The following is a 121,896-nucleotide window of genomic DNA, read 5'->3' on the forward strand; positions in this document are numbered from 1 at the left end:
TTGATATCAGAACAAAGTGAGGCACTTGTAAGTCATTCAGCACTTAACAGAAGTAGATTTAGCCATAGGTGAAGGATGTTCAACAATGTTAAGCACTGAGAACACCTTGAATTGTTTCAGCTGAGTGAAGATATCATCATGATCCACCCACCAAGCACTGGAGTACCCCAGAGCTCCTCATGGCTACTTTGTACTCAGATGGTGAAAAGTGATGTCAACGGTCTCCTGAACCAATCAAGGCTCCAGGAATATCTTAATGCCTTTCAAAGGAAAAACTAGCCTAACTTGGCAGGGCAAGGGAGGATAGGATATTGCTCCAACCACTGATGGCAACTTAAAGGAAATACACAGAACTCACAAGTGGGTGTGTAGGAAAGGAAACCCAAATAACTAAGATTAATGGGAATACACCAAATCCGCAGCTATGAATAATATTCTTTTCTGCCAAATGCAAAGCAATCACGCCTATAGCAATTCTCTACCAGCTCACTAAGGAGGAGAGACACAGCATGATCCATCCATTACCAACAAAGGTCTATCTTTTTCAGGCTTTTATTCCTTGGGCAATAATTGTCCTGCATTGGGGGAGCAGGGGAGAGGAGAGAAAACAAATTGGTGATGAATGAAAAAGCAGCTAAAATATGCATTGGACAGGGAACTCTTGTAACTTGACTCATACAGTCTATTCCTTGTATAGACAGCCTCTCCAACTTTCTGATTATGTTGTGTTGGTGGAGGAGGACAATAAAGGACTCTGTCTTGTGCTTCCTCCGTATACAACCTGCTTATTGTTTACACTTCTCTCCCCAGTCCTGATCTGCAGACGTGCTAGCTACCACAGTCACGAAGGAGATCGCAATCAATGAAGAAGAGAAATTTGGTTTATATATTTAAAAACCCACTTATTGACAAGCATGAGCTCTGTACAAGGCACTGTGTTAGATCTTGTGAATATAAGAGAAAAACAAAACAGTCCCTGCCTTCAAGAAGCTTGTATTCTGCAAGAATCTACCTGTTTACATAGTCATATAAATTTTCCATTTGAAAAATCATATGCTTTCCTTCTCAGCAGCAACTTACCTGTGGTGATTAGACCAAATTAGCAGTGACAGAGGAGACTTCTTTGCTGACAGCTTTTAAATATAAAAGCGGATCACCTCTCCCTCCCCCACATGGGAGTAGTAATTGACAAGAATATGTCCTATGATCACCCTTCTTCTGCTCCATGCTTATGACCTACTACTCTCTTGATCTCTCCCTATCTGACAGCCAGAATGAAAGCTCAGTTTGTCTTTTGCAAAAAGCGTGTAAATCTGTTTATTTTGTGTAATAATGACAATAATGACACTGATAGTGATAGCTGATATTAAATAGACCTTTAAGGTTGGCAAAATGCTTCATAAATTTTAATTCATCTTATTCTCATAACAATCTTGGGAAGTAGATGCTATTATTAACTCCATTTTACAGATGAGGAAACTGAGACAGACAGAGGCTACATGACTTGCCCAGGGTCACACAGCTAGCAAGGGTTTGGAATTGGATTTGAACTCTGATCTTTATGACTCCAGTGTTCTATCCACTGTATCCTCTAGTAACTGTTATTTAAATGTTTCCAAAACCCACTGTTCCTTTCCAGAATCTTATGATATTGGTGTTATAGGTACTATTATCTTCATTTCACAGATGAGGAAAGTAAGGCTCAGGGAGGGTAAGAGACTTGTCCATAGTGACCCAGCAAGGACATGTTACATGTGAAATTAAAACTGGTTTCAAATCCAGTTCACTTCCCACTAAGCTTACATCATTTTGGAGCCTATTGGTCAACGAATTCTGAAATTTGCATTTCTATGGGTCTCCTTTTAAAATTTGAGGGTGCTCTACCTCCCCTTTTTTTGCAAAGGTGAAGACTCTGGTTATGGTAGAATATTGGCTGTACTGTCAAATGTGGTTGATGTGTTGGTTGGTTTTATTAACTATTTTATTTCCCTTTTTTATTCTTTGTTATGAGGAATGATCCCTTGACAAGGAGAGGGGAGGAAGGGAGGGACTGCAAGGAAGATATATTCAGAAATGAAAATTATGTAAAATCAAAAGATATCAATAAAACTTAGATTAAAAATAAATTAATTAAATATTGTGGTGCTTCAGTCAGTTTTGAATGGCCCCTTAATGATTTTCTGCATCCAGCCAAGGCTTACCTGAACATTTACAGCTAGAAAAATTGTCCAGTTTTCATATATAAGTCTGAGCTACATAATCTATTCATAAAGAGATGAAAACTTTTCAGTTTGACTTTATCATTTCTTATAAGGCTTGACAAAGAATTCAGTGTAACTTCCATTTACATTGACTGGCCAATGGAACAGTGATGGGTCTGTAAGAAGGGCCTGGGAGAACAGACCTGACATGGAGGAAACAATCACACTCAATCAAATCACATTCCCAAGACACACTTACCTCTAAGCTCTGAGAAGAGGCAGTATGACAGAGAGAACCCACTGTCCCCAAAAAAACTCATCAAGAATTTCCAGATGTGCCAGAAGCAAGCAAAGTCCATCTGCAGTACCATCCCTCTGGCCAATGAATGGCCTGATTTTAAGCACTGATGAGCTAGGACCACCCTGATGAAAAAAGTCTCCTCAGTGGAAGTATGCAGGGTTGGTAGATTGCAACTACCTTCTATTCACATTCTTGGTAGGCAGTATGATGTTGGGGTTAGAGACCTGGACTTGGACTCAGGAAGTGATAGGTTCAAATCCTGACTCAGAAACTTACTAGTTTGGTGATCCTGTGTAAGCCATCTCTCAAACCTTAGTTTCTCTGGCAAATGAAGGGGTTGGTCATCACAGTTTCTAATGATCCCATAACTTATTGGAAAAAGACACATGACCCAGATGTATTACCCCAAGTATACTCAAAATGTGGAGGATCCAAAGGAAGATGAAAGAAAGATAGAGAGTGAGGGTCTATAGAAGTACAATGGACAATGGAAGGATGGGGAAGAGGTGGTAAGAACCCTGCACCTCAGTGACTTAGTTATTACCACCAATTCAATTGAAAAATTTTGTGCTAAGCCTGGCTATGGACATGGTAATTTAACAGGTGGCACACGGGAGTCAGAGAAGTCTGGTTGACTGGTCCAGGGTGCTCACAGTCTGGTTAAGAAGACAAAGCTTGGTGGACAGTGGGGACAGAGCCAAAATGGTGGAATAGAAGCAGGGACTTGCTTGAACTCTGCCCCCCAAACCTGTCAAAAAACCTGTAAAAAAAATAACTAAATAAATTCTAGAGCAGCAGAAGCTACCAAAATGACAGACTGAAGCAAATTTCCAGCCCAAGACAATCTAGAAAGTCAACAGAAAGGGTCTATCACACCAGGCTCAGAGTGGAGTGCAGTTTGGCATGGGCTGCACCAGTGCAGACAGAGACTTAGGAGACTGAATCGCTGGCAACTGCTGTGGTTTGCAGACTTCTTAACCCACAAACACCAAAGACAGCTTCGAAGGTCAGTGAGAAGGGTCTCTTACCTGCCAGAGAAGGGAGTGTGGTCCAGCACTAACCCAGGCCCCAGCCCCAGGGCAGCTGTGTCCACTCCTGAAGCAGGGGCTATTTCTGGAGCCCTCCACTTAACAAAGAGCTCAAAAGTCATGCAATTGGCTGGAAAAATGAGCAAAGTGAAAAGAAACAGGCTGTAGATTCTTACTCTCTTGATGAAAAGATATTTCCTTATGCCATTGGTGATAAGGAAGATCAAAACATACAACCAGAAGAAGACAACAAAGTCAAAGCTCCTACATCCAAAGTCTCCAAGACAATTATGAATTGGTTCAAAAAGGATTTTGAAAATCAAGTAAGAGAAGTAGAAGAAAACTTGGGAAGAGAAATGAGAGTAATGCAAGAAAATCATAAAAAACAAGTCAACAACTTGATAAAGGAGACCCAGAAATGCTGAAGAAAATAACACCTTTAAAATTAAACTAAAGCAAATGGCAAAAAAGGTCTAAAAAGCCAATGAGGAGAAGAATGTCTTAAAAAGCAGATTCCGCCAAATGAAAAAAGAGGTCCAAAAGTTCACTAAAGAAAAGAATTCCTGGCTACTACTACTATTGCTGCTGCTGCTACTAGTACTGCTGCTGCTGCTACTACTACTGCTACAACCAATATTACTATTACTTCTGCTGCTGCGACTACTACTATACTACTACGACAGACTACTATTACTACTACTACTACTACTACTACCACTACTACTACTACCACTACTACTATTACTGCTACTGCTAATACTCAGGGGCCAGTTGAATGAGAGAAAGGGATAGAACTTTCTCAGCTCTATAATATTTGAGGCAGACTTACTTTTTCTTTTAAAATGGTAATCAAGGAGACCAGCGGAGCAGGAGATAAGCCAGGCCGAGCCGGTGAGAGCCGCTGAGTGCCAGACATCACCGCAGCAGCCCTTGAAATATTCAGCCTGAAGACGGACTTTGGTGGGTCACTACTTGAACTTCCAGGAACTGGGATGGCAGAGTGATCAGTAAGTGCTCTCTCCTCCCCCCTGATGACCGTGAGGGAACCATAAAATTCTTCCCCAGATTAATCCTGGATCAGCGGGAACAGCAGAAGGGGGCGGGTGGTCTCATAACACCAGAGGCTGGAAAAGTGGCAAAGGGGGATTCTTCCTACTGTGGTGGAGGCGATTTGGAGGGACAGACGACCCAGGGCAGAGAAAATTCGCACTGAGACCCAGGCAAGCCTCAGAGCCAGGAGACGAGCCCCAGGAGGGGCGGGAACACGTGTTAGCTTCTAGGCGTGCCCCAGCCCTCCAGGGGAAAAGGGAAGACAATAGGGAAGCTGGGATTACCATCCCCTGACCGTGCCTTTGCCTCAAGTCAGCTGAGGAGATAGCCTGAGACCAGACCACACCTCCCACACACCTAACAAGATAACCCCAGGGTTGATCGGGGAAACAAAAAACAAAAGCCTGCTTTTAGCCCAGACACACATCAGCTCAACTTAAAGATCTGTACCTTCTGACTGAAAGAACCAAAAGCTACAACACTCAGCCAACATCATGAATCGGAAAAAGCAGACGAAAAGTGAAAAAACCATAGAATCTTTCTATGGGGATAAGGACCAAAACACAAACACCAAAGAGGTTAGGGCTGAGACTGTACTTCCATCTGAAACCTCAGATGGGACTATGAATTTCTCACAAGCACAACTAGATTACCTGGAACATCTGAAGAAGGATATAAAAGAAAAACTGGCCAATGATTTTAAAACTATAAAAAAAAGAATTCACTGATGAGAACATCACCCTGAAAAAGAAAATTGAAGAAATGGAAAAGGAAGTTCAAAAATTAACTGGAGAGAATAATTCCCTAAAAGGAAGAGCTAATCAAATGGAAAAGGAAACCCAAAACCTAATTGGGAAAATTGATCAGATGGAAAAGGAAACCCAAAACCTAACTGGGAAAATTGGTCGATTGGAAAAAGAAGTACAAAAATTAAATGGAGAAAATAGCTCCCTAAAGGGAAAAATTGGTCAGATGGAAAAGGAGATGGAAAAGCTAACTGAAGAAAACACTACGATGAAGATTAGAATTGGGCAAGTAGAAACTAATGACTCAATGAGGCAACAAGAATCAGTCAAACAAAATCTAAAGAATGAAAAGATAGAAGAAAATGTAAAATATTTAATTGGAAAAACAACTGACCTGGAAAATAGATCCAGGAGAGAAAATCTAAGAATTATTGGCCTGCCAGAAACCCATGATGAAGAAAAGAGTCTGGACAATATCTTCCAGGAAATCATCAAGGAAAACTGTCCAGAAGTACTAGACTCAGAGGGCAAAATAGTCATCGAAAGAATCCACCGTTCCCCTCCCGAAAGGGATCCCAAACTCAAAACCCCAAGAAATATAGTTGCCAAATTCCAGAGCTATCAAGTGAAGGAGAAAATACTACAAGCAGCCAGAAAGAAACAATTCAAATATCAAGGACACACAGTCAGGATCACACAGGACCTTGCAGCTTCTACATTAAAAGATCGAAAGAATTGGAACCCAATATTCCGTAAGGCAAAGGAGTTGGGACTTCAACCAAGGATCAACTACCCAGCAAAGTTCAGCATAACATTTCAGGCAAGGAGAAAGTCATTCAACGAAATAAGGGATTTCCAGAGCTTCCTGACCAAAACACCAGAACTCAATAGACAATTTGATCTTCAAATGCAGGTCTCCAGAGAATCATAAAAAGGTAAACAGAGGGGAAAAAACAAAAACAAAAACTTGCTACTCAATTAGGGCAAACTGTTTACCTCCCTATAAGGGAAGATGATACTTGTTAATCTTGAGAACTGTGCAGCTATTATGATAAAAGGGATATATGTAGAGGAAACGGGCATAAAGTAAATGATGTCATGTCAAAAATATGATTTAAGTATGAGAAGGGAATGTAATAGGAGGTGCGGAAAGGGGGAAGCAGAAAATGGCAAATTATATCACAGGAAGAAGTACAAAACTATAGTAGAGGGAAGGAGGGGAGGGAGATGAGCATTGTTTGAGAGGTACTCTCATCTGATTTGTTCAAAGGAGGGAACAATAATCTTAAGTAGATAAGCCTAACTAGCTCTATAGGTAGTAGGAGGGGAAGGGGGAAGAAAGGGGAGGGTGGCTAAAAGGGAGGAAAGAAGCAATAAGAGTAAAGGGAACTAAAAGGGAGGGGGGTCAAAAGAAGGAGGGGAAGGCTGCAGGAGGAGGGGGAGAAAAGTGAATACTATTGAGGAGGGGAAGGGAGACGGGAGAGCTAAAAGCACAAATGGTGGGAAAGAGGTTGGAGGGAAATACACAGATTGTAATCATAACTGTGAATGTGAATGGAATGAACTCTCCCATAAAACGGAGACGGATAGCAGAATGGATTAAAAGCCATAATCCAACAATATGCTGCTTACAAGAAACACATTTGAAATGGGGGGATACACATAGGATAAAGGTCAAAGGATGGAGCAGAATATATTGTGCTTCAGCTCATGTAAGAAAGGCAGGAGTAGCAATCCTAATCTCAGACAAAGCAAAAGCAGAAATAGATCTAATCAAAAGGGATAAGGATGGAAACTATATCCTGTTAAAAGGCACCATAGACAATGAAGCAATATCATTACTAAACATGTATGCTCCAAGTGGTATAGCATCCAGATTCTTAGAGGAGAGGTTGGGGGAGTTGAAGGAAGAAATTGATAGCAAAACTATACTAGTGGGGGACCTCAACCTCCCCCTCTCTGAACTCGATAAATCCAACCTCAAAATAAACAAGAAAGAGGTTAAGGAGGTAAATAAAACTCTGGATAAGGTAGATATGATAGATCTTTGGAGAAAATTAAATGGGAATAGAAAGGAATATACTTTTTTCTCAGTGGTACATGGAACATTTACAAAAATTGACCATGTACTAGGACATAAAAATCTCACAATCCAGTGCAGAAAGGTAGAGATAATCAATGCATCCTTTTCAGATCATAATGCATTAAAAATTACATGTAATAAAAGGCCATGGAAAGAGAAACCAAAAATCAATTGGAAACTAAATAATCTAATTCTAAAGAAGGGTTGGGTTAAAGAAGAAATCATAGAAACAATCAACAATTTCATTCGAGAGAATGACAATAGTGAGACAACATACCAAAACTTATGGGATACTGCAAAAGCAGTTATTAGGGGAAGTTTTATATCTCTGAATGCTTACATAAACAAAATAGAGAAAGAGGAGATCAATGACTTAGGCTTGCAGTTGAAAAAGCTAGAAAAAGAACAAATTGAAAATCCCCAAGTAAATACCAAATTAGAAATACTGAAAACCAAAGGAGAGATTAATAAAATTGAAATTAAGAAAACTATTGAATTAATAAATAAAACCAATAGTTGGTTTTATGAAAAAACTAATAAAATTGATAAACCTTTGGTCAATCTGATTAAAAAAAAGAAAGAAGAAAACCAAATTACTAATATTAAAAATGAAAGGGGTGAACTCACCTCCAATGAGGAGGAAATTAAAACAATAATTAGAAACTACTTTGCCCAACTTTATGCCCACAAATTCGATAATCTAAATGAGATGGATGAATATTTTAAAAAATACAAATTGCCCAGATTAACAGAAGAGGAAGTTGAATACTTAAACAACCCCATCTCAGAAAAAGAAATTGAACAAGCCATCAATGAACTCCCTAGGAAAAAATCTCCAGGGCCAGATGGATTCACAAGTGAATTCTATCAAACATTTAAAGAACAGTTAATTCCAATACTACATACACTATTCTTGAAAATTGGGGAAGAAGGAGTCCTCCCAAATTCTTTCTATGATACAAATATGGTTTTGATACCCAAACCAGGAAGAGACAAAACAGAGAAAGAAAATTATAGACCAATTTCCCTAATGAATATAGATGCAAAAATTTTAAATAAGATTCTAGCAAAACGAATACAGCATCTTATCACGAGATTAATACATTATGATCAGGTAGGATTCATACCAGGACTACAGGGCTGGTTCAATATTAGGAAAACTATTAGCATTATCGATCACATCAACAACAAAGCTAACAAAAACCACATGATTATCTCAATAGATGCAGAAAAAGCTTTTGACAAAATACAACATCCATTCCTACTAAAAACATTGGAGAATGTAGGAATAAAGGGAACTTTCCATAAAATAATAAGCAGTATCTATCTAAAACCTTCAGCAAGCATTATATGCAATGGGGATAAGCTAGATGCATTCCCAATAAGATCAGGGGTGAAACAAGGTTGTCCATTATCACCACTATTATTTAATATGGTACTAGAAATGTTAGCTGTAGCAATTAGACAAGATAAAGATGTCCAAGGAATTAAAATAGCCAAAGAAGAAACTAAGTTATCACTCTTTGCAGATGATATGATGATTTACCTAGAGAATCCCAGAGATTCAAGTAAAAAATTACTAGAATTAATAAACAACTTTGGCAAAGTTGCAGGGTACAAAATAAACCCACACAAATCTTCTGCATTCCTATATATTAGCAACAAAGTCCAACAGCAAGAGATAGAAAGAGAAATCCCATTTAAAGTTAGGGTAGACAGTATAAAATACTTAGGAGTCTACCTGCCAAAACAAACCCAGGGATTATATGAACACAATTACAAGACACTTTTTGCACAAATAAAGTCAGATTTAAGTAAATGGAAAAACATTAGTTGCTCATGGGTAGGCCGGGCTAATATAATAAAAATGACAATTCTACCCAAATTAATATACCTATTTAGTGCCATACCAATTAAACTATCAGACAATTACTTTCTAGAGCTGGACAAAATAATATCAAAATTCATTTGGAAAAACAAAAGGTCCAGAATATCAAAGGGACTAATGAAAAGAAATGCTTGGGAAGGTGGCCTAGCGCTACCAGACCTCAAACTGTACTATAAAGCAGCAATTATCAAAACCACTTGGTATTGGCTAAGAAACAGAGAGGTAGACAAGTGGAATAGACTTGGCACTCAAGATGCAGTAGGCAAGGAATATAGCAACCTTCTGTTTGATAAACCCAAGGACCCCAGCTTCTGGGATAAGAACTCATTGTTTGACAAAAATTGCTGGGAAAACTGGATAACAGTGTGGTGGAAATTAGGCATAGACCCATACCTGACACCGTACACAAGAATAAAGTCCAAATGGGTACATGACTTAGGTATAAAGATTGATACCATGAATAAACTGGAGAAGCAAGGAATAGTGTATTTATCAGATCTATGGAGAAGGGAAGAATTCTTTACTAAAGGAGAGATAGAATGCATTATGAAATGCAAAATGGATAACTTTGATTACATTAAACTGAGAAGTTTTTGCACAACCAAACCCAATGCAACCAAAATCCAGAGGGATGTAGTAAATTGGGAAAGAATTTTTACAGCTAAGCTCGAGGATAAAGGCCTCATTTCTAGAATATATAGAGAACTGATCCAAATGTATCATCATACAAGTCATTCCCCAATTGATAAATGGTCAAAGGATATGAACAGGCAATTTTCAGAGGAAGAAAGTAAAGCTATCTATAATCATATGAAAAAATGCTCTAAATCACTATTGATTAGAGAGATGCAAATCAAAACAACTCTGAGGTACCACATCACACCTATAAGATTGGCAAACATGACAGAACAAGAAAATGATAAATGCTGGAGAGGATGTGGGAAAGTTGGAACACTAATTCATTGTTGGTGGAGCTGCGAGCGCATCCAACCATTCTGGAGAGCAATTTGGAACTATGCCCAAAGGGCTACAAAAATGTGCATACCCTTTGACCCAGCAATATCGCTACTAGGACTATATCCCCAAGAGATCATAAAAATGGGAAAGGGTCCCACATGTACAAAAATATTTACAGCAGCACTCTATGTAGTTGCCAAAAACTGGAAGTCAAGGGGATGTCCATCAATTGGGGAATGGCTGAATAAATTATGGTATATGAATGTAATGGAGTACTATTGTGCCATAAGAAATGATGAACAAGAAGACTTCAGAGAGGCCTGGAAGGACTTATATGACCTGATGCTGAGTGAAAGGAGCAGAACCAGGAGAACTTTATGCACAGCAACAACCACAGTGTGTGAGAGTTTTTTCTGGTAGACTTAGATTTTTGTAATAACATAAGAACTTCTTACCAAAAAAAAAAAAAAAAATCCCAATGGAGGATCTCAAGGCAAAATGCCTGCCACACTCAGAGAGAGAAATATGGAAGTCACTCACATATTGTAGCAGATCATGTTTGTGTATGTGTATGTGTTTATGTATCATGTTCTGATTTGTTATACGATTTCTTTCATTTATCTTAGTCTGACTACATAGCATGACTATAGTGAAAATATACGCAATAGGAAAGTATATGTAGAATCTATACAGAATTGTATGCAGTCGTGGGGAGGGGGGGGGTGGGGGGTAGGTGGGGGGGATAAAATCACAATTGTATGGCAGTGATTGTTAAACATTACAAAATAAAAAAAAAAGAAAAGAAAAGAAAAGAATTCCTCCAAAATTAGAATGAAGCAAATGGAAACTAATGACTTTATGAGAAATCATGAAATTATAAAACAGAACCAAAAGAATGAAAAAATAGCATACAATGTGAAGTATATCATTGGAAAAACAATTGACCTGGCAAATAGATCCAAGAGAGATAATTTTAAAATTATTGGACTACTTGAAGGTCATGATCAAAAGAAAAGCCTAGACATCATCTTTCAAGAAATTATCAAGGAAAACTGCCTTGATATTCTAGAACCAGAGGGTAAAATAGAAATAGAAAGAATCCAATGATCAGCCTCCTGAAAAAGATCCCAAAAGGAAAACTCCTAGGAATATTGTAGCCAAATTCCAGAGTTCCCCAATCAAGAAGAAAATATTACAAGCAGCCAGAAAAAAAACAATTCAAATATTGTGGAACAATCAGCATAACACAAGATTTAGCAGCTTCTGCACTAAGGGATTAGAGGACTTGGAATATGATATTCTAGAGGTCAAAGGAGATAGGATTAAAACCAAGAATCACCTACCCAACAAAACTGAATGTAATACTTCAGGAGGAAAAATGGAACTTCGATGAAATAAATGACTTCCAAGCATTTTTGTTGAAAAAAACAGAGCTGAATAGAAAAAAATTGACTTTCAAATTCAAGAATCAAGAGAAGCATGAAAGGGTAAACAGGAAAGAGAAACCATAAGGGACTTATTAAGGTTGAACTGTTTACATTCCTACATGGAAAAATTATATTTGTAACTCATGAGACCTTTGGCCACTAATGTGGTATACGTGTGTGTGTGTGTGTGTGTGTGTGTGTGTGTGTGTGTGTGTGTGTGTGTAGAGACAGACAGAGACAGAGATAGAGAGACAGACAGACAGAAAGACAGAAGGCACAGGGTGAGCTGAATGTGAAGGGATGATATCTAAAAAAGAAAATTAAGTGTTGAGAGGAATGTACTAGGAGAAAGAGAAAGGGAGAAGTAGAATGTAGTAAATCATCTCACATAAAAGAGGCAAGAAAGAACTTTTACAATGGAGGGGAAGAGGGGGAAGATGAGAAGGAAGAAGATTTGGCTTCAGGAGGGAATAGCATACCTTAATTGGGTATGGAAGTTTATCTTGCCCAACAGGAAAGCAGGGGAAAGGAGATACGGGAGGGGGGATAATAGAAGGGACAGAAGATTGAGGGAAGGGGTAATTGGGAGTAAACACTTTGGTAGAGGGACAGGTCAAAAGAGACAATAGAATAAGTGGAGGGTGGGACAGGATAGAGGGAATATAGTTAGTCTTTCACATCACTGCTATAGAAGTGTTTTGCATGACTGCACATGTATAACCTATATCAAATTGCTTGCCTTCTCAATGAGGGTGGATGGGGCAGGGGGACGGGAGAGAATGTGGAACTCAAAGCTTTAAAGATGAATGTTAAAGATTGTTTTTACATTCAACTAAGAAATAGGACATACAGACAATGAGGTATATAGACATATATCTTCCTATAGGAAAACAGAAGGAATGGGGATGGGGGGTGGGGTGAGAGATGGGAGGGCAGATTGGAGGACAGGGTAATCAGAATACACATTGTCCTGGTGGGGAGAGATGGGGAGAAAATTCAAAATTTGAAATTTTGGGGAAGTGAATGTTGAAAACTGAAAATGAATAAATTTTAAAAAATAAAAAGTGAACAGCTTGGGGGGGAAAAAGAAGACAGAGTTCACAGAACTAGAGAAAAATACATGAGAACACATGATCAGGTGATGAGTTTCAGGAAGTCTGAGGAAGGAGAGGTCAGTGTGTTCATAGAAGCTTACTGGAGAAGGTAGGACTTGAAGGCTTGGTAGGTTGGATTTCGAGGAAGAAAGGAAGGAAGGAAGGAAGGGAGGAAGAGAGGGAGGGAGGGAGGGAGGGAGACAATAAGTATTAGCAAAGCACCTACTATGTGCCAGGTACTGTGCTGAGCACTTTAGAAATATAACATCATTTGATCCTCACGATTGATGTAGGTACAATTATTATCCCCATTTAATAGATGAGGAAAGTGAAACAGGCAGAAGTTATATACTCTGCCCAGGGTCACACATCGAGTAAGTATCTGAAACTGGATGTGAACTCAGATCTTTCTGACTCCATGCTCAGTGCTCATAGATAGAGAAGAGCTAAATCCACCAATCAGTATAAGTCAAAGCTGTGATCTAGCCTGAAAGACAGTATGATGTCATGGAAAGTGTCCTAGGCTAAGGATGTGAAAGACTAGCTTTGAATTTCCATTTGGCCACTAATGTTGTATAACCTTGAGCAACTCACTTCCTTCCTGGGACTTTTCCCCTCACATCTATGAAATGAGGCTGTACCAAATGATCTCCAAGTATCTTGTACTTTAACATTCCAGTATTCTAGAGTCATGCACATGCAGGAGGCAGTGAGGATAGTGGCCTGGCTAGAACAGAGAGTGCATGATCCTTCATGCGCTGTTGTGATGCATCCTCATCTAGTAAACAGAGAGCTGAATTGGGAATAGGACAAATGAAGATGGGTTTAAATCTTAACCCTGCCATGAATTACCTGCGTGACACCAGGTCATCTCTTCCCTTCTCTCAGCTTTAGTTTTCACATGTCTACAATAGGGTAGCCACCCAGTCTGAGCTTTGCCTTCACCCACCTGGGATCATGGTGAGGAAAAGTTAATGAAGTGATTGCTTGGAAAATGGAATTGGGCTGGCCTGAATGACTGATTTCCTCTCCTCCCATCATTGCAGGGAACAACTTCCAAAAAGAAGCCAGAATTTTCATTTCCTCAGAGCAGGATTCAATATTATTCAAAAGTAGCCTCCGGCAATTGTACCAGGGCAATTTTAACAGTACAATTGTATCACCAGCAGTGGCTATCAGGAGTGGGAAAAAGGCACAGATAACCAACAAGGCAGACGAACCACACATGTCCTTTGGGTCTTAGTCTCTTTGTCTGTAAAATGAAACTCTAAGGTCCCTTTGAGAATCAACAGCAAACTGTTAACTGGGTTCTGCCTAGATCAAAAGAAGAAAGAGTCCTCAAGTTAAATGAAAGCAGATGTTTTCTTTACAGATGTTTCTATCCTAGCTACAGCAAAGAATTGCCTCCATCCTCCATTCTCTACTCACAACTCCATCTTGGCTGAACAGGGAATTGGCCTTCCCCCACACCATCCCAAGGATCCTTGGCCTGGGGATAAAGGCTGGGTATGAAGGGCAGTCAGCAGAGGACCTTAAGATGCTGCTGGTCTGAAGGGGAAAAAAATTTCTCCATCTCCATTCATGGCTAGAAACAACTTACAAAGACAATCCAGTGTCTACAATTCCTCAGGTGACATTCAGTATCATCCAAAAGTAACCTCAGGCCTCCTGGAGGTTGACTGTTGGTCTGTCAGCTGTGAATACAGTAGTGTGGAAGCAGAGTCAATAACTGCAGAATTTGAAAAGAATTTGTGCATTGGAGTAAAATAGGAAAGGAATGAATGAGGATGTAGAACTTGGGAATTGCAGAGAGGCTGAGCATTTGTAGTAAATTTCAGGGATGACCTGATTGGGAGAGTGGATGAAGAGATTCTATCTAGAGATAGGACTGTGACTTACTTCCCATATAACTAAACTGGATATGGCAGTGTGGAATGAGCCATGATGAAGAATAATAATGATAATAGCTAATATTTATATAGCACTTACTATGTGCTAAGCATTTTACAATTATTATTTCTATGATCCTCACTCAATTCTGGAAGGTAGGTGATATTATTATACCCATTTTATAGATAAGGAAACTGAGGCATACAGAGATTAAGTGACTTGCCTAGGGTCACACAGCTCTTAAGCTGCTGAGGTTGGATGTAAACTCAGGTCTTTCTGACCCCAGGTCAGGGGGTTTATCCCCTTTGTCACCTGGACACCTCGTATAAAGGAATGTGAATATAACCCCTATTCCAAAGCTCACTGATAAGGGACTCTCTTCTTATTGATGGAGATAAAGGTCCAGCCCTGTATAAGGGGCAGAGCAGAATTTGTGAGAACTAAGAACTTTAGTTGTCAGTCAGTCCCCCTTCAGGAATGCTTCCAGCAGGAGTTCCCCTTCAAGGCTCTCTTCAAATAAAGCTTCCAAGTCAGCTTCCAGATTCCAACTTGGAGAGGGAAGATGGAAAATACCAATCCTACTTCAGGCTGCTGAAGGAAAAGACTCTGGAAAGATAAGAGAGTAGCTGGTGGTCTCCATCATGTCCTTATTCCCAGCTTGGCACTCCAGAGACTTCCAGGGAATTTCCCTTTCAATGAGGTTCAGGACCCTCTCTCAGTTGAACTGAGTAGCCTCACTCCCAATAGATCTTCTTCCCTCTGTATTGTCTGGTGTGTGTGTGTGTGTGTGTGTGTGTGTGTGTGTGTGTACATATATGTATTGAGTAAATGTGTATTGTTATACACATATGTGTATACACATATATGCATGCACATTCATATATACACACACATATATCCTCCTTTGTATACCTTCTCTGATTTCTGTTTGGCCATGATTTGGATAAATGGACTTCTTAGCTATTCACTACATGTGTTCATTGTGGAACTGGCATTAGGTGGGGAAAATATCAAGTCCTAAATCTAGAACTTGAAATCCTTCTTCTTCCAGAAATGATAGAGGGATCAAAAGTTAAATGGAACCCACCTATAACTGAACTAATAATATTTAAGGGAGCAGATAGATAGACTAGTGGTCTAGTAGCTTTTTCCCTGAGCAGAGTAGAGTGGTGGCCTCCAGCCTCAGCCTCCTGCTTCTCCTTCCAGCAAGAATGAAAGTCTTCCTTGAAGAAAGATAGGGGAGAAGCAGTCTATTCTGCTTCCATTTGAGTCACAAAATGACAGACTCTTTGTTATACATGGTACCTCACTACACGTGTGGGGCCTATTATCTGTCTCTACATAAAAAGGTATAAGGTCAGAGTTGGTCCAGTAAAATACATCTAGACCAGAGCCTCCAAGATCCTTCATGGCTTCTGCTGAGGGAGAATTTGCCTAGTGGTAGTGGTGTTGGGACTTCTTACGATAGTGAGCTTGGTATCATATATTGGGAAGTGAAAGGAACCTCAGGCATCATTTTTGCCCAACTTCCTCCTTTTTCCATTGAGGAAACTGAGGCACACAAAGGTCAAGTTAATGCTAAAAGTCACACAACTGGTGGAACCGGGATTTAAACCCAAGTACTCTCTCATCGTATCCAACATTCTTTCTACCGCAACATACACAGTCTCTTCACAGGTGAATACCTTCACTCCAATAAGGCCAGTTTCCTCATTCCTCTCCCCACACTAAAATCATGTGCAATCCTGCTTCTGTATTCATGCTCTCCCCTAGGCTGGATCTCTCTAACTTCTTCCCTGTCCCCTCTCTCCCTTTTTGCAAATCCTGCCCATTGTCTGACCCAGTTCAAGTGCCATCTCTTCCATGAAGATTTCCCCATTCATCTCAGTTCACACTGCTCTCCCTCCTCTGACCCAAACACATTTCTCAAACATGTCCTCTAACATTGCTCTGCTCTTTTCTCTAATTGTTCCTTGTGTGAGCCTTCTCTCCCCAGCTGTGGAGCTCCCTAGGGTACAGATGCCTTTTCCCCTTTCTCCCTTCATAACCTAGCACAGATCTTGGTATATAGGTCAATAAAGACCTGAATAACTGATTCTCACCCCACTTCCTTTCCCAACAAAACCTCCTCCAGAGTGTGAGTCTCAGTTTCATTAGGGGATGGTGGAAACTGGACTCCTGCTGAGGCCTGAGACAGACATTTCCTTTCTCACTCGTCTTCCCTTTGAAATCCAACTTCTCACTTTAATTGTCACAGCTGGCACACCCCATGCCTGGCCACGCCTGGCTGACTGCAGCCCCAGGACCCAGAACTCATTAAACCATAGTTACTGAGTCCATTCCCCACAGCAGCCAGTCGGTTCTTCCCAAGATCAAAGGGCTTTTGAAGATCTGTTGGGGAGGGTGGCTGGGAACCACCATGTCTTAGCTACTCATTGAAATCTCTATGAGGGTCCTCTAGATTTAAGGGAACCCATGAATGAACGACAAAGCCTAGTTAGACTTCATAGAATCTGGGGATGACCTGACCTCAGTGAACCATTTCCCCCATTTTTCATCAGTGGGGAGATGGGGATGAAAAGCAAAATCAAGGAGAACTCTATTTAGTGGGTTCTTGCCCCTATGCCATAAACAATTGATTGTCTAAATTGGGGCAAATTGCTTCTCATTTTAAGACCCTAGTTTCTCCCTATAAGATAGGATAAATGATAGCTTTCACTTTCCCATTGTCCATGGATCATAAGATTTTTACTTTGATAGGAATCAATAGATTAATCCATAAGTATTTATTAAGCACCTACTATGTGCTAAGCACTTACTAAGTAATGGGGACCAAAGACAGAACTGACAACACAATTTGTGCTCATATATTCTACTAAAGGAGACAATGTGGGCAAAAATGTGTGTATACATATAGGCATATATAAATGAATACAAGATAATTTGAAAGGGAAGGGACTAGTAGTTTAAGTGATCAGGTAAGAATTCATGTTGAAGGTGGCATTTGAACTGATCCTTGAAAGAACCTGGAGTTTCCAAGAGTTGACAATGAAGAGGGATGGTACTCCCAGCATGAGTCACATTGAATACAAAGGCACAATGATGGGAAATATTTGTAATGAATGGCAGAAAGAGCAGTTTGGCTGGAGCACAGAGTACAAGAAGAGTGGTGTGTAATAAGATTGGAGTGGTAGGTTGAGGATAGGTTGCAAAGAACTTGAAACATGGGCATGATATTGAATGGGGAGGCAATAAGGAAACTAGACTCAATGAAGTGGAAGCAGTCATCTATGAGGAGGTTTTGCATGGTGCAGTGGAAATAATATTGAATTTGAAGTCAGAGATCTTGGGTTCAAATCACAGGTCCACTAGCTATATGACTTTTGTTAGTTGTTTAATGTCTCTGAGACTCAATTTCCACATCTGCAAAATGAGAGTTCTTTGCTGAATTATCTCTAAGGTTTATAAATAGGGGAGTTTATGTTTTATCCTAGAGGTAATGGGAAACCATTGGAGTTTATTGAGCAGGGGAGTAGCATGGGCAAATCTCTACTTTAGGGAAATCTCTATGACAGTTGTTTAAAGGGTAGACTGGAATGGGGAGGTCCCTGAAGCAGGGAGTTTAATAAAGAGGTCACCACCGAACTAGGATGGTGGCCATGTTCATGGAGAGAAGGGAGTGTTTGCCAGAGATATCATGAAAGTAGGAAGAAGATCGGCAATTGATCGGTGAGAGTGGAGAAACGACACTCAGAATGGAAAACTAGGTGACTGGAAGGAGGGTGGTTTCCTTAATAGAACTAGAGGCTACAAAAAGGATCTGTGATTTCATTGGCCAATGCAAAGTCCAACCCATTTATGACTATCCATGATCCTCAGGAGGTTCTGAGGCTGAAAAATCCATCACTTTAAAACCAAGCTGATGACAAAATGATAGGCAGCAATAAATGAAATAAATGAAGCAGAATAGTTTAAGAGAAGTCTGAATTTGGACTGTTCTTAAGTATGACCATAGTATGACCATTTAACCTTTCAGAGTCTCACTTACCTCTTCTATAAAATGAAGCTACCTGCCCTGCCAACCTCAGAAAGTTGTTATGAAGGATATGAAAAAGTGTCTCCTCTAGCTTTGCCTAAGACTTTCCCATCCTACTGTGAGGACCTGTGGGGATCTATCTCTAGAGTGGCGAAAGAAAGTGATGAAAGGCACAATTGTGCAGTACCACAGTAAAGGTGGGTGAGAGAGGGATGCCAGAAATAGCAACAGTGGTAGCAGAAATAACTGTCAGGAGCCAACCACTGAGGCCAGTTACCCTGTTCTCCAATGTGCCAGCTTCTACCAGATGACATCACAGGTACCTTCCATTGACAACAGGACCAGGACCAAGGACAGCACCAGTCTAGAAAATTGTTGGTCTTTGCCAGATCCACTAGGATTCTGAGTCCATTCCCCATACTGTGACTCCCAGGTGCAGAGTTTCTCAAGGTTCAAGAGATGCAGACATAGAAACAGCAAGATTTGTCAACTGATTGGATATGTGGTTTGAAAGAAAGTAAGAATCTGAGGATTATGCTATCTATTAAAGGAGACAACATGGGCAAATTAAGAGGAGAGCTCTTAATTGTGGGAAAATATGTGTGTATATATATAGGCATACATAAATGAATACAAGATAATTTGAAAAGGAAGGGACTAATACCCAATAGCCTACTTTCCCCAACCCATACCTCTACTTGATCCTCCTCTCCAACCTCCCAAATAAGCAATCATCTAGCCTTTGATGCCCCCTGCCCAAGTCTTTCCTTGTCAAGCTAAATATGCCCAATTCTTTCCAAAGATCTTTGTATGGCATCATTTCCAGTCCCTTCACTATCCTGGTGAGTCAACCCTGGATGCTCTCCAGTTGGCCAACATTCTTCATAGAAATGGTGTCCAGAACTGAACACAATACTCCAGAGGCTGTTTGACCAGAGGGACGATCACCTTACTCATTTAGAATACTAATCCCCAAGACTACGTTAACGTTTTTGTTGCTATTTTGTATTATTGATTGAATAAGTTTGTAACCTTAATGACCTCAATCCTAGCTTTCTATTGTACATCATAGAATATTAACCTATAGTTAATTCTAAACAGCCTATGGCCTGAGATCTTCATGATAACTGAAGAGGATGCATTTTCTTCTACACCATCAAGGGAAGCAAATCCAATTCTCTCATCTTTTGTCCCAGTGACATCCACTTCTTAGGAGGCATCATCTTTGCTTGGCATTGTACAAGTGGCATGGCTAAGATGGGGAAAAGGGCTCCATTTGCCAGCATCCCTGAACCTTGAGTACAATAAAAACTCTAATTCTCTTGAGGTGTTTACCTGAAGTGTAGTTGACTTAAATGAAGAACAGAGACTAGAGGAAGGAGATGAAGGAACTGGAAATTCTAGCAAGATCTGTGACTATGAGGAGCAAGGAAAGCTTTTGTGAAGGAGCAGCATGAGTGGTGTTTTTGTTTCAGAGTTAGCAAAAGGCAACAAATGAGCCATCCTACCACTTTTTATCCCAAACTGCTCTACCAAAAAGGGAAATGAGAAAGAATTCATTCAAAAAATATAGTCCAATATTATTTATTTTTCCTGTTACTTGCTTGTTTCACTCCTGATTAAACATTCTACAAGCACACTGCTGTTTTTTGCCTTCATCTGTTAAATATTGTGAGTGGCTGAATATTCAGACCTGAGTTGACTTTAGAAGTTCTCTGTTTCAAATTGTATGGGACAAAAAAAGCAGAGCTGAAAACTTCCCAGAATAGATGGGACCCATGGGCTAGATTTTCAAACAATATTCAAACAAGTTTTATTAAGAATCATTTAGAGAGTTCAAAATCATTCCCCAGCTTCATAGATTAACGTAGCCATTACTTTCCCATGTGGACCTATCATCAATGAATCATAATAGTTCGCATCGATGTAACCTTTTGACATTTACAAAGTATCTCCATCACAACAATCCTATGCAGTACACAGTACAAGTACCATGATCCTCATTTGTAAAATGAAAAGACTGACATTTAGAGAACTAAGCAACTCACCTGAGATTACACAGCTTGTAATTGGTAGAGGCACTACTCAATCCCAGCTCTCTAAGTCCTGCACACCTCCCATCATCCCAGGCTAGAGTTGTGGAGGAAAAGGAAGAATGGTGTTCAGCGGGTTAATTCTAGGAAATGAGGAGTCTATAACTTAACATTCTGCAGAGAGATAACTGATGAGTATTCTAGGAACATCTGAGCTTCTGACTAATGACTCGCTAATGCTTTACAAGTTCCCAGAGTTCAGATGCTTTGCTAAACCTGCATAGAGCTGCCTGACACAGGTTTGTTATAAGGGCCTTGGCTGTATCTGACTATCGTTGGTAAACAGATGGTGTCAGAAGGAAGAATGACCTTATGCTTGGGCAAAAGGGGAGGGATATTGAGAAGAAATAACCCATCCCAAAATATCTCCTTTACTGACATGATTTAGTGTCTGAAATTCTAAAACAGAGCACATCTGCAAACATTTATTGAGGGCCCAACATACTCATCCTTAAATGGCCTCTTTCATAATGCTCACCCTTCCCTATACATACTCCAACTAGTCAATGTCCCTCCAAGTATACAGCACACAAAGGTGGCAGCCAAAACGCAGTACGATTCTCCCAATTTTGTCTAACTAGAGCATGATATAATAGGATTACCATGTCTCTCCTTGGCTTGGTTAAGATCCTAGTTCCACTATTATATGACTTGGGCAAGTCACTTAAGGTCTCTGTGCCTCATTTTCACCCTTTTGTAAAGTGATGGAGTTGGATCAGATGACCTCTAAGATCTCTTCAAGAGCTAAAATAATAATTCTATAATCTTTCCCCTCAAGGAGCTTATATTCTACCAGAGTCAGAGAAAGAGAGACAGAGGCAGAGTATGCACTGTCAGCTGGGGAAATCAAGGAAGGCTTCAAGGAGGAAATGGAACTTCAGATGAGTCATGAAGAGGAATTTAAAAGGCAGAGTTGAAGAGGAAAAAAAATACAGTGGCTTTGTAGTAAGAGAATAACAGTTCCAATATGCTACATATTCCTTGAAGGACCTTGGCTGGGTCATTTATTTTCCCCTCTCTGGGCCTCAGTTTCCCCATATGTAAAAGGGAGGAGTGGATTTGTCTTCCCACTCTAAGTCTTATGGTCCCAGAAACATGCTCTGTCCAGAACGAATGAATGAATACCCTGCTATGGAAGATTGTCCAGAATCTCTGGCACTTTAGCTCATCCTCCTCCACCCCTGCTCTGTCCTCTCCAACGCCTGAACATGGGAATCCACTCAGCAAATCAGGCAGCAGCCCCAAGCTGGCCCGATTGTCAGTCAGCTGCCATCGCCTCTCCCTCCTCTCCACTCTGCTCTACCAGCCCCTGGGATTGTGATTTAATTGTCGCACCTGCTCTAACAATCGTGGAAAACAAGCATCGACTGGGATATTCCTGTTCTCATTCCCCCCTGCAACCCCACCCCAGTCCTCCCTGGTGCGACACTAGCAAACTCTGCAATTACTCACGATTTCTGGAAGGCAGTTCTCCACGGGAGTGATTGCCTTATACAGGAGACTTGACAGCTCACAACAACATAAGCCTGGGTGTGCTCTCCTCCCTTGCTTTATTGAAAGGAGCAGAGGCAGCTGCAGGAGGCAGGCTAGGTGACCTCAACATGAGGGAGCAAAGGCCATTTGGGGTTTTCTGCATATCCTTTTCCTTGGGTAAGACTCATATAGAATTTGGGGCTAGACAGGACTATGGAGATTTTTGATGAGGTAACTGAGGCTGGGAAAAGGTTGAGTGATTTGCATAGACACAGAGCTACTAGGTAGGAAAAGTAGGGTCTAAACCCAAGTCTTCAGACTGGAAGTGCTTATTCTCTACCCAGATTTCTTTGTTCCAGTTCTTTAATGAGGCAGCATTATGCAGTGGGTTACTAGGCATCAAAGAAGAGCTGGATTCAAATCCTGACTTGGACTGCTGTGTGACCATGAGAAAGTCATTTAATCTCTATCATCCTTAATTTTCTTATCTGTAAAATGGGGGCGATGATGTCCAGAGCACCTCCTCTACAGAGTTCTTATGAAACCTCAAAAGATATAATATATGTAGATTGTCTTGTGAACCTTGGTCACTCCAGATATTTCTATAGACCATTTGTCATTTTGCCTACCTATGCTAGAGCCTTCTGTGATCTGATCAGTCAGTCAGACGCACTTTATCAGACACACTAGCAGAGTGATGTCATTTTGATCCTCTATAACAATGAAGGACAACAACGCACCAACATAGTGGAACCTGAAGTCAGATGTCTTGGGTTCAAATTCCTCTGCTGACATTTACTGCTTTTGTAACTGTAAGCAAATCACTGAACTTCCTAGGCTGCAACTTCCTCACCTATAAAATGAGGGCTTTGGATCAGATGGCCTTGGTTGCCTCTCTCTGCTCTCCTATTAATTTTAAAGTGATGTACTAATGTCTATTATTGTTGCTGTCTGTTATTATTTCAGTTGGGATAATGAGATGGGGAGAGGCAGAGTAAGAAGGCTCACAGTGCCCTGCCTTGTTTCATCAGAAAAGTAAATGACATCCCAGAATCGTAAATTTAAAGCCAAAAAAGATACTTGGAGACCAACTAGCCCAATCCCTTTATTTAGCAGATGAGGAAACAGTGAAGATGAATGACTGGGATGACCTGACAGAGGAGAGAGGATAGATAAGGTACCCAATTGGTCGCTCCTCCTAAAGCTGTGAGTATGGGGAAACTTATTTCACTAACTCAGCTCCCTAGTCATTTCCTGGGAAAAAGAATGACCAGTCAACACGTGTAGGAATCCCAACCTACCTCTAAGGCTGCTTCAGTAAGCATAGGCTCAAACTAATTTCTAAATTTAGTGCAGGAATCTCCAAAGTTGTTTTCAGACCCAGTTTTCTAGACCACTTTGGGATAAAAGGGTCCATGCACCGCAATAGCTCCCAGCACCCCCTCAAACCTCCTTGTCACAGTGCTCTACTGCTAAAATATAGGTCAGTGAATGCTTCTCTCTCCCTAGAACCGTATTATAAATGTGAATAGGTGAAATGGAAGTTAAGTGACTGAGGAAGTGAAGAGACAATCTGGGCTCTTAGACATACAGTGATGATCACAGGTTCTGAGACAGAGTCCTTCCTGGATTCCCTGTCACCATAAGCACTCCCTACCCCCTAGCAATAATGGCTCTAGATGTCAAAGTGGATAGAGCACCAGACACAGAATCAAGAAGACAAGTTCAAATTCTGCCTCAAACACTTACTAGATGTGTGACCCTGGGCGAATCACTTAACATGTTCTCCCTCAGTTTCCTCATCTGTAAAATAGGGATAATAATAGCACCTACCTCCCAGCATTATGGGAACGATCAGGTGAGATAATAATTTTAAAGTGCCTGGTATATAGTATGTTCTATGTAAATGTTAGCTATTGTTATTAAATATTATCAAAAGCCAGGGCTCCTGAACTTGCATGAATGCTTGACCACAGGGGTGAGAGGGAGTCCCTCTGAGGAGGGAGAGACAGGAAAACAGAAGGAAATATTGGAGACCACAAAAAGGAGGAGAAAAGTACATGTCCCCAGAGCCACCTCCTAGTCACTCCCTCAGGTTGCCCAAAATGAGTAAATATCTATCTTCCCTTAAAGATTACTGTCCATTTTGGATGGATGGATGGATGGATGGATGGATGGATGGATGGATGGGGAGAGAGAGATGGACAGAATCAGATAGAGAAATAGATAAGAAGATAAAGAAATATGAATGGATAAATAGATACAGATACTCTCATATGTATATAGCTTTTTGCATATTATATCCCCCGTTAGATTGTGAGCCCCCCAAAGGCAGGGGCCATGTTTTTTGCTTTTCTTTTGATCCCCAGACCTTAGCGCAGTACCTAGAACATTGTAATGGCTCACTAAATTCTTAACTTGTGAAAAGCAAGTTGGTATCCTGCAGAGGTTTTTAACCCTCTGCACCAAGCACCCAGTGCCCTCATCCTTCCCCACAATGACCAAGGGTCCTTGCCTAATCCTGTCTTCCTTAGGTAATGCTCTACAGTGTGGACTTCCTTTCATCCAAATGTCTTGTATCCCACATCTTTATGACACTGATCTCTCCTGGAGATCAGCCAGTACCAATGGTTTACTCAAATAAGCTCATTCCTGCTCTTTTGTTTAGTCAATAATTCAATTAGGTCTTAGTGAGTGATTTCAATGTGCCTAGTACTGTGCTAATCACACAGTGATTAGGCCTAGGCCAGTGCTGGAGGGGGTGAGTTAGGGAGACAAGACTTAAAAAGTTGAAACTTTCTGGGAAATAGTATAGGGCAATGTAAGAACAAGAATTTAATGAAGGGGTTTGAGTTCCCAGGGCAGCCAAAGCTCTGAGGTAGCCCAGGTGTCACCTCCAAGAAGCCTTCCCTGATTTCCAATAATCTGTCCACTTCAATGCTCTATCCTTTCTCAAATTTTTCTAGACCCGTTTATCTGATCTCTGCTTTGCCCCCCACCAGCTACCTTGTATTGTACTCACATGAAAACATGCCCTTCCAGCTGCCCGCATCCCTAAAAAAATTCAAGTTTTTCTGGGACAGAAACTGTTGTTTTTTTATTTCAATGAACACAACCTCTAATATAGCAGAGTTTCTTGGATCCCAGCTTGTGATGTCCCTGGTACAAGAACTCCCAGGTGAGGAGACTTTGCTTGCCAAGGCAGGTCAGTCCCTCCTCTGCAGCATCAGGAGTTAGCTGGGAGCACTTCCAGGATGGGTGACTTGGCCAGGGTCACATGCAGGGGTGGTGCTTGAGCCTTGGTCATCCTGGGGAAAAGAAGAGCTCTTAATTCCTTTTGACCGTGGCTTGCCTCTTCCACAGAAGCAGCTTTGTAACATGGGAAGAAGTCAATGAATGTTTATTAAATTGGTTATCAGTGGAGGCCAAAGGAGTCAGAGAAAGCTTCCTGGAAAGGCTTGGACTTCAGCTGGGCCTTGAAAGATGGGGAGGATTTGGAGACATAGCAAGCAGAGGACAGAGCATTCCTGGAAGTGGGGTGTGTGCGTGTGTGTGTGTGTGTGTGTGTGTGTGTGGTGCTGGTCCTCCCACATAATGATGCTTTCTTTTCCCCCTAGACTTGTGATTTCACCAGTATAGAGAGCTCTCAGTGAGGGACCCCACTGCTCAATAGCCCCAGATCTGTAACTTAGTGGTAAAGACAGTCATATCACAAACCAGTACTGGTCAGAAGTGCGACTTGAAGCCAGATCCTAAGTCTCTGTGCCAGGCTGCTGTTCAGTCATTTTTCAATCATATCTGACTCTTTGGGGTTTTCTTGGCAAAGATACTGAATTAGTTGGCCATTTCCTTCTCCAGCTCATTTTACAGACAAGGAAACTGAGGCAAAGAGGGTTCAATGATTTACCCAAAGTCACAGAGGTAGATTTGATCTCAGAAAGATGTCTTCCAGAATGCAAACCCAGCACTCTATCCCCTGAGCCACCTAACTGCCCATCATACTATACAGCTTCTCAGTAATGACTTTACTCAGTTAAAATACACAGCTTTCCAGGAAACCCTAAGAAATTACAGGAATGGTTGAATTTCAGGCATCGGGGGAAGAGAAGTCACAAGGGAGACAGCCATCTACTCTGCCTGCTGGTTAGGCCAAACCTGCCCTGAGTTGGCTTTCAGTGTCATCTATGTCATTTCCACACCCTAATGATAGGTGACTAGGTTAAAGGCTGGATCCCACTCTTCCTAGATCAACCAGGTAATCCTTCCTTGAGGTACTCTGTCCCACCTGGAGCCCACTCAGTCCCCTGGACAACCAGCCCCTGAGGATTCCTCCAACCCTCCCCAACATTCCCAGGATCTGCTAAACAAGCTCCCAACTCAGTTGATCCCATTAGCAGGGGCTTTGGGATTTCAAGTGGCAAACTAGAATCTGATGCAGTGTGTTGTCAGGACCCCTTGTGCCCGGAATGAGACAGGGATAAATGACACTTCATTAGCCATTTTTTAGCAGAGAGGATGGAGCCCTAAGTTATCGAGGGAGCCACCAAGGGGACACGTGGGAAGGAAAGGGGAGGGGGCATTTCAGCTGCTTCCAGATCAGCAAGCCTGGGACTTGGCTGGATAATCGCTCCATAATTGATTCCAGGCGGCATAATGGGTAGGAGTAAATAGGCCAAGGATGGAGGCCCCTCTCTGACCACTAGTTCTCCGCCTGCCACTGCCTGGCCTGGCTGGGGCTCTGCCATTTCTAAATAGGTCATCTCCCTGTACTTCCCTGCCCCATCCCCCAGCCCAATCCCTCCCTGTCTCAGCCCAGTGATAGATTTTTAGTTGCAATTAAAAATTAATTGGGAATTGTGGCTTGTTTACATCTTCTTGCCCCCCTGTCACTGTGGGAGCTGGAGGCTTCAAGGCTTTATGAAAAGAATGCTGACCTCAGTTTCAGGAAACCTAAGTGAAAGTCCCAGTTAGAAGATTTGCTGAGCTATCTTTACTGCTCTGGGCCTCAGTTTCTTCATCTGTAAAAATGGAGGTAAGCATATGCATATCACTTCCCTTACCGAGTTGTTACAAGGATCAGAGAATCCCTGATTCTCTGGGAGGAGACCCCAGAGCCCATGTAGTCCAACTCATACCTGACTAAGAACCCCTACTCCATTGCCTACGTTTGTGGGGCAACTACCTCTCACTTAAAGTATACTGCTTTCTTGACGTGTGAGGAGGGTTTTCCTTACATCTAGTCAAAATCTGCCAAAATTAAATCTTCCTTCCACCCATTCCTCCTAGTTCTGCCCCCTAAAACCTAGCAGAGCAAGTCTCAGGATCTTCCCAGATGCAAGAGGCCTTCCCCAGATCTCTCCTTTGTGTAGATACCCATAAAAAATTGAGGCTACTCACCTGCTTCCCCTTTGCTAGTTACCTCACCTCCTTTTCCAACCATGTGTTCCTAGATATCCTTTGTTGTTGTTTGCTTTCAGTCATTTCACTAATATCTGACTCTCTGTAACTCCATTTGAGATTTTCTTAGCAGAGATACTGGAGTGGTTTGCTGTTTCCTTCTCCAGCTCATTTTACAGATGAGGAAACTGAGTCAAATAGGGTTAAGTGACTTGCCCAGGGTCACACAGCTACTAAGTTCCTGAGATTGGATTTGAATTCATGAAGATGAGTCTTCCTATCTACAGGATCGGCACTCTCTCCACTGCACCCCCTAGCTGTCCACAAAGTCCTAATTTGATGCTTCATTGTGACATGGAGGTAAGCTAGGTTTTCAAAGATGAGATTGACATTTCACAAGCACAAGCAGATTATTCCATGATGGAAGAGCTCTGAGTCCATTCTTAGTAAGAGCCTGAGTCTTCTTTCCAAGGACCAACCCAAATAAGTCAACAAGCATGTATGAGGCATCTATTGTGTGCCAAGCACTATGGCAAACATTGTAGATACAAAGAAAGACAAAAGTCAGTCCCTGTTCTAAAAAAGCAAACAGTCTGCTGGGGGATACAATATACCAACAACTGTGTACAAACAGCATATGAAAAAGATAAATTGGAGATGACCTCAGAGGGAAGGCACTAAGATGGAGGACTGGGAAAGGCTTCCTACAGAAGGTAGACTGGAGCTGAGACCTGAGGGAAGCCAAGGAATCCAGGAGATGGCAATGGGGAAGAAAAGCATTGTAAGTATGGAGGACAGGCAGGGGAAAGGTTCAGAATAAGGAGATGGAATTTTGTATTTGAGAAACAGCACAAAGGATGGTGTCACTGGCTTGGCACATTACATGGTAAGAGGACAGGTTAGGCAGAGTAAGGTATAAGAAGACTAGGAAGGTAGGAAGGGGTCAGATTAGGAAGGGCTTTGAATACCAAACAGAGGTTTTATATTTTATTCTGGAGGTAATAGTGAGCAACTGGGGTTTATAGAATAAAGGATGAAATGGTCATATCCGTGCTTTCAGAAAATCGATTTGATGGCTGAATGGGGGATGGACTGGAGTGGGAGAGACTTGAGGTAGGGATACAATGCAATTGTCCAGGAATTAGGGGATAAAGGTGGTGCCAGTGTCAGAGGAGAGAAGAGGATATAGGAGATATGTTGGGGAGGTAGAACTGACAAGGCTCGACCATAGATTCTCTATGAGGAGTGAGAGAGAGTGAGGCATTGAAGACGAAATCTAGGTTGTGAGCCTGGGTGACTGGGAAGATGGTAGTTCCCACAATAATAGGAACATTAGAAAGAGGAGAGGGTTTAGGTCCTAATTAGGTTCCCTTAATAAAAGAATTTGTTCTGTGAATTTTGGATTCAGTCAAAGGGCCACACTTGAGGACCTAGAGGGCCTCAAGTGAATGAAAGATAATGAGCTCAGTTTTGGATGTGTTGAGTTTAGGATGTCTATAAGACAAGCTCAAGATATCCATTAGGCAGTTGGAGATGTGACACTGGAAATTGGGACAAAGGTGAGAACTGGCTAAATATATCTAAGGATTATCTGCATAGAGATGACAGTTGAATCCATGGGAGCTGATGAGATCTTCAAACAAAATAGTACAGAGACCCAGGACAGGGCCTTAATGGACATCCATGGTTAGCAGGCATAACCTGGATGAAGACCCATTAAAAGAGACTGAGAAGGAAGAATCAGGAAGGCTGGAGGAGAACGAAGGGAAAAGTATAGATACCTTGGGCAGACAAGGCAAATGGACAAACTGAACTGAGTAAGCAAGTGGGGAAAGCAGATACAACTACAAGTATTCTACCAGAATCTATGTATGGCTTCAGATCATTGAGTCAAGAACTATAGTTTCTGAAGAATTAAAACACAATCCTATAAATAGTGATGAAGAGATGCCCGATAGGTGAGAGTAGACTGCCAAAAGTAGCATATTAGGGAACTGGAGAACTAGAAGAAACATGTTGGTAAAGAAATATAAGGTCACTTTGAAAGACTTAAGAACTCTAATCAATACACTGACCAGACATGATTCCAGAGCATCAATAATGAAGTAGACTACTCCTGACAGCAAGGTGCTGAACCTAAGGTACAAAATGAGACCCATGACTTGGGACAGTGCCAATGCGAGAATTTATTTTCCTTTACTGTGCATGTTTGTTATAAGCATTTTGTTTTGTTTAATTTTTTCAATTGTTTTTAGTGGGGGAATGAGAAGAAGAACAGAGACAAGTCCCCAAACAGAGATCCTCACTAATCATGCATTTTTAAAAATACATAGAAGAGAACAGAAGAAAAGTCCTAAAGAATCACTGACAAGCAGAAGAGCTGAAAGTTACATGTTAAAGTTATAACATGCTTTACCTGTACATATTTGTACATACCTGGAAAAATGCTTCAGTCTATGTACACCCAACCCAGTTCTCTCCAAAGTTTTTGAATCATCAACAACTATAAAGTGCTTTATAACCATGGAAGACTACATAAATGTAATTCAGTGGTGATGGTTTGTTGTTATATGAAAAAAAGAGGACTTTAATAATTGATGACTAATTGAAAAAAAGAGTCAGCTAAGTTGACCCCAGTTAAATTAGTGAGGATTTTTTCTGGAGCCTAGAAGGGAGATCCTTAGCCAGTCCATTGTAAAAAGTGAATTCCATATTACTCTGGAACCAAAATCAATGACACAAGTTATGTAGGTCAGGAGATGTGGCAGGTGAGTGTGAGTGTGTCTCTTAAAAGACTATCATCAATATATCATTGCATTCTGCGTCCTTTGCAATTTTCTCAATTTCACAATTGCTCAATTGCCCCTCCTCAGGGGGAATCAATTGCTCAAAGAACAAAGAGATGGAAATGATGCTTTCACCGTTTCTAAATCTTACCTAAATAGAAAGTATTGGTGTGGTAGAAACTCAGCTTGGTTTCAATGACATAGAGAAAGCATTGAAGGTATAAAGTTGTAAAACTTGGAGACAACACAAAGCTGGAAGGAATAGTTACTCTGTTCAATGATAACTAATATACCCAAAAGAAAAGAATCTTAGTTTGAAGTAATCAACTAAAAGCGACAAATGAAATTTAATGGGAACAAATGTAAAGTGCTTTCTTTGGGCTCAAAAAATCAGTTACATGGGGAAAGCATAATTGGACAACAGTTCACATGAGAAGGGCTTAAGGGTTCCAATAAATTCTGAGTTCAATATGAACATCTAATATTATTATGCTATTTTAATAGAAATATAATGTCCACAGCAAGACAGACAAGAGTATCATTGCAGTCTGCCATGGTCAAGCCAAATGTCTAGATTCTAGACTATTTCATTCAATTCCAATACCCTATTTTAGAGGAGAAATGACAATGCCAAGAGCATCCAGATGAGGGCAACTATAGCGTTGGGAGTGGGGGCAAAAGGGTCTAAGAACTACCTATGTAAATATAAATTAAGGAAACTAGTGATATAAAGGAGAAAAGTGAGGATAGATATCATAATTAAATTCAAACATTGGAAGAATCGCAATATGAAGAAGGAATTTGATTTCATTCATTCAATAAACACTTTGCATGCCACTCCACTGGTTTTTAAGAAAAAACAAAGTTTAGAGATTACATAATCCCTGACCTCATGGAGCTTAGTCTAGCATACACATACACACAATACATATATATAACCACACATACATACACATATATGCACATATATACATGTAAGTACGCATATATATACATGTATATTTATATATACATCTATATACATACTGTATAAAAATACATATATTAAAATATGACCTATATGAGATATAGAAATAGATTTCATTTGTTGATGCATCCAAAAGTTCTTATTAAATGCCATTTTGCTAACCCTTAGGCAGTTAGGTACCTCAGTGGATAAAGCACTGGGTACAGAATCAGGTAGATCTGAGTTCAAATCCAGATATTTACTAGCTGTGAGATCCTGGGCAAGTTACTTGGCTTTTCTCTTTCTCAGTTTTTTTTTAATTGTATGATGGGGATAATAATAGCACTTACCCTCCAAAATTGTTGTGAGGATCAAATGAAATGATATTTGCAAAATACATAGCACAGTGCCTGGCGCATAGTAGGCTTATTTCTTTCCTTCCTTCCTTCCTTCCTTCCCTTCAGGATTAAGGGCAGCAAAGACAGCAGGATGTGGGCAAAAGTGTGTTCCCCAGGACATTTATACCTAGGTCAAAGTCCTGGCCTCTCTGCCCCTGTTATAGCTATGAGAGAGTCTTTAATATGAAGTCTTCAAGTACAGGTTGGATAATGATTTGAGGGGATGTTATATATGGGATTCATGACCTGGGTACAGAAAGGAACAAATATATATTCACCCAATCCAAGCCCACATCAAGGGATCACCATCACCAGCTGCCCGACCCTCCCACTCCCAGCCTGATTTTTGCCCTCACTCAGTAAGGCAAGATAGCCAGAGAACATCACAGACTTGTGAAATGACACTCTTCCATAAGTATGGGTTAGCTGAGGTGACCCCTGAGTCCTTCCCAACTCTAAAGTGGTCAGGGACCAGGTCTTCTCCAAACTTTGTATTTTCCCCAGCACCCAGTCCTGGACTCTACATACAGTAGGCATTTAATTATTGATGGAGTCATAGCATCTTAGAATTCAAAAGAGAATCGCATCCAGCCCTGACACCTTCAGGCTGGTTAATCTCTAACCAGAAGGAGTCTTTCTTCCAAGGACTGAGCCTTCATGATATCCCTTTGTCACTCATTCCAAATATGTGGCCCTTATCAGTCAGGAATTTCTTCCTGACTCTGGACTTCAATTTCTTGTTTTAAATAGCTATATTCAAAGATTATTTTGAGTGTTTTACCTCACTTTGGAGAAAGCATGATATGGTGGAAAGCACAGAGACCCTAGATTCAGAGGGCCTCAATTCAAATCTTGCCTAAAAACAATAGCCTCTCTGGGCCTCAGTTTCCTCATCTGTAAAATGAGGGGATTGAAACCTCTGAGGTTCCTCCATAATCTAGGTCTATGATCCTCACAACCTATAGTGTAGGTGCTATTATTTACATCTATTTTACAGATAAGAAAACAGATTCAGAAAAGTTTGAGGGACTTGTCCAGGGTCACACAGCTAGTAAGTATCTGAGATGGAATTCCACCCTAAGCCTTTCCTGACTCTAGGTCCTGCATTGGATCTGCATGCCATGCTACCTTGGAAAGTTCATGTCTTCATTTGAGCCCCTGAGGGCCAGAACAACAGTTCTTCCAAAAGAACAGAATACTCTAACATAAGAATTGTGATCCCCCTCAAGCTCCTGTGGTCCAGACTAACCAAGGCTAAGCCATTTCATTGGCCACCCTCTCACCCCTCAAAGACATCCCCCTACCCTTCCCAGTGGAGGTCCCCTTTTGTTTCATCATCTCTAAATGTCTCACTGATCTTCAGAGAGAACAGTAAATCTGCAGTCTTTTAAAGCTCTTTCTGCCACTGCCTAGTAAATCCTTTTAACTGCTCCAGGTTCCAAGTTTGGCATTTTCTGGGATGATCTATGATCACATCAGAACCATGATCCTGGCAGAAAGCAATGGTGTGTCACAGCTAGGTGACAGGGCCTGCTGATGGATGCTGCCTGGTCAGACAGGAGGGGAGGGCAATCCCATGTTGGGTTCAGTAACTCCTCCACTTCAAGAGGGTGCCCAGGAACCCAAAAGTACTTCCCACTTCCTCTCCTCTCTATTCCCTTCCTCTCCATTTGTCCTTCCAAGAATAGGACTTGGGGATCATGGAATCATGGGATCCCATTGATGTATAGCTGGAAAGGACCTTGTGTTGTTGTTATTCTTGAGTCATTTAAGTGGCAAGATACTGGGGAGGTTTGCCATTTCCTTCTCCAGCTCATTTTACAGATGAGGAAAGTGAAGCAAACATATTTAAGTGACTTGCCCAGATTCACACAGCTAGTAAGTGTCTGAAGGCAGATTTGAACTCAGGAAGATAAATCTTCATGACTCTAGGCCTGGCACTCTATCCACTGCACCACCTCACTGCCCTTGGAAAGGATCTTATAGACCATCTAATTCAGTGCTTCCATTTTACATATTAGGATACTGAGTCCATGAGATGTTAAATGATTTTCCTAAGGTAATAAGTATCAAAAGCAGAATTTGAATCTGGGTTCTTTTCACTTTAGCTCTAACACTACCTGCTTGATTCTGATCCTGCTAAAGATAAATGTCTGTTTCCCATGACTGATCCTTCACTGTGTAAGAGCCAAGTTAAATTCCATTTCTCCATTATATCTTGAATGACTGCAACCCACACTATTCCTTCTGCCTCTTGTTTTCTGTAGAACTTAAATGTCTGTCACTTTCTTGGGGTGCAAAGTAATATCTCATTGTTACATACAAGCCCCCCTTTAACACGAATGTTAACACCTCAGTAATCTGTGAATTCTCCACCAACACCCAGCACATCCACCTGTAACTTGGAACCCTCAAGCATTGCCCTAGGTTCACTGGCTCTGGCATCCATCTTTCCTTCCAGATTTAACCACTCTCATTTACTCCCCTTCAAATCCACATTCCAACCAAACAAAATTACTTGTTATTCCTCAGACTTGATTTGTCATCTCCCACCTCTATATATTTATTTGTCTAAGCAGTCCTCCATGCCTGGAAGATATTGCTTATCCAAATTCCCGTCTTCCTTCAAGACTTAACTCAAGAGTCCCTCCAGTGTGAGAAGGCTCCTGTGACATAACTTGAGTCATTTTCAGCTGTGTCTGATTCTTCCTGACCCCATTTGAGGTTTTCTTGGCAAAGATACTGGAGTGGGAAGAGGCAATCTGGTGGAGTCGAAAGATGTATATACTCTAGTGCTTCCCCCACAGCCCACAAAATACCTGTAAAAAATGACTCTCAACAAATTCTAGAGCAGCAGAAGCCACAGAACAACAGAGTGAAAGAGGTTTCCAGCCAAAGGTAACCTGGAAGGCCAACAGGAAAGGACTATCTCACAGGACGCTGAGCCAAGCGAAGCCCAGCCCTGGCCACCCAGCACTGGGAGGAACAGGACCTGAACAGACCTCTGGGGCAGAATCCCCAGCAGAGAGGGTCCCAGATCGCTCAAGTACTAAAGAAAGCTTCAAAGGTCAACGAGAGGGCTTTCCCAGCTAGGAGAGAGGGGAATGGTTCCCTCAGCACTGGCCCCAGGCAGCAGCAGCAGCGGGTGATGGGCAGCTACACAGAAGCAACCTGTGTCCATTGTCCAGGCAACTCAGCTTAAAGCCTTGGGGGAATTCAGCAGAGGATCTGAACCTCAGCCCTCAGTGGTGGCCCTGCCTTCACCCAAAGTCCCTGGGGAAGATGAGCAGCTGATCTGAATCTAAGCCTTGAGCACAGTCCTGGGGAGAGTAAGTAACTGGCTGTGAAAATGTCCAAAAAAGGGAAAAAAATAAGACCATAGAAGATTACTTTCTTGGTGAACAGGTGTCTCCTCCCATCCTTTTGGATGAGGAAGAACAAGGCATACCATCAGAGGAAGTCAAGGCCTCTGCCTCCAGTATCTCCAAAAGGAACATGAAATGGGCTCAGGCCATAGAAGAGCTTGGAAAGCATGTCAGCAGCCTGATAAAGGAGAACCAAAAAAAATATTGAGGGAAATAACACCTTTAAAAAGAAGCTAACTCAATTGGAAAAAGAGGTCCAAAAAGCCAATGAGGAGAAGGAGGCTTTAAAAAGCATAATTAGCCAAATGGAAAAGAAGGTTCAAAAGCTCACTGAACAAAATAGCTCTTTAAAAGAAAGAATCGAGTTCAGGGAAGCTAATGACTATGAGATAAACCAAGAAGTTAGAAAACAAACCCAAAAGTTTGAAAAAATAGAAGATAATGTGAAACTTCTCATTGGAAAAGCAACTAACCTGGAAAATAGATCCAGGAGAGACAGTTTAAAAATTATGGGACTACCTGAAAGCCATGATCAAAAAAAAGAGTCTAGACATTATCTTCCATGAAATTATCAAGGAAAACTGCCCTGATATTCTAGAACCAGAGGGCAAAATCAATATTGAAAGAATCCGCCAATCACCTCCTGAAAGAGAACCAAAAAGAGAAACTCCTAGGAATATTGTGGCCAAATTTCAGAGTTTCCAGATCAAGGAGGAAATATTGCAAGCAGCTAGAAAGAAACGATTCGAGTATTGTGAAAATACAATCAGGATAACACAGGATCTGGCAGCTTCTATATTAAGGAATTGAAGGACTTAGAATAGGATATTCCAGAAGTCAAAGGAACTGGGATTAAAACCAAGAATCACCTACCTAGCAAAACTGAATATAGTACTTCAAGGGAATAAATGGTCATTCAGTGATATAGAGGACTTTCAAACATTCATGATGAAAGGACCAAAACTGAATAGAAAATTTGATTTTCAAACAAGAATCAAGAGAAGCATGAAAAGGTAAACAGGAAAGAGAAATCATAAAAGACTTTCTAAAGATGAACTGCTGTTTACATTCCTACATAAGAAGATAATATTTGTAACTCTTGAGACTTTTCTGAGTATTTGGATAGGTGGAGGAATTATACACACACACATACATACACACACAGAGAGAGTACAGTTTGAGTTGAATCAGAAGTGATGATATCCATAAAAAAAAAAATAAATAAAAATTAAGGGGTGAAGGAGGGAAATATTGGGAGGAGAAAGGAAGAAATGGAGTGAGGCAGGTTATAACTCCTAAAAGAGATGAGAAAAATTTTGTTCAATGGAAGAGAAAAGGGAGAAGATGAGAGGGGAAAAGTGAAGTTTACCCTCTTCACATATGGCTTAAGGAGGGAATAACATGCTCACTAAATTTGGTATGAAAATCTATCTTACACTACAGGAAAGTAAGGGAGGAGGGGACAAGTGGGGCGAGGGGGATGATAGAAGTGAGGGCAAATGGGAGAAGGGAGTAACTAGAAGAGAACACGTTTGGGAAGGGACAGGGTCAAATGAGAGAAAAAAAAGAGGGGACAGGGTAGGATAGAGGGCAATATAGTTAGTATTACACAACATGATTATTATGGAAGTCTTTTGCAAAATGACACATATATAGCCTGTATTGAATTGCTTATCTTCTCAGTGGGGATGGGTGGGGAGGGAGAGAGGAAGAAGTTGGAATTCCAAGTATTAGAAAAGAATGTTGAGAATTATTATTACATATAACTGGGAAATCAGAAACACAGGTAATGGGGTATAGACATTTATCTTGCCCTACAAGAAAAGAGAGAAGATGGAGATAAGGGAACGTTGGGGTGTGATAGAAGGGAGGGTATGCTGAGGGAAGGGGCAATCAGAATGCAGATGAGGAGAAAAATTGGAACTCAAAATTTTGTGGAAATGAATGTCGAAATCTAAAAATAAATAAATAAGTACAATAAAAAAAAGGACACAGGAGTGGTTTGACATTTTTTTTTCTCCAGCTCATTTCATAGATAAAGAAACAGAGGCAAACAGAATTAAGTGACTTGCCCATGGTCACACAGCTAGGAAGTATATGAGGCTGGATTTAAACTCTCAAAGATGAGTCTTTCCTAACTACATGTCCAGCACTGTATTCACCACAGTACCTCTGCCTCATTTCTTACCTAGGCTTAATCAATGAATGGGTGTTGCCTCAAACTGAGACCTGCTAAAGACCTTAGCTTTAAAAGACCAAGATCTCCCACTGTACCCAGGGTCATCTCCATCATCCTAATCTATATCTTGCCAATGGACCCAGATGGCTCTGGAGGAGAAAGTGAGGCTGGTGACTTTGCACAGCCCTGCCTCACTTAAATCCAATTCACTTGTATATCATGGCATCACCTCCCTCTTTTCTATGAAGGCCTCTCAGATTTCCTCAAATGTTAATATTTTCTGCCTATTCAAATTCACCTCATTTTTTTATTTTTGTCCATGTTATATCCGTTTCTCATGAAGAATGTAAACTCTTCAAGAGCTGAGACTTCATCTTTCTTCTTCTTTTCCCCCTTTGGTCTTTCTATATCCCTATCCAAAGCACAGAGCCCTAAACATATAGTAACCTGATAAATGTTGGATTGAGTTGAATTGCCTCACCATTTAATAAAAGCTTCATGGGAATTGTCTTCTTTTGTATCACCTGCCCTCAATTTATTTAGTATAGCCCATTTATGTCTTTGTTTATAGTTGGCCCACAGCTTGAATAGCAAGAAACTACTTCTCTAGTGACTCTTCTGTAATTCTGACTTCCTGCTGAATAGAAGCATCCATCTTGCCTCTACTTCCACCTGCTCCCTTATTTATACCCTCCATCATTCCAGAGTATGGTAGATTCTCTGTTTTTCTGCACAGCTGGGTATGAGTCATTCTGATGGATCCATCTGTTGGCTGCTGATAGTGCAGGTACTGACAGTTGTAAGTCTGCGAGTATCAACAACTGGTCCTCATCATTCATTCACTGGGACCACCTGAGATATGCCAGCTTTGGCCTTATCTTGCTTGGTCTCAGATACTTGCCAGGCGTTTCAAGCCATGCCACAAGACATATAACCCACAACCTTCCAGCTCCTTTATGTGTATTGTCTTTAGTAAAATTTAAGCTTCTTGAGGGCAAAAGGAAAGCTTTCTTGTTTTTATTTTCAATTCACAGCATTCAATTCACAGCATTCACACTAAACAATAAATACTTTGGCTGTCTTTTCATTCATTATTTGCATCTATCTAAAATAACTAGATTAGCATTTGAAGACCATTTAAATACATGAAGTATCTGGAATTTCATGAATGTGAAGAATTCCCAGTGTGTGGGACTTCCTTCCATCAACAGACTACAACCCATCAAAAATTTATTAGATAAATCTTAGAGGATTATCTGAGGGACATTGTCCATGGTTACATAGCTATTGCATGCCAAAACCAAGATTTGGTTCCTGGTCTTCCTTTCCAAAACCAACACTCTATCATTATGCCACAATGCCTCTATATAATAGTTGATTGTTGCTACTGCAGAGATGGAACTTTGTTTTGGGAAGAAGCTTAGAGTCATTAAAAATAGTATACAATTTTCTAAATGCAATCTAGCCCACTCTCCTCTTCCCATTCAATTCTGAACTCAGTTTTTTTCTCCATCTGTATTGTCTGTCCAAGCTGCATGTGTGTATGTGTGTGTATATACATACGCATGTGTGTATGCACACACATATGTATATGTGTGTGTGTGTATATATATATGTATATATAAAATTAATGTCAACTCTATGGGTTGTCCACCTAACTACTTATCTTGATCTATACAATAAACATTTTCACCCATTTGATTTTTCCTGTGTGGGTGGCAGGTCAAACCCTTTTGAATGATTTTGGGGCTCAGTTAGGCAGCTTCTCAATGTTTCAAGCAAGACTTGATGTAATCATTATATTGCCATCTCTCAAAAAGGAAAATCCAAAGGGATCTCACCATTGAGAAGGGAGAGCTCTTCCATTTAGATTATACACTTAGCATTCTCATTGACAGTGGCAAATATCTTTGATAAGCACTTATCTCCTTGTTTAATGACTCACTTTGCATTAATAATCAAAGGTTCATCTAACAAGTTTTTCTCATTGTTGTGTCTCTCAAGATATGATATAATAGCATCTTATATGATATTGACATATACCTGGAATATACATTGTAAGTTACAGTCAAATGGCTCCAAGTTAATAAGTATTCACGACTTTATACTCAGGAAGTAAAGAGACAGCTATAGTGCTTTACAAATGCCTGAGTCTAGGACAGGACACTTTTTAGTACATTGTTCAGGACTATTCAGAAAATAATTAACACAAGGGTTACTAAAATTCCTTTGGGGCCAAGTATATCAGTCATTCTAGCTATTTCTCTCCCTACTTTCTCTGTTCTTCTCTGTGGGAAAAAGTATCTAACTAAACATCCTGCATCAGAGAGCTTAAATATTTTTTCATGTAATTATTTGTAACTGATTATATCCTTTTGTAAATTGTCTGTCCTTATCCTCTACCACTTAATTCATTAGGGAATGGGTGTTTCTTTTGTATATTTTCATTGTTCTTTTTGTATTATAAATGTCATGTTTTATCAGTTATATTTACTGTGAATATTATTTCCCAAGAAGTTATTCTTTTCTTTTTATCTTGGCTGTATTTTTTGTTTGTACTGATTTTTTTTAATTTTCATGTAACTATGCAACCACATCATTCCCTGCAATTTCTTCTATTTACTCAAAAGATAAAAATTTATCTCTACTCCACAATTGAGATACATATGTTATACCTTATTCTTCTAATTTTTATGGGCTTTTTTGGTATGTTTCAGCCTATAATAAAGCTGGAATTTATTATAAAATAACAGAATTTAAGGAATGAAATTTACCTAAGTAGCCATCTGATGTAATCAGTCTCAAAGGAAATCTCAAGTACAGTTTTCCCACCAAATGATGATAGAGCCTCTGCTTGAAACCCTCCAGAGAGGGGAAAGCTACCTCTGGAGACAGCCCTTTCCACTCTGGGAAAGCTCTAATTGTGAGGAAATTGTTGAGCTTTTTTCCCCTTATATTAAGCTTATATTTGCATCTTTGCAGTGACCACCCATTGCTCCTGGTTCTTCCAGCCAGAAGAATCCAATCTTTCCACAATGGCCCTTCAAACACTTCAAGAATATCCTGAGTATTCTGTGGGAAAACCACCACCATTTCTTTTCTACTGTCCTCATATAGCAGAGAATGAAGCTTTTACCATCTCAGTTGACTTCCTTTGGACACTCTAGCTTACTATTATTTTTCTTTTATTATGATATTCAGAAATAACAGAATACTCCAGGTCTGGTCAGATCAGGGCAGTGTACAGAGAAACTATCACCTCCTTCGAACAAGAAGCTATGTCTATGTTAATGCAGCCCAAGATGACAGTAGTCATTTTGATTGTCACATCATACTGAGGCATCCAGGAGGTACAATGGACAGTGGACTGAACTAGAATCAGGAAGACCTGAATTTAAGTTAAGATGCAGGCACTTAATAGTTGTGTGATCCTGAGTAAGCCACTTAATGTCTCTCTCCTCAGTTTCTTCATCTGTAGGATGGGGATAATAGATCCTACTTCTCAAGGTGGTTGTGAGAATCCAAATGATAAGATATGTGTGCAGTGCTTTGCTAATCTTAAAACATAAATCTTATATATTATTACCATAATGCTGACTCATATAGAGCAGCCCACTGTAGCCTCTATATCTTTTTCAGACAAACTGTCTAACAATGCCTTTTCTATCCTGTATTTAGGAAGTTTGAATCTATGGGACCAGCTAGGTGGTGCAGTGGATAGCGCTGGACCTAGAGTCATGAAGGCACAGCTTCCTGAGTTCAAATCTGGCCTCAGAAACTTACTAGCTGAGTGAACCTGGGCAAGTCACAAACAGGGAAAGCCCTGTTTGCCTCAGTTTCCTCTTCTATAAAATGATCTGGAAGAGGAAATGGAAAACTTCTCCAGTATCTCTGCCAAGAAAACCTCAAATTAAGTCATGAAGAGTCAGACCCAACTGTAATAGCTCAACAACAACAAGGCCTTATATATTGTTCTTATTGAATTTCATCTTATTAGATTGAGCCCAAGGCTTTAGCTGATTTGGGGAGTAAGGTGGTATCCTACTTCTATCATCTAGTGTGTTAGTTAAACCTCCCAACTTTGTGTCATCTGCAAATTTGATGAACATGCCATCTTTTGTCTTTATCAAAACCATTAGTAAAAAAAAATATCTAAGAGCAAAGGGACAGATCCCCGAGGCATTCTACTGAAGACCTGGAAACTTGACATTGAGCCATTAACTCTTTGATTCCACCAATTCAACCACTTCCTAATCCATAGAATTTCTAATACCATCCATGATTTGTGATACTGTCCACATTTCTCAAGAATGGGATGAGACATGACATCAAGTGGTTGAGTAAAATCTAGATCAACAATATCTGCAGCATTCTCCTGAACTATCAGTAGAGCGACCTCATCAAAAAGAAAGGTTAACTTGTCATGACTTTTTATACTTGCCACATTGCTAACCATCCCTTTAGTGACCCATTCTAGAATTTTTCCAGGAATTGAAATCAAGTTCATCAGGCCCTAAGTTTTCTGTTCCTGCTCCCCTCCTTCAAAAAAAATCAGGATATTTGCCCTTCTCCAGCTTAGTGAAACCTCTCCTGTTATACATGACCTTTTCAAACAGCACTGGTGGTGATTTAATAACCACCTTGGCAGTTCTTTCAATACTCAAGGATGCTGTTTGTCTGGAGCAGGTGACTGGGATTCACCAAGGGCAGGTAGGTATTCTCTTACTACCTCATTCCTTATCCAGGGGAATCACCTCCCTCTTCATCAATTTTGTTTTGTCATTTCTAAGTCAAAAGTCATTCTCCATAACATGGAAACCAGAATCGAAATCATATTGTCTTCTCTCTGCTGTCAGTTATCATCACCCTTCCACTCCAGGTAGAAATCCCATCCTTTCTTTGATATTCTTCTTTCCCCCAAAATAGCTTTTCCAAAAAGGCCTTTTTAATTGTTCTTAGCTTTTCTCACCTTTTTCTGAACTTTAGCATTCCTGTCACTATTTTTATATGATTATGCCATCCTTAGAGTCATCCTGTGTCACCCACCCTCACTCTGATCTTCTATATAAATATCTTTCTTAAGTCTAAGTAGATTTGCTGAGTTCCCTATTCATCAGTCTCTTCAGACAGCTTCCATTTTCCCCCTCATCAGAATTGTTTCCTTTTTTTGCCTTCAGAATTTCATTTTTCAGTTTCCCATTCCTCCTTGGCTGAATCACTTCACAGTATTTTAGTCCTCAGGATCTTACCTTTCCTTCCTCTGAATCCTTTGACATCTGTTTCCCCAGAATCTACAACGCATGTCAAACTATGTTTAGATTTCTTTTATTTCTCTATCACCAAATCTAGAGTGGTCACTACCCACCCCATCTGCATTCTCCTCATTTCTACCTCAGCAACTAATTTCTTTCTGTTAGTGAGAATCATGTTTAGTGTAGAATTTTCCCTTCTTGTTTCCTCTCCTCTTTGAAGGATGAAATTATTACTGAAACAAATCAAGAAATTATTAGAAGCTCTGTTGATTTTATTAAATGGTATGACTTTGTTATTGTTCAGTCACTTTCAGTCATGTACAACTCTTCATGATGCCATTTGGGGTTTTCTTGGCAGAGCTACTGGACTGGTTTGCCATTTCCTTCTCCAGCTTATTTTTACAGATGAGGGGCGAAGTGAGGTTGCCCAGGGTCACACAGCTAGTAAGTATCTGAGGCCAGATTTGAATTCAGGAAGACTAGTCTTCTTGACTCCAGGTCCAGTATTATATCCACTGAACTACTAAGATTCCACAGATGTTGCAATATGACTATCAAGCTATCCAATATCTTCCAAATACTTAGTAAACAATCCTTTGTCTAATTTTTATTTTTCACAGGTTAGGGTATCACTGAGAAAAACATGAGAAGGGAACAGGAAGACTTTGGCATATTATTTTGTACAGCAAACTATTTCTTTATGGTCATATAACTGACTTGGGGTATCCAGAATACACAAATTCCATTGTATCTATTATTAATTGATTTTTTTAAAAAGCATTTGGCTCAGTAGAATAAAATATAACCTTGAAGGCTCTCCATAAAAAGACATCTCCCAACACATACCTTAAAATTGTACAAAGATGGCTTTTACAGAAGAGGAAGGGAGGTAGAAGAAAATGTAGGTGATGTAAAAATAAAAGATATCATTAAAAGTTCATTCAAAACAAATTTTCAAAATTATTTGACAGAGTTGTTCAGTGATCCTTAGGGAGAGACATCAAGCAAGTCTCTGGTCTTCCAACTCTGAAACTTAATGACTTCTGACAAAGCCCTGAGAGTACTGTTATGGATGAAAGTGCCCATTGGTGAATTCAGAACCAGTTGAATGACTAGACTCAAAATAATAATAATAACAATAATAATAATAGCAGGAAGTATTTGTATAGCATTTATTATTATCCCCATTTTACAATTGAGGAAACTGTGGCAGAGGTTAAGTGACTTGCCTAGAGTCACTGACAGCTAAGTAAGTATCTAAGGTCAAATTTGAACTCAGGTTCTTTCAGCTCCAGGCCAATTCTCTATCTAATATGCCACCTAATTTGTCCTAATAAGTAGTCATTAAAGGGTCATTTTCAAATTGGATACATTTGTTTGCCAAAGGTACTTGATACATTTGGAACTATGCCCAAAGGGCTACAAAAATGTGCATACCCTTTGACCCAGCAATATCTCTTCTAGGAGATCATAAAAAAGAGGATCATAAAAATAGGAAAAGGTCTCACATGTACAAAAATATTTATAGCAGCTCTCTTTGTGGTGGCCAAGAACTGGAAATTGAGGGGATGCCCATCAGCCAAGGAATGGCTGAACAAGTTGTGGTATATGAATCTAATGAAATTGTGCTATAAGAAATGATGAACAGGTGGACTTCAGAAAAACCTGGAAAGACTTACATGAACTGATGCTGAGTGAAAGGAACAGAACCGGGAGCACATTATACATAGTAACAGGCACAATGTGTGAGGACTTATTCTGCTAGACTTAGCTCTTCACAGCAATCCTAAAATATTCCCAAAGAACTCTTGAGACAAAATGCTATCCACATCCAGAGAAAGAACTGTGGAACTGGAACACAGAATGAAGCAGACTACTTTCTTTTGTGTTATGTTTTGTTTTGGTTTTGTTTTTCTCATGGTTTCTCTCATTCTTTTTAATTCTTCTATGCAACATGACTAATGTGAAAATCTATTTAATAAGAATGAATGTGTAGAACCCATATAAGATAGCATGCCACCTTGGAGAGGGAGGGGAGAGGGAGGAGGAGAAATTTTAAGACTTATGAAAGTGATTGATGAAAACTGAAAACAAATAAATTAATTTTTAAAAAAAGTACTTCCTACCAGGGTGGAGGGTGCTTAGCCCAGATTTCAAATGGAAGACAGATTTCCTATAAATGGCAAAGTGTTCTAGATGTTCCTGAAGGAAGATGACATTATGTTCATTGCATTAAGCCTTGATATATTGCAGACTCTACCAAATAGATCCACAATCACTCAAATGAGTTTAGCATACCTAAAACAGATGAAGAATGGCAATTTGTTCATTAGCACACATGTGTGTATCTTTGTCAGTCACTACAGATGAACATTACGCTGGTCCCAGAATTGAATAGAGGAATAAGGAGGACTGGATCACCTTTGGGAGACTGCCTGTTTAACCAATCCCCAAGCTTCTCCCTGAAATATCTTGTTCAATAAAAAGTATGGAAAATCACTGCTTCTGAAAAATTAAGTTTTTTGTCACCAAAGGCATGGAAAATATGGTGTGTAGAGAATATGGCATATCATCAGTGAAGAATTGCACAGAAAGAGTCACTTAAAAGATATCATCCAAGAATTGCATAAGTAGATGAGAAGGTAGGCCAGTTAATGTAATAAGAAAAAGAGATGCAACATGTTTCACTGTTATTTGCAAAACATCAAGAGATACAAACAAAAATCTCTAGCACTTTGGATGGACACCATTTAGGGAGGATTTATAGGAGGCTCTGGACAAGAGTCCCAAAGAAATGCAGAGTCATTAATGGGTTACATGTTGCAGAGATGACTTCTGTTCAAATATGGCTTAGACTGCATTGCCTTGGAGAGGTACTTCACAATGCTATGGCTCTATGGGACTCACTAATGTAAAGAGATTGTGTTATTAATCCAAACCGGTGGAAAAAAGGAGATAAAACCACAGATTACCCAGATTCTAGCATGTGAATTAAGGCTCACCCTCATTGAATTGATCTATGGAGCTTGACTAAACATTACTGATAGACAATAAACTGAATTTTGTTCATTTCCATTAGGAAGGAAATTGACAAACTCAAGATAGCCCAGATGAGGGTGATCAGGATTATAAGGGGACTTGAGATCATACTATACAGGATGACTTAAAGTGATTGAGAATACTAAGGCAACAAATGTTTGTGGAGTAAAGATGCATTGGGGTTGTTCTGCTTGGCTTCAGAATCACAAATGAGGACGTCAGAGAAGCCCATTTAAGTAAAATGTAAGAAGGAAAAACCCTTCTTAATAGAATAGGGTGCTCTGAGAATCCCAGAAATGAAAAGATTCAGGAGCTAGGTCCAGGTTAAATTATGTGGTCAACACTTATATCTTCCATATTACCTAAATAGTACAGTAAATAGAGTGTAAGAACCTAGACCTGAGTTCAAATCAGACGAACTAGCTGTGTGAACCTGGACAAGTCACTTAACCTCTGTTTGCCTCAGTTTCCTCATCTGTTCAGTGGCAATAATGTCCCAGGGATGTTATGAGAATCAAAAGAGATAATATTTGCAAAGCACTTTGAAATATTTGAACTTCTATATAAATAACAGCAATTATATCAATCTAGGGCACCTAAGTAATGAAGTGGATAGGGCGTTGGACTTGGAATCAGGAAGACTTATCTTCATGAGATCAAACCCAGCATCAGACACTCACAAGCTGTAAGTGAGCAAGCCACTTCACCCTGTTTGCCTCAATTTCCTCATCTGTAAAATGATCTGGAGAAGGAAATGGCAACCATTCCAGTTTCTTTGCCCAAAAAGGAGAGTCATGAAGAGTCAGACATGACTGAAATGACTCAACAACAAACATTATGTCAATATTCTCTCTCGTGTTGTAAATTATGGAAACACGTGATCTCAGAAGAACCCAATTTACAAATCACCCAAAGAGAAATGAATATTCATATGAATGGTATAAGTAGGCAGGCTGCAGGATATTGCCAAGGATCATTAGAACTCAGAAAGGGGCCTAAAGGAAATTATTAAGGGTATATATGACTGCAGAAAGAGATGGGCCAGTGACAAAATGAAAAGAGAAGATAGCTTCTGTGCTACTTCTATACCTGTAAGATATTATCTTTAAAAAACAGAAGACTTAAGGCATGTTGAATAGATCTTCTTTGGAAGAGTTATGAAAAGGTATGATCAGGAATCCTAGAAGATGGGGAAAGTATCATGTCAAAAGCCAATTCTTCCTCTAATACCTTGTACACCACAGTGGAGGAGGTACCCACACCAAGAAGAACACAGATCCATCAAAGTATCTTAGTGAATGATCAAATATCATTTTTATATATTTAGAATAATTTAGAAAATATGTTTAACATATTTTTCTATATATTTATTTCTGGTACTCCTATTCTATTGCTTTCTTTTTATTTGATTTGTTCCACGTCAGGTAGTTTTAATGGTAATAGTGTTGCAATGATTTAAAGTCTAGGAGGACAAGAGCATCTTCACCTACTTTTTTTTTTCAAAATGCCCCTTGCCCATTTCTTTTTTCATATAAAATGTTGTTATAGCTTTATCTAGTCCTATTTTTTAATGGTACTTTGATTGGTATGCCATTAAATCTGTAAATTAATTTGGGGGAGTATTGCCATTTTTATGATGTTAAGCCAATTCTTCTGTAATGAAATGGATCATCTTTTTGACTGATGGTCTCGTTTTTCCTTGTAAATTAATATCTTTGCTCAAAACCAAGATGTCTCAGATACTGTAAAGGAAAGAAAGAGTGAGCTTTAGAGAAGCAGACTCCTTTAGAGAAGCAAGAGAAGACTTAAGAAAAGGAAAATAAGAAATCAAGTATGTTGGATAGCTTAGCAGGAACCCAAGAGGGTTCAGAAACCAAGCCAAGTCAGGGTCCTCAATATCAGAGACCTGGAAAACTTACAAGTTAATGGAAAGAGTAAACCATGAGACAAAAGGCAAGAAGCTTGGGGAATCTTTCTGGGGAGGAGTTGATTCCATGATGATCTGCAATGGTCAGCAGGGCCCAGGGCAGAATATTTCACAGCACCCATGAACATGAATGTCTCTCCAATTACTTAGATGTCTTTTACTTCTGTCAAAACAGCTCCATGGTCATTGGCGTAAAGGACATGTGTGTCTAGATACATTAATTCTAAATAATTATTTTTGTAGTTGTAAATGGAGTTTCACCCTTTCAAAACACTTTTGTGGGCTCCATTGGAAGTGTATGAAAATGAGAGTTTTGTGTAGTTATCTTGAATCCTGCTGCCTTGCTGAACTCATTTATTGTGTCAATAAATTTTTGTTGAGGATGATAGATTTTCTGGGTAAACAACCATGTCATCTATGAAGAGGGATGTTTTGACCTCTTTGATTCTGATGTTGATCTCTTTAATTTCTTTTCCCTGTCTTATTTTGACAGCTGATTTCTGATCTCAGTGACCAAGACCCATTATAGTTGCCCCCATATTCTTCCCTCTTCCCCTCCTCCCCACTAGCAAAGTGATTTCTCTGTGAGATTGGAGACATTTCACACCACCCACTAGCCCACAATTCCCTCTCCTGTTATTGTCCTTTCTGTTGCCTGATAACCTCTAACCACACCTGAGGTTGGATGACGTCTTTGCCACAGGGCAAAGTAGTGTCAAGATATCAAGCCACTAGGTGGAGCTCCAAGGCAACTTGGAGCCCAAGGGACCTTTGGAAACAGGGTTCCCGGGGTCTGAAACTAACTGTAAAGTATCCCTTAATCTGGAGGCCCTTGTTTTTTCCCCACCCCAACCTGGAAAAGATGCATCGTCATCCCACCCCTACCCTCACAAATTGCCCACCAGACACATGCCATTCTCCCTTTGGCCCAGGTACACAAGCTGACAGTTCTGTGTACCCCCTTGCTACTCTATGGGAAAACTGGCCCTTCACAGGCTGAATCAGGGGATGCTGGTGACTCCTCCTTCTCCTTTGGGTTCTACCTTCCCAATATGGGAATTAAGGGGAAGGAAGGAAGGAAGGAAGGAAGGAAGGAAGGAAGGAAGGAAGGAAGGAAGGAAGGAAGGAAGGAAGGAAGGAAGGAAGGAAGGAAGGAAGGAAGGAAGATGAAGTAGAAACATGCCAGGCATGAAGGGAGACAACACTGGAATAGTACCTCAGGCTGCCTTCCCACCTACCTTCTCTAATGACTGAATAATCATCTGATAATTAAGCATATTGATATGTAGTGCTTTAAGGTTTAATCAGACAGGGAAATGACAAAATAATAGCCAAAATGCCCATTGCTTCCTTTTCCTGTCCTATGTCCTAATCTACTCTACAGAGGAAACCACTTCTTCCAGATCTCCTGATCTTTATCCATACCTGCCCCCAGCTTTGCAATCCCTGAACCTTTGTTCACACTATCTCCTATGCCTGTAAAGCCATCCTTCCTACTATCCCCACCCCCAATGAATCGCTATCCATCCCTTAAAGAACAATTGAGACATCACGCCCTTCCTCTTTGGTAAGGACTTTTCCTCTTTGGATCTCAGGCAACACTTTCTTTGTAGTGCTCACCATATCTAACCAGCCCCAGTTATTCTTCAATTTACAACCTGTCACCTTCTTGCCTGTGACAAATATACACACCTGTTGTGATCCCCCCACCCCATTTCCAATTCTGAAATCATGATCAAATCACAGTTACCATTGCTACTGAGAAGAAAAAGAATATGTCTATCTACTCATCCTTGGCTCAAGTCACCATCCCTGTGACTTTCCAAAATGTCCTTCCCTCCCCACTACTTTGCTATGTGTATTGTTTCCTTCCCCTAATGGAATGTGAGTTCCTTGAGGTCAGGGATACCTCACTTCTATCCCCAACACTTAGTAAAGTGCTTGGCAGATAGCAAGTCCTTAATACTTTTTATTTTATTAATTTCTTTACTCATTCATTTATCATGAATTCTTTTGTATTATAGTTATTTTTGAATGCGTCTTATCCTTAACAACTAGCATGGTGATGGACTATAAATGTCTGTTTCCTGAGAACCACTAACCCAAATTCAAAGAGATTCATCATCTGGTTAGCACCAGGTTCCTTGGATTTTCCTGCCCTGGTATTTGTCCAAGACCACTCTTAATTCATAAAATGGGTTACAATCTGTGTCTCTTTTTTTGGAGAAGGGAAGGCAAGGCAATTGGGGTTAAGTGACTTGCCCAAGGTCACACAGTTAGTAAGTGTGTCAACTGTCTGAAGTCGGATTTGAACTCAGGTCTTCCTGATTCTAGGGTCGGGGCTCTACTCACTGTGCCCCAAAGCTGCCCCTACAAGCTGTGTCTTGAAGCTAGTATGCACAGGAATCAAAGGTCCTTGAAGCATTGACAAAGAAACATTCTCCAACAAGATTGTAAGGGTAGGATTTTGTCTCAGCAAGACTTGATGAGGTCCCCCAACACCAATCAAAAAGCTCTGAGTCCACTAGGTACTAAATAAATGCTTATTCGCTTGAAATGAATGAAATTGTAAAAATAAAGCAAATGTAAACTCAATAAACTTACAGAAACTCATCATAAAGCCAATCCAGCCTCTGAGAGTCAGCTAGTCCCCTCCCCATCTGGCCCTAGTCTCAACTGTTTTTCTTTCAGTTTCATTATTCTGTCTGGTGTTCTCTTTCCATGAGTCACGGTTCCATGATCTCTCCTCTGAAGAGTCCAGATCTGAGTGTGCCTAGGTATGTGTGATATTATTCCTTTCTCTAATCAACTCCTCACCTTCCCTTGAGACCTCTCACCTGGCTCTTACTTTGAGATACTTCAGTTCAAGACATGAATTCTCACATTCATTTGCAGTTAGGAAAACCAACATCCCCTGGAAATAATTAACGTGTCATACGTTCCCTCCCTGTTGCCAGATCCGCCTACTTCCTAGTTATCCAAGTGATTCAGAAGCTGGCTTTCACCTTTCAGGGAAATGCTAATCCAAAGCCTACCTTACAGTTCTAACAATCTCTCTCTTTCCAGATTCTAAGAAGCAGGGTAGTGAAGCTATCACCAATAGCCCTAAAGAGGCACCAGCTTTTCTCCCACTCTGAGGCTGTCTACAGGCAACATAAGAAGAAAGTAGGGAGATAGGAAAAAACACATAAAGGGGTTCATAGTAGGACAGAGAAATAAACAGGGTATTTCTTACTATGTTATTAAAGTGAACATACTTTTTTTCTAACAAAAAAAAAAAAACCAGTTTGCTATTTCATGTGTCGTTATGTTTTAATCTTGTTTGTGTATTGGGAAGGTTTGTTTTTGACGATGGCTACTAGGATTACAAACAATTTTTTAAAACATAACAATCGAGGTAGAGGTAGAGAAAGTTTGAACCTCCAGACTGGTGTTTAGGTTGGAGGGCTATGGTGCAGCAGTAGACCTGGGAGCATGATAGAAGGGGAGAGAGCAAGGGTGCCAAATGAATCTCTTTATAGAACAATGCAACTCAGCCAATCTGATGTTCACCCACCTATTTTGTGTCTGTCCTTGGTTGTGCTGAGAGTTGCCTGAGGTCTTGGGCACAGAAAACACTGAAGGGCTAGGTGATGATTTCATGTGGAAAGGTCAGCAAATGGAGCCTTTCCTTATTTTGGTGAGTGTGTTTTTGTCAGAGGTCAGGGACTTCTAAATGCTTTATACAAATAGAATTAATAAAATACACTTTCCACAGACAATAAGGAGAGGAGCATTTCATCACAAAGGATTTATTTAATTGTAGATCAAGATCCACTTAGTTAGGCTGGCCCACCATTTTCCCGTATGCAGATAAATGTCCTTCCAAATACACACAAGGACAGAAAAACTCAGAACATCTGATAGGGAGAGCAGCTGAGTTGTTTCTAAACAGGACTGCAGTTTCAAAGTCTGAGGCATTAGCAGAGAAAAGCAAGAAAGGAGGAGCAGAGACATGAAACTGAGACGCTTCTAAGATGCTATTACCAACTGAAGAAATTTATTTTTATTTATTTATTTTAGAATTGGACAACTCTAAATCATCCTTGCCAGAATCAGTTGGCTGCTTAGAACTGTTCCTGACACTCCCCTAGTTCTAATTAAACACTTCCCCTGGCCCTTATTTCCTGTTTGGGGAGAGCGTGTGAAGCTTCAAGTTTGGAATCATCCCCACTGCTTTAATTATGAAAGAGACATCATTTAAGGAATGTCAGCAAGGCTGGTAATTAGGTAGCAAAATGAGTGTCTGGTAATGAAACACCAATTCCCAGGCACTTGGGATGATCTGGCTGCCTCCTTTACTGCCCGTGTGGGCTTGGCCTCCCCTCCCTCTCCTCACACAGAGAACAGCCCTCCTGGGATCTATTGCCCACCCAGTGCTAACACCTTTGGGTAGGGTGGTAGAAAAAACTCTTAACTGGACATCAAGAGAATTAGAGTTCAGTCTTAATTTGTATTTCACTAGCTATGTGACCTTGCATAATTCATTTTGCTTTTCTGTACCTCAGTTTGCCCATCTGTAAAAGGAAAGAATTGAAATAGATCTTTCTAATGTCGGTTACAACCTTTGTGCTTTTGCTGTGCCTGTTTACATTGCAAGGTCGTTCATTTTGGAAAAGCAAAAATCTCCAGTTTTATATTAAAAAATCTAGGGTAATCAAAGCTAGCATTTGTGTGGTGACTTGAGGGTTGCAAAGTGTTTTAAATATGTCATTTCATTTGTCCCTTATAAGTAGGTGCTATTATGAAGCCCATTTTAACAGTGGAGGAAACTAAGGCAGGGAGAGTTTAAGTGGTTTGCTGGGGGTCACACAACTTGTAAGTATCTGAAGCAGGATTTGAACTCCGATCTTCCTGACTCCAAGACCAACACTATTCATTGCACTACCTAGTTTACCTAAGTTCAGAAGGATGGAAAAGGACTTTATTTGTAAAGAAGTAATAGAAAGAAGAAATGCCTTTGGAAAACTATATGTATATGTGTATGTAATTATTTCAACCAGTGAACAAGTATTTATTAAGCACTTATTTGCTAGACCCTGTAAAAGGTACAGGAGATGCAAAGGAAATACAGAAACAGCCCCTGCTCCCAAGACATATTTATATACAAGATATCCCAAAAATCTTAATGCTATTAAGCTTTGAGCTATTAAAGCTTAAAACTGAACTAAGATTTGGGGGATGCCGTGTGTAATTTATCTGAGGGATATTTAATACAGAATCCCAGTGGAAGATAGATGGTGAGGGGCGTTGGTGTGCGAAAGGCCAATATTGGGCTGATTGCTTCAAGGCCCAGCATGCTAAATAACACTCATCCTCACACAAGAGTTCCACCCAGCTATCTACCTGAGATAAACTAAGTGCATGAAAAAATGCCTATTGCCCAGACTCAGCAGTCAAGGCCCCTTCCAGGCATTGTGAGCTAGTCTCACAGCCTTGGGACATGATTGGAATGAGAACAGCATTCCGCAGACAAGATTAATGATTGTGCTGGGCTGTCAGAGTTGGAACTGTAAATACGTACGTGTGTTGGGGGAGAGGAGTTAGATAAATGTCAAGTCTACAAGCATTTATTGAGCACTTACTATGTGTCAGGCTGAGTGATAATATGATAAACAAATACAATGAAAGATGAAAGAAAGGCACCTCCTGCCCTCATGGGGGAAGACAACACATAAAAGGGAAATTGAAACAGGGTGATATGGGCGGGGGGAGGGGAGTAGAGAAGAGATGAAGGTACCTGGTAGGAATGAAGATATGGCTGACCCAGACCTCATCTTTCAAATGGAGCCCCAGGTCAGGGGCTGTTTCCAAAAGAGTAAAGTCCATGGGTGGAATGAGTTTCTAGGATGAAGAGGTTTCTGGAGCATTACAGAGAAAGTCTAGGAGAGTCAGGAGTGATAGGATGCATGAAATAGACAGGCAATAGCATTGGTCTATCATGGACATGCACTGCCCAGGCAATGATGAGCTGGGTCCAGAAAAGAAATTATTCTGTATGTTCAACACTTACTTCAGTGGTCTGTAATTTGATTTACTGTGTGGGTCCTCCCTCCATCTATGATTACAGGCATTTTTTTAGTGCTTTAGAATCAGCTAATCTCATTGGAACCTCACAAAAATCCCATGAAGTCAGTGCTTAGCCTGCCCTCTCATTTTATAGATGGGGAAACTGAGGCTCAGTGACTTCCCCATGGTCATACAATTAATAAGTATCCCCAGGACGCTGAGCCTAGCACTTTTGGGTCCCATGTTCAGCACTATGTCCATAATGCCTCACTCTCACCCTGACAGACCATGCCATATATTCGTTTGGTATATGAATGATGCAGCCAAAGAAATGCATCACTTTGGTGTCCAATCTTCCAGTGATGGTTCTCTCCAAACATGGTCAGTCCAATCCTCAGACAAAAGATATGCCTGCCACCTGTCCCCTGGCCAGCATGGAAGCCATTCCAACTTGAAAGGACCTGCCAACATTCCTGCTTTCTTCTTGGCATCAGTTTCCAAAGCTCAGGGTCACTCTCTTCACCCCATCACACACACACACACACACACACACACACACACACGTTGAAGAAGAATCAAAATATAACTCCTCCACTAAAGTGCTATTCCAAAATGTGTGTCTGTGTGTGCACGTAAAGCAGTTAAGTCATGTTTCTGACTCAGCTTTAATCTCCCACAGCAGTACATAGACCCCTCTTTAAATAAAGTCTGATAAGATCAAAAATATAAACTTATACAACTAAAAAATTAAAATACGATCATTTGTTTCACAAAATCTTTTCTCACTGCAGCTTCCTTCAAACATCATTTCTCTTGGTGCATTTAAAATGTCTTTTACACAATTTTGATTAACATTCAATTTTTCAGGAGACAGCAATCCACCTACTCTAAAAGTCCAAGCTCAGGTTTGGAATGCTGCAGGGGGAGGCCCCAAAGCTTTTAAAATGGAACATACATCTCTCCCCTAGTCAGTTTCAAAGAACTATCTGGAGGGAAGACTCTCACCCCATCTCACTCCAGTCCAGTCATGTTCCCTGCCATCACAGGTCAAGCTTCAATGATCCCCCTACTCTTCGAAATCTGGAGTCAGACACACTCCTCTTTTGCTCCTTTATCTTCTTTAATCCTCTGTTCTATAGTCATCCTTTCCCTCTTCTTTAATTCTCTATAGTCATCATTTCCCTCCTCCATCTTTATCCATGCTCTTCCTTCCTCCATATTTCACTTCTTCCTCCAGTCTGAAACATATTGCTACTCCCTCTCCTATCTTTCATCCATCCTGTATCCTCCCTTTTTCCTTTTCTATCATTCCTATTCCTTCTTCCTCCACCTTCTTCCAATCTTTGATTCTCATTCCAGAAGGACATTTCTGGGTAATAAATCATAAGATGGGATTTGCCATGGATGACTGACCATAATATCTCTCCAAGCCCTAGATTGTTTATTTATATAATGGTGCTAGAAAATCAACTCCCTTAGATATGGCTTAGGTTAGTATTGGGAAAGCTTTCAGGGTAGAGATGTGCTAATGAACCACCAAACTATCAGCAAACGATTTATGGGCAGTGCAGTGCAATGGAAAGATACTTAAACTTGAAGTTGTAAGACCAAGGTTTGAATACCAGCTATGAGGTCACCCATAAGAACTTTGGGCAAGACCTCTCTAGGTCTTGGCTTCTTCATCCACAAAATGAAAGTATTGAGCAAGATGACTTCCAAGGTTCGTTCCAGCTCTAAATCTGTGTTCCTATGAATACTTCTTGAAAGTCTGGTAAGGATCTATGATAGATTCTTGAAGGATAGTGGAGAAGATGCTCTGCCCTCAGACAGTGTACAGTCAGTGAGATAAACCTAGGTCACAGAAAACAACAGAGAAAAATAACTATGTGCTAGATCATGTGGAACAGAAGCAATAGGTACTATAGGAATCCAGATTAGGGATGGATTCATGAGAAATAGGGCAATAAAGGAAATATTCTTGGAGGCAGTGGTATGTTAAAAAAATATTTTTTTAAAGCACTGGTTCTGGGATCAAAAGTCTTGGCTGCATATCCCTCCTTTGATGTTTACTATGTGACCTTGGGAAAATCACTTAGTATGTCTGGGTCTCAGTTTCCTCACCTGTAAAATGAGAAAATTGGACCAGACAGTTTCTGAGGTCCCTTCTTGCTCAGGCTCTATGATGTCATGATCTGAGCTGGAATTTGAGAGAGAGGTAGATGGGGAAGAGAAGTGGGTTTGGCATTATCAGAAGAAAATAACATAGGCAAACGCACCTAGGTGAGACTGAGACTGGCACGTAGACTGGAGGCAGGACTAGTGAAGCTCTTCCCAATATGGCAGCCTCCTCTGTCCTAGAGACATGTCATATCAAATTTCCTCCTCTGCTTGTTTTCTATTTGTGGTACCGTGATCATCCCCGCTTGTTAGACAGGGCCACTGTTCCTAATGGATTACTGCGAATGATTTAATCAAACACATTAGCGCACATCATCCTTCCCCACTCTGCTCCTTTTGGCATGCAGAGACCCTGCATCCTCAGTCCTAGCAAAGACATCCTGGGCAATAGATGGAATATCACAGGCAGTACAGTGGCCCCAAATCCCAAGATGGTCACTTGAATTGGAGCTGAGTCTTTTTGTACCAGTATAAACTTAGCATTTTGACCCTTTGGCAATGGATGAACGAATGAATGAATGAATGAATGCTTTTGTATTAAGTGCTGTCTATGTATCAAGCACTATGCTAAGCATTAGGCTTACAAATACAAAAATGAAGACAGCCCCTGCCCTCAAAGAGGGCATTAAAGTAGAGAAAAACAATACCTAATGGGAAATGGTGACCAGAGATTAGTATTTCTGTTTAAAAGGTTATAGGGATGGGTAATTGAAATCATACAGGAATAAAATAATGTCCCCTTTCCAATAGTGATGACACTATTGATTTGATTATGGTTCTAGAACTAGAAGGCAGCCAAAGAATGTAGTATGAAGGGTTAGAGTTAAGGTGGCTAGTAAAGAGATGGTGAGGAAGTAAGGTAAAACATGCCTAGCCCTGGCCTGACCTGATATAGCAGGCCAAAGGTAGTAGTCATGAATCATGGCAGCAGGGCCTTGGGACAGACTTACAGAGATGAAAGGGTGAAGCCCAATTGGGCCTGGCCTCTGGTGAAATGGCTGGGGGAGTAAAATGAAGCTTAGCACATTCATCCCTCTGCTTCCAGGTGGGACTCCCCGGCCACCATCAGGACAGATAGCAGAATCATATTCATAGGCTTTTGGTGTAATGGATAGAGAGGCATCCTTGAAGAAGGAAGACCTGGGTTCAAATCCCACCTCTGGACACTTATGGGTGATATGACCTGAACCTCTCAAGGATGTAGGCATCAATTCTCTATCAACTCCAGAAAAAGTGCCAATCTGTGCTGATAAAGGGAGGTTTCTCACACAGGGGTTCCTTCTATAAATGAAATCATGGGTCCAATCTCTTTTCTTATTTATAAGACCATAGCTCCAGGGCAGGAAGGAATCTTAAAGGCTGTCTAGTTCAACACTTTTCTTTTACAAAAAAGGAAACTGAAACCTATAGAGTCAAGGTCACACAGATAGTAAGCATCAAGAGAGATTTAAACTTAGACTGTTTTCCCTTGGGTTGCTGGATGGAAAAACATTTCATTGCCTTCTTTGAGACCCATACCAATGACTCCTCCCTCAACATCCTCCCCACTCAAAATGTAGTCCCCAGCATTCATCTCTCTCTTCCCTCATTTTCTCTTGTTCATCCTTTGTGAAGATCAAAGAGGCCTCATATCATATTTAAAGGCAGCTAGGTCACACAATGGACAGAGTGTAAGACTTGGCATCAGGAAGTTCTGAGTTCATATCCTGCCTCAGATATCAGCTGTGTGCCCCTGGGCAAGTTACTTAACATTATCTAGTTTCAGTTCCCTCATCTATAAAATAAAAGGGGAGGGGGTGGACTTAATGGCCTCTAAGTTTCCTTAAGCTTAAAAATCTGTGATCCTGCAGATAGGCCCAGATCATGAGGCCTTGAAGGACAAACTAAGGCAACTATATTGGCCATGGCACAATAGGGAGACATTACATATCTTGGCCAGTGGAATAATTTGTCAAAAGCCATGTTCTACAAAGAGAGATGTGTCAATAGCATAAAGAAACGGGCAGAGAAAGAAGAAGGGACAGAAGAGGGATGGATTCTGTGTTTCAGATGTCTCCTCCCTTCCCTTCCCAGTGTCCCATCACAGCCTTGGCATCTGGCCTCAGGAAACAAGCAGCATTACCAGCAGTCATGGGTGACCTCAGCCCAAAGCAGGGGAGAATTTCTGTGATTGGAGCTCTGAGGGGCCAATTGGAAATGCTGGGGATTTATTGCCTTCCAGGGAAATATAGGCCAAGGTACAGCATGCTTCCTGCCCGGGGTGAACTATCTGGCGCTTCCAGTGATGGGTTTCTTTAACTGAAATGATAATTTATAGCCCTCTAAAGTAATGTCTCCTGCCATCCAAGGTGATTAAACTGTCCACATTCAGCCCATTTTCATCTTCATCTGAATATTTTAAGACGATGTCTCCAGCCTCCAGAAGGCCCCTAGGGTGCAGGGTGGGTGGAACTGGCGGGTCTTGGACACACTGCTCTGAAACAGTGTCAAGAATGGAGGGTAGATGGTGTCCAGATTTAATCTGATGTTAGCTCCAAAATCAAAGTTAGAGGTGAAGAATAACAGGTCACAGGCTGTGTCCCTGCATGTGTCACAGCTTTGTTTTCAGCAAAATAGCTATTCCTTACACACAGGTCATTTCCCTAACACTGGCCATGGGCTAACTCCTCACCTTGGCCATGAACTGATGCCCATTCTTAGATGTAGACTGATGCTGAGACCAACACCCTAACCTCAGACTCAGCCTGACTCTTTAACCCTGGTCCCAAATTTCAGATACCTACAGGCCACACTCTGATCCCTAATCTAGGTCTACACTGGAGTCTTAATGGCAGAATCAGAAACTCTGTCTTCAGAGATGAAGGATAATGTGGTTATTGTGTAGTCAGACCCAGTGCTATACACATGGTATTATACTCAGGATGCAAATGAAGACAAAATAAAGATGAAGTGTCGGACTCGCCAAGCTGGCTGCATCATCAGTGGGAAATTAGGAAGATGATAAGATGTGAAATGTTCTCCAGGCTGAAGCCTAAAGCCCATGCATGACCTTGAATGAAATAGGAAATCAAACAGGCTTAGTTAGAGGCGCTAAGGAAAGTCCCTGGAGTATCAGATTAGAAGGATGGTGTCTAAAGTGGTCGTTTGCAACCCCACAAAGGAGGAAGGGAGGGAGCGACTCATGAATGGCATCCATTCTTCTCTATGAGCCAGGCAAGAATTCTGTGTAATAATTCTTTGTGAGTCTAGGGAGCTTTCTGCTTCCTGAAATACTTTTACTTCTCATTGGATTCTCCATATGACTTAGAGAGTTGAATAAGGCAAATATTATTAGTCCCATTTGACAGTGGAGGAAACTGAGGCCAAAGGGGATTTAAGCAACAGGCTAGCTAAGAGAAAAATATTTGGAGATACAAAAGAATACCCTGGTGATTCTCAAATCATATTACATAAATGACTCGTTACTCCACCTCTAGATATGGCTGCCCTTCTCAGACCTTTATGACAAAGGGTATCCCAAGACCCAGAATTAAATTCTTTGGTTGGATATGCAAAGTCAGGAAGTGTCTTGTATTTCACTAATAACAATTACTAGAATTTATATAACGATTTAAGGCTTGCAAAGCATCTTGACAAAAATGTAATCCCCACAACAGCTGTGAAAGGTAGATGCTATGATCATCCCCATTTTACAACTGAAGAAACTGAGACAAACCCAGGGTCACACAGCTATCAGTTGTCTTGAGTCTGAATTTGAACTCTGGTCTCATGACTCCAAAACCAGCACTCTATCCACAATACCACCTGATTACTCCCATGAACAGTAGATAACCTAGCTGAAGCTGCTGTTTAGTATATACATGCACAGGGCTCTTTCAGCGAAAATCAGGAATTTTGGAGGTAGTAGAGGTCCTGCTGAAGCGCTCTCTCTCTCTCTCTCTCTCTCTCTCTCTCTCTCTCTCTCTCTCTCTCTCTCTCTCTCATTCTCTCACTGTTCCCCTCACCTTCTCATTCTGACATCCTCAGAGCTTGCTACTCACCAGGATCCTCTCTTAATCCTACTTCTCTTCTCATCATTCCCTATCCCCTCAGGGGAAGGCTCTCTGTGCCTTCCAAGGTGAAAATTAATTAATCTGGTAAACTCATTGTACAAATGTGCCAATGGGAGAAGGCCATAGTGGCTTCCCAGAGCCACACTCAGAGCCTTCTAACAAGGGCTTTCTGGAGACAACACATAATTAGCATTTAGTCTTTCTGTTGTAATGCATTATTTAACATAAATTACATTTAAATAACAACACAGGACAACCATGGATAGTTCAATGGAAAGAACACGGAATCTAAAATCAGAGGACCTGAGTTCAAATGCCAGTTACATCACCAGATCACTTAACATCTCTGTATCTCAATTTCCTTATCTGTAAAGTGATGGGGGTTAAGACTAGGTCATTTCTAATGTCCCTTTTATGTTTAAATCTCTAATACAATGCTATGATACTTCTAAGGTCCCTTTGAGTTCTAAATCTATGGTTTCATGGCCCCAAAGAAGCACCAATGGAGATCTGAAGTACAATCCTGTCTCCAGCCCTTTTTTGGAGCATGACCTCAGACTAGTTATCTCTTCTGAGAGCCTCAGCTATTAACTCTGTATATTGGGCACAATAATATTTGGTCTGCCCATCACCTGGCAAGGTTATCTTGGGGGAAATGCTTCATAGACCATATATCATTATAGAAATGTGAGTTATTATTATCTTCAAATGATAAAGCAGTAGAGAAGAATTTGCTATTAAAAACTCTCTAGCATCAATTGAAAAAGATTTACCTGTTTTTTATTATTATGCATCACAATAAATCTGCATTATTCTAGACATGTTCTATATCAATACAAAGCTGGTCTTCTCAAAAAATATGACCAAAAGTAACTCTTCTGCCTGAACAGGCTGCCAAGTCTAAGGACAGACAAAAGGGAGAAGAAATGCCTGACAAGTTGAAAATTATGAAGGCCAAGTTTATCATAAAAAGTCATTGCCTCACAATGCACTTTATGGTGACCATTCATCCTGGTTAATGATGTCATTGTGGGAAAGGGGGAAGAAGGTGATAGTGCTGATTATTAAGTAGCCTCAACCCACTGATGGGTGGATTCCAAAGGTTATCCCATAGATAAACCAGAAAACTCAAACTCCCATTCCAGGATCCCTCCTATATGTTCTAGAATGGAGAAAACCAAACTGTAAGGGGGAGGGAGGATGGTAAGAAGAGGAGGAGGGTAGCAAGACGAATTTAGTGAACACTGATATACACAATCCATTGAGTGGGCATGGATGTCCTCGGGCAGTGTAGATATAAAAACAATAGAATTTAGCACCAAGATGGCAAGAATAATTAGCTAAAATACGGTGGTAGGTTGAGGCAAATTCTTCCTATCCTCTAGCTACCCCATCATTCTGTGATTTCCTCAGCAATGCCATCACACTAAGTTGCCAGGGTCTCTGTCTTCCCCCCAAAGAGTGGTCCCTTCTCCATATGAAAGCATCGTTGTGTTGCTCATTTCAGATAGAAAACATGGGATTACACAGTAAAAAGGGATTGAACTTGGAGAACTGAATTGGAAATCTCCAGACCTGAATTTGATCCTCATATCTGCCACTTACTACCAGCAACCTCAGGCAAATTACTTTATTTCTCTGGGTCTCAGTTTCCTCCTTTGTAAAAGGTGTTGAACTAGGTGACATCTAAGGTCCCTTTAAACTTTAGATCTGTGACCATAGATACTATGACTTCATTTATTGTACTAAAACAAGTTTCACTGCAGGAAAATTAATTATTTCTGTGGGAAATAGTGACTAGTTTCCAGAGACCTACATACTTTATTTGGTTTGTGAAATAATTCACTCTGTCCTCATCTCCCTCATATGGAGGAGGGAAAAGGGTAGAGTTAGGGCTGCCTCTGAGCATTAAGGCATGAAGTGCTGATCAGAGAATGAAGGACAAGTTTAAAAACAAAAGTACAATGCTTTGGGCATTCTTGAGAGAGGCTGTTATGTAACACTGCTCACAACATCGATTCTTCTCATGTCAACCTGGGTTGTACAGTCTTTATTAGGTGCCCGCTCTGTGTGAGGAACTGTTCTAAGTACAGGGGTGAAAAGGCAAAGTGGAAAACAGTCCTGCCCTCAGGAAGCTTGTATTCTGGGGCAGCTAGATGGCATGGTGGATGGAGAGTGCACTTAGCACCCACCCAGGAGTCAGGAGGACCTGAGTTCACATCTGAACTCAAGACATTTGCTAGCTGTATGACCTTGGGCAAGTCATTTAAATACAAAAGAAGAAAAAGGAGGAGGAGGAGGAGGAGGAGGAGGAGGAGGAGGAGGAGGAGGAGGAGGAGGAGGAGGAGGAGAAATCCCAGCTCTGCTAGAATCTCACTTTATGACCTGAGATAGGTCACTTAAATTTTCTGACCCTCCATTTCCTCTCCTTATGACAAAGATAATACCCACCTTGCCTTAATCACAGAGTGTAGCAATGTAACATGTAACACAACCAAATGTAAAAAACCACAGTGAGGTGGGATCATGAAGGTTATTGGCAATTAATTCTTCAAGGTGTCTTATTTAAGGTGAAAGAATGAGCAAGGCAGATGAGATGATCTGAAAGGAGGAACCAGATGTCAGGAAAAATGCAAATAGACATATAAAAGAGATGATTAATGAACTATACAAATATATAGGATTATTATTGTTATTGTTATCATGGGATTATAGATTTAGAATGAGCAAGAACACTGGAAGGCCATTTGGTCCAACCCTCTCATTTTCCAGTGAGTAAACTGAGGCAAAGAGAGGTTGGTGACTTGTCTAAGGTTATGCAGGTGGCACATAGACATATAACATTTGGCCCCAGGTCATCAGTCTCCAAATTAAGGACGCTTTCCCCAGCACCAATCTGGCTATCAATTCTAGGTGCTCAGAGAGTTATTTCTCCATTTATTCTTGGGGATCCATTGCTATCTCATTCATTGAATACAATACAATCCCACCTTTATAGCACATTTTCCATTCATGTATATGATGAAAAATGTATATGCTCACCTTTGGAATGGTTGTCATGCCCCTCCTCCCCCGACCTGGAATGCTCTACCCACACACACACACTACACATTTCCCTTTTAGTTTCCTCCAACTTACTTCAAGACTCAGCTCTCAAATCTCATCTTCTGCAGACAGCCTTTCCCAGTCCTCTCAGCTGCTAGTGACTTCCCTTCTCAAATTACCTTTCATTTTACACACATACACACATACATTATTTTCATGTTGTCTCCCCCATTAGAATGTAAACTTCTTAAAGGCAGGCATTATTTTCTCCTTTCTTTGTATTCCACTCCGTAGTGCAGGATCTGACAAAAAAAAGTGATCACCTAAATGTTTGTTGACTGACAATAATAGCTCTCATTTATTTAGGACCTTCATGCTTGCAAAGTATTTTACAAATATTCTCTTTTTTTTGAGCCTTAAAACAACTCTGGGAAGTAGGTGCTATTATTACCCCTATTTTACAGATGAGGAAACTGAGTCAATCAGTGGGTAAATGATTTGCTCGGGGTCACACAGCTAATAAGTCACAAAATGAAATATGAATCCTGGTCTTCCTGACTCCAGGTCCTGTGTTCTACCCACTGAGTCACCTAGATTATTCGTGACTATGGGTATATTTCACCTTTAAATTACTTAGTCGTACAAAGATATATTCATCTGATTGGCTAAAGCACATCCCTGGGAAATCTCTAGTCATTATGTATATCTTAACCTTTGTCTTAGTTATCATTTTTCAAGAAACCAATAACCTTCTCAAGTAAAGACACGTTTTGTTCGTAGCGTATTGATTGAGGCAAGAGTTGGGGATAGACGTGGTCTCAATTTGTGTTTTCCTGACATCTGGTTCCTCCTTCCAGATCATGTCTTCCACCTCACCCATTCTTTCCCCTTCAATAAGACACCTTGACAAATTAATTGCCAATATACGTCAGCATCCCGCATCACTGTGGCTTCTTACATTTGGTCGTGTTATTTTTTTTTAATGCAAACACTCATCACCAGGCCCTAAGATGATCGATATTATTGTTGTTGAACTTGGGATGAACTGCAAAGCTTGCCCGTGAGCCATTAAGAATGAGGACACCCAGAGTGAGGCAACTCTTGCGGTTGTAGCCACAGTCCCTGATCTGCCACTTTGTGACCAGAAGCTGGTAAATCAAGTCACCTCTCTGAGTCTCAGTTTTATCATCTGTCAAATGGGGATTGTAATACCTACTTTACCAACCTCACAGGATTGGGAAATGCCTTGGAGATATGCAGAGAAGATGTGAAGTAATCTTAAGAGATTATAATGCTAGCAGTCAGGTGGTACCATGGACAGATGCTAGTCCTAGAGTCAGGAAGACCTGAGTTCACATCTGAACTCTGACTCTTACTAGTGACTTTGGGCAGTCACTTAGCTGCTATTTATCTCAGTTTCTTCATCTGTTAAAAGGGGATAATTATAGCACCTATCTCTTAGGGTTGCTGTAAGGATAAAATAAGAACTACTGTGAAGTACTTTGCAAATTCTGAAGCAGAATATCAATGCTGGATAATATTACTGCTACAGAGTTTCATCTGCATGAATTAGAGTCAGGCGCTGTGGAAATCTTCATGTCATCTGCAAGTCTGCTAAACATAACAAGTGTACCTTTGTGTGTGTCAGTGATAGCACTCTGCTAGGGACCTCCTCTCACATTTACATAGGACTGATATATCATAGACCTAGAGTATGATATGTCCTCTGACTCTAATCCTAAATCCCTCTGACTTGTCCAAGGTCACACAGGTATTAAGTAGGGGGAGGGGGCTTTTAATCCAGACCTTCTAATTTCAGATTTGTAGCTCTTTCCTTGATCCATTAATTGCTGTTGAAGTTTCATCCTTCCCCCAGTTCTAGAACCATCTAAAATGCCCTATCACTTGGCTTCCATTTTTCTGTCCTGTCCACTAGAATACCATGTGAGTGCTCTAAAATGCTTTGCTAACATCTAAGACAACTCGATCCGCAGCTTTCCACGCACCTATCACTCTAGTAACCCTGGAAAAAAGGAAATGAGGTTAATATGGCATGATCTGCTCTTGGTGGAGCTGTGTTGGCCCTTTGTAGTCACTTCATCTCTTTCTAAATGATGCTTTCATCCTAATCAGTCAGTCACAGTCTCAACATTACCCCATCTACCCTCCCTTACATTTTTAAGTCATGAAGCAGCCTGTTGCCTGGTGGAAAGTGAGCAGAATTTTGAGAAAGAAGCCCTGGATTTAGATACAGGCTTTGATACTTAGTACCTGAGACCTTAGACAAGTCCCTTGACCATCCTGATCCTCAGTTTGCTGATCTGGAGAATGCAGGGTATTAGGCTAGATGACTTTTAAGATCTCCTCAAGTTCTAAATCTAAATATGATGATTTTCTGGAACTTTCAATACATGAAGATGCTGAAGCCACAGGGGAACCTGGATCCCAAGAATTGCTTCCTCTCCCATACCTATCATTTTGTGTGCCTGAGTTCTCAAGAAGGAAAGGGAAACAGGGACCTAAGGGCTCCTCCTGGCTCTAGATCAGGCAGGCAGTCAAATCCTTGGAAAGTATCCTGATATAGAGATAGCCTTGCTCAAACCTTGCTTCATTAGCTGTTAATGAACACTGGCTCTGAAATCAGAGGGTCTCGTGTTACTTTGGGAAAGTCATTTAACCTCACTGGGCTCTGGTTTCCTCATTTCTAAAATGGAAATAGTAATGTCCAAATAAACACAATGTAAGCTGCAAGTGGGATAGAGAGACTGGCCATCAAGGGGCCAGTCCTTGGAGGGTGCTCAGATTTGCCTTTGGAGATAGGTTACTCAGAATATGTGCAGAATATATTCCCTGCCTGGTTCCAAACTAACATGCGGAACATGAGAAGACTGTTTCTAACCATGCATGACTTAAGAGGTGGAGAGAATTGATTACTCAGGAAGAGCTGAGGCAGAACTGAGTTTGCATACAAAAAGGACAATACACCGCCAACCACTGTCTCTGATTTTTTCTTCCTGTCTGTAAGTGAGGCAAGAATTGCCATGAACTGTTGGCTGGGGAAAGAGTGGTTGTCGATATGTGTCTGGAAGGATGTCTCTGTTTTTCTGGTATCTATTCTTTCCCAATTTCAGATAAATGAGTATTCTAAGAAGGTAATGTATAGATGACCATGGGAGTTCAGGGTGGCAGGGGTACCATCAATCAATCAATATTTATTAACATGTACTGTCTTCCAGGCACCATGCTAAGTGCTAAAGATACAGAAAAAAGGCAAAAGATAGTCCTTGCCCTGAAGGAGCTTATGATGAAAAGTTCTATTGATGAGTGGAGACAGCAGTGGTAGGCACTGGAGCAGTATTGATTTTCAACAAAAGGTGCGCTTTTTTATAGAAAGATGTGGAAAAGAAAGTCACCCAAGGACACTCATGACTGTAAGGATCATGACCCCTTGTGACAGAGAGGCCTGCTGGCTACAGACTTGAGAAACGTACTGATCCTTAGAGCTATATCCAATTTCCCAAGGACTCCATAAAGAGGAAAGAGGACTTGCAGGGACAGGAGTTGATAGCTACATTACTACAATGCTACTTTACCTTTAAGTTTGCCCCTTACAGACCTTGTTTGTGCAAGGACAGGGTGCACGCTGGTCATGGAGAAGGGGTTGCTTTTTATGGCAACTGTTACTGCTAATACTTCCATTGTAATTTCTTTTCCTAAGACTAAATGGAATTCAAATGACTGTGATTGATAGTAGGCATCACATTGGTGGGGGCTCGGAAGCTACATCACTAGTGACCCCAAATCCTGAAAGTTACCCCCAGAATACTGAGGGGGAATCAGTCATCACTGCCCTCTGGGAATTGAATCTGCTAGAAATCAGTTCAGGGAGCGGGCAAACTCATAAAATGCTAGATAGATGTGACTTCTCATTTATTTTTCAGAGTTTGTTAGCCTGAGAGGCAGTGGCCTTTTCAGTGGAACGTCTCAGCAGGCAACCAGATGGATTTTCAGAGCAGGTGCCCCACCAATGGATGAAATTTCACCTCAGAACAGACCAGGGCTTGCAGTGGGAGTTGCAAAATCAAGAAAGGATATCTCTGAATGCTTGATGTACTTCTCCCGCCTACAGCCTTCATTGCTGCCAGCAGCCAGAGCATCACCTGATCCTGGGTTTGACAACAATAATAATAAAGTAGAGGCAACATGCCTTAGTGAATAGAAAGTTAGCCTCTGAGCCAGGGAGACCTAAGTTCAAGTCGTGTGTCCATCTATCTGTGTGACTTTGGACAAGTCACATAACCCCTCAAAGTCCCAGAAAACTCTCTAAAAAGGGAAGATGCAGATCAGTTCTTACTCTGCATTAATAGTAGAAATCCTTACCAGTAGCTCCCTACTCCAGTGAAATCACAAGTCTCATAAAAAATATTTCTAAATCATATGATATTTCACATTCACATACCATTTCAGTCTCACAAAGCCTTTCAGATAAAATAACTCATCTGAGTCTCACAATAGCTCTATGGAAGAAGGTAATGCAATTATCAGTATTTTCCATTTTACAGATGAGGAAACTGAGAACAGAGAGAAGCACTGGTTGTCCAAGGTCACCCAGCTAGAAAGGGACACAGGTGGGCTGGAGCAACCTGACTTCGAGCCCAGTGCTTCTTCTTCCATGAGGAGAGGAAAACAAATAAAAAGTAAAAAACCCCAGATTCTGCTCCGAAGGCTGGATTTACTTCCTTCTCCCTGGGATGGCAGATTTTGATCCAAACAGCATGGGGAATGCCACCCAGAGGACAACATTGGGACACCATAGCCCAGGCTGACAGAAGACTCAGCATTCATTCCTTTGGGGAAAGGAAAATCATTGTAGACCATAAAGAGCTTCCCAAGGGGACTGAGGAAGTGAAGCGTTAAAGGGTGGAGGAGAAGGGAGAAAGAGAAGACTCAGCAAAAATGTAAGCCCTCTCAGACATTGTGTTTTCCTACTTATTGCCTCATTTTACCTTCACAACTCTGTGAGATAAACAAGGCAGGAATTACTGTCCTTATTTTACAGATAGTGAGGCAGCACCCAGAAGATTCAGGTTCAAGTCCTGCTCATAATACATACTATCTGTTCTGCCAGAACACTCATCCAATCACTCAACCAGGCCTATATTGTTTTATTTGATCCTCACAACAATGCAGGGAGGTGAGTGATTTTATAATCCCCGCATTTTATAGTTGAGGAAACTGAGAAATATAGAGGTTAAGTGACTTGCCCAGGGTCAAACACTTAATCAATGTCCGACATCAAATTTGAACTGAGGTCTTCTTGACTCTGGGTCTAACCACTGTATTGCCGAGCTGATCAGATTGGATTGGAAAAGGTTGGTCTAGGTTGCAGGATCATAGGACCATAGATCTGAAGCTGAAATGGACCCCAGAGGCCAAAGATGAGGAGCCCAAAGCAGAGGGAGAGAGTTGTCTCTAACGTCGTCCCTCCTAATGCCAAATAATGGGATTCTATGACTGTCTTCTCTCTCTCGAGGGGTAGAGGACAGGGTTGGACACTCAGCGGAGTCAGGAAAGTCTAGCTGATGAATTGATGGAACTTGGTCGATAATGACCCCTGCGTCCTCCGTCCATCGAATAGCAGGGACCTGACCTTGGTTGTCCAGATAATGGCTTCAATTCTTTGCTTCCCACTGGCTGTGTGGACAGGAGGGCTAACCCTGCTATAACCCAGGCTGAATACTCTGGCGCCAGCCTCTAATGAATGTCCTGATGTTAGAGGGGAGGGGGAGGGGGAGTACCTTAATTGAGGGGGCCTCCTGTGGTGCTCATCATGACACCAGCATGAATCTCCATAAGGAAAGTTTCTGAATCTTCCTATTGGCCCATTTATTAATATTAGCTCTTCTTCAGTGAATTCAACTCCTCCTTCTCACCACCATTTGTTCTAGCAGTTGTTTGTTTAATGTGTGCTATTCAATTAAGACAGAGATGACTTTCCAATAAAAATCCCCAATAAGCCCTCCCCCCACACATACACCAGCCCCCACCACTCCATACCACCAGCTCTGGGAATAATCAGGTTTAATTGCAGAAACCAGCTCTACCAGCCAACTCATCTGGCAAAGAAAGCCTCCCCACACCCAGGCAGGATGCTTGGAGGCCAAGCAGGGCATCTTGCTGTCAGGGGAGCAAAGGGGTCATCAAAGAAAAAGTTCTACTTTTCAACTCATCACCCTCTCTTCTACCAAAGTCAATCACTCTCTTCGGAGCCTCTAGAGAGACTGAGAGCAACCAGTCACCACCATCTTTCCCTATGTAGGACACCATAGGCTTTACACCTACAGCATTGTTACCCTCCTTCCCTTGGACAAAATACTCATTCCATCTATGTACCTTTGCCCCTGACCCTGGAGTGTTTTCCTCAGTCCTCCACCTATCTGAATTCTCTTTATTCTTAAACTAGAGACACAAGTAATGATGGAATGGGGAAGGATATAGAAAGAAAATTATGAAAACGAGCACTGAATTAAGCTTGGTGGTACTAGTGCTAGATCTGGAGTCATGAATTCTGTTCTGAGTTCAAATCTGACCTCAGATATTTACTAGATCTATGATCTTGGCCAAATAATAAAATCTCTGTCTCAATTTCTTCAAATTGCAAAATGGGGGTAATAATGGCACATACCACTCAGAGTTGTAAAGATCAAATGATAAGCTATCTGTGAAGTTCTGTCAGTCTTAAAGTACTGTAATAGATGATAATTATTAATATTATTAAGCTGAATCAAATAGGACTCGATGACTAAGCTGTATATCCATAGGTTACTTGCATGTATAGACTGAGTCCTCTGAGGTCTCTATCATTATATTAAAGTAGCACTGAAATTTAATGAGCCAATAGTGTGTGGGTTTTGCACAAGCCATCCCAGAGCAAGCTACTAGAGGAAAGTAAACAGAAAAATCCAAGATCTCAAATGAATAATTTTTGGAGAGGAAATCCCTAAGCCATTGGGAGAAGTGTGGGAGGTGGGAATGGGTGAACTCCAGGGAGCTTTCCATTGAGGGACAAATCTGACCCAAGGGATCCATGTTCTTCAGACAAGTTTTGAGAAGTTTTGAGAGTAGGTTACTGTCCCCTGGAGGCTTTGAATCTTCAACATAGCACATGCAACTTAATACAAAGTAAATACCTATGTGCTATGGTATGTTATTCAGGCCTGAGATCTCAAAGAACAGATACAAAACCTCAAATTCATAACCTGGAGTTCGTGGTCCCTTAACGGATCTGTAGAAAGATTTCAAGAAATCAGTGAATTTGGATGGGAGAGAATTACACTTTATTTTCACCAACCCCTAATTGGAATTTAGCATTTCTTCCAATTATTTAAAACATTATTCTGAGGAGTCCTCAGGCTTCATGAAATTGCCAAGGGCTCCATCAGAGAGAGAGGGGGGGAGGGAGGGAGAAATTAAGAAACCATGATTTAACTACAACACTTCTTGATTTAAAAAACACTCACTAATACCATATGAGTACAATGGGATGTGTGCATATGGACTGGCCAGTCCATATCCAGATCTGGCTCTGTGCAAAGCAGTTATACATAGAACCATCCTTAGGAAGTCAACTTTACCCAAAAAGTAATAGACCAAGTGGCCTACAATTGTTAGGTGCTAGGCTATTCTACACTGAAGGTAAACAAAGGGAAATGAAACCTTAGAGACCATAACTGCCTTTGAAAATATCAATCATATGTAGGTCAATGAAGGCTAAAATCAGAGTTTGGTACAATGTGTTTGAGTCAGAAGCTGTACTAATAGATATCTGTCAGTCACTCCAGCTGTCTCTATCTACGTCTTCCCCTCTACCCTCTGGGAAAGAGGTGCCATTTAGTCAATCAATGGTTTTACGGTCATACAAAAAGTGAGGAGTTCCTACTCTATGTATAAGACCCTAGACAAATAATCCAACAATAAACATTTTTAAGAGTCTACTATGTGCCAAGCACTATGAATATAATAAGAAACCTGAAATAGCCCCATTCCTCAACAAGTTTGAATTCTCTCTAGAGAAACAACATGTATGCATAAAAGTAGATAAAAGATAACTTTGAGGGTTCAGGAGACAGTAGGCAGGTTTTCACTTCACCTACTCCTCACTCTGGGTCTGCCCTCTTTCATTATGTTTTCATGGAGGAGGTGAATTCTAGGTACAATTTTGAAATCAATGTCAAAGAGAAACAGATGGAGATGGAATGGGATACCTATGTAGCACAGTGGACAGAGTGTGAGGCATGGAACCAGAAAGATCTGAGTTCAAATCCAGCCTGACACTCACTAGTTGTAAATGAACAAGTCACCTAACCTCTATTTGCCTCAGTTTCCTCATTTATAAAATGATGGTAATAATAGCACCTATCCATCAGGGTTGTAATGAGTCTCAAATAAGATAATAATTGTAAAATACTTAGTTGGCACATAGTAGGCACCATATAAATATTGTTATTCTTTATTATTATTATTATGTATCTGAAGCTGGATTTGAACTCCAATTTTCCTGCCTCCAAATCCAGTGCTCTATTCACTATAGCATGGAAGGAATACTAAGCTTGGAATCTAAAGAACTGGTCTCAATCTCACTCTCATTTACTACCTGTGTAACGATGAGCAAATCAGTTAACCTCTGAAGGGCCTCAGTTTCCCCACTGGTAAGAAGAAAGGACTAGACTAGATGATCTCTAAGCTCCTTCTGGCTCTAAAGGACACATCCTATGAGATGGTCCAAAACTGGAATGGGCCTCTGCTGCTGGTCTCCCCCCTCATTTGAACAAAGGCTAGATGACCATTTGTCAGGTCTGTTTTAGACAGAATAGTTGTACCTAGAGGAACATACTAGAGAGTTTCTTTCTAACACTGAGACTCTGCTATGACTCAGAGATCATGGGCAACAGTGGCTTTGGGATGAGTAAAGAGTCCAGTTACCAGAACTAGAAATAAGATGTCTGGATGAGCCCTTGTTTGTGCTCCTGGCAATTCAACTTATATCTCTGAATATTAAAAAAAGAACTCTCCCTTACCCACAGAGATGAACTCATCTCTGTGTAAACATACATAATGGCTTTCAGTGATTTGTAATAAAGCAGATTTAGAATTCAAGGACACAAGTACTACTAAGTCGTTTGGGGCCAATTGCTTTTACACAGAGAGAAATTCTATTACTTGGTCCCATACTGAGCCCAACACTAAGATCTAAGATTTACAGCTGGAAGGAGCTTAGTAGTCAAGTAGTGCTGTAGTCCTAGTTAAGTGACTTGTCCAAAGTTACCCAGGTGTTCAGTGCATCTTATTGCAGGTCCTCAGACTTCAGATCCAGGTTCTACTAAACCACACTTTTTCCTTCAGACTGACACCTAACCCCAATCTTAGATCAACCAAAGTCATGAACTGAATTCCAATCCTGGACACAGATTGACCTCAAAGCTGACCTCAGTTACCCATAGCCCTGGTCACAGAATAGTAATTAATCCTGGATACATACTGATCCCTTAGCCCTATCAAATATCTCATGGGATCATAAAATTTCAAGCTAGGAGAACTGAGAACAGATGGTAGCATTCTTTGTGTGGTTATTAAATATATGTGTATATGCACACATATAAATATCTATCTTATTGGAGGAAAACCTTTAAGGTGATATTTTTCTCTACCAAATGAATTATTTTTTTATAGACAACAAGCAACATGTTCAATTTGATCTCATTTTCTCTATAAGATCTCATAGTCTCTATATCTTTAAGCTAATGTGTAAAGATAAATATGGTCTACTGGGAAAATATCACTTGCAAAATCTCTCTATTTCTTCTTAATACTCTCATCAAAGATGCCCTTAATGTGCAGATTTTTCTCATAAGCATTTTATATTGATGGGAAAGCAGGCATACGGTTCAGTAGTTACTCATTTTCTATTGATTACACACACACACACACACACACACACACACACACATCTTTTTTTGTAGTAATAAAATCTAATCTAACTGCTTTGTCCCATCTTTGTTTTCTTCAGTATCATCTCTACATTTTCCATAAGTACATTTGAGACTGTGACGTCCATACTTGGTGGTTCTGCTTCCCTTAATAGTAAAGAGTTTAACATAAAAACCTTTGCAGATCTTTTCCATCTTTTCTCTGTTTCTTGTTTTCCTTCCATTTTCATCCTTAATAGACTCTGGATGAACTCTACTTACCTTGGTTTCTCATCAAGATTTCTTTAAACTTTTTTTCCCTCCACTATTTTCACCATTTTATGAGATGTTGTCTCTCATAATATTCACTCATCCTGTTCTGTAAGAGTTTCCAAAAAGTCTATATTCTTAACCAGTATTTAAGTCTGCTATATCTTGCTGCTTGGCAACTAAGTCAAGTGTTTGCTGACTAAGGTGTTTTCAGGTTCCTTCGGTCTCCTCATTATGGAACTGATTTACATCAGTTAAATTACTGCATGAAATTCTTGTCATCAGTGCATGTGTCAGGATTTTGTAAGAGTATCTGAAATGGGATTATTATCATTGTTGTTTTTCTTTTTGGACCCACATGAATTATGCTGACATTTCTCTCCTGCCTCTTTATTACTACATAAAATCACAAAATGTTTCATATGCTGTTAGATGTGGTCTATGTAGTGGTTGGTTTTGCTTAACTTTTATTTTCTTTGTTCAAGGGAAGGGTAGGGAAGTCAAGGGAGATTATTCAGATCTGAGCACCATGTAAAAACAAAAAGTATCAAGAGGACTCTTGAAAATATCACAATAAAAGCCTATGCCCATGCTGTACCTTAGAATGAGTGCTAGAGCCAGAGTCAGATGAAACCTGGGCTGGAATAACTTCCTCCAGTGCTTCCTAGTTATATGACCAAGGTCATATCATTTAACTTTTTTTAAGGCTAAATTTCCTCATCTGTAAAATGGACACAAGAACAATAATATATATAACATTATTACTTTATTAGACCTTTCCTGGTCCAACCAGCTGTTTGTGCTTTGTCCTTCTCTGAAATTACCTGACATCTACTTTGTACACGTTCATGTTGCTTTCTCTCATAGAATCCAAGTGATTAGAACAGTTAGAGTACTTCACAAATGCAGACTGATGATTGTGAGGCAAGAACGAGATAATATATATAAAGTGATTAAAGTCATTTGTCAGTTATTATTTTCATCAGTACAGTAAATGACAAAAGCAGGACTCAAACACCAGTCTCATGAATCTAGTTAAAGAATTTATTGCATACCAACTTGCAGCAGAACACCAACTCATTTCAGGGAATACTGAGGTCCCTAGAAGTAACAACAATGGCATCCAAGACCCTGCACTAGACAAGCGGACATCTTCTCCTCAAATCTCTCACAACCAGGCAGCTGGCTCAGCAAGCCAGGCAAATTCCAAAAAACCTTCCAGCTCAGAAAAACACTCTTGAGTAAGCAAAATCCATAGGGTTCCTTTCTGCCTGCCTAGAGGGAACACCTGCAGCTTTGGGCTACATTCCACCCCTCCTAACCCTTAGCCTGTGTTCCAGTTGGGGAATGGCTAGATCCAGAGTTAGGGAGGTGGGTAGGCTAGGCCAGAAGAGCAAGGGGGAAAAGAGCACTACAACATGAGTAAAGAGCATAGTATTTTGAGTCAGAGGACCTGAGCTCAAATTCTAGTGCTGTGTGACCTTTGGAAATTAGTTTTAACACATCTGAACCTCAGTTTCCTTATTTGTAAAATGAGAGAATTGGACTAGATCTAACAGAGTTGGTAATTCAGGCTTTTTAACCCCAAAGTCAGTGTTCTCTCCATTCCTTCTTTAGGGCTGCACTTCTTTCTTCTCCCAAAAGGCCTGTAGGATAGAATTCCCCCATGATCCATTTAGTACAAGGCTCTTGGCTCTCCCCTACCTTGAAGTAATCAAACCTAGACAGTATCTATCTCAATAAGCAGGACCCGGGCTAGTGACTGCAGAAATCACATCTCATAAACCCAGTATGGCACAGCCCATGCAGGTATGTGCCTGGGCTTGGACAAGAATGAGTCAAGGATTCATCCTAGGCAAGGTTTCATAGTTGTGTTCTTCCCTTACCCAACCCTCCTTCCAAGGAAAGACAAAGAGAATTCTCGAAAAAGCCCATTTTTCTTCATTGTTGTGTGCCCATGAGCATTATAATGTCCACCATTCACCCTAGGCTTGGATATTTCACTGAAACACTTGACTTAACACAAAATAAATGCCTACGGGCTGTGGAGAGCAGCATTTCCAAGCATGAAAAATATGTACATTTATAAAAAGTTATATGAAAATTATCCCACGTTGAGTGTCCCTGTGTTTATGTCCTAAGCAGCTGCCCACCTTCAGAGACATAGAGCTGGAAAGGACCTTAGAGGTCATCCAGCCCAACCCCCTCATTGTATAAATGGGGAAACTAAGGCCTAAGAAAAGGGAGTGACTTACCCAGGGTCACATTGTTAGTAAGGAGTAGAACCTGCTCCTAGTCTGATGTGAACTATCCAAATAATGACCAAATAACACATCTGTGCTGACCAACCTCCTGTGTGTCCAGTCCTGTGCCTGGAGCAATGAGGAGAGGGAAACATGGTTCCTACCCTATAAGAGTTTACTGTTTTATATATGAGCCCTTCCAGCCAAACAGGTCTCTTTACCATCCCCAAATAGGCCCCATGTTTTACCTCCATGTTTTTACTCATATTGATCCCTCTACATTCTTCCATCTATTTAATGAATCTTATTTAACCCACCTTGAGTCTCGATTTTTCCAGAAAGACTTGCCTGACCCCCCCTAGCTAGGAGAGTCCCTTTCCTAGGAATTTCTATGGTATTTAGAAGGAGCCAGTCACTTGGTATTTACACTTTGTCCTGTGTTATTGAATGCATTCCATTTGTACTACTAGTTTGGCTATTTTTGTTATTGTCAAATCTTACTACACTTTAAGCTGCTAGCAAGGTAAGGGTCCATATCTTTGTGTCTCTCACTATGTCCAGCACAGGTCTGGCACATGGCAAGTACTCAGTAAATGTGATGGATGAACAAAAAAAAAAAAAACAGCCTAGGGTAAGGAAAAGACAAGAATACAAGGCTGTGTAAGTTACAGATAAGTTCTAATACTTTAAGGGCTGAGAGTTTAAAGAAGGGATAGATCAGAGAAGGCTAGAATATTCAGTAAAGACTTCCTGAAAGAGGTAGGACTCAAGTTTGGACCAGAGATCAATTCAATTCAGTAAGAGTTTCTTACTACGTAAGAGCCAGGAAGACCTGGGTTCAAATCCTGCTTCAGATATGTACTGGTTGTGTGCCCATTGGAAAGTCACTTAACATTTAAATGTTCTAGGAAATTCTCTAAGACTGTAAGTGGAAAAGAAGGTGTCTACCAGCATTGGTGAAGAGAGTTTCTCATATAGGATTTTGTGATATCAACAAAATCACAGGCTCAGTACCTATTCCTAGCCCTAACTCTATCCTTATTCCTATGTGCAAAGTACTATTGCTACAAGGATGAATAAAGTAAACAGTCTCCAATCACAAGAAATCATGGGATCATAGGATTTAGAGCTAGAATCCCCAACCCAATGTCTACTCCAGCCTCTTCTTTTTACAGATCAGCTTGCTCAGGGACATAGAGCTCACCATTTTACAGAGGAAGTAAGGCAGGAAGACAAATAATTGTAACGTGTACTGGAATGTTTAAGTTCACGAAAGTACAAAGTATTGTGAGATATCCATCATGGAGAGATTACGTCTAACTGGGGAAGTCAAGGAAGATCTTACATAACTGTTTATATTTGAGCTGGACTTTCAATCAGTTGCTCATATGCATCTATTCAGTGCCACTCACTACTATACACAGTCCCTGTGCTAAGTTCTGGAGACATGAAGAGTGGCAAAAGGAGGTCCCTGACCTCAAAGCCCTCACAGTCTAATGAAGGAGACAAAGTGCAAACTATGTACAAGCAAAACAAGAGATAGATGGCATAAACTGCAAAAAAAAAAAATCAACAGAGGGAAGGCACTGAAATTATGATAGAGAGGGAAAGACTTCCTACAGAAAAGGGATTTTAGTTGGAATCTGAAGGAAGCCAGAGAAACCCAGAGGCAGGGGTGAGGAGAAATAGTACTCCAACCATAGCAAATATCCAGGGAAAACACCTGGAGTCTCATAGAAGGTATAGCAAGGCCAGTGTCATCGGATCACAGAGTACATGGTAGTGGTGAAGAGGGAATGACGGGAAGGATTCCTCCAGGCAAAAATGGGAAGCGCATGAGTAAATTCACAGAAGTGAGAAAGGATGTGACTCATTTGTTCTTTCATTCAACTTAGTAAGTAACCTTACTTTAAGGTTACTTTGTGCTAGGCACTAGGAATTCTTTTTTATTTTGAAAGCACCTGTGGTTTCATGTGTATAGGGAATTCCCAGTGAGAAAACTCTCTCTATCAATACAGATCAGCTTGTGTTCAGAAACAGTCTTAGAGGGTCACTTTAGGCACTGAGACTTTAAGTAACTTGCCCATGATCATACAGGATCACAGATTTAGAGTTGGAAGGGAATTCAAACGTCACCTAAGCCAAGTCCCTCAGGTTCCAGATGAGCAAATTCAGGCCCAGGAAAGCTAAGGGCCTTCCCCAAAGTCACAAGTAGCAGAGCCAGGATTTATATCCAGATTTTATGACTCCCCATCCACCCTTCACCCTGCTGCACCTACCAGCATCACAGATCTTCCCTCTATCTGCTATGCCACACTATCTCTTACCTTTCCCATGGTAGGCAGCTAGTAACATATGTTGATTTGAATTGAGCTAATTTGAGAGGACAAGAATTACAACACCTTCTACCACTCAGGAGATGCTTCATTCATTTCTATGACCCACCAAAATTCATCACTTTTCAATCAGCCTTCCAGCGATATGTCTTTCTGTGTTTAGCTAAACTGGCCCTTGGATGACCCGGACAAAATTCCAAGTCTTTCCAGCTTGGTAGGACCTGACAGAGCCAGCATTATATTGGCATAGTCTTAGAGAACTCTGGATCACTTCCAGGTCATGATGAAGTATGGAAGGAGAACTTTGGAGTTCAGAAAAATTACCCTAAGATTTACGTACGGATGAGTTGGTGGGTGCAGAGGGGTCTGAAGGCTGAGCAGAATTTGAATGTGAATATTAATAATAAAAATAACTTTTATATAGCACTTTAAGGTTTGCAAAGTGCTTTCTTACTATATATTTTTATATTTATATATTATTACATCACATATTTGTTATTATATATTATCACATCATCTTAATTGATCCTTTCAGCAATCCTTTGGGGTAGGTGCTATTATTATCCCTGTTTTATAGATGAGGAAACTGAGGGTGGTAGAGGTTAAGTCACTTAGTGTCTGAGGCAGAATTCAAACACTTTAACATGGTAGTAACTGTAACACCTAGCAGTCGAGGGCATTCCAGAAGGCTATGAGGAAAACTGAAAACAAAGGTGTGTAGGGAGGACTGTGCATCAGGTGGGGAGGGTGGCCAAAGGGAGATGGCTTGGCCAGAGATAACCTGGATTCTCTTCCCTCTCCTATCCACTTTGGGTCAACTCATCATTCCCTTTACCCTTCTCTGAACCTCCCACTTCTCAGTGACTGGCTCAATTCAAATGCATATCAGCATTTTAAATATGGCTCATAGTAAGGCTCTATTTAGCTCCTACTTGCCCCCCCTCCAAACCTTAGTAGATAAGATGAATTCATGTGATTACAGAAAAGATTGCTGAAAAGTCCCTGCCCTCCTCCTCTGGGACCAACCCTAAGGAAGTAGAGTAGAAGTTTATTATTATTAATACGAATGATCATGATAATAACTAACATTTATATGACATTTTAAGGTTTGCAAAGCTCTTTAAAAATATCTCATTTTATCATAGTTTAATATCATACTTTAATATATCATATTTTAATATATATCATCTTATATATCACATATACATGAAATATATATCACATTTTAATAATAATTTCCAGGAATTCATAGAACCACTGGATTCAGAGTTAGTAACTGCCTGCTATGTGCCAGGCACTGTACCTTAGCACTAAGAAAGGCAGAACCAGTTCCTGCCCCGTCCCGGCCCTCCCCTCTGCCATGACTTCATAGAGAGAGCCTTACTGGCATAGAGAAATAGACTTGTCCAGGGCATGTAGACAGTATGGATTGCAGAGAAGAGTTGACATGAGGTCTTCTAGAGTCCGAGGTCAGCTGTGGACTCATTCTGCTACCTGCCCCATTTGATGATGCCGAGATGGTTCACGCTCTCCTCCAGTCATAGGAAGTAACACCCAGCTTTTGACGGAACCCTTTCAGACTCAGACAAAAGGAACTGATAATGGGTGAACAGGTGATGGGGCAAGTGACATGTCATCACTTTGAGGCTTTCTATGGAAGCCCCTGTAAATGAGTTGGGGCACAGGTGACAAAAGAGGTTGTGACCCCCTCCAGGTCTTGATCTGCCCCCTCCCCTATGACTCCAGAGACTAATAATAATCATACATCACTAGATGCTTATCAAACTAACTGAATGACTGAAATAGGGCACCTTAAGGTTTACAAAGCCCTCTACAAACATCTCATTTGATCCTAACAACAAACCTGAGAGGTAAGTGCTGTTGTTACGCACATTTTGCAAATGAGGAAACTGAGGCAAACATAAGTAGCTTATATAGCCATAGCTGCACAGCTGGTAAGTGTCTGAGGCTGGATTTGAACCAAGGTCCTCCTGACTCCAGGTCCAACACTCCCTCCACTGCCCTTTCAAGATGCCAAATCCAAGTGAGCTGTCACATAAAGCTTAAGTGATTTATTCAAAGTCAAAGATGGAATGTGTGCCCAGGGCTTTCTGACTCCAAGCCTACACTCTATCACCTTCTAAATTAGTTTGCTGAGGTAGAAAGTGTAAATGCACTTTCTTGGCATATTCCCAGGCATGCCAATGTGCCGGTCAAAACCAGAGTCTCCGCTCATAAAGAACAAATCTCTCAAATCAACCCCTTCTTCACAGGCCCAATCTTTCAGAATAGGTCAGACCTGTGTCAATATGCCCCATATTCCTAGCCACTAGCTCCCTGCCCTTGTGTCTCAGGCTACAGTACCTAGTAAGACTTCAGGTATCTCATTTCTCCATAGCTGGGTCCAAAGTTCCAGGTCCCTGATTCCTGATGCCATAGCTCTATGAAAAAAACCATAGATCACATTTCTCACTTGACAGGGCACCTTCTTTATAATATTCCTGTGGGTTGGGTAGGATAAATATTATTATCCTTGTTTTTTATATAAGAATCCTAAGGATCACAGAGGTCATGACTGGCCCTCAATCACCTAGCTAAGGGGATTCAGACCCTAAGCTTATGACCCTGAGGTCAATGTTCTTGCCAGTATGTCCCATTACCTCTCAGCCTCCATGATACAGACTGTTGGCCATTTGGACTTTGGCTTATCACCTACCCTTGCCCAACTTAAATCAACACCCCAAATCTGGCCTTATATTCCAACATCAGTTCACAGCATTTAATCTCACCTATCTCTTCACTTAATGATCTTCTGGTCTGGGTTTTATTTACCAGATTCACATTTGTATGTGTCTGTCCTTAGTTTAATGGCCCCTACCATTATGGAGTTATAGTATATTAAGACTCCCAGCTTTTACCAATGTTCCACAATTCTTCCTAAATGACTAGTCCTGGCCTCTTGGCCCCTGTCCTAATTATGCCACCTGTCATCTTGTCCTGACAAATCCTTCATAAAAACAGTTTAAATCTTTAAGACCCCACATTTATATTTTATGATATCCAGCTCTCCCCATCTCTGAATATGTTTCAGTCTACAATTGCTTTTATTGGGAAGAGTATTAGCCACAGACATATAGATATTTCCATGAATTCTCTTATGGAAGTTGGTATTCCTACATTGGCATAGAATGTAATATATTCATGCTTTCTTTTTCTGAACCACATCCATCCAGAGGAAAGGCTTGGTCTTCTTGGGAAATGTATTCCCATACCACTGTGGGGAGTACAGTAAGTAATGATGCTATCAGCAACATTTTTAGCACATCTGGTGGGAGGTTGGCCATGTGCCTCCAGAAGAGGTAGGATGTGGGAGGATTTGAGTATGGTGTCAGAGGAGGGAGAAGAAAGTAGATAGGCTGTCAAGGAGCTATCCCACAGCTGTATCTAATGCCTGCCAAGTAGTAGTAGAGTTATTACCAACAGGCTTTCCCTCTTCTGTGTGAGGAAACTAGAGCTACAGTTATTCTCTCAACTATGGTTCCCACATAGAGAATCCATAACTGCCAGATTTCAGCACTTCACAGATTCTGTACTGAGATGGAATGCCTTTCTGAGCCTGAATCCCTTGGGTTCGATTGCTAAGCAAGTTGATAGCATTCCTTTAACCTCCTCTAGGTCAGTGAAATGCAAATCTGATTTTCCCACTGACTGATAAACCAATACAGGTAGAAGAATCAAGAGAACTCATAACCTATATTTCTTAGAAACTGGAGGAGGTTGTAATTTGGGAAATAGGCAGTGAGAGTATACACTGGCATGTCCTATCTGGTGTTATAAAAAAAAATACCTTGCATTCTATTTAAAGTAAATTTCCTTTTTCATTCTGTGATGTCATGCAGTTAATTCTGGGTAGTCAGAGATATTCAAAGAAGAAACTAGGGACCCATGAGCAGTGCTTATAAAGAGAGTGGGCCTAGATAGGTTCTAGATACTTGAATGTGGGAATATGGAATAACATTTATATTTCCATAAATTCCCCATAAATGACCTACACATGAGCAGGAAGTTTTCTTTTTAATCTTGGGGCACCAGTACAGCACTGAGGTTGCCCATCTGTTGTCACTCATCCTCCTTTTCTGCCCATCAGTCTCTTGGATAATGCCTTTTATGCCATTTCTTGAGCACAAATCATCTTTGGCAGTATTCTGCAGTCTGTTTACACCCACCATACAGCTTTCCATTGCCCTTTGGGTCACTTGCAATTTTGATTTGTACAAGATCATTGTGTTCCATGCTTGCCACAGAATATCAGAAAAATAATGGAAAATCTGAGCCATTACAAGAAATTCTTCTCACCTTCAGTCATTCAACAAGTCTTCACTTAGTACCTACTATGTATTCAGCAGTGTGTTATGTACGGTATAAGGTGAGGCAGGACAGGATTAAGCTGGACCGTCCAATGGACATTGACAAGCTGGAATACATCTGAAAAAGGGCAACAGGGATGGTGAAGGGACTGGAAAAAGAACAAGGCAGAGGAGAAGGGAGGGAGAGGAAGCAGCAGCAGAAGAAGAAAAAGAAAAAGAAGAAGGAGGAGGAGGAGAAGGAGAAGAATGAGAACAAGAAGAAAAAAGAAGAAAGATGGAGAAAAAGGAGAACAAGGAGAAGAAGACAGAGAAGAAGGAGAATGAGAAGAATGAGGAAGAGAAGGAGGAGAAAAAGAAGGAGGAGAAAGGAGAAGAAGAAGTAGAAGAAGGAGGAGGAGGAGGAGGAGAAGCATTTATATAGCATTTCACTTGCAAAACGTATGCTATCTCATTTGATCCTCATAAGAAGATTAATTAAAGGAACTTGAATTGTTCATCCTGGAGAATTAAAAAACTTAGTATTTGAAAGTAACCAAGAGGGTTCTGAACTGTTCTGCATAACTCCAAAGGACAAAGCACATAAGATAAGAGTTTTAGAGAGGTGAACTTGGACTGACTACAAAGACAAATATTCTGTCAATTAGATTATCCAAAAGTGGAGCACAGAGAGGGAGTATGGAGCAGTGGATAGAGAACTGGCCTCAGAACCTCAAACCTGGATTCAGATCCTGCCTCTGCCACATACTGGCTGTGTGACCCTAGGCAAGTCACTTAACTTCTAAGTGCCCCCCCACCTGTCTAATATGAGAACACTAGCTTAGTAGAGAAAGTTCCTCACCATAAGCTCCCTATACCAATGAAATCACGTTCAATCAAAAAAACAAACAAGCCCAAAGCAGGACAGAAGATAGTGGTCTTCCAACACTGGAAGGTCAGCAGCAGAGAATGATTGGCCACTGCTCAGGACTGTTGTCAAGGGGATTGTTGTTATTCAGTTGAGGGTTAGAGCAGAAAGTCACTGAAGTCCCTTTCAGCCCGAAGATGTTGGTGAAAACCACATGGTAGAGACAGAAGGTGCATAGGAGAAAATAGGAGGGGGAGCTCAATTTTGGCTGGCCTTGTCAGGGAAGATTTCATGGAAAAGATTGGCCCTGGGCATCAAGTGTGATGGGTTGTATTTGCTTAGGGGAAAAGGAGGAATAACATATTTCAGGTACAGGCAACAAAGGTGTAGAACAGGCAATAAATCAAGCATGGGGAGAAGGGGAGAGGAATAATGAGGAAACTCCCACTAGAGAAAAGTGTATGGTCTTGGAGTAATGGGAGATAATATTAGATAAGTAAAAATAACAATAGCAGCTAGCGTCTAGACAGCGCCTGCTATGTGTCAGGCACAGTGCTGTACTCTTTACAAATATTAACCCATTTGATCCTCATAACAACCAGGGGAGGTAGGTGCTGTTATATCCACTTTAAAGTGGAAGAAATTGAATTAAACAGAGGTCAAATGATTTCCCCAAGGTCACACAGCCATAGTAAATGATTGAACTTGAACTCAGGTCTTCCTGACTCCAGAGCTCTGAGAGGGTGGGACCAAGTTATAAAGAGTCTTGGATGGCAGATTGAGGAGCCCTGAAGACAATAGAGAGCTGCTAAAAGTTTTTTGAACAATGGTTTAGGAAGATTTCTCTGGCAGCTGATGCAGGATGGATGAGAGAGGGTAAATAAATACTGGAGGTAGAAGCCCCATTAGGAAACTACCATAATAAGTGTGGTGAGCAGTCAAAAAGACCAGGATGGAGGCAGTGGAATAGGTGATGGATTTGAGAGATGTCTCCCAGGAGTAAACCATGTGATTTGGTGACTAATTGGAGAGGGAGGAATCCAAGATATGACTTAAATCAAAAAGGCTTGGAGAATCATGGTGCCATCAACAAGATACAGGGAAATCAGCAGGAGTTGGCTGAGGGCGGGGTGGGGGGATGATGAGTTCATTTTTAGACATGTTCTGCCAAGAAACCCAGGGAAAATCAGGGATGAGGGGAATGATGACAGCAGTTGCCATTTATATGAGGTTTTGCCTGGGTGATGTTATTCATGCTCCATGAAAGAGACACTAATAGCATCCCCATTTTACAGATGAGGACAACAATGCTGAAAGAGGTGAAAGGATGTGCCCAGATCCACTAACTAGGCAGGATTCATGAATCTAGAATAGCAGTCACTAGGCTACACGTCCCCCAACTAAAATTGAGACTTAGGAGTCATCCGAAGGTGGGAGTTAAAGCTGTAGGATAGGATCAGTTCACTGAGGTAAAAACTGGAAGCATGAGTTCCTTGTCTTCCCAGTAATAATAATGAGGATGATGATAACTGACATTTGTATTTGTCAGGTGGCCCAGCACCCCTCCAGGCAATCTGGTTCTATCAGAGAAACCCAGAGGAGCTGCGATGCTCATGATTCAGACATGAAATATAAGACAGACTGATTCGCCTGGGTTTCCTTCATCACTGGCTTTATATTGGTATATATTGAAATGCAACAAGATTGCAGCCCTCTACCACAGTCTTGAGTTCTCTCTGTTTCTCTCTTTGTCTTTCTGTCTGTCTGTCTGTCTCTCTCTCTCTCTCTCTGTCTCTCTCTCTCTTTCTCTTTCCCTTTCTTCCAATGTTCCCCTCACTACAGCCATGCTCATTCTAGCTACTCTCCTACTCACTCCTTTATCTTACACGTGTATAATTGGGATCCGGTTCATATTATTCTCCATGTGAAGAAGCTGGAAACAGGCTTCCAGGACAGTCAGGATAAAGTACCTTGGAAAGACTATGAAGCATGTGTAGCCATTCTGTGAGTGGTTCTGGTTAGCTAACCTGGGGTAAATGGGAGGCTCTTGGCTAGGCTACAGAAGCATTCCAAAGGCCTTAGCTAGTTTCCACAAGGTCTCTCTTGCCTCAATCTCTTTAGCTGTTCTGTTTTTGGTTGTATGGTGTCCAGTGAGACATAATGTTGTAAAGTAAGAGACAGTGGAGTCTTCTACCCTCTGATGCTACATAGTCCCAAGAAATGAGACTTGGTCCTTGGATGCTACATTTGGTTTCTGGGAGGAGAAAGAAATGGAGTCTCCAACTTTGAGGGTTTTGAAAGGCCAGAACAAACATCTGAGTACTGCAGTCCAGCACTATGCCTTGAGAAGCAAGAAGCAGCCTTTGGCAGTGACCTTCTGGACCCAGGTCAGACAGAAGCTGAGAGAAGGATTCATCCAGCAGTTATTCCATATCTGGAAATGAGTCTGGTGGGACCAATGCTATATATGAACTGAATTAAGTTGAACTTACTCACTCCCCTCCCAACTAAGGTACAATAGTGAAGAGTAGGCATTGGGGGAAATGTTGGTATTTGGTACTATTTCTAGGAAGCGAACATTCTTTTATAAAAGCTAATTCATGTCAAGTAGTTCAATAGAACTTGGGTGCTAATCATTGGCCCCTCATTGTCGGGGAACACAGTACATGGGGACTCATGCTGATGGAAACACGGACACATCTCCATCCTTCAGAACCTGTAAGGCGCAGATGTTGCTGCCTGGTTCTCAGGCAGGAGACCAGAGATCCTACACTAGGTACAGAGACAGAAGCATCTGGAAGATACTTACCATCTTTATCTTCTATTTGGACCTTTTCACTGATGTCTTCTATGACAGAGGCAAATGCCTTTGGAGAGTATATGTCTCTCCATTATATTTCTGTCTTGGTATTCGCAATAGGAGGCAATCGCACAAGGCCAGATGGGTTGCTGCTTCTGAACTCTAGCCTTATTACCAACAATTAATTACCCACAAAAAGCAGCATAAGAGACATTATCAAAGGAAAACAGGAAATTCACAAAACAGAACTAGGGCAAGCAACATGAGAAGGACCCTCAAATCAGCTTTTGGAAATTGATTCAGTTGATAAGGAGGGAAGATAGAGACCCCAGGACATCTTATAAGCAGAGAGCCCAGGACGCAGCAAGGCTACAGCACCACAGGAGGCAGGGGAGGAGCTCCCCTGGAGTCTGGCATCTAGGGAAAGAAGCCTCTATCTGGCAGCTTACAATTTTCACTAATTATTCTTGCTAACTACGTAGTGAGTCCAATTTTTTCTGCCTACAGAATGAGCTTCTGAGTTGTCAGCACCCTCTAAATTAAGTCACCTTAGGGCAAAAGGCCAGTCACCTCACTCAATCAATCAAATAATGAGAACTTTTTAAGCCTCTGCTCTGGGCTAGGCATTGTTCTAAGTGCTGGAGATACAACAAAGGGCAGCTAGGTGATACAGTGGGTAAAGCACCAGTGCAGGAGTCAGGAAGACCTGAGTTCAAATCTCACCTCAGACACTTGACACTCACTAGCTGTGTGAACTTGGGCAAGTCACTTAACCCCAATTGCCTCATTCTGGGTCATCTCCAGTCATCCTGATGAATATCTGGTCAGTGGATTCAGATGGCTCTGGAGGAGAAGTGAGGTTGGTGACCTGCACAGCCCTCCCTCACTCAAAACAAAGTCAAGTGCAAGTCATATCCTTATTTCTCTGATGGCATGATCTTCTTTGGAATTGAAGGACAAATACAGATACAACAATTTTTAAAAAAAATAAAAATTCCTACTCTCAAGGAGCTTACATTCTAACAGGGGACACAGCAACACACAGAATATATATACACACACAGAAATATGTATATATGCACACACATATATATATACATATATATGCATACACAGATATATACAAAACATTCATGTCTAGATATATATATATACACATGAAAACACAGTAATATACACATACACATATGTTTATAAATATATATTATATAAATACAAATAAATGCAAAGTAGTGAAATGAAAGTTAATTTTGGAGGGAAAGCAGTAGCAGTTGGGGGGAATCAAGAGAGGCTTCATGCATTTTAAAGAATGCAGTCATGTGGTACAGTGTATATCTACAGTTAGGAAGACGTCAGTTCAACTCCAGACCTAGACAGTAGCTGTGTGACCACAGGAAAGTCACTTAACTGCTGCCTGCCTCAGTTTCCACAGCTGTAAAATGGAGATCATACTAGTACCTACATCACAGAGTTGTTTTGAGGATCATATGAGATATTTGCATAGTGCTTCACAAAGGATCTGGCACATAGTAGGTATTATATAAACACTTATTTTCTTCCTCTTTCCTCCTTAAGGGAAGAGAAGGATTCTATGAGGCAGAGGTAAGGCCAATTAGACTGGATTGCCAGGTGAAGGAGGGGGAGGGCGGGGAATAAATTCCTTACTTTGGTAGCAGCGTCTAGGAAGGAACGGAATGGTGAAACTTAAAACAGATGGGTCAATTAGGAGGCAATTAGGATGATTTGGTTGAGAGGCAATGAGGATCTGAACTAAGCCAGTCCAAATGTGAGTGGAGAGAAGGGGTCAGATGCAGGGAATAATGTAAAGGTAGAAATGGCAAGATTTGGCAACTGATTGTATCTATGGGGTGAAGGAAAGGCAGGAGTCAAGGATAATGCTGACCTTATGAATCTGGGAGATTGGGAAGATGTGTTCATCAGAAATAAGAAAGTTGCCTGGGGGAGGGGGGAGATAAGGAATTCAGTTGAGTTTGAAATGCCCAAAAGGCAACTAGTGATGCAGGACTGGGTCTCAAAGGAACCACTGAGGCTGGATATGTAGATCCATGAGTCATCTGCACAAAAATGATAGTTAAATCTGTGGGAGCTGATGGGGTTGCTGAGTGTGTGTAGAAAGGGGGGGTGGGGTTCTTAACAATTTTTTATGTCAAGGACCCCTCTGGCAATTTAGTGAAGCTCATGGACCCCATCAGAATAATGTTTTTAAATGTCTAATATAAAATATTTCGTTTACAAAGAAAACCAATTATATTAAAATATAATTATCAAAATATTTCTCTTAAAAAGTTCATGGTCCCCAAGTTAGAAACTCTTGGAGGGAGGAAAAAATAAAGGTCTAGAATGGAACCTTGGGCAATATAAATGGTTGAGCTTATGATGTGGATGATGAGTGTCAAAGAAGACTGAGAAAGAGCAGTCAAAAAGGTAGGAGGAGAATCATGAGAGAGCAGTGTTATGAAAAACTAGATAGGAGAGAGAATACAGGAAGATAGACAGGAGATTCTCTTGTGATGACTGCATCAAAGAGATGTGTCCATAGGAAAAGGGATGAGTCAGCCACATATCAATGGCTAATCAATGGATAAATCCCATGTTGCATTGGTACACCACATAATATTAAGAAGATACCCTTCCCCTTGTGCATGGGTTGGACCCTCAGAAGTATTTACTGAGGACACTATCAAGAATGTAAAGAATGAGAGACATGGAAATGTTTGGAAGAAGTATCCACACTGAGGAGTCCATGAAGCCAACAAAATGTCTCCATTATCATAGTCTCCATTTTGTTCAAGGATCCATGAGTCTCTTCTCCAAAACATAGCACTAGACCTGGAGTTAGGGAGATTTGAGTTCAAATCTGGCCTCAGACACTAACTGGCTATGTGACTGGGCAAGTCTCTTAATCTCTTCCTGCTTTAGTGTCTTCATCTATGAAATAGTGGCAGTGGATAGACTCAGAGTCAGGAAGACTCCACTTCCTGAGTTCAAATCTGGCCTCAGACACTTACTAGCTGTCAGACCCCAGGCAAATCATTTAATACCATTTGCCTCAGTTTCCTCATCTGTAAAATGAGCTGGAGAAGAAAATGGTAAACCACTCCAGTATCACTGTGAAAGAAAATACTAAATGGGGCCCCAAGGAATCAGACAGGACTGAACAATACACATAGTAGTACTTAACTCCCAGGCTTGTTGTGAGGATCAAATTAGACAATATTTGTAAAGTGCTTTGGAAAACTTAAAGTGCTATATAAATGTTATTATTATCAATCACATTATTGTGATCCAGGTCTTAGTACATAGTTTCATGTGTCATTGCAGCTGGAAAAATAAGCCACAGGGCGGCCAGCCTTCTGGTAATGAGCATCACCAAGGCTGTCGCTGGGACAAGTGCCAGTCATCACCAGGCAAAACTCCAAGCCTTCCTACCTTGGTAAGACCTGCTTGAGATGTGTACAATCAGAGAGAACCACATCGTAATATAATATGATATAATATGATATGATATGATATGATATAATATAATATGATATGATATGATATAATACGATACGATACCATATGATATAATATGATATAATATGATATGATATAATACGATACAATATAATTAATATGATATGATATGATATGATAGCAAAACTTTAGAGGAGCATTCCTATTTTATAGATCAGGAAAGGAATGGCTAGAGAAGTAAGGCCATATCCAATGCTCTTTCTAGGACCAGCCTGATCGCTGCGCCCCTAAAGATGAGAACAGCGTCTTTGCTATCTGATATCTCCTCCTCATCTAGGCTGCACATTCCCTACGGGAAGAAAGAGGCCTCAGAAGGCATAGCCTCACAGCAAACCAGAGAGGTCAGTCTGGATTCAACAGCCCTCACACTGACTCCTAAACCCCCTACTCCCCACCCCCAGCCAGGATCAGCTCCTCCAGCGGGAATTTCAAAGTTCTAGATTTCACCTTTAATGCATTTCCTCAGTCGGATTCAAAGACGTTATCTGCATGAAATGCTGCATTAGCATCAAAATGAGGGGAGCTCCCTCAGTATTTAAAAGTGGCTCAGATGGGTTTGAAGGTAGCTGAGCGCTGAGAGAGGCATTAAGGAAATAAATGCGGCATTTGTATTCAAAAGAGCTTTCTTTTTTCATTTAAAGTCATTGATGTAAGAAGTGGTGCTTAAAGCCCTGCTTATAAAGCAAGGGTACATCTGGGAGGCTGGATGGGGCTGTTTACTGGGGCTCAGAGAAAGGCAGATTCCACTTGGGAGAAGGATCTCTGCCATGAGGTGGAGTGGGAGTTTGGAGGTAGAGAATCTACCCCTGGAATTCAAAAAGGAAACTAGGACTTTGATCTGGAAATAGCCATAGGGATCCTCTAATTAGCCACCTTCACTCTGCAGAGGAATGAACAGTGACCAGCCCAAGGTCACACAGGTAGTGAGAAGCAAAGTCAGGATTTGAACGTTGGTCTTCTGATTTTAAATCCAGGGCTTTCTCACCAGTTCACCACACTGCTAAACCATTCCTCTCTACAATTTTTCAATTCTATCTCAACCCATTGATGCACATGGGGGTTGCTGGAAACCTCCAAATGTCAGGGTACAGGGGGAGTCTGCCTAGAAAGAATTCAAACACTCAAACCATGGTTCAGTCAAAGTGGCAAGGTTTATTGTAACACCATAAATGCAAGCTAGATTCCTAGTAAATCTGCCACTTACTAGGGATAAGACCGACACATATTCAAAAAAGGAACAGTGAAAAGATATGGATAGGATTAAGGAATAGTAAACAGCCTGGGGTGGACCGAGTGAAATGGTGCAAGGAGTTAAGTGGTCTGGGGTGGGTCTAGAGCAACTATGAAAGGACTGAAGTATCTAGGTGGACTGGAACTGGCCAGATGCCTTGGCTGAGACTCCAATGATCTGCACTGCTGAAATGTGTGAGAAAGTTCAGGGACAGCATTGCTTTCAAAGACATGGTCTTTTCCTTTGAGAGGTTCAGGTCCCATTATCCCATCACCACCCCATCCTAAAATATCTTCTCTACTAGCCTATCACAGTGTCTAAAAATAGCTCATTCCAAGTTTCAGTTCTGTGGCTTACTGAGAACATCAAGACTATCCCTTTCAGCCTCCTTCAACTTCTCTCCAAACTTCTTGGTATCATCACCCTTTCTTCCCCTCCTGCTCTTCTTTTTCAGAGGGAAGGGTATTCTTACTCCTAGCCTCTATCAGTAAAAAGCAGGTAGGTGTCCCAGAGGATAGAGTATAGTGATTGGAATCAGGGAAACTCATCTTCCTGAGTTCATATCTGACCTATTAACTGTATAACCCTGATCAAGTCACTTAACCTATTTGCCCCAGTTTCCTCATCTGAAAAACTGATGATTAGCTGAAACCTTCCTGGAGATGATGAGATTCAAATAGACTGGTCAATGAGATTCAAACTGACGGGCCAATGAGATAATGAGATTCAAATATGCTAGTCAATGAAATACAAATGGGCTGGATGATGCAATCAAAACTCTAAGCTATCTCCCCTGGCCTGCATATCCCTGATTAACTCTTCTTTTATGTTTCCTCTATAAGAATCCCTAACTTCTCCTGACTAGTAGGTGGTCTCCCTGAAATGGGCTATCTCCTTTGGGGGGGGTCCCCTCTTTTAATGGGCTGCTTCCCTAGGGGGACTATCTCCCTTAAAAAGCCTCTGTCTCCATTAAGAATCGGGGCTGCCACCACCCCCGCCCCCATTAGGCTGGGGTCTTCCTTAAGGGAATGCCTCCCTGGAGAAGCAGTCTTCTTAAGGAGAAGCCTGTCTGGTATGTCACCCAGAAAAAAAATGTCCCTACTTGATTTGGAAACAGCCTGAGTGAATTCTTTTGAGGTGCCACCATGACATGCACACTTTGTACCCCAACAGTTTGGTGATTTTTTCACCTCATCAGAATGAGCTGGAGAATGAAATGACAAACCATTCCAGTATTTTTGCCAAGAAAAACCCAAATGGGGTCATGAAGAGTTAGATACAACCGAACTGAAAGAACTGAACTCTATGAGTAACCTTGATCTGCTGCACTGCAGTATCCTTTCAGAACCTTGCTCCAGACAATTATTCTCTCAGGTCACTCCCTACAAAGCAAGTTCCATCTCCCCAAACACACGCTCACAAAGTCTTTCCTTGAGTCCCCTTAGCAACTAATTGCCAGCATGTGGTATAATGAAAAGAGCCCTAGGTGTAGAATTACAAGGCCTGGATTCAAGTATCAATTCTTTTGCTTTTTTAAGTCTCAGTTCTCTCACAAGTTGGACTAGTTGACTTCAGATTCCTTCTGGCGATAAGTCCAGGATAAATTAAGATTGCCATGCCATCTTTCTTCCCCTTCACATTCAAACTTGTTTGAAAAAGTTCTTTGCCTCTCCCCCAACTTCTTTAGGAGGTGGGGGTCTCTAGGTGTTGAACATTGCAAAATGTGTAATTTTTCAATGTATTTAATTGTTTTTGCTAATTTTTTCTTTTAAAAAGAAAAACAAAAAATACATAATGGGTAGTCCTCCAAGAAGGGAAGAGAGAGGGATACAGGAGGAAATCTAAGAAATGTAAAAACAAAACAAAACAAAACAAAAACATGAATCAAAATCTTTTTTTTTAAAGAAAATGCTATCTGTACCCAATGCTACCACTTCCTCATGATCCTCTTCTCATGTCTTTGAGACCAGGTTTCCTTTATTGATATCTGAGTGAAACTATCCTCTCACAAGTCACCGATGACCTCTTTATCCCCAAATTCAACAGTCTTTTTTTTTCAGTTATCCTCCTAGACTTCAGCAGCATTTGATGCTGTTGACCACACCCTTCCCTTAGATATTCATGACTATTTCACCTTCAAAGTAATCAGGTCTTCCTGGTTCTCCTCCTACCTCTTTAACTGCTCCTTCTCTGACTCCTTATCCCTTTCCAGAGTCCTTGAGATAGCCTTGAGTTCTCTCTTCCCTATTCTCTCTACCTTCTTTGTCTTGGTAAAGTCACTCTCTTCCATGGCTTCCTTCTCTCTAGCCAACATCTTCTTACCAGCCCTCAACCCTCATTACCACCTACCTGATTTTTTGTAGTAGTCCTTTAGTCATCCCCGTTCCACTCTCTGTTCCGCCCCCAACTCATCCTTGACTCACTTGCTGAACTTGCCTGGCATTCATGTTGGTGCCACCTAAAGGCAGGAAACAGAAAATGAGGAGTGGGAACATCTTGGCTGGAATCCTGTTTCTGCTATATACTACCTTGTGAGTGATGCAGGACAAGTCACCTCCTCCCTCTGATCCCTTCTAGTTCAGTTTCTGTTCTAACTCCCTTCACCACACTCTGTGATCCAGACACATAGGCCACTTACTGGCTCATTTAAGGGCATAAGAATGCAGATGCCTCTGGGAGGGGCCTCATATTTTAATCTAATGAAGCAAATCATAGGAACATAGACTTAAAGCTAGAAAGGAATTTAGAGATCATCAAGTCCAACTTCCTCCGCCTATTTTATAGATAAAGTGACTTGCCCATGGTCACATGATATCAGCTGTGGACTTTTGAGAGACAGGGGCCCTGGGGAACACCACACAGAACAGGTCCTTGAGTGGTGGGGACCAGTTAAGGGAAAGATGTAGAAAGAAGTGAGGAGGCACCAAAACAAACCTCCCTTCCTAGGCATCCTACAAGTGGTCATTTAACCACTCTGCTTGAAGACCTCTAGAGACCAGAAACTCATTTACCTACATCCCATTCTTACACCTCACTAATTGTTAAAAAGCTAAACTCTGCATTTTTATAATAATATTCACTTAGTGAACCTCACTCTACCTTCTGGCCCCCTGGCACTAGAAATGCTACCCAGGCCTCCTTCCTCCCTGACCTCTCTTAATCATTTGGCTCTGGAGCTAAATCTGAATCCCAGAACCCAGAGTCCAGAAATTAAAGGCTGAATGGTACACTATTTGTATAGCACTCTCTCCTCCCTTACACACACAATACAACACACACATACACACGCACACACACACACACACACACACACATATCTGAGGTCCCTGGGGCACAGTAGGGAAGTCAGAAAAGTCTTCTCCTTTGTCATCCACCAGCCTCACCAATATCTCCGCTCTTTCTCTGGAATTCACTGTCTATCCCCTCCAAACCTATCTTCCAGTTTCCATCATCATCATCAACACTAGCATTTTATGGCGTTTTAAGGCTTGCAAAATACTTTACATAAATCAACTTATTTAATCCTCATAATAACTCTTAAAGGAGCTACTATAATTACTCTATGGCTGGAGAAGAAACTCTCAATACAAAAAGGGTTTGAGAAAGAATTCTATTAAATTGGCAAAGGAGAAAGCTGAAAGAAGGTGTGTCTCCCCTCCTGAGATCCTGTTTTACATTGTATCATCCTCAAGCAAAGGCATCAGCACAAGAACAGTTTGCTTGAGATCTATATTAGCAGGTAAGTAAAAACATTTAATAAAATTAAGGCAAAGCCAAGACACAAGCTATTGGGGAACCCGAAACGTATACTTCATTCCTCAGAGTGCTTCGTTTGAGCATTTCTGAAGTAAATGTGACCTCTATGGTATTGGGGTAGATACATAAAGTTACGTTCAAACAATATTAATAAATAATAAAGTATTTTCCCCACAATCCCTATTTCAAAGATAAATGACTTGCCCACAGTCACAGAGCTTGTAAGTTTCTGAGGCTGGACTGGAATTCTGGTCTTTGTTGCTCATTGTACCCACTGATGAACCAGATTTCCTGTGAGAACTCACGTGTGTCCAGCCCTGTGCTAGATACTATGAGCAACACAGAAAGAAGGTGATAATGGTGTTCCCCATTTGCTACTTGCCTGTAGGGTGTGTCTTAAGTCTTGCTAGATATCATCATTCATGGTGTTCTGGGACCCCCTGAGGTATAGGTAGAGAGAAAAAGCAAGAGTGGAATCCATAGTTTGCAGGACATGGAATATTTGGGGTGGATAAATGGAGTTATTCCAACAGAATTCTACAGTAGATGGGAACCAGTATAAATCAGATAGTTTAATGGAGTCTCAGATATTCCTTCTGAAATCAAGCCATGTGATCTGTATGAATTTATGTGACCATAAGATCATGGATACTATGATCCTGGAAAGGACCTTATTTTATTGAGTTCAATCTTCTCAGTATACAGATAAGGAAGCCAAAGCACAGAGAGGTAAAGTCATTTACCCAGGGTCACAGAGCTAATAAATATCTGAGGTGGAATTTGAACCCAGATCTTCCTGACTACACAAATAGAGAAATGAATTTTAATCTGTCCCTCAAAGACATGGTAATAACTAGAAGCATAAAACAGTATAAGGCATTAAACCTGAAACAGTTAGAATGAGAACAGTTATAATCCATGACCCAGCACACCTAGTCTGGGTTTATAGAAAATGGATCCAATGTAGGGGATGGATTTAAGAAATCACTAGCTCTTTGAATCATTATGCCCCCATCCCCAAATTTACTCTTAGAAAATCTCAGTATTCATATTTGGGATTACACAGATATGGAGATGTAAAAGTTATCTGCCATCCACCCCTGAACCCTGACTCCATGCATGCATTCAAGCTACAAATAATATCAGGCAAATGGTAGCCTTTATTTCATACAACAAAACGTTCAGAAAATACATCAAGGACTCACAATAAAGAATCAGTATGATTCGCTTATGTCTATGGTGATCCTTATTTTCCAAGAGGATCCCTTAAATCTAGTCTCAGTGCTGCTCCATCTGCTGACTGCAGGCATTTTTGCTGGCTATATAGCAGAGAATTTAGCTAGCTCAGTAGATAGAGAGCTAGACCTAGAATCAGGAAGATCTGACTTCAGATGTAGCCTCAGACACTTACTAGGTGTGTGACTCTAAGAAAGTCATTTTAGCCTCTGTCTACCTCACTGTTCCCATCTGTAAAATGGTGATAATAATAGCACCAACCTCCCAGAATTGTCACAAGGATCAAATGGGATAATATTTGTAAAGTGCTTAATACAATTCATGGATGCAGTAAGCACTAAATAAATTTTTGTTTATTTACTTCCTATGCCTGGAACTAACTCTCTCTCTCTCCCTCTCTCTCTCCCTCCCTCCCTCCCTCTCCTTCCCTCCCTTCCTTTCTCCAATTTCTCTCTGTCTCTGTCTCTGTCTCTGTCTCTCTCTCTCTCTCTCTCTCTTTCTCTCCCCCTCCCTCCCTAACCTGCCATCAGGGCACCCCGCTGATGTAGACCTCTCAAGAAGCAAAATGCCATACTGGGACTTGAACTCCCTTTGGAAGGTAAATGAACTTGATGCTGTTAGACAAGCAACACCCTGACATTTTGAGGAGTTCCTTTTGCACCCTACAGGGACCCATACACTCAAGTGTATAGCACTACTCAGAGCTTAGAATATCACAGAAATGAAATGCCTTCAAGGCTACCAGACAGCCAACACACCTCCCCTTCAGACTTATATCTAGGATTTGAGTATACAATAACGGACTAATGTGTCCCTCTCTCCTCCCTTACTCAAGGTTACTGGTGAATTCCCAGCCTCTCCAGCCCTCTGTGTGCATATACGCTTGTCCTCTCTCTCTCTCTTCCTCTGTCTGTTTCTTTGTCTGTCTTATTCTCAGACTGTCTGATTCTCAGTTTGCCTCTATTTCTTTGTCTGTCTGATTCTCTGTCTCTTTGTTTGATTCTGTCTCTGTCTCTTTGTCTCTGTATATCAGACAGATTCTCAGTCTGTCTCTATGCTGGTATGTTCTGTCTCTGTGTCTCTGTGTCTCTGTGTCTCTCTCTCCCTCCCTCCCTTCTTTCCTCTCTCTCTCTCTCTCTCTCTGTCTGTCTTCCCTTATCTCTCCAAGGATTATTGGTATGATTTTCCCAACACTAACCTGTGTTTCTCTTTGTTTCTGACTGTTGACAGGAGTCATGTCCCTGACCCAGATACCTACCCTCTCACCACTGCCTTTGGCCCTTTCCCCTTGCAGACTCAAGTCATGTGATGAGTCAGTCCTCCCCAAGCCAAGTCCCTGACCTTCTGCCAGAGCAGATTTAGAGGGTTTAACCACTTCTTTGTTCTGTGGGAAAGTGATGGATTTGAGGAAGCTTAAGTGGGGCACAGAGAACTCTTAAAAAAGTAGTGTAACTTAGGAGTAGACAGAATTATTTTACTCTAGTATCAGTCCTGAGAATTCTAGGTGAGGCCTCAGGGGATCCTTTGACCTCTGTACCCTTTATTCCTTCAGGGGAAGCTAGTTGGTAATCATATCTTATGGGTGCTACCAACTCCTCTCTCCTCCTGTCAATCAATGCAATCCTTTCCCTCTTCCTGGAAGCTTTCCAATATTGGTTGTATCAGTGCTCCGTTTTATGCCCTTGGAACCTCAGTTTCCTCCTCTGTCAAAAGAGGGTGTTGGACCAGGTGGTTTCCGAGATCTCCTTCAGCTCTAAATCCTATGAAAAATCCACCAACGTAGGCATGTGCACACTTCACCAGAATTATGCACAGTCCCCCCAGCTCCCTGTTCTCCACCTCCACCCCTCCCAGCATCCCCCCTGTTCTCTGCCAGGGATTGGCCGATTGTTAGCTCTGACAGCCTCCAGCTCTTTGGGAAGCACAGCAGAGAAAGGTTGGCAGGAGCAGCCAGGATGTTTTGCTTTCTCTAGAACTGGTGTGAAATGTTAAGTAACCCGTGGGCAGCCCCAGGAGGGGTGGAAAGTGGGGCTAGAAACTGGAAACTGCCAGGGAAAGAGGAGGAGGATTTAGCCCAGATTCAAGGGCACCAAACCAGCCCCCTGCAGAGCCCCAAACCTGACTTGTGCTCATTCGGCAGCCTTGGAGGGGCCAGCAAGGGCAGAGGTGGGAGGAGGTGAAGGCTGCTATCCTGCCCAGTTCCCTTTCTTTACCTTTCTCTGAGTTTTAAACAACCTATCCTGAGAAGAAGGGCTTTGAGATCCCAAACAGAATGCTCTCTACCCCCTGAACTCTGCCATCTAGCCAAACTGACCTTTTATTCCTCACACCTAACTCTCCATTTCCTATCTCCCTACTTTTGACCCTTCACTAGCAGATGCTGGGAATACATTTTTTCCTTACTTCCACCCCATAGCGCTCCCCTCTTCCTTCATGTCTCAACTAGCTCAAGAACTAGGAGCTAGGAGGACAATTGATACGATAACATTATTATAGAGACAAACAACTGTTAATGAGTTAGGAACTCTAACCCAGTGCAATGACAACCAGGATTCCAGAGGACTCATGATAAAACATTCTACCTGCCTCCTGGAGAGAGGTGACAGACTCAGAGGATGATCCAGACTTTCTTCATATGTATGTATGTGTATATACGTACATGCATGCATATATACGTGCATGTCTATGTGCATGTCTAGGTGAGTATACACATGTATATACATGTATATCATATGTGTATCTACACACGTACATATGTATATGTATGGATATATGGGTATGTATGTATGCATGTATGTGTGTGACCAAAGTGGGAATTGGTTTGGCTTGGTTATGCATGTTTATAATAGGGTTTTGTTTTATTTCTTCCTCAGTTGGGGGGAAGTGAATTTTTGTTTATTGAAAATACTTCTAATAAGAATAAGAATAATTAACATTTGTATGGTACCTACTATATGCCAGGAACTGTTCTAAACACTTTACAATTCTTACGACCCCATTGGATCCTCACAACAGTCTGGCAGGTAGGTGCTACTACGATCCCCATTTTACAGATTAGGAAACTGAAGTGGGAATTAAGTGAATTGCCCAGAGTCACGTGGTTAGGAAGACAAAGTTTAATTTTTTAAAAAGATGCAAGCACACTATGTATGATGAAGGCTTTTGTGAGAGCCTCTTCCCTGCTATGAGTATCCTCCCTCTCAAATTTTTTTTTATTTAGCTGCCTGGTATTTATTAACTTTATATTTATGCCACATATTTTTTTTCTATGTACTTGTTTTCTCCCCATTACAATGGAAGCAGAGCCTTTTGTTTCCTTCTTTGTGTTTATAGCCCCAGTACCTAACGCAGTGCCGGCAACATAGGCACTTAAAGAATACTCATTGATTAAATCACCGCTCAGCACAGCGGTACAAAGGTCTCTAGCCTCTGCTTCTCTCTTTGTCCTACCCTTCTGCACCCTTCTTACCCCCGACTAAGGCACTTGGGGGCCTTTCTGCTCCCCATAAATCATTCCCTTGAGGGATGAAGGACTGATTAAGCTGGCCTCTCAGCAAAGATTACTGCATAAAAAAGAACCTCAGAGAGCTCATTGCTGAACTAAAAGGAAGAAGCCCTAATGGAAGAATTTCAGGAACCATGACAGACTGGTATGGAGGCTGGGGGAGGGGGGCGTGGCACGGGGAGGGTAGAGTAGGGACACTTCCTTGCAATTTGGCTGTGGTCACTGATGAATTCTTCCACCTTTTTGCCCCATGTATATTCTGTTAATGCTGTCTGGTACCACTTCTCTTTAATAAAACAGTTTGCATTAGAATCAATGACCTCAATTGCTTGCAAGGTCTGGAAGAGCACCCCCGTAAAAGAACCATCTCATCTCCTTACTCCTGCAGCTGAAAGAAGATACAGATCATTCCATTTCCCTTCTTCATTTCCCTTCATGTCTAGGTCATAGAATTCTGGAACCTTTGAGTTCAAGGGACCTTAGAGACCAACTGATCCAACCTCCCCTCCCCCAAATCACCTAGTAAACCTTCATACAGCATCCAACAGATTGGGTCATCCAACTACTGTTCAAATGTCTCTGATGAGGCAGTGTGGACCAGTGAAAAGCACTCTGACTGTAAAATTAGAGGACCTGCCTTCATATCCCACTTCTGATGCTTACTACTTGTATGACCATGGGGCAGCTAGGTGGTGCGGTGGATAGACCACCTGTGCAGGAGTCAGGAGGACCTGAGTTCAAATCTCACCTCAGACACTTGACACTCACTAGCTGTGTGACCTTGGGCAAGTCACTGAACCCCAATTGCCTCATCCTGGGTCATCTGCAGTCAACATGATGAATATCTGGTCACTGGATTGAGATGGCTCTGGAGGAGAAGTGAGACTGGTGACCTGCACAGCCTTCCCTCACTCAAGGGCAAGTCATATCATTATTTCTCTGATGGCATGGTCTTCTTCAGCAATGAAGGATGAACACACACACACACACACACACACACACTTGTGTGACCTTAGACAAGTAATTTACTCCTTCTAGGCTTCAGTTCCCTCATCTGTAGAATAAAAAAGGTTATAATAAATGACCTTTGAAATCCCTTTCAGCTCTGTGTTCATGAACATGATGACAGGGAATTCATCATCTCAGGAGACTGTTATTTCTACTTTGGGCCAGCTCTAATTATTAGAACGTTTTTCCTCAAATTGAGCTGAAGCTAACCTTCTTTTGTTGTCTTGTTCTGTAACTAAGGTGGGGCCACCAGAACTCTGTCCCAGGGTGCCCAATTTCAAGGTTGCAGCCCTTGCAATCCCTCAGCAGAACTGAGCACCTTAGTCAGAACTAACAGTTCGTTAAAATAGGAAGCCACCATCTGGGAAGCTAGGGTAAACTCTTTCCACCCATTACTTTGCTCCTTTCAATACCCCAGCTTCCCAGGTTAGTGAATCAGGGTCTGCATTCTTATAGCCTATTGTCCCCAGCTCCTCTCTCCCTCTCTCTCTCTCTGTCTCTCTCTGTCTCTCTGACTCTCTCTCTCTGTCTTTCTCTCTCTCTCTCTCTCTCTCTCTCTCTCTCTCTGTCTCTCTCTCTTGCTCTCTGTCTCTCTGTCTCTCTCTCTGTCTCTCTGTCTCTCTGTCTCTCTCTCTGTCTCTCTGTCTCTCTCTATCTTTCTCTGTCTCTCTCTCTCTCTCTCTCTCTCTCTTTCTCACTCCCTCTCTTTCTCACTCCCTCTCTTCCTCCCCAAAATGGAGGGCGCACATATCCCAGATGTGGTTATGACACTTTGCTTCTCAATGTAAAAATTCTAAATTAGAGCTCTATATGATGTTGCGGCTGTGTCTTGAGGCAAAGAAGGATTTTATAGTTCCCTCTTATGGCCAAAAGGATAGATATGGAGATATCACTATTTATATCCATGGTTCTCAGAATAAACAGATCTTTCTTATAGGTGCAAGGTATTAGTTGTAAGGGAAACAGCCCCACCATGTAAAGATTTGGGCCTTAACTGGAACATTGTATCTCTCGAGCAGCAATTAGTCACTTTACCAATAAACAAGGTCTCTTCTCTTCCTCAGTCCCTGATCTCTAGTTTAGGGGGAAAGATGAACTCAGTTCTTTCCTCCAAAACCCTCCCTTCATCCAAGAATCCCTGTTACTATCAAGGGTACCCCCATCTTCCTATCCTAGTCTCCCAGGCTTCAAACCTAGGAGTCACCCAATTAATTTTCCTAATGAGCTGGTCTGACCATGTCACACACACCCCACCCCCACCCCCACTCAAGAAGCTCCAGTGGCTCCCTGCTACCTCCAGGATTAAATTCAAATTTCTCATAACCTAACCCTTCCTTCCCACCTTTCAAGTCTTGTTACACCACACACCCCACCCCACAACATATTATTCTATCCAGTCCCACTGGCCTCCTTGCTGTTTCTCAAACACAACACTCCATCTCAACTCTGGGTCTCTTCACTAGCTTTCCCTCCCATGCTTGGAATACTCTGCCTCCTTATCTCTACCTCCTTCCTTCCCTGGGACTTCCTTCAAGTCCCAGCTAAAACCTTATCTTTTAAAGGCAGCCTTTTCCAATCCCTCTTCATTCTAGTACCTACCCTCTGTTGATTATTTCCTATTTATCCTATATATATAGTCTATTGGATTTCCTCTATTGGATTATCAGCTCTTTCCAAGAAGGAACTATTTTTTGCCTTAGTATCCCTGGTGCTTAGCACAGTACCTGGCATTTAATGGGCAATTAAGAAATGCTTGTTGACTATTGAAAGCTCCAGATCTGGAAAAATGCATGTCTGAGCTCAAATCCAGCTTCAGACACTGACTACCTGTCCTGGGTAATCCTGTAACCTCTCAGCTTTAGTTTCCTCATCTGTAAAATGGGAGAAATAATACAGCCTACTTCCCAGGATCATTGTGAGAATAAAATGAGATAAAATTTGTAAAGCACTTTGTAAACCTTAAAGGGCTTTATAAATGCTGGTTATCATCTTCATCATTCTCATTATCATCCAAGAAAATAGCAAATAGAAGGCCTAGAAGTTATACAGATTAGAACATGCCAGAAAATACACAAACTTGAATGAATTCTTTAGTTGAAATAAAATCAAGATCTCCAGCAAGGAGAATTCCCCAAATTCCCGAAACACTCCCTAGGACACAACCTGGACATCAGAGGCATGTTGAGTCACCAACTTCCCCTATATGCTTCCAAGAAAGTCTTTCTCTTTTTCCTCCTCAGTGTAGATCCTGAAGAAAGTCTGAAACCATGGGAGAGTCTCTCCAAGAAGGATGAAAAAGCTCTATCCTTTCCCAACAGTCTTATGCCAACTCTCCCTTTTGCAAGTCCATAGCATGGCATCAGGATTCTCTTCAACAAGAAGAGGCTCGTGCAAAAACCTTTTTAGCTACCACAAAATGCTGTTGACTCATACTGAGCTTGGGGCCCTCCAAAACCCCCAGGTCTTTTTCTCTAGTCCTCTTGTTAAGCCAGGTCTCCCCCTGTGCTTGTGTAATTGACTTTTTAAACCTAGGCTCCAGATCCTACATTTATCTCTGTTAAATACCTCTTCTCCATTTGAGTTCATTGTTCTAGCCTGTTGAAGTCATCTTGGATTGCCATTCTGTCATCCAGTGACTTCTGGCTCCCCTAGTCCCTGTCTAACCAGTGCACTGCTGAGCAACACAGAGAGATATCCTAAGGAGAGATGGTCTCCCAGATTTTGTCTTCATTTTTCAACTGATATTTTCTGAATAATCAGCCTGCGGAAGAATCAATCACCTTGTGGAATGACGTCAGCATCAGGCTGGGGGAGGGGGGGAGGGAGGAGAAACAGGCATGGAGCTAATTCAAGCCAGAAAGCAGTGGAGCTCAAATCACTGGAATTATTGGGGAAATCTGAAAAAAAAGGAGAGAGGGTTAATCTCCCCTGACTAGCATGAATCACCGAGGTCTCCAAGTCCAAGATTCTTACTTCCTTCCCCCAATGTCTGGTTCTGCTAGACCAAGATAATAACCCTATAAAAACCCACCAGACTTTATTGGTGGCTGTCTCTTATTATCTGTGGGGCCCCATCAAGGTATGTCCAATTCCCCCACGGTTCAGGGGACACAAGGGACCTGTTTTCAATCCCTCTCCCTGACTGCCCTTCATATTTTAAGTGTACCCCTTAATAAAGCTGACTTGTTTTATTGTCTTGCTTGCTTTGTGTTTCTTTGTACTAGAAACTGGTGCCCCAAATGTTCCTGGGTCTATATGAAGACATAGGTCTTGGGGAGAAGAATTAGAACAATAGCTGACAATATGAGGTTTTACATTTTGCAAACTATTTTCCTTATATTATCCCCATTTTACATTTGAGGAAATTCAGGATGGGAAAGTGTCTGACCTTAGTTAAATCATCTCTCTCAGTCTTTCCGGCTTTATTCTTCCCTTATTATTATTATTAAAAATTAATAAATAATTAATATTAATAATATCTTATTATTAAACTACTTCAAAGGTCATAGATCTTGAGTTGAAAGGATCCTCACATGTAGACCCATTCCCCTCATTTTACAAATGAGGAAACTGAGGCCCACAGCGTGTTAAATGACTTGACCAAGATGACACAAGTAGTCAGTGTTTATACAAATGGTGTCTGGGAGACCCAAGATTTGAATCCAGAGTCCTATCATTCCAAATCCAAACACTTTCCATTGCACTATGTGAATATCCAAGGCTTAGAAAGCATTAAAAATAACCAGCAATAATAATAGCTAACATCTATGTGGTACTTTGTGGTTTGCGTACGTTATTTCATTTTATCCTCACAATAACCTTGCAAAGTAGTCGCTATTGTTATTTCCATTTCACCGATGAGGAAGCTGAGGCCCGCACAGGTTTATTGCCTTGCCAAGAGTCAGTTAGTGAATCTCTGAGACAGGATTTTAACCAGGTTCTTCCTAGCTCCAAATCCAACACTCTATCCTCTGCCACCACTAAATGTCTTTGGAAGGACCTGGAGAGGCTGGTAGTAGATTGAGGACATCGGCAGAGGGCTCTGGCACCTGAGGGACAAAGATCAGGACCTCAAACAGAGCTCAGTCCAGGCAAGAGGCGACCTCTGAGGGGGAGCTGCGAGGTAGAACTCTCTGGACCAGGGAACCGGGGTGGTAATGGAGGGAGAGTGGTTACAGAGACATTATTTAGGGTTCAGTAACCCATGTCAGCAGAAAGATAGCTCAACCACAAGCTGTTGTTTTCTGCGGAGCTACTATGAAGGCATAAATCTTGCTAATAAACGCTAAGGAAACAGTTTGATTTACATATCTGGAATGTGGCACTTGGGAAGGATAAACTGCATTCTATATAAATGGCTGACATAAATGAGAACTCAGGATGGAGATGAGGTTTTCTGAGCTTCATAATTCTGTGGCTGCAGCGGGCTAGAGGCCAGGGGAGACCAATAGAAAGACTCTAGGAGTTAGCCTTTCCAAAGACACTGGGCCAACCCTTAACCAACCAATCAACAAAACACCCTTTGCCACTTTCTGGGAACCCAGCTTTCTGCTTGACTACAACGAATAAAACAGAGAGTTTCCAGACTCACTGAAGAGGTAGGTTTCACACAAGTCATTTAGGTGACCAATATAAGAAGAGGTGGGCAGCTAGGTGGTGCAGTGGATAGAGCACCAGTGCAGGAGTCAGGAGGACCTGAGTTCAAATCTCACCTCAGACACTTGACATTCACTAGCTGTGTGACCTTGGGCAAGTCACTTAACCCCAATTGCCTCATCCTGGGTCATCTCCAGTCATCTGGTCACTGGATTGAGATGGCTCTGGAGGAAAAGTGAGGCTGGTGACCTGCACAGCCCTTCCTCACTCAAAACAAAGTCAAATGCAAGTCATGTCATCATTTCGCTGATGGCATGGTCTTCTTCTGCAACAAAGGACAAACACACATATGAAGAGGTTAAGTTACACACAGATCATTTAGATGACCAATGGAGGACCAATATAAGACCTCACCTTGCCTAGTGTCTATGAAGGAAGAGATTCTGGACTGCTAAGTAGTCAAGGAGGGCTTCTTAGTAGAATAAGTCCTCTCCCAGACCTCTGAAGTGTCTCACCTTTCTTCATCCCCCTGAAGCTGAGTATTGTCTAGTTTCTCATAGGGAAATCTGGGGCAAAGAGGTTGGGTCTTCATCCTTCCAACTGAGGCCCTCATCACCTCTTGCCCTGTTGGCATCTATAACCTCTTGATTATTCTCTCTCCCTCAGGTCTTTTCCCTCTCAAATCTGTCAACCACACAGCTACCTAGGTGATTTTCCTAAAATACAAGTCACTCCTCCACTCTACAAACTCCTATTGCTCCTTATGACCTCCAGGATCAAACGCAGTCTCCCCATTGTGGCATTGGAAAGTCTTCCCCACCTACTTTTCCAGTCCTCTTATAAATGACTCCCCTTCACACATTCTATATTTCAGCCAAATTGGCCTAATGTCTGTTCCTCATGTGCAGTATTCCATCTCCCACCTCTGGGACTTTGCACAGGCTGTCCTCATGCCTGGAATTCCCTCCCTTTCCAGTCTACACTCCTTAAAGTCCCTAGCTTCCTTCAAAGCTCAGCTCCAGGGATAACTTCTACATGAAGCCTTTCCTGGTTCCTATTCACCTTTCTATTCCTTTTATCTCCCACCCTATCCCCAAAATAGTTGTATTTATTCATTCTTATACATGTGTGTTTTGTCTTTCCTGAGAAAATGTAAGTTCCTTGAGGAAAGGGACAATTCCTGTTCTGTCTTTGTATCCATAGAACTTAGCTCAGTACCTGGAAGATACCTTATAAATGCTCCTTGATTGATTTACTAACATGAAAAAGAAAAAGGTGGTTAACAGGCTAGGAGGTTCAGTAGATAGAGCACCAGGCCTGGAGTCAGAGAGACTCCTCTTCCTGAGTTCAAATCTGGCCTCAGACATTTCCTAGCTCTGTGTCCCTGAGCAAGTCATTTAACCCTGTTTGACTCAGTTTCTCATCTATAAAATGAGCTAGAGAAGGAAACGACAAATCATTCTAGTACCTTTGTCAATAAGATCCCAAATGAGGACACAGAGAATTGGACATGATTGAAACAATGAAGCAAGTCACTTACCTTCTGTCTGCCTCTGTTTCTTCAACTGTAAAATGGGAATCATTATAGCACCTACCTCCCAAGATTGCTGTGAGGATCAAATGAAATAATATTTGCAAAGTTCTTAGTACAACACCAGGCACATAGTAGGCACTATAAAAATACTTATTATCAATATATTATACTAAAATTATAGTTAATTATAATAATTATTATATTGTAATCAATTATAATAATTATTATTCTATCAAACTCTAATTTGTAGCATTTGCTGACCTCCAAAGTATAAATGCTCTTAATGGAAATTCAACAAGTTGACTCCATTTTACCCCCTGATATTGACAGAGACACTAGATTTGGAATGAAAGGCTCTGAGTTCAAATGTTGTCTCTGCTGCTTACTAGCTATGTGACCCTGAGCAAGTCATTTTTCCTCTTTGAGCCTCCGTTTCCTCATCTACATAAATTCAGTAGCTGCAATAGACACTCTTTCAGCAACTGGATTCCTCTGTCTCCACCATTCTTGTACTGCTTCTTCTTGAAGACCTTTCTTCCTCTTCAGCTACTTCCTGGCTCTGCCCATCTCTCTGGCCTGACAAGGGCCCTCAGTCCCACCCCTGCTTTGATTGATGGAAAACAGGAGTTTCTACTTACTGCTCTCCCCTTCCGGTGCCCAAATATCTCCATACCTCTGATTTTCTTAAAAGCTCAAATTGTTAGGCATGTACACTGCTCAGCAAACAGTATTTCAGGGCAAGCCAAATGAATGGCCCTTGGGTAGCCAGGAAGGAGCCTGGCCCCAGCTTCACGTGCCAAGTGCCCTCCACGCCACTGTATTTGCAAGAACAAAAGCAGGAAAGTGTTTCTAAAAAGCTGGTGATTCATGGCTGGTCTCAGATAAAGCAGACCATCTGGGATAATGGGATTTGGTCTTTGACCTATGCCCAAGAATGGAAACAAGGTTCTCCCTGGGCAGAGGCTAGACTTGGGAATTGCTGCTAAAGCTGATTCTCATCAAGGAGAAGGACCTATGGGCCTTCTTACTCCTCAGTGGAGGGAGAGGAAATAAGGACTTTGAAGGTGTTCTAGCCCATCCCCTTTGTTTTCTAGATGAGGAAACTAAAACTCAAAGAAAATGTTTTTTTCCTTTTTCTCTTATTTATTCATTTATTTATTTATTTTTAGATTATGACATTCATTTCCACAAAATTTTTCTCCCCATCTTTCTCCTCCCCCTAACACCTTACATTCTGATTACCCCTTCTCTCAATGTGCCCTCCCTTCTATCACACCCCACCCTTCACTTATCCCCATCTTCTCTCTTTTCTTGTAGGGCAAGATAGATTTCTATACCCCGTTACCTGTATTTCTTATTTCCCAGCTATATGCAATAACAATTCTCAGCATTTGTTTCTAATACTTTGAATTCCAACTTCTCTCCCTTCCTCCTTCCCCACCCATCCCCACTGAGAAGACAAGCAATTCAACACAGTCTATGTGTGTGTCGTTTTGAAAAAGACTTCCATAATATTCATGTTGTATAAGAGTAACTATATTTCCCTCCATCCTATCCTTTCCCCCCTTTATTCTATTCTGTCATTTGACCTTGCCCCTTTCCAAAAGTGTTTGCTTCTAATTACTTCCTTCCCCCATTTACCCTCACTTCTATCATTCCCCTTATCCTACTTGTCCGCTTCTCCCCTACTTTCCTGTAGTGTAAGATAGATTTCCATTCCAAATTTAGTGAGCATGTTATTCCCTCCTTAAGCCATATGTGAAGAGAGTAAGCTTCACTTTTCCCCTCTTACCTCCTCCCTTTTCTCCTCCATTGAAAAAGATTTTTCTTATCTCTTTTATGAGTGATAATTTGCCCCATTCCATTTCTCCCTTTCTCCTCCCAATATATGCCTCTCCAACCCCTTAATTTTACTTTTTCTGTAATTATCATCCCTTCTGATTCAACTCAACCTGTGCTATGTGTGTGTGTGTGTCTGTGTGTGTGTGTCTGTGTGTGTGTGTGTAATCCCTCCTCCTATCTAAATACTGAGAAAAGTCTCAAGAGTTACAAATATTATCTTTCCATGGAATGCAAACAGCTTTAGAAAGTCCTTTATGATTTCTCTTTCCTGTTTACCTTTTCATACTTCTCTTGATTCTTGTGTTTGAAAGTCAAATTTTCTGTTCAATTCTAGTCTTTTCATCAAGAATGCTTGAAAGTCCTCTAAATCATTGAATGACCATTTATTCCCTTGAAGTGAAAAAAATATACTCAGTTTTATACTCAGTTTTGCTGGGTAGGTGATTCTTGGTTTTAATCCCAGTTCCTTTGACTTCTGGAATATCCTATTCCCAGCCCTTCGATCCCTCAATGTAGAAGCTGCCAGATCCTGCGTTATCCTGATTGTATTTCCACAATACTCAAATTATTTTTTTCTACTTGCTTATAATATTTTCTCCTTGACCTGGGAACTCTGAAATTTGGCCACAATATTCCTAGGAGTCTCTTTTTTTGGGTCTCTTTCAGGAGGTGATTGGTGGATTCTTTCAATATTTATTTTGCCCTCTGGTTCTAGAATGTCAGGGCAGTTTTCCTTGATAAATACATGAAAGATAATGTCTAGGCTCTTTTTTTGATCATGGCTTTCAGATAGTCCCATAATTTTTAAATTGTCTCTCCTGGATCTACTTTCCAGGTCAGTTATTTTTCCAATGAGATATTTGACATTATCTTCTATTTTTTCATTCTTTTGGTTTTGTTTTGTAATTTCTTGGTTTATCATATAGTCATTAGCTTCCCTCAGCTCCACTTTTATTTTTAAAGAACCGTTTTCTTCAGTGAGCTTTTGAACCTCCTTTTCCATTTGGCTGATTCTGCTTTTTAAAGCCTCTTTCTCCTCATTGGCTTTTTGGATCTCTTTTTCCAATTGAGTTAGCCTATTTTTAAAGGTGTTATTTTCTTCAGCATTCTTTTGGGGTCTCCTTCAGCAAGCTGTTGACTCACTTTTCAAGCTCTTCCATGGCCTGAGCCCCTTGCATATTCATTTTGGAGGTACTGGATGCAGAAGCCTTGACTTCCTCTGATGCATTGTTCTTCCTCATCCAAAAGGATGGAAGGAAATACCTGTTCACCAAGAAAGTAACTTTCTATGATGTTATTTTTTTTCCCTTTTTTGGACCTTTTCCAAGCCAGTTACTTGACTTCTGTACCCTTTTTCAAGAGGAGGGTCCCAGTGCTCCTCCTCCCCCCAGGACCACGCTCAGGGCTGAGATTCAGATCAGCTGCTCAATTTCCCCAGGAGTTTTAAGCTGAGCCACTCCTACAATGGAAGCTACTGCCTGACTCCACCACCACCATGCACATCTGCCATCCTGCTGCTGCCACTGCTGCCTGGGTCCCATGGTGGGGGGGACTCTGTTCACCATTTGCCTAGCTGGGAAAGCCCTCTCACTGACCTTTGAAGTTTTCTTTGGTGCTTGTGGGTTGAGGGATCTGAGACCCTCCCTGCTGGGGATTCTGCCCCAGAAGCCTGTTCCAGTCTTGTTCCTCCCAGTTCTGCACCCCTGGGCTCTGCTGTGCTCAGCATCCCATGGGATAGACCTTTCCTATTGGCCTTCCAGGCTACCTTTGGCTGGAAATCTCTTTTATTCCATCATTCTGTGACTTTTGCTGCTCTAGAATTTGTTGGGAGTCATTTATTACAGGTATTTTATGGGCTGTAGGGGAAGTATGTGCATCTTTCTACTCCACCATCTTGGCTCTGCCCCCCTCAAAGAAAACTTAAATTATTCACCCAAGGTTACACTGTCAGTAAGTGGCAAAGGAGGGTTTTGAACTTGGTTCCTGAGACTAAGGTCTACCTCTGGAATGTACTGATTGGGTAATCCTTGACAAATCTACCTAAACTCTAAGTGCTCTCTCTAGGCAACCCTTCACAACATAAGTTGTGAAGAACGTTTCAATCCCTAGTAGTGGAAGGCCTTCTCTTCATACCACTACTATTCCTACTGTGTGTCAAGTACTGTTCTGAGCACTGGGGATCCATACATTAAACCATCAGTGCACCAAGAGTCAGAGTCCTGGTTCTGGCTTGCTTCTCAATGCCTGAGTTCCTTGGTTTTTATTCCTGCTCTTTTGATCTCCCTTTTCAGCCACATTCTTCCAAATACCATGCAGTCTGACCTCAGCATTTGCCCAAAACTGTTCTTCCTGAAGTTGCTATCTCTTAATTGAAAAATCTAATGGCCTTTAACCAATCCTCATTTTTCTTGACCTCTCTAAAGCCTTTGACACTGTTGATCACCTTCTTCTCTGGAACACTCTCCTATTTACATTTTCATGATATATTTCTCTCCTATTTCTCCTACCACCTGTCTGACCCATTCCTTCTCTGCCCCTTTGCTGGATTTTTCATCCACTTATTCCTACAGACTATGGATATCACCATTGGTATGTCCTGGGCCCTCTTCTCTTCTCCTTCTATACTATCTCATTTGGTGATTTCATCAGCTCCCATGGATTCAATTATCATCTTTATGCAGATGACTCTCAGATCTATTTATTCAACCCTAACCTCTTCCTGACCTCCAGTCTTACATCTCCAATTGCCTGTTGGACACCTCAAATTAGATGTCCCTCAGGCATTTCAAACTCAACATGCCCAAAACAGAACTCATTATCTTTCTCCTCAAACCTGCCCCTCTCCTGACCTTTCTTATTACCATTTAGGACACCATCATCTTCCCAGTCACTCAGTCTCATAATCTCAATGTCACCCTCAACTCCTCATTCCTTCTCACCACCACCACCCCCCATGTCCAATCTGTTGCCAAAACTTGTCATTTCTACTTTCCAAACATCTTTCATATGCATCCCCTTTTCTCTAGTCACACAACTACCACACTGGTGCAGGCCCCCAACACCTTCCACCTGGATTACTGAAATACCTACTGGTTAGCGTCCCTGCCTCAAGCTTCTTGCCATTCCAGTCCAGTGTTGTTATTCAGTCATTTTTTGTTGTGTCTGAGTCCTTTGGGGTTTTCTTGGCAAAGATGCTGGAGTGGTTTGCCATTTCCTTCTCCAACTCATTTTACAGATGAAGAAACTGAGGCAAACAGGATGAAGTGACTTTCCCAGGGTCACACAATTAGTAAGTGTCTGAGGTCAGATTTGAACTCATTTCTTCCTAACTCCAGACCCAGTGCTCTATTCGCTACAACACCACCTTCTAGTTCAGTGCCTTTCCTTTCAGATTGCCTCCAATCCACCCTTCTATATATATTTTTTTAGTTTGCACACAGTAGTTTGCATGTTGTCTCTTCCATTACATTGTGAGTTCCTTGAAGGCAGGGACTATCTTTTCCCTTTCTTTGTATCCCTAATGTTAGCACAGTGCCTGGAACATAGTAGGCACTCAATAAATGCTTATGGACTGACTGCATTACAAATAGTATCTCTTTTTATCCTTAAAACAACCTTAGGGGGTAAGCTCTAATATTATCCCCATTTTACAGATGAGGAAACTGAGGCAGGCAGGCATTACGTGACTTTACCAGGGTCACATAGTGAATAATTGTGTGAGGCTGGATTTGAACTCAGGTCATCTTGACTTCAAGTCTAACACTCAATCTATTGGGCCACCTTGAGAACATGTATAGTGTGCCTCCCCCACAAATTAGCACTTCCCCTCAGTCTGAGTCCCCTTGGCCTTTCTCCATGTTTCTTTTTTTCTCTGGAACACTGAGCTGGGTTATACAAGAAACCCCAGGGTTTCTTGAAAGATCTCCAAAAAGGAGAGAAAGAGGTAGAACCAGCTCCTCTTGACTCTGATGACGATGCAGAGGGAGAGAAAGTTTTTAGTAGTACCCACATTATTATAATGTGCTTAGTCCATAGTAGGCACTTAATAAACCTTTATTGATTGATTATAATGATATAGGAATAGCACAAAAGTGTAACTTTTCTCCACTAAAACTCTAATATTACATAGGAGGAGGCCTGGTGGGGAAAGAGGACTGGATTTGGAGTAAGAAAACCTGGGTTTCAGTCTCTGCTGTTTACTATCTGCGTAACCTTGGGTGAATCAACCCTCTTATCATCTATAAAGTCGAACTGAGTATATCACAGGTCTCTAGCTCCCTACCCTTGGGCAAGCGTCAGGCAGTTCCTGAATATAGCCAGAACCTGATTCAAATGTAATTGGGAAATGTGTAACAAAATATATAAAAATACAATGTAACATAGATAACGTCACTTCATGGTTTTCTAAGTCAATAGGTGGCCACAGGGATCCAGATCCATTTGAGTTTGATACCAATGATCTTTGAATCATAAATCATTGACTTAGATAAAGTAGCCCATGTTGTTATTCCAATGATTCTGTTTCAGGCAGTACAACAGGAACATCGAAAGTCAACTAATCCAACCCTTTCTTTTGGCAAATGATTTGCCAAGGAACGGTAAATGGCATGGCCAGGAACTATGATTTTATGCTCCTAGAAACTTATCTTCTTGTACTTGGGAAGCAAGTTGTGATGAAGTGAAAAGAATAATGAATTTGGAGTCAAGAGACCTAGTCTTGAACCTTTTTATGGTAGAGGGAAAGGTGGGCTCCTGACTTCGTTTCCATACACCTCAATAGCCTCAACTGAGTAATGAAGAAACAAGGAAATACTGCCTCTTGAGAGGTCTTAAAATAGCCTCTTAAACTAGATACTTACTAGTTGTGTGACCCTGATCAAATCACTTAAGCCTGTTTGCCTCCAATCCATCCGCTTTGCAGCTGCCAAAGTGACATCCTAAAGCCCAGATCTGATTATATTCCCTCTCTGCCCTAGAAGCTTCCGTGGCTCCCTCTTGTCTCTAGGATAAAGACCCACTCCTGTCTTCAATATTTAAAGCACTTCACCATAGGGTTCAGGTCTCTCTTTCCATGTTGATTAAAAGTGACTCTTCTCTGCCATTTCTCAGCGCCAATCCCAGCACTTGCTGGGCTCCGTACACCACAACCTACCTGGGATCTGTGTGCTTCTGCACAGGCTTTCCCCATTCCTGGAATGGGCTCCCCCTCACTTTGAGTGGACAAAGTCAAGGCTCGATTCCTATGGGAAGCTCATTCTGATCCTTCCCTCATCTCACTTTGCATTTCTTTCCCACCTATTTATCAGCCTTCCTGTTTTTCCCCTAAATAGAATATAATCTCCTTGAGAGTAGGGGTTGTTTCAGCTGAGCCTTTGCATTCCACTGCTGCCCAGATCAGTGCCTGTCATAAAAGAAGTGTTTAATTAAAGTTGGTTGAATGAATGAAGATTGTGTTTTACAAACCTTTTCTTGTTCTTGAGTCCACTTATGCCTTCATGACCCCATTTGGGGTTATCTTGGCAAAGATACTAAGTGGTTTGCCATTTCCTTCTCCAGCTCATTTGAAATGAGGAAACAAAGGTAAACAGGGTTAAGTGACTTGCCCAGGATCACACAGCTAGTAAGCATCTCAGGCAGGATTTGAACTGCAAAGAGGAATTTTCCTGACTTCAGGGTCAGCCTTCTATGCACTATGGCGCCACCTGCGTGATCAAACTCTTGTCCTCATTTTCCTTTTTCCATACCCTGGCCACTATAAAAAGTGAAAAGTTTGATGCTGACCTGCGGCTACTCCCACGGAGTTGGATGTGAGCTCTGACTCCTTGCTGAATCCACTCCCTAGTGACTGGATCTGAATAAGGAAAAGGCCATACCCCAAAGCCCCAGAAAATGGTTTTGGTTTTTTTTAATTGAACACTGAATGATGGCAAATACCTGATTCTACTCAATCTGAGGATTATTGGGTTCTAGATTTTCAGAATTATAGATTCCAAAGTTGGAAAGGACTTTCGAAGTCATGTTGTCTAGCCCTCCCATTTTACATATGTGAAAAGTGAGTGGGGGAATAACTTCTCCAAGATCACACAGTAGAAAAGGGCTAAATTGACCCTGAAAACTTTTATAAAGTTTCAGAGCTCTCTCCACCACTCCAGCCTCCATTGAATTCAAATTACACAGTAGAAAACAAGTCTAAAAAATCCAGGTTCCATGTTGTTTCACTGCTGAATATGGGATACATTCCTTTTAGCTGAATCACTTACCGAATTGTCCAAGGGGAAAGAAATCAGAGTTTTGATAGATTCCATGAAAGGGCATCCATTCAAGCGACAATAGCTGTAAAGTCCTGGGGTGCTTAATAAGTGGTTGTTCCCTTCCTCCACCCTCCCAACCAGAATCACTGAGTCAATGAAGAAGCATCCATGGAATGCTCTTTTTAAAGGAACACTCTCAGGGTTTCCAAGAATGGTGCATCCAACCACTCTGGGCCTTAACAGCTTTCCTAAGCAGAGGTCCTGCATAAGCCTGTTTTAATGATAAAGAAGACTCCTCTGTAATTAGCTGCTCCATTGGCACAGAGACATGAATGCTATCAAGTGCTTTCACACAACTTGTTCACTCACGAAGATTAAGCAGCCCATCCCCACCCCTATTTGGTTACAGACAATGGATTCCTGAAAATCCATGTCCAAGCCCAATGCTTTCAGAGGTACTACTGGGGTTGAAAAGACTGGTTTGATCGGTGAAAAAGCTGAATAGAAATCAAATTGTTGTCAATTCAATTTTATTTTAAATATACCAGGGAACTGGTATTGCCAAATGCTCTGCATTTCCAGTCTGAACTGGAAATAGCCCTGAGTTAAAGGGGATTATGCCCCAGGTCTGTAACATGGAGGTTAGGTAAGGATTCCTCCTCTTGGCAACCACTGTTCCCACACCTTGTTTTATGATCATTTACTAGTTACATCACCCTAGGGCTGCCACCCCAAGTTGGCACACTCACCCTGTGGCTGCCGGTCCTAAAGTCCTCTCCTTAAATCCCTCAAAGAAAAGGTCAGACCCTCAGGGGCTGGGCTGACCTCACTTCCTGCACTTCTAAACTATACTCCCGCACCACTGTTTTCTCCACCAAAGTCAGTGCATCTACCACTCCTGGCAGTGAAAAAATTCCTACCATAAAGGATAGTAGCTCTCAAACTAGAAAGGACGTCCTTCATTGGCCGTGGAATCCAACTTCCTCATTTGACAGAGGAGGAAAACTGAGGTCTGGCAAAATTACATGATTTGTTCCAGATCACACAGATCATGAGCAGCAGAGTTAGAATCTGAACCCTAGTCCTCTGCATCCAGAGCTTTTTCACAGTGCAGTACTGCCTCCCCATTCAATGCTATGTCTGCAGTACATCTTTTGTTAAAGAATTCTTCTGCCAAGTGAACCCTTTCATTTCTCTCTTGTGTGTAGCAAGTGGCTAATTAGCAGCCTGTTCCACATCCCTGTCGAAAACAAAGTGTGTCTATCAAGGACATATACATGGTGATCACAGATAGACAGATAGATAGGTAGATAGATAGATAGATAGATAGATAGATAGATAGATAGATAGATAGATAGATAGATAGATATAGATAGGTAGGTAGGTAGGTAGATAGATAGATAGATAGATAGATAGATAGATAGATAGATAGATAGATAGATAGGAAGAAAGAAAGAAAGAAAGAAAGAAAGAAAGAAAGAAAGAAAGAAAGAAAGAAAGAAAGAAAGAAAGAAAGAAAGAAAGAAAGAAAGAAAGGAAGGAAGAAAGAAAGAAAGGTAGATAGATAGATATAGATAGATAGATAGATAGATAGATAGATAGATAGATAGATAGATAGATAGATAGATGGAGTAGTAATTAAATGCTTACTATTGTCCATCACTATGGATACAAATGAAGACAAGTCCCTGGCCCCAAAGAGCTTATGTTCTAATGGACAAAGAAAATGTCCAAAGAGAAACTGAAAAGATGGAAGACACCCAGGGACAAGGCGCTGGCTCAGAGGAACTAGGGAGTAAAGTAGGCACGGCAAGGGGCCCCAATCAGGAAATCAAGTCCTCAGGATAGGGGCATCCTTAGGGGAAAGGTTGCTGGTAAAAATCTATGTGTGCACCAACACTGTCATTTGCTCTTTATTCAGCTCCAGCAAAATATGGGGGAAAAGATATTCAGTGTGACTCAGCATAACAAATAAGCAAAGCACACCTTCTGGAGACTCAGTAAACGTGTCTCCCACATCTACATTGCTGTTTTTCAAATCTATGGTGCTGCTGTTGTGATTAATAAGATACAAATTCATTTAAAAATATTACTGTGCTCCTAGGGGGCTTTTTGTCATGCAGAGGTTTCTCAAGCAACAGATACTAATAGTAGTCCAATTATTATTGTGTGGTTGGGGAGATGTCAGAGAAAATTATTTATGTTAACAAACAGGATGTCCTCGTAATTGAAAAGGTGGAGATCTGCTAATCGAATCAGAGGATCCTAGATTTCAAGCTGGAAGAGACTCTAGAGAACATCTCTCCTAATCTTACAGAAAGGTTGCATGGTATTGCCGATGATGTTGGACTTGGAGTTAGGAAGACCTGGGTTCCAATCTTGCCTTGAATACTTAATAGCTGTGAGACCTTGGGCACATCTTGGACAAGCAACTTAAATTTTCTAGACCTCAGTTTCCTCAACTAAAAAACTTCTAGATATATGACCCTACGAAGGGGCCTATGATGGTATAAACTGAGACCCATAGAGGTTAAATGACTTGTCCAAGGTCATATACACAGCAAGCAAATGGCATAGTGGAGACTACTCCCTGAGACAGCTTTATTTCTACACACAATTGTAGTCCAAAATTTATATAGAGAAATAAAACATTCCCTTGTGATATAATCTATGTATTCTTGAGTGTGATTCAATACATCAATTGTTCCATTCATCTCTGTTTTCCTGAGTTTTTATGGACAAAAGTAAATCAGTCATCTAGTGTTCAACCTTCTGATGATGGGTCTCTCCTACATTAGCTGGGCTGGTCATTGGATAACAAGACCCATTATCAATCCCTGGGACCTTCCTGGAAAACTTTCCAATATGATAGGACCTGGCTAACCTTGTACTCTGCTGCCATAACCTCAGAAGCTCCAGGGTGTCCTCCTCTACAATGAGACATCAAAGGAGGAATGATAAACATATGGATGACAGCTGGCCTGCCAGAAGTCCTGTGTTTGGCATAGTGGAAGGAGAAATGAAATAGTCCCTGCCCTCAGGAGGCTCACAGATTATTCAGGGGGACAAGATGCATTTGTACAATCAAGTATGATAAGCAGTATAAATATTATTGTACTGATTTTACAAATGGGGAAATTGAGGCACAAGTTGGTTAAGTGGCTTGCCCAGGGCCATATAGCTCATAAAAATCAGAGCAAGGACTTGAACTCAAGTCTTCTGTGGCCAAAACCACAACTGTTACTGCTACACAAACCTTCTTGTGTAGAGGGACTTGAGAACAAGATAGGAGAGTATGTGATGACAGGCTAGCTTAGTGGTTTAGGCTCTTGCTGTAGGGTATCAGAGAAGGGGAAAATCAGCATGACCTGGAGTACTCGGGTAAGACTTCATGGAGGAGGTAGAATTAGTGCTGAGTCTTAAAGGATAGGTTGGGGTTTCTATGGATAGAAGGACAGGGAAGGGCTTGCCTCAGTTTTCTCATCTGTAAAATGAGGGAGTTGGACCAGATGATTTCTGAGGTTCCTTCTACTCTGAAATCTATGAACTTATGTGAGCCATGTTCAACATTATCCAGACATCTCCACGTGCTTACTAACAGCCTTGCCCTTGCATGGGCACACTCTCCCTCCCATTCCCTTTCAGCTTTCCTTTATGTATTGCCTTCCCCCATTAGTATGGAAGCTTCTTAGAAGTAGGGACCATCTGCTTTGCTTGTATTTGCATTCCCAGGCTTTAGCACAGTGTCTAGTATATAGTAAGTGCTTAATAAATGCTCTGTCTGTCTGTCATGCATCTGCCATTCATCCCCAGAGAGAGTAGTAGTGATTCTTTCAGGGGTAAGCTGGGGGCCATAAGTAAGAAGCTGTTTGCCCCAACCAGCTGTTCCCTTTCATCTGCTCCTCATTATCTGTTCTCCCATTCCCTGAGATCATAATTAATCCTTCTCCATCAAAAGACTGTCCCTGGCTATGTTAGTTAGACTGAATATTTCCATTATGTATGCATTTTCATGCTAGAGGTGATGGGAAACATAATGAGACCTGCTCATGAGGGCTGAAGGGATGAAGACAGTCAAAAAAGATCCCCCTCTTCACTGTCCTGCCACACTTGCCAGGGCTCTGTGAAGAGTCTTCAGACAGGAAAGATGTTCATCCCTCTAAGGTCTAGTATTCAGGGCTTGGTTAAAAAGTTCTTCCCACCTTACTGTGTGTCCCCTAAGCAGAGTTAACAGAAGCCTTATCCCCATACTACTAGGGACAAAGTTCAGTTTTGTGTCTACAGCAGTTTTGTGACTTACTGGCCTGGGGCTACTCCCATGGAGCTGGAGGTGAGCTCAGACTCCTGGCTGAAAGGTATGCACTTTTCAGGAATGACACAGGAAACACCTGATTGGTCCCCTATGACTAGGGCTATTACATGGGATTGGTCATTGAGCAGTGGGAGCCACCCCTGCTCTGTGCTCTATCAGGACTATGAAAATGACTGTCTTTTCCCTTTGGACAAAGCATTCTCTTCCATGACTTGAGAGCAGTGGGAAAGGAGAGAAGTTGTTCTCATTCTTGTACTCCTCACTAACAGTGTCAGGTGAGAGCACAAGCACCAGGTCAGAAGTGCACGGAGCACATGTCCAGATCCATGAGATGCCCAAGTCCAGTAACTGAAATATTCCCTGGATCATCCCCTGTTCTCTGTGATTGAAGAAACACTGGGCCATATTAAGAATGTAAAGAATGAGGGGAAGAGGTCAACTTTGGGGTGAAGCTTCATATAAGGTCCAGTCACTGTGATTTATTTAGTAACAAAAGTCAACCAGGTTGTATGGAAGGTGGTAGTAGTCAAGATTCAGGAGATCACACTTAACACAGTCAAACTCCCTTCTACTTAGCTTTAGAGAGGAACTATGCGTCCCATGGTTTTATTCTGACTTGGGATAAGTAAGAACATTGCCCTTTTTAAGAGTTTGTATTTCCTTCTTTGCTCCTTGCAGGAGAGAAGACTGGGAAGCTAAGTACACTTGAGTTAATATGGGGAGAGTGACAAAAAACAAACCAAATTCAATCCGCTGATTTTTGATTAGTAGGGAACCCATGATTAAAAGAAAGAAGCAATGAGTTCCAGCCAGAGAGTGAAGCCTTTCAAATAGATAAATAGATATAAGTGGATACTATAGATAAGGTTATGAACAAATAGTTTTCCAAAGAAGAACTGGAAACTAATTAACAGTCACATGAAAGAATGCTCTAAATCACTAATAATAAGAGAAATGCAAATCAAAACAACCCTGAGGTTTTACTCACACCCTGCTAATTGGCAAAGATGATGAAAGATGGTAATAGTGAACTTTAGAGGTTTTATGGGAAAATGGACATGCTAGTTCACTACCAGTTGAGTTGTGAATCAACCATTTTGAAAAGCAATTACAAATTATACAGACTAAGTGACTAAAATATCCAGATCCTTTGATCCAAAGATTCCAGTACTAAGGAGTCAAGGAAACCATTGGTAAGAAGGAAAGACCCCATACAAATCAAAATATTTATGGCAACATTTTTGGTGACATCAAAGAATTGGAAATAAAGTAGATAGACATCTACTTTAGCTAAACAATAGCTAAACAAATTGTGGTATAGGAATGTCATGGAATATTATTGCTCTATAAGAAATGATGGATATGATGAATACAGAGAACCATGGAAAGATCTCCATGAACTGATGCAGAATGAAGTAAGCAGAGACAAGAAGACAATATGCATAATGACTACAATAATATAAGACTGAAGAAAAAACACACAAAAATCAAAAATGAATGTTGCAAAATTCTAAAGAACAAACAGGTCTCAAAAGAAGAAATAAGAGAAGACACTCTGGCCCCACCCCTTTGCAGAGGTGAATGTTGTGCATTGCACACATTTTCAGACTTTTTCATATATTAATCAGTTAGGTCATTTTTCCTCTCTTTCTTTTCTTTAGTAATAGTAGTATTTAATAATAGTATTTAAATTTAAATTTGATTTAAATTTAAAATAATAGTATTTAAAAATACTATTTATTACATGGAAAGGCTGTCCAGAAGTAGAGAAGGAGGGATATTGGGGAAAACTACAATGACATAAAAACATAAAAACTTTAAGCACTTCGGACTGATCTCTAAGGCAAATTGAATCTCACTGTCTGGCCCTATGTAAGGTAACACATGTTGAAAGAGAATGTAAATCTTTTAAAGGACAGAAAATATTTTGGTTTTACATTTTTACCTCTGGCACCTGGCACAGGGACTGGGCACTTAATAAATGTTCATTTAATTGCACTGCTTTGGCTGAGCTGTCCAGAAGCATGTCATAGTCTGAGCCATACAGATTTGTCATTTACTTGTTTACCAGTGTGAATAGTTAAACTTTCCTCCTTTGTTTTATTGTGGATTTTACTAAGGAGTTCCTATTAAGTTCTAGGCTTCTGTGCAATTAACATGAACTCATCTGTCAACAAGAGCATTGAGAGAACCCTTCTCCCTACCACTAGGGAAGCTTTCTTTTACTCTGGCTTCACGTAGAGCATCTTCCGTGGCACTGGATAGATGGCGACCATCTTTCTCCCTGCTTGGTGCCCCATTTGATGTCCGTATTTAGCAAATGGTTGGGCAAAGTGATCCTTGTAGCCACCTCTGTTGCAGAGCTCAGTGTGGCTTTGATGTACTGTGTAGAAGATGCCTTGTCTAAGAAGAGCCTTCAACACTATACCTGGCTCGACCAAGTCAAATGCTTCTTTAAAGCGTTTAAAAAGTAAATACAGCAGGGTCTTATTTTTGCTATCCTCCTCAGTCAGCTTATGACAGTAAAGATGTGGTCTGCTGTAGAAAAGCATCCATAAAAGCCAGCCTGTTCTCCTCTCATCTTTCCATTGAAGACACCCCATGCATGCATGCACCATTCTCATAAAGATTTTTATATGGATGAGAAAAACAGGAATATAGGACAGTAAGCTGTTAATATTTTCAGTTTACATTAACTAAAAAAATGTTCTTTTCCATTCTACTGTAATCACCTCCTCTTCAAGATACCTTCAGAATCAGTCCTCGAGTGCCTTTAAAATTTTGTTTTCACCAGCATGGATTTCTTCATATGTATTTGGTCAGGACTGGGCTATTATTCCCGTATTTATCTTCATGTGTCATCATTACTTCTGGGACTCTCAAAGATCATGTACCTATTTCAAAAGGAAGAGAAGGCAGCCAGGAAGGCAAAAGATTGAGGATCTTGCTTCCAAAAAGTATGGGAACCTCAAGGGGAAATAACTCACTACTCCATTTACTCCATCTTAGAATTGTCATAGAGATGGGAGGAAAGGTGTAAAGAGTTTGAACCTGGGTCTTAGTTTTAGGGAGTTCATATTTCACAGGGTTCAGAGAAAGAATAGGTGGATATCCACAGCTCAAAATTCTATAGAGGTAGACCATGCAAGATTTATGTAATGCTTCAAAGAATAAAATTCTGAAGACAAGAAAGAAAGAGAGAAAGAGGGAGGGACGGAAGAAGGAAGGAAGGAAGGGAGGGAGGAAGGAAGGAAGGAAGGAAGGAAGGAAGGAAGGAAGGAAGGAAGGAAGGAAGGAAGGAAGGAAGGGAGGGAGGGAGGGAGGGAGGGAGGAAGGAAATAATGAGGAAGAAGGGGAGGGGATGCTCTAAAGGGATTAATGCAG

The 121,896-nt window shown here is 41.2% G+C and overlaps 1 long non-coding RNA gene across 4 annotated transcripts; it reads left to right on the forward strand.

The window, feature by feature from the left end:
* The first annotated feature begins 50,250 nt into the window (after nucleotides 1–50,250).
* LOC140517279 (uncharacterized) lies at nucleotides 50,251–103,173 on the forward strand. Of its 4 annotated transcripts, none has more exons than XR_011971529.1 (6): nucleotides 50,265–50,333; nucleotides 89,047–89,158; nucleotides 89,447–89,582; nucleotides 94,016–94,211; nucleotides 95,995–96,062; nucleotides 102,218–103,173. It is a non-coding gene; the product is annotated as an uncharacterized lncRNA (long non-coding RNA). The 4 variants fall into 4 exon arrangements; XR_011971531.1 differs by having other exon boundaries at nucleotides 102,223–103,173; XR_011971530.1 differs by lacking the exon at nucleotides 94,016–94,211.
* The last annotated feature ends 18,723 nt before the right edge of the window (nucleotides 103,174–121,896 follow it).

Source organism: Notamacropus eugenii, chromosome 1 (assembly GCF_028372415.1).
Source record: "Notamacropus eugenii isolate mMacEug1 chromosome 1, mMacEug1.pri_v2, whole genome shotgun sequence".
Taxonomy (NCBI): domain Eukaryota; kingdom Metazoa; phylum Chordata; class Mammalia; order Diprotodontia; family Macropodidae; genus Notamacropus; species Notamacropus eugenii.